The 134,533-nt window shown below is 47.3% G+C and overlaps 2 protein-coding genes and 1 long non-coding RNA gene across 3 annotated transcripts in view; 2 read left to right on the top strand and 1 right to left on the bottom strand.

Moving 5' to 3' along the window:
* LOC115092902 (cytochrome c oxidase subunit 5B, mitochondrial) overlaps nucleotides 1–378 on the top strand; it is a 6,230-nt gene extending 5,852 nt beyond the window's left edge. Inside the window, exon 4 of the mRNA XM_029604315.1 lies at nucleotides 27–378. Within this exon, the coding sequence (XP_029460175.1) occupies nucleotides 27–139 (113 nt within the window). The 3' untranslated portion in view covers nucleotides 140–378. The remainder of the gene's footprint in view (nucleotides 1–26) is intronic.
* A 32,309-nt stretch (nucleotides 379–32,687) lies between these two features.
* LOC115092901 lies at nucleotides 32,688–51,930 on the top strand. Its single transcript, XR_003857109.1, has 3 exons — nucleotides 32,688–34,173; nucleotides 48,718–49,878; nucleotides 50,768–51,930. It is a non-coding gene; the product is annotated as an uncharacterized LOC115092901 (long non-coding RNA).
* Nucleotides 43,261–101,482, bottom strand: ACTR1B (actin related protein 1B). The gene is made up of 11 exons (XM_029604314.1): nucleotides 101,277–101,482; nucleotides 91,590–91,654; nucleotides 84,553–84,628; nucleotides 67,046–67,171; nucleotides 59,680–59,804; nucleotides 49,046–49,262; nucleotides 48,092–48,184; nucleotides 47,419–47,593; nucleotides 47,001–47,062; nucleotides 46,210–46,250; nucleotides 43,261–45,910 (listed from the first exon to the last, which is right to left on the bottom strand). The coding sequence occupies exons 1-11, from the start codon at nucleotides 101,322–101,324 to the stop codon at nucleotides 45,808–45,810; spliced, it is 1,131 nt and encodes a 376-aa protein (XP_029460174.1). The 5' UTR covers nucleotides 101,325–101,482; the 3' UTR covers nucleotides 43,261–45,807.
* Between the last annotated feature and the right edge of the window lie 33,051 nt (nucleotides 101,483–134,533).

The raw sequence follows: 134,533 nt of genomic DNA, 5'->3' as shown, positions 1-134,533 counted from the left end.
CTGCCTGTGTCTTTTTCCATCTGCAGGTGAGGAGGAGAACACGTGCGTCATATGGTTCTGGCTGCACATGGGAGAACCTCAGCGCTGCCCATCCTGTGGGGCCCATTACAAGCTGGTCTCCCACAAACTCCCCCACTAGCACTCCTGATAAAGCTCCTCGTTTTGGGACCAGGGCCTCCCTCTAGTATAGTTTACATTTTGATGTACTGTGTTTTATTGTCCAGAGCAGGGACCATAACAAATCAAGCAGCTGAGCCTAAAAGGCTTTTAGTTTACTTGTCATGTCTAATTGTTTGTTTGTCTTCCCTGCTGCCCCCATCCTGCCATATTATTTAACCCATTAATGTTCATGTTAAATAAAAAAAAAAAAGATTATTTTGAAAGGGTGAACTTTTTTTTGCTGGATTTTGTCTTAGCTCCCTGTTTTCATAGTGTGCCTACCGACCTGCTTTCTATCTCCTAATCTCACCCTCCTCTGCGTCAGTCCTCCTTTTTCTTTCCTCCTCCGTCCTGCCATTCTCACTCTTCCTCCATTCTCCTGGTTCTCTTTCACCTACTCCCTGGTCCCCCATTTCCACAGTCTGTACTCTCCTCCCCTCTCCTCCACCCTTAGCTACTTCCTTTTGCCTCTCATCCTCTCACCTCTTCCCTGTTGCTCACCCATCCCCTGGCTTCAGTAAATTCTTCTGCCATCCCAGGTCCTCTCCCCTCTTCATCCATCTCTACTCCCCTTGTCCTTTCTCTGCCTCACCCCCAGTCCCCTGTAGCTGTCTTCCTTATTTATTTAAAAGATGTATTACCCGTACTCTTCAAAGTTGACAGCATGGAACAACATTCCACCCACAATGTGGGGTTCTCTGGCCCACCAGCCCAATTCCTCTTATTTCCATGCCTTTCTTCATGCACCTATTTCAAGTCCTCTCTTTCTGACTCTTCCCTCTCTCACTTCTAACCTGTATCACTTCATGTTTTGAGAAAGCAACAAGGAAGGCTATCTAAAAAAGCCGTGGAGGCAACAAAATGAGGATTAGAAGCCAAGATGTCAAATTTTAATCCTTTATTGGAGACTTGGAATCTTAAAAACGCATTTTTAAGATTCCAAGTCTCCAATAAAGGATTAAAATTTGACATCTTGGCTTCTAATCCTCACTTCATGTTTTGTCTCCCTCTTTCTACCCTTCCACCCCATGTACGGTCTGTCTTCCTCCCCCCCTGGCCATAGCCATGTAATATAGATCTCATGCTCTCCCTGACCTCCTATGTACAATCTCTCTCTACCTAATCCCCTATGTATGTCTCCTTGTCCCTTTCCCCCTGCTTCCCAGTGCTTTTGACCTCACTTTCTCCTCCATGGTCAGCAGGAGTGGCACTTGATAGCATTTCTCTGCCACTTGGTACCACACTTCCAGCTCACATTGTGAGACTGGTCCTGTGTGGCAGAGGAAGCTGATGTGCTGCTTCTACTGCTAGTGATGGGCAAGACAAGGGTAGGGACACAAAGACAGATCTTCCTATATTGAACTCATATATTGCTACTGCCAGGCACACCTGCTGACAGCCCAGTGGGTACACAGGGCACCCCCCTCATCTCACAGAGAGGTAACTGCCTGGCTCAGCCTACTCAAAGACCAGCTCTGGCAGTACATAACAGAGGAGGTTATAAGAACATAAGATATGCCATACTGGATCAGGCCCAGTATCCTGTCTTCAACTGTGGCCACTCCCAGTCATAAGTACCTGACAAGTACCCAAACATTAAATAGATCTAACTCTTCTACCACTGGAAACAAGCAGTGGCTATTCTCTATTGATTAATAGCTGTTTATGGACTTCTCCAAGAACTTATCCAAATCTTTTTTTAAACCCATCTATACTAGTTGCCTTAACCACATCCTCTGGCAATGAATTCTAGAGCTTAATTGTGCACGGAGTGAAAAATAATTTTCTCTGACTTGTTATAACTTTTATGCACCAGAATGCACAGTACCAGAAAGCCTCACTTCATGCATTGCCCATGCAAGTCTGTTCATGATTTTGTAGACCTTTATCATTTCTCCCCCCCCCCCCCCCCCTTAGCCATTTCTTCTCCAAGCTGAACAGCCCTAACCTCTTTAGCCTTTCTCATATAGGAGCCATTCCATACCCTTTATCATTTTGGTCGCCCTTCTCTGTACTTTCTCTAATGCAACTATATCTCTTTTGAGATGCAGCAACCAAAATTACACAGTATTCAAGGTGTGGTCTAACTAATGAGCAATAGAGACATTATAGTTCAACAATAAACATTTAATGTCTACACAAATACACGTTTTCAAGAAAGTAAAAGAATTCAGAAAGGATCCCCAGCCATAATACATTTATTCAGGAGTTAAACTCCTCTATTTCAGAGTCTCCAACCTTTTTATTGTGCACCGCTTTGATTAGTCAGACCAGAAGGCAGTAATATATGAATTTATTTTTGTTTTTATTTTTTATTTATGCATTTACAAAATAATCTCAAGCATACACTTGAAAAGTAATACATGCAAAACCCACAAAAAAAGAAGAAATACACAAATATCACATGTCTACCAAGCCCACAATTTAGGATCCAAGATTTACAATATCCAGAGGAAAATCTCATAGACAGCATCAAGATAAGTGAGGAAAGGATGGCATATCAATTGTAAGAGGTCAAGATGCAACATTTATGGAGCTCCTTGAGCAAAAACCGCAGAAGAGCTAAGCTGACCTCCACCTTTATTACATAGAAAAGATGTTAATTAGGAAGGTTGAAAGAACAGGTAAGAAACCCCCAGATGTTTAATCAAACATTTACATGGAAATTTTAGTATAAATAGTGACCCTAGTTCTAAGACCTTGGGCTGAAATAGCAAAAACTGCCATCTTCTCCTTTGTTTGCTTTGAAAGATCTGGAAATATTTGAACTTTATGATTCCAAAAAGCTCTGTATGATGAGTAAAATATTTTTTAAAGATCCATTCCCTATCAGTCTCAAGCAAAAAAGTAACAATCAAAGTGGAATATGTTGCCACATTTTCATCTGATGATTCCAAAACTGCAGAAATATCCAAATGTGGTGGTGTTTCAGGAGCTATTAGAACATGCATATTATTACTTTGAAGAGGACTTTTCTTCAATGGAGAAATATAATAAATCTTGGAAATTATAGGAAGAGTAGACTCTGGAATTTTAAGTATTTCCAGCAAGTACCTCCTCCACGTATCTTTAGGTGGAATATGTGGAACTTTGGGAAAATTAATACAGTGTAGGTTTTTCGCTCTGATTTGATTCTCCAAATCCTCTAATTTAAGCTGGAGTGATTGATATTTCCATTATTAATGCTTGCTGAGTGTTGAAGGAACTGTCCAAGTTGGTTTTAAAAGATTCCAACACAACTTTCTGTTCTCCTATGTCTCAGTTAAAGACTTCAAGAGTCTTTAACTGAGTATCCAGGACTTTAACAGTATTAGTAATGGAGTTAAACTGAACAGTAATATTTGTGTTCAAAGTATGAATAGCTTCTCAAATTGTCTTAAAATTGAAAGACTGAGGTCTTACCAGATCAATAGTCTGAAAGGGTGGATGTTTAGCTGAGCTCTCAACAGACTACTGCATAGCGGCTCCTGCAGCAACCTCCCTCGAATCCCTAGAGGTCTCAAATGGGCCTGAGAGGCCTTCCCCCGCCCCCAGTGCTGCGGGCTCCGGAGGAGATTCGATGAGGGCACCGCCTCCACATCTCCTCGTGGCTGCAGGGTCTGTCTCTTAGTGGGTGGAGACCTCTCCAGCGGGGCCAGTGATGTTAACAACTCAGGGACGGGTTTGGGCTCCTGGTTTAATTACCGCCCAATGAACATAAGTATCCATAGGGCCCACCGATGGGATAGAATAGAGTGTCTGAAACCAACCACACTCTCACCCTTCTCTTGCGAGCAGAATGAGGAATTCATAAAGCAAAAAGAAAATTAAAGAGAGAGACACTACCGCTCACCTCACTACGGCACCATCTTGGATCCAGTAATATATTAAATAGTATAAATAAACTTTCATGCACAGTGCCAGAAAGCTTCACATTTCTTAGCGTCCAGACGGATGAATCCAGAACCAGTGGGTTATGCATCTCTACCAGCAGATGGAGACGGAACAAAGCTGACAGCACAGTGTGTGTGTGTATGTGTGTATATATATATATGTATATACCGTATATACATGCCTGTGGGGACATCAACCTACCAGTACTCTCCATCTCCAGCAGATGGTGGATGTGCATCTCCCTACTGCGGATTGCTTCAAGTTTTTAGAAGGAGAAATAAAAGGAAATTTAATTTGCCCCGCTCTCCTACGCTGATACCAAATGGTCCCTCCCCCAGTTGAGAATTCCTGAGGTGATTTCCATGTCCCCTCAGAAGAGTGCCTTAGTCCGGTAGCTGGTTTATTAGCCGGCGTGGACTTAGCTGTGCAGGAAGCCGAATGCGGCAGTGAGGTATATGCTCTCTTCCCCACAGCTGGAGGCTGACTCTGTACTCAGCTGGGATGAACTGAGCTCAGGTAAAGCTTAAAAAAACAAAAAACCTGAGGAGGGGTTTTTTTTTTTTGCAGGACTTCCTTTCTCCGATCTCAGCACACCGATCCGGCGTCATTCCCACTTCTGAGGGAGTTTAAGGGATGTCAGCAGTCTGGCAGGTTGAGCAGCCCTTTTGTGCAAGGCCCCGCTCTTAGGCTTTTCTCTGCGTCATGTGGTAGACCACAGTGGCATTTTCGCATGTTTTTCCTGCGCACTAGGCTGCCCTCTTCAGGACTGTCGGTTCATGCGAGTTCGTCCGGCTGTGAGTTCACATTGTGCATCCAGTTTTTGAATGCTTAGTTGGATGCTTACTTGGGCGTCCAGTTGGTAGTGGCATCTGATTTAGGTGTTGCTTGCCTGAACGCATAATCTGGGCTGCATTGAAAGCGCTCAGTTTTTGGGCGCTTATAAAGCACAGGGTTGTGCTCCTAAGTTTTGGAAGCATATTTTTTTACAGTGCGAATTCAACTGGATGAATACCTTTCAGTTGCCTGTTAAGCATAATGTCAGACTGATGACGCTTATAGCTAAGAAACCTAAATGCCTTTCCCTCTGAACTGCCTATCATATTCCAGTATGTCAGCCTGGCGTTCCCACTAACATGTGCCAGCGCTAAACCCGGTTCTTCCCAGCCTGGGTAAAAATGTATCAGAAGGGGTGCCTGACCTTGGAGCTCCCTTAACTGGTTTGTCAGTGGGGGGGGAAGGTAACTGAGGGGGCACAGGACAGGTGCTTCCTGGTTTTGGCATGGATCCTTCTGCCTTTTCTTTGGTGGAAGTTTTTCAAGGATTGTAATCCTTTCTTCAGGTGCACTCGTCAGCCTTGACCAGTCTTTCCAGGTCAGAGTTGCAGGTGGTGACCTGCACGCCTGCTGCTGCGATTAAGTGCCGAAGTACACCTAGAACGGCAGCCGGTCTTCTGATGGGGATCCAGAAGGCCCGGTTGATGAAGCTGATCCTCGCTCTCTGGAGGATGGGGAAATTCCTCCAAGACTGGAACCGTATAGGACTATGTTGTAGTTCTTTCATAGAGATGAGTTATTGGCTCTGATTTCCCACAGATTAACGATGCTTGGAGTACCTGGGGCTGATTCCATGTATGAGCCAAACAAAAAATCCCATTTTGGTTTTTTTGCGTAAAGCCTCTTGTTTTTCCCCTGTTATGGAGGCCATTCAAGAATTGATTGACCTTGAGTGGAGCGCCCTGGTGGCTAATTTCAAAGGGGTCGAGTCTTGGACAAAAACTGAACAGTTAACCACGACAGGCCAGACTACTATGCAGTGCAACAATGGAAAAACAGAAATATTACACTTCCTCAGAAAACATCAAACAATAAAATTAAGAAATATAAATTATCAGTAGAAGTAAAACCATATCAAAACAGCTGACAAATAGAATATCCTCTAATAATTTAAAACTCATAAATTTTCCAAAAACCAATAAAATATTTCAAACACCATCCAATACTTAAAACTTTGGAAAGGATAAAAAAAAAAAAAATCCCCAGCTGTTCATACCTGTGATCTTTTGATTTCCAGATGCCCTGAGCTTGTTGTGGATTAGGAAGGGGGAGAGGTGAGAGGTTGATCCTCACAATCTCTCTCTCATATATATATATATATATATATTTATTTATTTAAATTCTTTTAATATACCGATGCTCAAGACCAGGTCTTATCGTACCGGTTTACAATGAACTAGGGGGAAAAAACCAGTTATATATATATATATATATAACTATATAACTATATATATATATATAGTTATATATATATATACACACACATGCTCTCACTCATTCACTTCCTCCCACCTCTCCAGTAGAAGTACAAGTCCAGTGCCAGCCTCCTCTTCTTTTTTTGAGGTTGTGGGCGCTGATGTTGCTGTTTCCTGCGGGGGGGGGGGGGAGGGGCCACTGTTTCTGTTCCCCCCCTGTGCTCGAACGCCGTGTGAACCTAGGCCGCTGGTGCCTCTTCCTGCAACGGCCTGGGGAATGCGCCTGCAAGGAGCCAGGGCCCACTGTTGCTTCTTCTGTGCTTGAACCCCGTGCGAACCTTGGGGCCAGTGCTGCCTCTTCCTGCAATGGCTCGGGGGGCTGCGCTGTTCTTTTTCCTGCATGGTCTCTCCTCCCGCTCATACGGACCCACCACATCCTCTTCCAGGCTGCATGGGCGGGAAGAAGGAGAAGTCATGCCATCGCTGCCCCCAAACCAGTGGCCCCCCTAGGCACCTGCCTAGTGCTTTCACTGGCCCTGGTTGTAGGCAATAATTCATGACTTCCTTAAGACAGCAGTTGTGTATTGTAATCAGTATTTTCTCAGTTTTTTGGTGTCAATAAGGGTTGGTTGTAGTCAGTTTTACAGTGGTATTCGGTATTTTCGCAAATGTCCTTTGCTATAAGGCAGAGTGGAGAAGTAGCGTAGTGAAGGGATGGGCGAACTTTTTATTTTTAACTGGGGCCACATTACTGGCTCCTATTTGTATTGCGGGGCACAAGACAAGGCAGAGGGGGCCACTAGAAGGCCCAAAGGCCACAAGGCTAGGTGAAGGAAAAGGTCACAGGGACCACACAGTAGCAAGACAAGATGGGCCAGTACTGGCAGGATGCCAAGGGGTAGATAGATTCCATGCTGCTAATCCCAGGGATAAAACGTGGATTTCTACAATGCCACGTTAATAGTGGTTTATGGACTTTTCCTCCAGGAACTTGTCCAAACCTTTTTTAAATGCAGCTACTCTAACAGCTTTCACCACATATTCTGGCAATGAATTCCAGAGCTTAATTAGGTGTTGATTAAAAAAAAATATTTTCTCTTATTAATTTTAAATGTGTGCGCTTCCCCTCCTCTTTGGTTCAGACTATGAATTACCCAGGGTGGGGAACGCCATATGAGAAATTATATTTACTAATATGATTTATCTTCGGGTTCGAGGCCTGAGTGGGGGATGAGACAGGGTCCCGGTCACCCTGATACCACAATTCTGTGCCCTTCTCAAGCAACCTCTCACTTGTGGCACCACAGACCAGATAAAATCATCACACCAGAATAAAACAGTAATTAACCCATTTACTAGTATGGTGTAAGTAGGTAGTAAATCCAACCAGAACATTAAATGAGAAAAGTACAGTAGTGAAGTATAATATAAACTTGCAGTTTTCTTATTTTAAATCAAGCAATGCAAAAATAACACTGGGTATGGCCTGGTAGCCAGGACAACCAACATCTCATATGGATAGTAAAACAAAAAAAATGAACGCTAATAGAGAGAGGCTGAGGGGAAAAGCAGTGAGGTACACAGCTTTCAAAAATGGTCTTTACCCCTGAGAACTCAAAAGTGTGTGTGTGGGGGGGGAACCAGATCCACCCCAGTGGCACCAGTTTGTAAAGGGTGCACCCTGTCCCAAACACAAAATTGTGTGGGGAAAAAAAACCAATGAAGAAATCCCTCTTCATGGTGAAGCTATCTGGATGACAAACCAAATAGATGAGCACTGCAGTGCGTGGAAGATCTCTCTCTCTCTCTCCCCCTCATGGGGAGCATCTCCAAAGAAACTGGGCCTGGTTTCAGACTCTTACAGAAAGACAACAGTCCATCAACTTCTCTTTCCCTGCTCTAACTCATGTGGCTGTGGCAAGGGTTTATGCTTGACTTTGGCTGAAAGGCTGAAGCAGTTAAGATGAGATAGTGGATTTGTGATAAAAGGTATTTAAATAAACCTTCTCTCTCTGTGCAAAGTTTAGATTACTTAACAGATATCCAGGCCCATGTGCTCCTGGGCCTGGATATCTGTGGAAAGGAAGTCTCTCAGGCTCTTAGCTCCTCTATCCCTTGTTGGTATTTTACATATGGCTCGGCTATGAAGCAAGAACAGCTATCTCTGTTTCCTCAGACTGCAGGCTTCTGTCCCTCTCCATAACTAGCTATTCAGGAGAAGACCTGGTTGCAGGGCTGCCAGATGCACTCCTCTCTTCCTGGCTCCTCGTTCCAACTTCTCGACGTCCTTGCTCTGCACACACACAGACACAGCCAGCCAAATTGTGCCTTTTCTACTTTAAATGGTTTCCCAGCATTCCTTTGGCTTCCTCCTCTGCTGGCTATGTACTGCTGTTCTCTGGGCAGGGTAAACAGTACAGCTCTTTTCCCAACTTGTTAACATTGTGAGTGCTGGATGCTGGTTCTTGCAGAACATTTGTCGTTCACAGGAGCGCACACAGGTGTTTTGATGTATTTTTATATTCCTTCACCTTGGCTGTGGCAGCATGCAGTCTCTGCAGGGTTGAACCCCCCTTTTTGACAGGTCCAAAACACATCACTCAGATCCAGACATAGCTCTGTCCACATAGCAAGGTTCCAACATAAGCTTGTGGTAGCAGGAACCTGGTTTATAGTAGCTTGCTACAAATGTATCACCTAGTAACTTCATTGGTGTTCCCTAGTCTTTGTACTCTTTGAAAGAGTAAACAACCACTCCAGTCGTCATTTTATAAACATCTATCATATCTCCCTTCAGCCGTCTCTTCTCCAAGCTGAAGAGTCCTAACCTTTTTAACCTTTCCTCATAGGGGACTCGTTCCATCCCCTTTATCATTTTGGTCTCTCTCCTTCTCTGTACCCTTTCTAATTCTGCTATATCTTTTTTTGAGATGAGATGACAGAACTGCACACAATAATCAAGATGAGGTCGCACCATGGAGCGATACAGAGGCATGATGATATTCTCTGTGTTATTCTCCACTCCTTTCCTAATAATCCCTAGCGTTCTATTTGCTTCCTTGGCTGCTGCTGGGCACTGAGCAGGAGATTTAAAAAGGGCTGACCTTGCTGCGTCATGGAGCCATCAAGTAGAGGACTAAATTGGGAGAGAGTGTGGCTCAGGGAGGACCTCTGCTGGGGGGGGGGGGGGGGCTGTCTAGCAGCTGGAATCATTACAGTGTACTAGGCAGCCTCCTAGAGTGCCAGAGTTCTGGGAGGGTATAGCGATGGTGTCTCCTTCTTCCCCACCCTTATGAGCCCAGAAGAGGAAGTGGGGTTGTGGAAGCCCTCCAGGCAGGAAAGAGGAGATGCTATGGCCACCACCAGTGGGACGCATGGCCCTGGAGGTAGAGGGCGAAGACCTGCACAGGAGCAGCAGGCATGCACAGCCACAGGGAGCAGAAGCAGTCTGGAGCAGCAGAGACCAGGCCACATTGGGAGCTGGAACAGTTGGGCCTGTACTGTATCGGGAGCAGTGGGACCGCTCATCCAAAAAAAAAGGACAAGTCCCATCCATGGGAGCTGAAAGAGGAGGCTGCGGCCACCCTCTTCTGCTTCTGAGGAGGGACAAAGTGAGTGATTGACCTAGGGCGCATGTCTGTGTGTGACTGAGCAAACAGGAGCATGAGAGAGAGCGTATGTCTTTCTGTGTACATATATATATATATATATATATATATATAAAAGAGAAGAAAGACTATGCGCAACAACCCCCCACTTTCCATACTAATCCAGAACAATCAGGACATCTGGAAATCAAAAATTCCTAGGTGCCTCAGCTCTCTCCTGGTTCAGGCCACAGCCCTATGGTTCCCTAATCAGCTGCCTAAACCGTGAAGCCCTATATCTTCAGCGTGTGGCGCAATTCAAACTGCTGAAGAGTGACCCACGCGGCTGCAGCAGGAACCGGAAGAACAAAGAAGAGAGCCGAGGCAGGAGCCGGGCAGAATAGAGGGGGGCAAGATAGAGAGAGCTATGAAGAGATGTTATCCCTGCTTACAGTAGCTCTTAGGCCTTTGCTAATGATGTTGAGTGGAGAGATGGACTTCCTCGAAACAACAATATCCACGGGCTGGACAGATTGTAACTTTTTAAAAGACAAACAGACCGGATTACAGGGCCCTGTGGGCTGGAAACAGCTCGCAGGTTGTGGTTTGCCCTCCTCTGGCCTGGTGGTTAGAGCAGGGGACTGAGAAGCCAAGGTTTAAATCCCACTACTGCTTTTTGTGACCTTGGCCAAGTCACATTACCTGAGGTACAAACTGAAGGGCTTAATTTACTAATGGTTTTCTCCTATTGTGTGTATATTTGAAAAATACTTAGTAAATGAGGCTCTTAGATTATAAGGGCCGGATTTTAAAAGCTCTATGCGCGTAAATCGCCTTAACGCATGCTGGGCCTATTTTATAAAGGCCTGGCGATGGGCGTAAAGCCCCAGGACGCGTCTAAGTCCCGGGGCTTGCAAAAAGGGGCGGACTGGGGGTGGGGCCAGAGGCCTCCAACGCAGCGGCCATTTGCTGCTGTGGTGGAGGATTGCATGCCGGCAGGCTGTGGGCACGCAACCTGCGCCTGCCTCAAGGCAGGTGCAAAAGGTTTGATAATTTGGGGGGGGGGGGGGTTAGGGGAAGGGGTGGGAAGTTTAGGTTAGTGTGCACCCCCTTGCGCGCGCTGATCCCCGATTTTATAACTTGCGCGTGCAAATTATAAAATCGGGCATACATGTGTGCGTGCCGGGTAACGCGCTCAGGTCTACCCCACAGTCTTCTAAGTCAGGGAACTACCTGCAGTACCTGAATGTAACTCGCTTTGAGCTGCCAATGAAAAGGTGTGAACTAAATCAACACGAATGAATACTGTTACAGTCCTAAAACATTCTCAAATGTCTTTTGCCATCAGTCAGCTGTAGTTAGTGAGTTTTAGAGTTGTCAGACTTGGTATTTTCTCAGTTGGTTTATGCTATCAAGTAGTGTTGGTTGTCATTAGTAATTGTTAAGACGGTTGCAAGCTCCCAGCTTCCTGGATGAATCAGCAAAGAATCTCAAATAAAATTGCTGTGCAACTCGAGCAGCAATGAGGAAGTTTCTGACTTTGGGAAAATCCCAGGGCAGGACATTTGGGTTTCACATGCAAACAAGCAGATTTTCAAAACGAGAAAACAACCCCGCACTTTACATCAGTTGGGTGCCCCGACCACTCACATCTACCAAAGATAACTGAAGCTAAGTGTGTGTGTATATGCGCACACACACCTGTGTATTGTGAAGTACCCGAAGGCCGGTGTCTGCTCTCACACAAAGCTGGAGGTAAGTAACTCTCTTGTGTTTCAGGCAGCTGCGTGCTCTCTCTCTCTCTTCATTTACTCTCTAGATCTTTCTTGCATCCCGTTACTCCCTCCTCCCATTTTCAGAGTTAGGGCATCTCCTGCCCTTCTCTCCTGGGATTTCCTCTTGTGTCTCATTCTCTCTCTGAGCAGAAACAGGATAAAAATGAAACACTTGCACTTCTTGGGTTTATGGGAATAGAGTTACTTTGGAATCACTACCCAGGCTCAGCATGCACGGATGGGAAGGGCCTGTGACTTTCTTCCAAAGAGTGCTCAGAAGCTGCTGAGACTCCAGGGCAGTCTTGATGTGAGGGAGGAAAGAGAGAGAGAGAGAGAGGCTGGGCAAGATGCAAATGAAGATTGAGGGGTGAGTACAGTGCAATAGCATGGTTGAAAGTGTGTAAAGGATCTTGCAAAGAGAGAGGGAAAAGAGATTAATCAATAGTGAATTAGCTGGAAATGGAGGAGCAGAGGCGAGAGACATCACTAGGACTGACAGGGTAAAGAAGAGACACACCCCAAAGGAAGTACTACTAAGCAAGAACGAGGCTAATAATTATGAGGGCAGTTTTTAGGTTTGAAGAAGTTGAGAAGTTTGCTCATTTTACAGCTCTTTGAAAGAGTTAGGTGTATGCTATTCCTGGAGATGTCACATGGTAACCAAAGGAATGACAGAATTGTCACACCAGGTTTGTATGCATGTGGGTGGGTTTGCATCCTAGCCTGGGGCAGTCATGAGCAAGATGAAGAAGCTACAAACATTCCAGCTTTAGCAGTGAGAAATCTTGGAGCAGGGTGGGAGATTCCTTGTCGCAGCCCTGTGTTGCTCCCAACATTTAGAGGCTGCCTCGTCCCCCAAAGCTGGTAGGAGGCTGAAGTTACCAACAGTGACGTGAGGAGCTGCAGAGTGGTAAGGAAGGGCTGGTCTGCTGCATATTCTTCTCAGGTGCATGGTGTGGGGTGAGACACATCCTTCAGGGAGCCATAGGCATAGGCCTATTCTTACCATCTTAGCTCCAGCTCACTTTGACTCTTCCTCCTTTTCTGCTCTTTGCTGTGAACAATTCCTCAGTAATAATTGATTAAATGAGAATTCCTCAGTAGGCTGTGGAAGATTCCAGCATTCAGAATCTTAGGCCAGCTTTGGAAACTAAAGAGTGCCCAGTTTATGCTTCTCGTACAAACAGTGGCCCACCCCAGAACAGGTAGAGCCTGAGCAGCAGCTGTGCAAGGATCCCCGCTCCAGGCTTCCTCCCGTGCCTCCCAGATCGCCCGGCTGGATCTCCTGCCCAAAGTGACTCGTTTCTCTGCTCCCTCCAGGAGGGGGCTAGGGCCAGAACTTCAACGCCCGCAAGCCAGAGGCCGGCACTGCAGGGGAGACAGCTGCATTGCTTGCATACAGGCCCTCACAGGTTTAGCAGCTGCTGCTGCTTCCTTTCCGCCGTGCACGTCCCATTTGGAAGAGGTGCACATTCTGTCATTTTCTTTCCCCTTCCAATTTCCCTCAGCTCAATACTTCAGACTTGGGACTGCCTGCAGGTGGAAGCAGTGGAAGCAGTGCAAGCTTGCCTTACACACCCTGCCCCTCCACAGAACAGGTACAACAGCAGTTCAAGCTTCACATACACAACCATTGCATCACCACAGAGCAGCTCGGGGCTCTGCATGGACAGCAGGAGGGCAAGCTCCCCTCCCGGGTACACAGCCCGCCCCAGCACAGAACACAGCAGTAGTGAAAGAGGATTACAGCCTTTGTGCACGTCAGTCCTAGGTGACTGTACCTCTACTGCAATATGTGCATTCACTACACCCCCCTTCTGCTTCCCTCTCTGCACACGCACACATTCTCGTGCTCTCTCTATACATACATACATATATTCATTTTAATAAAGAAAATACATTGTTGGTTAATTTTATCAAATTTGTTGGTTTGCAGTAATCATGAGTATTTTAAGCACAAGAAAATAGTGAATGGAGTCAGAGAGAAAGTGCTCTCTGGAACTGCGCTGCCTTTTTTTTTTTTTTTTTGCCTGATGAAGCAGATAAAAGCCTTGAATCTGGCTGTTCAGCTTTGTTCAATCTGCTTATACTGCCACAGATCCTAGAAATAGCTGCTTCCTGGGGCCAGGCAGCTGCTTTGCCAGCCTCACGCACTGTGTTATATTTTGGACAGTAGAGGGCGCTGCTTCCATTCTGGAGCCAGAAGCTAATTCTCTTATTTGCAGAAGCAGCCATGATTTGACAAACTATCAGGATGAAGTGGCTTGTTAAGGCTTGAAGGCTGGTGGCTTCTGGCAAGGTGACGAGTAGTAGTAGGGTTTACAAATACTACTGCTACTGAGGATTATTGAGCTCTGTACAGGCATGCACAAAAAAAAAAAGTCCCTGCTCTAGGGAGCTGGGTGAGTATTAGCGAGCATTAAACCAGATGTGTGTGGAGAAAGAAGATAATTAAGGAGCCTATTTACCACATTGAGATTAATGGGCCTGTATTAACATGTGTAAGCACACATTGATAAATATGTCCTAGTAAATAAGATGTACACTCATGCCTGAGATGAATCCATCTTGGATTATTCACAGTAGGGTTTGTGGTCAAATGTCCGTGAAGCCAGCTCGTTAATTAGTGATACCTGTTAACTGACCATACTAGTGTACTAAGGGAAAAAGCCTCCTTGTCTCACCCGCATCTTTGAAAATTGAAAAAGATACCTAATTTTAGGTTTTCAAGACAGGCTAATTCATATCTTATTTTACCTCATTTCATGTATGAACCTGTAGTTTTGACTTCCCTAAGAAAGGCAAGATTACATGTGATGGGGTGCCCCAATTCTGCCCCTTGCAAAACATGGCTGCGGTTTAATAAAATGTAAATATAAAAAAAAACAAACAAACATGGCAGCACTGGTTGCAGCTGGTCTGAGTGTTGTCAAGGGCGGGAGGCATGTTGGTGAAGTATGCCCAATACTGATGATGCCAGCAGAGAGTTGGCATTGTAAAGGTTGCCAGCTCTCCCCATCGTGCACAGGGAAGGCTTGGGGAGAAGGGGAAGTGGCCCTGTTCAGGGAAGGTGGCAGGGACCTGAGGAGGAAGCTGACCAGGCCTTACTGGGAGACAGGAGAGAAGCATTCAGGAGCGTCAAGGCCTGGGATTCTAGTGTATTCTGAGAGAAACAGGTTAGTGGGAAACTCGAGTCTGAAAAGCCCACAGAAGAGGAGAAGTCTTCAGACTGTAATGAATGAGCATCCTGGGGAGGTATAAGGAAGAAATAACCTGCCCTAGGAAAGTCCATGAACTTGCTGACAGATCCAACAACTCAGCCAAAGGCTTAACTAAGAGAAAGACGTGAGAGGGGAAGGAACACAGATTATTTATTTATTTAAAAACTCTTCTATTCCGCCGCTTCCTAATATCTGTCCAGTCTGGATTAAAATTGTACAATCACAAAATAACCACAATCCAACATAAAACAAGATAATACAACAGAATTAAACTGTAACATTTCTATCCATTCAAATGCTTCTTCAAAGAACATAGGCATAAGACCCTTTCTAAATACATTTTATATCCCATAGCGCCCAAAATCCTACTGGCAGATTATTCCACTCAATGATGCAGAAGAAAATACCCTTGCTCTTACTTACCCAAACGATAGTGGGAGGGACCAGGGAGGAAGGGTCCCTTCCCCTATGAGCTTACCCTGTTTGGGAAAGGTATGGAGAAAGAGAAAAGGGACTGACTGTTTTCTGTGCTATTTTGGACTTTGAGTTACGGTACTGGAACCTGTCATTGGTGTTGCCAGAGTTTGGGATTTTCTTTTGCTGCTTCCCAGGTCAGTAAAGACTTTTATTTTGAACAGCAACACTGAATGTCAGCCTGATGATTTTTGCTGGAGTAGCAGGATGTGTGTAGAAGAACCTTTATGTGAAGAAGAAAGGCTATGGGCCTTGAAAAGACATTCTTTTTCCCTCTGTACAGGAACCCTGGGAGGTCATGGGGCATTGTGTGGTCTGTGACCCTCCCTGTGTGCACCAGGCCCAAGAGTTGACCAGGAAAGAGGCTATGTACACAAGAAATTGCCATACTGGGTCAGACCAAGGGTCCGTCAAGCCCAGCATCCTGTTTCCAACAGTGGTCAATCCAGGCTACAAGTACCTGGCAAGTATCCGAACACCAAGAAGATCCCATGCTACTGCTGCCAGTAATAGCAGTGGCTATTCTCCAAGACAAGTTGATTAATAGCAGTTAATGGACTTCTCCTCCAAGAACTTATCCAAACCTTTTTTAAATCCAGCTACACTAACTGCACTAACCACATCTTCTGGCAACAAATTCCAGAGCTTAATTGAACGTTGAGTGAAAAATAATTTTCTCAGATTAGTTTTGAATGTGCTACTTGCTTACTTCATGGAGTGTCTCCTAGTCTTCTATTATCCAAAAGAGTAAATAACTGATTCACATTTACCCTTTCTAGACCTCTCATGATTTTAAACACCTCTATCATATCCCCCCTCAGCTGTCTCTTCTCCAAGCTGAACAGCCCTAACCTCTTTAGCCTTTCCCCATAGGGGAGCTGTTCCATCCCCTTTATCATTTTGGTCACCCTTCTCTGTACATTCTCTAGTGCAACTATATCTTTTTTGAGATGCGGCGACCAGAATTGTACACAGTGCTCAAGGTGCGGTCTCACCATGGAGCGATACAGAGACATCATGACATTTTCATTTTATTCACCATTCCCTTCCTAATAATTCCCAACATTTTGTTTGCTTTTTTGACTGCCGCAGCACACTGAGCTGACGATTTCAATGTATTAACCATGTTGATGCCTAGATCTCTTTCCTGGGTGGTCCTAATAAGGAACCTAACATCGTGTAACTACAGCATGGGTTATTTTTCCCTATATGCATCATTTTGCACTTGTCCACATTAAATTTCATCTGCCATTTGGATGCCCAATTTTCCAGTCTTGCAAGGTCCTCCTGCAATGTATCACAATCCGCTTGTGATTTAACTACTCTGAATAATTTTGTATCATCTGCAAATTTGATTACTTCCCTCATTGTGTTCCTTTCCAAATCATTTATAAATATATTGAAAAGCACTGGTCCAAGTACAGATCGCTGAGGATCTCCCCTGTTTACTTGAGAAAATTGATCTTTTAACCAGTTTGTAATCCATAAAAGGACATCATCTCCTATCTCATGACTTTTTTATTAGAAGCCTCTCATGAGGGATTTTGTCAAACGCCTTCTGAAAATCCAAGTACACTACATCTAGCGGTTCACCTTTATCCACATGTTTATTAACTCCTTCAAACAAATGAAGGAGATTTGTGAGGCAAGACTTTCCTTGGGTAAATCTCCATGTTGATTGTGTTCCATTAAACCATGTCTTGCTATATGCGCTGGGTTTTGATCGGTGGCTCTGAGATCAGAATAGCACCAGGATTTCCAGCCACTCTCCGGCTCTGGGAGATCAGGCTGTCTCTAGAATTAGGGCCCTAACACAGATTCTACCATCTCATGTTGTCCCCAGGAGTACCACGCACAGGCTTTACAAGGTCACACTCTCCCCAGACTTATGTGCTACACACAAGCTCTGAGAGCACACACTCCATTATTCCAAGCAATATATTCACATGCTTAAAATTCTTATTACTGTAAGCCAAAATATTTTATAAAATGAAAGTCTTTTATTAGAATTTTTAAAGCTGTTTCATGCTTTAGTTTCAGATTCCATTATTGAAACTTTTCGCAAGTGGCATCTCTGTCCACAGCTTTTGGTTTTCCATTACCATGGATCGGGTGGCGAGGAGCCCGACCCCCACTCTGCCTGGACAACTCATTAGTTGGAAGGAAAGGCACGTAGCTCTTGCCCACCCTGACATTCATGATGCCCTGTCTGTGCTCCCTTCCATCTGAAAAGATCTGGAGCCAGGGTTGGTGCTTCCATTAGACAAGCTAGGCATTCACCTAGAGCACCAAAGTTTTGGGGGCAGCAAAATCCTGCCAGCATGAGAGCCAGAGGGGTGCTGTGCCAGAACTAATACTGCCAAAACGGGAGCACTGTTCTGGAGTCACTACCCTAGGTAGGAAGACGTGCTGTGCTAGAGGGAAGTTGGGGGTGGTGGTGAATGAATGAAGTTCCGCCTAGGGCGCCAAATACTCTCACACCGGCTCTGGCTGGCGCCCCCCACTGTAATGAGTCCCTGTAGGCTTGGGTACTTTTCTGTCTAATCACAGCTCTGGTGATTTGCTAATGACTTTTCTTGCACAACACAGGAAACATGACCTCTTTCAGTAAAGGAATCACTTTGCTGCCTATGGCATGTATTTTAACTAAAATTGGACAACCTCAAACACCTTAACAGAATTAGCCACATATTTTGACATTTGTAGGAACTGAATATGAATTGTGGCAGTGTTTGATTTTCCCTCTACGTTTTAACCTCTCTCCAAGTTTCTTCCTTGCTTCTGCACACATGTACTTTTACCCTCCTAAACACTCATTCACCCCACTCCTTAATGCCCCTCTCTTTCACAGAACAAAAACTGAAATTTCCCAATGTAGAACATACTTACCCTTCCCAAGCCCTGCCTTCCCTTTCTGATCTCCCGCGCTGAGCCCTTTGGTAAGAGTCAGATGTAGCATAAGGTGAGAGAATATATAAACGTTTGGGTAAGGGGAGCAAATGTTACAGTACCTAGAGGTCAAGCCTTGACCATTGGTGCAGCAGCTCCATGTTTCAAACGTGTGCTGCTTCAGCCATTTTTCGGCAAGAGCTTCAAAGCAGGGTGGAGTCCTGCTGAAAGCGTGGCATCACTCAATTCAGCTATAAGAAGCCTGCTCATACCAAAAATGCTGCTGCTCACGCTGATGAGCGGAGCTTAAATTGCAGGGGCGCAGCCTGGAACGGAGTTCTGTCACTCCTTATCAGACTCGAGCAACAGCGCTGCCCCTCCACTCCCCTGCCAGCAGTCTGCAAAGAAGAGGAGAGCAGAACTCAGCCACTATGCTCCCTAATTCAGCCCCTTACCTGTTCTGCAGGGAACAGGAGGGAAGAGGGCCAGGCACAGTAACAGGCAACAGCCTAGGGAGCCACATTTTGAAGGCACCAACTGGGAGCCTTCTCCCATTTTCTTTAGGGCTGTACGGCACTGCCACTTCAAAAAGGCACCACTGTGGCCTTCTGTCCGAACCACCCCTCACCACTTTGCAATCTCTGGCAGTGAACCTCCCACTGCCTGAGCTCCTAGGAGGGAAGCCGTCTTTCATCTTACAGTCATGCCTATGAATGCTGAAATCTGGCCTTGGGAGGATGTGATCCTGAAGCAGACACTGCAGAGGACATAAGAGACACAAAAAAGGGGTTGAAGTTTCAAACTTGTGCTCATTCATTCCTTTTTTGGCAAAATGACCCAGAACGGGGTCCTGCTACTTTTTTTTCTGGGACTTGAGGAAGACTAGAGCCAGTGGTGTAGATCAGATCTGGTTCCCCCATGGAAAAGAAGCAAAGCTAGTGATGGCACGGATCATGTCTGGCCTCCCAGAGGCAGCAGTGCTGAGTGTTGGAGCTGCTTACCCCGAGACAGGAGCAGCCACAGGCCGTGGCCTTGATTTATGCATAATTTCCTGGCACAATTGAGGAGGCTATGAGAGAGAGTGGCCAAGGGCAAAGACATGGGTGAAGGCTTTTGTTGCTACTGGGGGTGTTGATTTCCAGGCCTCACTGCTACTTCTTGGGCAAACTTCCCGAGCCCCACCACCTCTGCTAATGCTGATCACAGTGGGAGAGGGGGAAGAAATGTGAGATTGGGGGAAAGGCAGGAGGTTGAGTGAGGGGACTGGAGAATGGGTAGGGAAAGGGAATTAGCCACCATTGCCAGGGAGGGGGCTCGAGGACCACCTTGCCTTGAGGGTGAGGCTTGGGTCTCTAGGACCACTGAGGGAATCATGAGGTGGGGGTAGGCTGAGGATAGAGGACCAGGATCACCAGGGTACCTATCCTCCGCCTTCTCCAATGAGCACCGGCGAATGAAGGATGGCTGGGGGCAGAACACTGGTGGGGACTAGGGATGGAAGGTCACTGGGGTAAGAAGGAGAATGAGGAGTAGGAATAGTAGAAGAGAGTGTGAAGGATGTGGTTGGGGAAGAGAGGTCATGCCCTAGCCCTGCCTCCTCACACAGGACACACTTGGCCCTGGCCCCCACTTCTTCGGCCTCCTTCCTCCCACCTCCCAACAGCTCCAATTCCTTTTTGTCTACAAATCAAGCCCTGTTGATTATATATCACATACTCTAAGATTAAAGGAAAGAAATTTCAGCACATCCAGCTCTATAAGTAGCTCATCAGAGAGGTTTAGGATTCAGGCAGCCTGATGGCTCAGTGGTACCGCTTTGTACTGCCATGGCAAGGGACTTGGGGTTAGGTCTGGCTGGGGACGCTGTAGCAGGGCAGTGCTCACAAACCCTCGGGGAGGGGCCTTGCATAATGATGTCATCACATACAGGCCAATGCTATATAGTGCGCTCGCCTTAGCGCACGGCATCACAGGTGCTTGGGCGAGTGTTCAAAACCCCTCATGCAATAAGGGCATTAGTTGGTCAAAACGTGTATCCAAACCAGTGGGAAGCTAATAGCACTCATCCCATGTCAATTCATGTTGATGAGGCTAGTAGCTATTACCCCCCCGATGCAAAAAAAATGTATGCCTAACCCGGCCATTTTTACTCTAAAAAAGTGATGCCTCTCCCGGCGCAGGTATTAATTCTCGAGGAGCCCAAAATGTTTACAGAAAAGCAAAAAATTCAGCTTTTCTGTAGTTCTTCTGACTTAATAACTTGGCAATATTAAGTCGGAGGAACCGAAAAAAGAAGCGAAAAAAAAAATAAAAAGAATCAGCAGTCAGGTTAGGTAAAGGGATGCACAATTAACAAGCGTCCATTTTCCTAACCTAACAGCCACCTCTCCTGGGCACCCGATGCCACGGCAGCACTAGGGATGCAAATTTTTCCCTAGCGCCTCCTTTTTACCGCAGCAGCCAATTTAAATATTAAATTGGATGCCCAGCAGAGGTGGATTGGTATGTGGTAAGAGAGCAGGCGCTCTGCCACAGCTTAGGAAAAGGGGCACTCGTTAATTGAGCGTCCCTTTTCCTAACTTGACCGCCAGCAACACTTTTTTTTTTTTGGTTCCTGCAACTTAATATCACCATTATATTAAGTCAGAGGAACTACAGAAAAGCAGTATTTTCTACTTTTCTGTAAATGTTTGGGGCTCCTCAAGAATTAACACTTACTCTGGGGCATGAGTTAATTTTTGAGAATAAAAATGTGTGCATTGGGTAAACCGGTTTGATTTGTATCCCATGCAAGAAGATCGGTATATAAAAGTAAAAAATAAATAAATAAATAGTAGCCTCATCAACATGAATTTACATGTGGTGAGTGCTATTAGCTTCCCACTGGTATGGACGTGCCTGTAAAGCTGTCAGCCTGCACGAGTGATGAAGTCAGTCAGATGTATAATGAGCTAATTTATAAACTACTACAAAGTGTAAAGATTAAATGATTTCTTTGCTTCGGTGTTTACTGAAGAGGATGTTGGGGAGGTACCCGTAATGGAGAAGGTTTTCATCGGTAATGATTCAGAAGGACTGAATCAAATCACGATGAACCTAGAAGATGTGGTAGGCCTGATTAACAAACTGAAGAGTAGTAAATCACCCGGACTGGTGGATGGTATACACCCCAGAGTTCTGAAGGAACTAAAAAATGAAATTTCAGACCTATTAGTAAAAATTTGTAACTTAGCATTAAAATCATCCATTGTACCTGAAGACTGGAGGATAGCAAATGTAACCCCAATATTTAAGAAGGGCTCCAGGGGCGATCCGGGAAACTACAGACCGGTTAGCCTGATTTCAATGCCAGGAAAAATAGGCCATCGCGGAAAGATTAAATGATTTCTTTGCTTCGGTGTTTACTGAAGAGGATGTTGGGGAGGTACCCCTAATGGAGAAGGTTTTCATGGGTAATGATTCAGATGGACTGAACCAAATCAATGTGAACCTGGAAGATGTGGTAGGCCTGATCGACAAACTGAACAGTAGTAAATCATCTGGACCGGATGGATTACACCCCAGGGTTCTGAAGGAACTAAAAAATGAAATTTCAGACCTATTAGTAAAAATTTGTAACCTATCATTAAAATCATTCATTGTATCTGAAGACTGGAGGGAGGCTAATGTAACCCCAATATTTAAAAAGGGCTCCAGGGGTGATCTGGGAAACTTCAGACCAGTGAGCCTGACTTCAGTGCCAGGAAAAATCATGAAAACTGTTATAAAGAATAAAATCACAAAACATTTAGATATACATGGTTTGATGGGACACAGCCAACATGGATTTACCTAAGGGAAGTCTTGCCTCACAAATCTACATTTTTTTTGAAGGGGTGAAAAAACATGGACAAAGGTGAACCAGTAGATGTGTTGGATTTGGACTTTCAGAAGGCGTTTGACAAAGGCCCTCATGAGAGACTTCTATGAAAACTAAAAAGTCATGGGATAGGAGGCGATGTCCTTTCGTGGATTACAAACTGATTAGAGTAGGATTAAATGGTCTGTTTTCACAGTGGAAAAAAGTAAACAGTGGAGTGCCTCAGGGATCTGTACTTGCACCGATGCTTTTTAATATATTTATAAATGATCTGGAAAGGAATATGACGAGTGAGGTTATCAAATTTGCGGATGATACAAAATTATGCAGAGTAGTTAAATCTCAAGCAGATTGTGATAAATTGCAGGAGGATCTTGTGAGACTGGAAGATTGGGCATCCAAATGGCAGATTAAATTTAATGGCACAAGTGTGAGGTGATGCATGTAGGGAAAAATAACCCTTGCTGTAGTTACAGAATGTTAGGTTCTATCTTAGTAAAGAGATCTAGGCATCATAGTGGATAATACATTGAAATAGTCAGCCCAATGTACTGTGGCGATCAAAACAGCAAACAAAATGTTAGGAATTATTAAGAAGAGAATGGAAAATCAAACGGAGGATGTCATAATGCCTCTGTATTGCTCCATGGTGAGACCGCACCTTGAATACTGTGTGTAGTTCTGGTCACTGCATCTCAAAAAGGATATAGCTGCACTGGAGAAAGTGCAGAGAAGGGCGACCAAAATAATAAGGGGCATGGAATGGCTGCCCTATGAGGAAAGGGTAGGGAAGAGACGACTGAGGGGGGTATGATAGAGGTATTTAAAATCATGAAAGGACTTGAACAAGTGAATGTAAATCAGTTATTTACACTCTCAGATGATAGAAGAGCTAGGGGGCACTCCATGAAGTTAGCAAGTAGCTCATTTAAAACAAATCGAAGAAACTTCTCTCTCACTCAATGCATGTTTAAGCTCTGGAATTCGTTGCCAGAGGATGTGGTTACAGTAGTTAGTGTAAAGGAAAATTAGTTTCTTACCTGATAATTTTCGTTCCTGTAGTACCAAGGATCAGTCCAGGACACCTGGGTTGTGACTCCGCACCAGTAGATGGAGACAGACTAAAACTTGTGGGCGGAGCATATATGCCCCTGTGCCAGTCACAGCCCCTCAGTCATACGTAATGTCAAAGTAGAAAAGCCATAAGGCAACCATAGCTAACCATACAAACTTGCTATTTAAACGGAAAAAAATTCCAACACCCCTACAGGAACCAGACTCTCCAACCGGGAGAACGAATAAACAAGGGGTCAGCGCACTGAAAACAATAATGAGCGGACTCTCCGTTACTATAGCGCAGCACTGTGGGCGGGATCCTGGACTGATCCTTGGTACTACAGGAACGAAAATTATCAGGTAAGAAACTAATTTTCCTTTCCCTGTACGTACCAGGATCAGTCCAGGACACCTGGGATGTACCAGAGCTAACTTACCAAGGGTGGGAAGCAGAGAGTCCCGCTCGGAGTACCCTCTCTCCAAAACCCCCAGCTTCAGGAGCTTGAACATCCAACCGGTAATGTTTAATGAAGGTATGCAACGACTTCCAGGTAGCCGCCCTGCAAATCTCTTGAGGCGACACCTGAGTAGATTCCGCCCAAGACGCAGCGTGAGACCGCGTCGAATGAGCCCGAAGACCCACCGGCGGCGATTTTCCGCACAGAATGTACGCGGAACCAATGGCTTCCTTGAGCCAACGGGCAATGGTTGTGCGGGACGCCGCAGAACCTTTCTTTGGGCCCGAAGTCAACACAAACAGATGATCCGTCACCCGAAAACGGGTTGGTAACCTCAAGATAGCGAAGAAGGGACCTCCGCACATCTAGCTTTCTCAAGTCTCTCGTTTTCGGGTCCGAAGACTCCCCAACCGCGAAAGCGGGGAGTTCAATCGATTGATTCAAATGGAAAGCCGACCCGACCTTAGGAAGAAAGGAAGGAACCGTCCGCAAGGAAACCCCGGAATCGGAGATGCGCAAGAAGGGCTCCCTACAGGACAATGCCTGTAATTCCGAAACACGACAGGCCGACGCAATCGCCACCAGGAATACAGTTTTTAACGTGAGATCCTTGAGCGTAGAACGTTTCAGGGGCTCAAACGGCGCGGAACATAAGGCAGAGAGCACCCAGTTGAGGTTCCAAGACGGGCAAGGGAGGCGCAAAGGAGGACGGAGGTGTTTAGCCCCCCGAAGAAAACGGGAGATATCCGGGTGAAGAGCCAGAGAGACTCCCCGGACCTTACCTCGCAAACACCCAAGCGCCGCCACTTGAACCCGAAGGGAATTGCACACTAAGCCTTTGGCGAGCCCCGCCTGGAGAAACGCCAAAATATCGGAAATAGAAGCGGAAGTGGGATCCAGACCCCGCTCCACGCACCATTCCTCAAAGACGACCCAGACCCGAACATAAGCTAGGGATGTAGACTGCTTTCTGGATCTCAGCAACGTAGCAACGACCGCATCAGAGTAGCCTTTTCTTTTCAAGCGATACCTCTCAAAAGCCATGCCGCGAGACAGAAGTGATCCGCATCCTCCAAACAGACGGGGCCCTGCCGAAGAAGCCCCGCGAACCCCTGAAGTCGAAGGGGTGCAGCCACCGACAACTGGACTAAGTCCGCAAACCAGGGACGGCGCGGCCACTCCGGCGCCACCATGATCACGTTGGACGGGTGCAATTCTATGCGCCGCAGAATCTTGCCGATCATGGGCCACGGTGGGAACACATACAGAAGCACTCCCGCCGGCCAGGGAAGCACCAACGCATCGACTCCCTCTGCGCCCCTTTCGCGACGTCGACTGTAAAATCTCGGAGCCTTTGCGTTGTGCCACGTGGCCATCAGATCCATGTGGGGCGTTCCCCAAGTCTTGCAGATGAAGAGAAACGCCTCGTCCGCCAGCTCCCACTCTCCGGGATCCAGGCGGTGACGGCTGAGAAAATCCGCCTGTACGTTGTCGACTCCTGCGATGTGGGACACAGCGAGATGGCTGAGATGCCGCTCTGCCCAGAGCATCAAGAGCCGCGCCTCCTCCGCCACTAGAGGACTTCTTGTCCCGCCCTGGCGATTGATGTAAGCCACGGTGGTAGCGTTGTCCGACAATACCCGGACCGCCCGTCCGCGTACTAGGGGTAGAAAGGCATGCAGCGCCAGAAGGACCGCTCTGGTCTCCAGCCGGTTGATAGACCACCGGGTCTGCGACTCTGACCACAGACCCTGAACCGACTTCCCTTGGCCCACTGCCCCCCAGCCGGAAAGACTGGCATCCGTGGACACCACCGTCCAGTCGGGCACCATAAGGGACACGCCACAGGAGAGATGTGTGGAATCCAGCCACCAGCTCAGGCTGAATCGCGCCTTCCCCTCGAGAGGTAGAGGTAGATAGAACTCCTCTGAAACTGGTTTCCAGCAGGAAAGCAATGAGGACTGCAGCGGCCGTAGATGAGCGAACGCCCAAGGGACTAACGCCAGCGTGGATGCCATAGATCCCAGAACCGTCAGGTAATCGCAGACTCGTGGCCGGTGTAGCGACAGAAGACGTAGTACCTGAGACTGCAGTTTGCATATTCGTTCCTGAGAGAGAATCACCTTGCCTCGTTTCGTGTCGAAAAGGGCTCCAAGATACTCCAAGGACTGAGAAGGTTCGAGATGACTCTTGTTGTAGGTGACCACCCAGCCCAGGGACTGCAAGAGCTGTAACACCCTGGCCACCGCCTGCCGACACAGACTGAGACTTCGCCCGGATCAGCCAATCGTCGAGGTAAGGGTGAACCAGCAGGCCTTCCTGTCGCAACTGCGCCGCTACGACCACCATCACTTTCGTGAATGTCCGAGGCGCTGTCGCCAGGCCGAACGGGAGCGCCCGGAACTGGAAGTGCCTGCCCAGAATGCAAAACCGCAGGAACTGCTGATACGCTGGATGGATGCCCACATGAAGGTTTGCTTCTGTGAGATCTAGGGACGCCAGGAATTCGCCGGGGTCGCACTGACGCGATCACGGAACGAATGGTTTCCATCTTGAAATGAGGGACCCGAAGGCATCTGTTGACTCCCTTCAGATCCAGAATGGGGTGGAAAGAGCCGTCTTTCTTGGGGACTATGAAGTAAATGGAGTAACGGCCCTTGCCGTACTGATTGGCCGGAACCGGAGAGATGGCTCCCAAGCTTTCTAGTCTTTGGATGGTGTCTAGCACCGCCGCCTTCTTCTTGGGATCCTTGCAGGGTGAGACCAGAAATTTGTCCGCTGGGATGCGAGCAAAATCTAACTCGTAGCCGTGTCTTATCACGTCGAGGACCCACTGATCCGACGTCATGCTGGCCCATTCCTCGAGGAAGAAGGAGAGACGCGCCCCCACGTTTGGAACAACGTGCCGAGGACGCGAGGAGGGATGGGCCGGCCGAACTTCATTGTAAAGGCTTGGACCCCGCACCAGACGGAGCCCCTCCTTGCCGGCCAAAACGTTTGCCCCGAAAGGACTGCTGCCACTGAACGTTCCGCGAGGACGACGGTCTATACGTGGGTCCAGAGGATCTTTGCGGTCTGGACTTCCTGGGCCCCCGGAACCGGGCTCTTCCTGAGAAGGAAGATCGCGGCCGGGCCCTATCCTCCGGCAGCTTAAACGCTCGATTCTCACCCAGGGAAACCATCAAATCGTCTAACTCCTTGCCGAATAGCAATTTCCCCTTAAATGGCAATGCCCCGAGGTGAGCCTTGGAAGAGCCATCCGCTGCCCAGTTGCGCAGCCAAAGAAGACGCCGCGCCGACACCGCTGCCACCATGGAGCGAGCTGAGGTGCGCAAAAGATCATGGAGAGCATCAGCCCCATAGGCAATGGCCGCCTCCAACCTGTCTGCTTGAGAAGCCTCCTCTGCAGAGAGATCCGCATTCGCCTGAAGGACTTGAGCCCAGCGCAGACTAGCCCGCATAGCAAAATTCATGCAAATGGCGGCCCGCACTCCTAGGGCAGAAACCTCGAAAATCTTTTTGAGTTGAACCTCCAACTTCCGGTCTTGAATATCCCGGAGGGTTGCTCCCGTGACCGGGATGGTAGACCTCTTCGTGACAGCGGACACCGCCGAATCCACCTTTGGAAGCCGGAGGAGCTCCAGCGCGTCCTCCGGCAAAGGGTAAAGCTTGTCCATGGCTTTGCTGACCTTCAGACCCAACTCCTGAGTATCCCATTCCTTGAAGAGGATATCCGTGGCCGAAAAATGAAAAGGAAAAGCGACCGCCGGCCCTGTGAGCCCGAGCAGAACGGGATCCATATTTGCCTCCTGGCGGACCACCACCGGAGGGGCTTCAATCCCCAACTCCTGGAGAATGGCCGGGATAAGCGGCGACAGTTCCTCCCTACGGAACAAACGCACCACCTTGGGGTCATCCCCGTCGACGGCCTGTGCTCCTTTCCCTGTACTGGGCTGCGCGGAGCCATCTGACGCTGCCGTCCCGGCCCGGGCTCCTCAGAGGCCTCCGTGTCCGCCCCGGCGGATTCTTCAGACTCCGAGTCCTGCGGCACCCCTCGCGGAAGCCGCTTGCTCCGGTCCGCGCCCTGGGCGACCTTCGCCGCCCTCCTGGCCGGCTTCTTCTTCGGCGGGGACCGGTGGACCCGCGCGCGAGGCGTCCCCCCGGCTGTGCTTACTTCGTCTATATCGGAGCACCTTGCGCAGCAAAAGCACCAAAACCTCTGAGAACTCGCCTGAATCCGAGGAATCGTTTTCCGAAGTCCCCCGGGACCGGGACCCCTCCGAGGGGCCCTCCCCCGCCGCACCCCGCTGCGGGGATAGCTCAGGGGGCAAGACCGAGGCCCCCCACCGTCTCGCGCGAGACTACCCGGCCGGTGGACAAGATGGCCGCCACTCCCGCAGAAATCGGGAAAGGATCAGAAGGCCTGTCAGGGGCTCCCCCCACCTGCGACGGCGATCGTGCCACCCGGGAACGGGCCCCCCGAGGTGCCCCCGATGATCCCTCGTCTCCCGGGACGCAGTCCGAGTAAAGGCCGTCCCGGGAGAGACGCGCGTGCGCCGAGCCGCAGGCCCTGCACTGCGAGCCGCGCGGCATGGCTGAAACCGCGGGAAAGAAAAGTACACGCCGAAAAACAATGAGGGACGCTGAAAAAAATTAGAAAATCACCGCGGCAGAAAACGGCAACCTCCCCCCTGCCGACGATGCCCCCCCCTTGAGCGGAACGGAGCGCAACGCCAGGAAACGGAGAGCCGACAGAAAATAAAAATAAAACACTTTTTTTTTTTTTTTTTTTTTTTTTTACAGAAAAAAACGCTGTCCCTGGTACTGAAAAGCCCTATGTCCTGCAGGGGTGAGTGAACCGGGCTCCCCGGTGTCACCCCTGACGCTGCTACTAGACCAGCCGGGTCCTCGACCCTAGCAGCGGCCTCAACCTGGGGAGGGTAGTCCCTTCAGGACCTCTCAACTCCCCAGGGAGGCAGGGCAACCGGGACTAAACTAAACAATTAAACAAACCTCAATTTGCAGAAAAAAACCCAAATAGGCCTAATAGAAAATAAAAGCCAAAAGTGAACCTGACAACAAAACCAGAATCAGGCCCGACAGGGCTGTGACCAGACCTGCACCACCTACTGGAGACAGAGTAAGACTGAGGGGCTGTGACTGGCACAGGGGCATATATGCTCCGCCCACAAGTTTTAGTCTGTCTCCATCTACTGGTGCGGAGTCACAACCCAGGTGTCCTGGACTGATCCTGGTACGTACAGGGAAATGGGTTTAAAAAAGGTTTGGATAAGTTCCTAGAGGAAAAACACATAAACTTCTATTTAATAAGCAATAGTAGCTTGAGGTTTATTTAATGTTTGGGTATTTGCCAGGTACTTGTGACTTGGATTGGCCACGGTTGGAAACAGAATACTGGGCTTGATGGACCCTTTGTTTGACCCAGTGTGGCATCTTATGTTCTAGGTCTTTAAGATTTTAACTAAATATTATCTTAAGTGTAATGAGTTCTCTGTGAGAGGCTATAATTCCAGTTTCATAAGTTTATTCTTGTAAATTTTTTTTTTTGGAGTGTTGTGTTGCTAGATAGCATTTTGAGTCAAACAGCTAAAAACTGATATCCCTCAGACTGAAATAGCCTTTGGTAGTATATACAGTAATATGTTGACTGCAAAGAACGATGTACCTGTATTTTAAAACAAATCTTATAGTCAATGTTTTACACAGGTTACTCTTATCGGACTTTCTGCTCTGTCATGCTATCTGTATGTGTGTTTTATTGTATAATAAGAACATGCCATACTGGGTCAGACCAAGGGTTCATCAAGCCCAGCATCCTGTTTCCAACAGTGGCCAATCCAGGCCATAAGAACCTGGCAAGTAATTTCCAAGCAGACGTTAAAACCCCTATTCCAATAAACAAAACAAAAGGACACCTTCATTGCTGGGTCCTGGACGGAGCCCTGGTATACGGCACAGAGTCGGCTGCAAGGATTGCCCAGGAAGTTGTCAATGAAGGCTGCTGGCATCAGATTAAGCCTGGAAGCTCAGGGGAGCTTTAATCCTTAACTTGGGAGGGTGTTCTCTTCACCAAGAATGACATTAAGGAGGAACTGGAGCAGTCTGGGGCCCGAAGAGCCAATTAGAAGCTGAAAGAAAATCTTAAAAGTACAGCACAAAAGGATCACCCACTGAGGTCAACTCGTTCATAGAAGAGTTTTTCATACGACTGTTGAGTGTTTTAGTCTTTTCAGTAAATAATGCTACAAATAGCTTGGCCAGGTTACTGGGCTTTCAGGTTTCATAAGATTATCAATGATAGGAGCAGATTCTGATCACCTTCTCGGGGTCAGGAAGGACCTTTTTGTACCCGATGTTTTAAGTCCAATGTGGAGTTTTGCCTTCCTCTGGATTACAAGTAACTAACTGTCCAAGCTTGGTTAGCTTGAAATAGACAGAAGTCAATGGACTGCTATTTTCTTTCAACATCATAGGAGGCAGGCACAGTTCCACAAGAACATGACATGATGCAGGAAAAAAAAAAAAAAAGACAGGGCTTCATTTGTTGGGGAACATGGTTCCAGCATTTCTTTTCAGAGTTAAGAGGCAGAGCAGCAGGGTTGTTTGTCTCCAGCCCCTCCCTATCAGGCAAGCTGTGGGGTGGAGGAGGAGGAGGGAATGAGCTGGAATGGACAGAGAGCAACCACTCAGCAGGGATGGGGTGGTACTGAAGCAGAAAAGTACAGACACAAAAAGGGTTTGAATTAGCACGTTTGAAACTTGTAAGCAACAGTGCCAGTTGTCAAGGCTTCAACCCAGGTCTTGATGATTGGGACTACAAATCACAAGTTTCTGATTTGTGCTAATTCAATTCCTTTTTGTTGCTGCTATCCAGGGATTAATATTTGGTAGAACAACCAAGAATGGCGTTCTGTCACCCTTTTTGGGGGAACCCAGGGAAGCAGAGTAGAGCCAGCAGTGTAATTCAATTCTGGCCGCCCAGCAGAAACGGAGCAGAGATGGCAGCGTAAATCAGTTCCAACTCCCCTTCAGAAACAGAGCAGAGCTGGTGGTGACATCATTTCTGGCCCCCAAAGCCCTACTTAGAGGAAGCCATACAGAAGGGTTTGGAGCTGCTTACCCTGAGATGGAGCAGCCACATGGCCTTGATGTCTGGTACAATTGAGGAGGCCCTGAGGGATCATGGCCAAGATCAAAGACACACAAGGGAAATGTCAGTCATCCCCTTTGTTTCTGCAGCAACTGGGTGTGTCATCTTCCTGACCAGATTACTGTTTATCATGCTGGTGACCACACTAGAGGAAGTGGATGGTGGGTGGAGGATGTGGGCGCACGAATTAACGGATCAGAGGAAAGCAGAATGAGGGTGGGGGAAGAGCAATAAAGTGAATGAGATATGGTAGGGGGCATGAGTGAGTGAGGAGATTGGAGGGAGGGGACGAGATTGGTAGACTGGGTTTGTGGGGGGCAGAGTGAGTGAGGGGATCAACATTGCAGGGTGGGAGGGGATTGGAGGGACAGTGAGGTGAGAGTGTGGGACAGTCTCTGAATGAGGCAATTAGAGGAGGCAGGGAAAAAGTGAATGGAGGGAAAAGGATAGGATGTGTGGTGGAGGAGGGAGAGCGCAAGTGTGGATAGCATATAATGCTACTCTATTACTTTCACCTCTTCATCTTGAGGCGGCAAACAGAATGCATTTTTTACATTTTAGACTCTCCTCCACCTTGTCTGAGGAAAGCGAGTGATGCATGCTAATCTGCTCCCACCCTCCAAGGCCGAGATTAGTGGATTCTGGCTCAGAGAAGAGGCCTGTACCTTACTGGTCAAGGAGGGAGAGACGGTGGAGAGGATAATTTTCCATGACAGGGGAATTAGTGACCATCAAGGGGCAGTGGGGTTTGAGAACCATCAGGAATTGGGGGTAAAACTTGGAGGCTCTAGGACCACTGGAGGGAGATGAGGACCACTGAAGGAATCACGGGGGGTGTTATGGGATACTTGGGACGGAGAACCAAGAACACTAGGGCAAAAGAGGAGGAGGTTAGGCAAAAAGGATTTTATTCTCGCTACACTCCTGCTCACTTCACTGACTCTCCATCCACAGCCCCCAACAGTGTTCAACCCCCAGTGCTTCCTGAGCATTGATGAGTGAAGAATGGCTGAGCAGTGGTGGGGTCTGGGGATGAAGAAACACTGGGATAATGAGAAGCAAGTGTGGGTTCACATGTGTGTGTGTGTGAGAGTGTGTGTGTTTAGGAGAGAGAGAGAGAGTTCACACCCAGACCTGGCAGGGCCCCTTGCCCTCTCCCCAGGTCACACCCTACCTTGGCTCCGCTCCACAGTTCCACTTCCTTTTCATCTACAAATTAAGCCCTGTAAAAAGGTATTTGTTACAGCAGTCACAAGATTCAGTGAAAATGAAAGAAATAAAAGGAAGAGGGGCCTGATCCAGGAAGAGTTCGCCAAGATTTTTAGGCTCAGGTTGAAATTTTGCACTATAAAAATCTATCCCAGTAAAAAAAGAAGCGAATACTAAGTGCAGAATCAGAGGCTTAACTTTTTACCTGCATCATTGTCCAGTCTGTAAAATTCCCATAGTGGACTGCAGTGTAAAAACAGAATCATGCCATAAAAACAAACACATAGTCAAGATGAGAAAGTCAGCATCTCTACAGGAAGAACATGTTTAGGTAAGGTGTATGGCTGGGCAGCTTCAGTGGCTCAATGGGTCTGATCACACTGATACTCTTTCAGACTACAAAACTGGCCAAAAGGTAGTGTAAAAGTGGGCCTCAGAAGGGATACATACGTTGCTCCTGAGGAAAAGTGCATGGAATGTCTACGTCTACTGGTCACAGCATTCCTGATTTCTGTGATCAGTGCTTCTAGTTTTGTTTCCTGTGTCCTCACAGCAAAATCCAAACCCTACATGTTTTGTCTCCAAATAGGTGGAAATCCATAGCAGCTACATTCCATTTTCCAATGGGCACTGAGCTGCGAGAACTAACTCCATGAACTGTTCAGTGACAGCTCAGTTCATGGCTTTAGCTCCCAAGGTCAGGACCAGTTGACATCTAACTGAAAGGACTGAGAAGCAAGAACCCCACCATCACTTCTGAGAGAAAAGCAATGGCACTGAAGACTGATGAATCCTCTCATTTCTGCCTAGTTGAGAAGACAGACAGCACTGTGCATAGAGAGCAAAGGAAACTGAGCACTACAGAGAGCACTGTGCATAGAGAGCAAAGGAAACTGAGCACTACAGAGAGCACTGTGCATAGAGAGCAAAGGAAACTGAGCACTACAGAGAGCACTGTTCATAGATAGCAAAGGAAATGAGCACTACAGGGAGCACTGTGCATAGATAGCAAAGGAAATGAGCACTACAGAGAGCACTGTGCATAGATAGCAAAGGAAATGAGCACTACAGAGAGCACTGGTCATAGATAGCAAAGGAAATGAGCACTACAGGGAGCACTGTGCATAGAGAGCAAAGAAAAGAGCACTACAGAGAGCACTGTTCATAGAGAGCAAAGGAAACTGAGCACTACAGAGAGCACTGTTCATAGATAGCAAAGGAAATGAGCACTACAGGGAGCACTGTGCATAGAGAGCAAAGGAAATGAGCACTACAGGGAGCACTGTGCATAGAGAGCAAAGGAAACTGAGCACTACAGAGAGCACTGTTCATAGACAGCAAAGGAAATGAGCACTACAGGGAGCACTGTGCATAGAGAGCAAAGGAAACTGAGCACTACAGAGAGCACTGTTCATAGATAGCAAAGGAAATGAGCACTACAGGGAGCACTGTGCATAGATAGCAAAGGAAATGAGCACTACAGGGAGCACTGTGCATAGATAGCAAAGGAAATGAGCACTACAGGGAGCACTGGTCATAGATAGCAAAGGAAATGAGCACTACAGGGAGCACTGTGCATAGAGAGCAAAGGAAATGAGCACTACAGAGAGCACTGTGCATAGATAGCAAAGGAAATGAGCACTACAGGGAGCACTGTGCATAGATAGCAAAGGAAATGAGCACTACAGGGAGCACTGTGCATAGAGAGCAAAGGAAATGAGCACTACAGGGAGCACTGTGCATAGAGAGCAAAGAAAAGAGCACTACAGGGAGCACTGTGCATAGAGAGCAAAGGAAATGAGCACTACAGGGAGCACTGTGCATGGATAGCAAAGGAAATGAGCACTACAGGGAGCACTGTGCATGGATAGCAAAGGAAATGAGCACTACAGGGAGCACTGTGCATGGATAGCAAAGGAAATGAGCACTACAGGGAGCACTGTGCATGGATAGCAAAGGAAATGAGCACTACAGAGAGCACTGTGCATGGATAGCAAAGGAATTGAGGACAGAGAACTTAGATTGTACTTAGCCTGATGCTAACATTGAAAAACCTGTCAGTTTCCTCTTTCCCCAGAAGTTCTAAGCATCAGATCATGAGCGAGAAGCACCTGAAGATTACAGGGGCCCAAGAATGCCAGAAGTTGGGGGGCAGGGGGAAGGTCCTCCTACTTAAGCAGTAAAGTTGGAATCGGTATGTTTTCTTAGGCATGGTCTGTTTATAAAATGGCAGAGTGAAAGGCCTTCTGCTAAATCGGAAGAACATTCCCATTGTCTGCAGAACCTTGGCGTGGTCTTTGAAATCACAAATAGATGGGGGCAGGGGCAGGGGAGAATTTACTGGAAGAGATGAAGGCATTTGAGCTGCAGAACACTGACTTCTTTCATTATGAGCCCTAGGAACAAAGGAGGCTCTACTCAGATGCTTGAAAGTAACAAAATGATTCTGTTTTCGCAATAGACTAGTTAATATGCTCAAGGTCCAGAAAGTGACTGAAAACTTCTCTGGCCTTGTGTGAGGATGTATCCATGAGACGGCACCATAGACTAAATAATTCTGAGATAGACACTCTTTTCCCCATTCTCCTTCATCCCCCCTCTCCTCCTCCTGTATATATCTGTATGTTTCGGGGGGTGGGGTTTCTGTGTGGAGCTGGTGGGTGTGGTCAGCGAGTGAGGGTGCACAGTAGGTCCCCCATGTACTTTCTACTTGTCCCCCTCCCCCCACACCTCGTCTTCCTGTTGCTGCTAGGTCTGGGAAAGCCCACCAGCTTTCTGATTCTGCTGGATCTGGCCCCATGCTGGGTGAGGTTTTCTGCAGCAGTTTCAGAGGCGAGCCAGCCTGTCAGGTCCAGATGAGATGTGCCACAATGCTTACCTTGGTTGTAAGTGGCGTGTGGTGGCATGGAGTGCTGATGGGTGGGGTTTGTGTGTGTGGTGTATGTATGTTTTTGGAAGTGTCACTATGGTGTATGTGCAGATAGACATGGTGAAGGCAGGGTGGGGATGTACGTGTGTGAATATCTGTTATCAGTGGGTGCGTCCACAGTTTTTTTTTGCCTGTACACTACATTTTGTCTCCCTTCTCCAGCTCTACTTATGACTATCCATTTTCTCAACTTTCTCACAGCTTCCTCTCTACACCTTGTCATTTTTCTCCCATGTTCTTCTTCTCTTCCACTTCTCCCACCCTCAGTCTCCTCCCTTTATCTCCTCTGCAGGTGTGTTAGGAGTTTCTTGGGGGGGGGGGAGTAGGTAGGTTGCGGGTCCTGACTGGATACATGGTCTTGCGGGTGACTGGAGTTGCCCTGTGAGTTTGTGTGGGAATGGGGTTGGTGGTTGTATGTTTGAGGGATTGTGTGCCTGGGGGTGTGAGGAAATGGTTCAATGCTATGCATGTATGGGTGAGAGGCCAGTGTGGGTGGAATCACTGGAAATGACTGCGTGTGTGGTGGTGCAAATGATATGATGGACTGAATTAGTGGGCAGGAGGGGAGAGATAAATGTTGCGACTGGCATTGTGGTGGTGTGAGTGGCTGTGGGATGTTGTCAATGGAAATGTGTATGAAAATATGGTTGTGTGGTGGTGGAAGTCGAGATGGGGTGTGTGGTTGTGTGAAGAGATATGCTGAGGGCAAGTGCTGAGTTTGTGGCTGATAGGTAGGTGTTGATGCATGGGTGGGTGATATGTGGGAGGGTGTCATGTGAGTGGATTTGCAGAGCACGACTGTCGTAACATGGTTTTTAATGGTGTGACATGCTGTGGGGGTTGGTGGGCAGGAGTGTGTGTATGAATATACATTTTTATGGTGTAGACCAGTGGTTCCAACCTTTTTTTGTCTGGGACACACCTGACAGATGGTTCTCACACGCGTGACACACTGAGCATGTGACCATCACGAGGCTAAATGTAAACATGCACTCTGCATCCACAGGAATCCCCTCAACCCCCAGCAATGAGTGCAGAGCAGATCTAGGACATTACCCTGGGCCTGTACAACTCTCCATACAAAAATGATATTCTGGTTCTGATGACATCCTAGTAAAAGCAAAAGAAACTCCCTTTACTGGCAGGCACAATACCCCTCCTTATGAAAAGACACTAATTTACCACTAATGCATATCCCCATTGAGAAAACACAACAAATAGATTGATACAAATGCCTACATGCTCGTAAAATACCTCACCTCGGTCACACACCCAGAACTGACCTTCACCAAGTACAGAAAAACCACAAATTATAAATATTGAGACAGAAACTGGAATGGAAAACCAAAAAAGCCACTCTGCATGCAGTGCGAACCTGGAGAAATGGAAAGAGAAATATAGCACATAACAGACTCTCAGGATTTGCAATAATGCACACAAACTAACCTGCAAAAATTTACACCTGTATTATGGAACACACTCAAACAGTAACAACCCTATCTAAGAAATACAACTATTAAACCAGGCCCTAAACATATTAGGAAAACAGAATAAGCCAAGCTGATACAGAGCTCCATATAGAAATGATTGTAAAGCTATACTAAAAGTGTTACAAAACAGATGCTGAACAGACTAATACCCAACAATTAAAAACTCACAAATATTATTAAAAATTGTCCAAATATCAATAAAATATTTCAAAACAGCAGACACATCACATAATGCCCAATAATTAAAATGGCAGTCAATCAAGAAAAATGAACTTAAAAAGCTGCCTTTACTTACCCTCTCCGGCAACTCTCCTACTCCTTTCACTGGTAGGCCAAAAGCAAACACCAGAAGCAGCAAGGGCTGCTGAAGCTCTGTCCTCACAGTCCTCTTCCTTAGGGCCCACAACCAGTCACTCACACAGACACACCCCCAATTGGACCCCACGACCAGTCTCTCTCACACAGAAACACATCACCTCCCTAACCAGTTTCTCTCTCACACATACACACACACAACCAGTCACCTCCCTGACCAGTCTCTCACACACATACTAGTCATCTTCCTGACCAGTCTCTCTCTCAATCACAAAAATACTCTCGCTCCCATTCTATCACAAACAAGCTCTCACCCAGGCACCAATTCATACCCACACACAAGCTCTCACCTACCCAGGCACCCATTCACACTCACACAAACACCCAGGCTCCCATTCACACCCACACAAAACACCAACACCCAGGCTCCCATTCTCACATGCATGCACCGGGCCTGATCACCAAACCCTTCGCTGCATGGATTGGCTCCAGTCCTGCTGCAGCTTTATTCCAGCAGGCCTTCTTTTTCGCCGCCACGAGGATGAGCTCCTGTGGCGGCGTTGGGTTTCCTCTTTGCCGCCGTGGAGATGAGCTCCCATGGCAGCCTTGCTTCGGCGGGGGCTTCTTCGCTGCCACTGGACTGGGATACTGCCATTCCTCTCAGCTCCCCTCAAACCACCCCACCCCCGGGCTATGGGGTGCCCCTGGCCCACCCACCACCTCCTTTCTTCCTACTCCCACTGGCAGAAAGAAGGGAGGAGGCTTCAGATTGGCCTGCAGGAGCAGGAAAAAGGGAGAAGGGAAGCACAACCAGGCCAGTGGGACACTGGGAGCCACAACACACCTGCTGGTACTTGACACACCAGTTGAGAATTGCTGGTGTAGACAATGTGTGGTGCAGTTAGGAGGTGAGCGGCTAGGGCAGAATATGTTGGTAAATATATGGGGAGTTTGTGAGTTGTGTAGGCTTACAGAGGAGGGGCCGAATTTTGCAACACGGTTTCCAGTGGTGTGCATGGAGGGGATGTGTGAGTGGGGTTGTTTGGAGGGGTCACGTGCATTGTGGGTGGGGTCAGTGGTGTGATTGTCACAGTGGTGTGTTTGGTTGTGCAGGATGGAGATGCAAAGTGCATTGTGGATGGTGAATGGCAGTATCTGTGGTATGAAGAAGGGGTGTGTGAATGTGTGATGGGGCAAGTTTGCAAGTGGCTTTCTGGTGGTGTGAGTAGGCCATGGATAGGCAACTCTGGTCCTGCCACAAACAGATCTGGTTTTTAAGACCTCCACAATGAATATGCATGAGATGTTTGCATACAGTGGAGGCAGGACATGCAGATAAACCTCATGCATATTCATTGTGGATATCCTGAAAACCAGACCTGTTTGTGGCACTCTAGCACCAAAACTGTTTGTGAGGGCACTGCATGTGGCTGTGAGCAGGAATGTCCAAGGATATGTTTTGGTAGTGTGTGGAAGAGGTGTATGTAGGGTGTTGGAGGTGTGAGGAGGTGAATGGGTTCAGGGTGCAGGCATCAGGGCACTCTTTTTTTCCATTGCACGCGCCACTTTGTCATTATCTCTACTTGTCTATTTCTTCATGCTGCATATTCTGCACTTGTCCCCTCACCCACTCCTTTTCCCACACTTTCTGGGGGCCCCGCAGCCAGTCGGGTTTTCCAGATCTCCCTAATGAATATACATGACAAAACGTTTGCATACACATCTAGTGTAAGCAAATAAATCTCATCCATGTTCATTAGAGAGATCTGGAAAACCTGACTGGCGGGGGAGGGGTCACAACCCAAGGATCAGCTTGAGCACCCTTATTCTACTGCCTTGACTAGGAGACCTACAGCTTGCACGAGGCTCTATTTTCACAGGTCTGTTTGCCACCTTCTTTGGTACTGGTGCCTGTTCTCCCTGCCAGCCAGGTCAATGACTTGCGAGGTGGTTGTTGCAAAGTCATTGGAGTAGCTATTTATCTCTAGGGCCTGCCCTTCCATAGTCTCTGCCAAGTTCATGTGGGCATTGGTGCATGTGCAGTCACACTGAAATGCTTAGGCAACTTGGTAGGGCACCAAATATCAGCCTCCTTCTGCTTGCTTCAGGGTCATGTGCCAGCAAACTTTCAACAGCGCACCACCATAGCTTTCTGCCCATGGGCACCAAAATCTTAAATCCAGCCCTGCTACAGCCTCTAATGAGGCTGGTGTTGGTTACTCACCCTGTTGAATCTGACTGTGGCCACAAGGTGGAAGGTGCAACGTGCAAAGACAATATGCTTTGTCTGCAAAGTACTTTACAAACATACACATGCTCCCGCCAAACACTCAGGCAGAGGTGCGTGCACACCCACACAGTTACTGACCAGATAACTTTAGCAACACCAGGAACTGTTTGTTAATATGCTCTGTCTACAAAGCCCTATCTCTCACGCTCCCACACACAAGGACAGGCAGGCATAGGCACACATACATAGGCGCACGCAAGTACTCATGCAAGCATGCAGGAGCGCAATCGAGCTCACGCAAGCAAGCACACACACACAGGAAGGCAGCAGGCTAAAATTCCCCCACCTACCACACACACAGACTGTTACAGAACAGACTACCTGGGCAACACGGGGCACTTTTCACTAGTAAACTGGCAAATTCCTACAATACAGAACGGACTAGTTATTCTACAAGACCATCTCTTTATGATATCCGAATAAGGACCCTTGAACACAGAACCACAAATTCAGAAATGTACCATTTACAGTGGGAACACAATGTCTTCTAGTCCTTAAGCTGCCATTTTGTTTTCAAACTGCGAGCTGGCTAGATGAAAAAGGGGAAGCGGGTACGCAGGACTTTAGGCCCTTTTGGCTGTAAATGGGATACATTGCAAATGTCATCCCAAAAGCATGCATGCCAAGACAAGAGTTGTTTCAACCACCCCTCCGTATCAAACGTCAGTGTGCACCTATCAGGCTTTCAAACTGCTTCTGTGAGGCTGGTCTGCCTTCCTAGGAAAATCTATTCATTGTATTGCTTGAAAATTCGTTTCCTGCCGCTTCTGCTCTAGGACAATGGATTGGGAAGCTCACTGTGCTTCTCTCTTCTGCCATTTCTGTCTTTTTTTTAAATTATAAATTTGAAATTATAGCCTTGTGTGTCAAAAATAAGATATCTGTTCACAAAAATGACATAAAATTACCATAAGTAATACTTATTAATAAAGAATACATTATATTAAACAAAGAAAGGGAAAAGCAAGGCCATAAATAAATTAGGAAGCATATCAATCTAATATTTATCTGACAGAACAAAATAGCAAGTAAGGTGCCACATAATAAGAAGAATATAGGAGACAACTTATCAAGTCCAATATCAATGAGTCTTCAGAAGACTAAATATAGAACTTAACTGACATGGCTTTTTTCAAGAAGGAAGTCGCTTGATCTAGGCCATAAAAAATTGTTCCCGAGTGCAGCCTAGCACAAAAGTAACCCCCAACTCAAGAACACCTTATCTGACTTGTGAAAAAACAAACCCAGCTCTCCTCCTGGCCTAGTGGGCTGATCAAGGAATCTGCCAAGTTTAAAGGCACAAACAGAAGCATCCCTTCGTGGGAACAACCACCAAATGACAGCATTGTGATCGGATTCCATCACAAAGGAGTCTCAGAAAGTGGCAGAATCTGAGAGAATGCCACGTGCTATCACATCAAAGCTAAATGCTTTCAAAAAGGAATCCACTTTGAAAAATGTGCATCTGTATCAGGAGTCCATTGTTTTTCTTTTCAGGTAACTTGATTGGTGGGAGAGATTCCTTAAGTGTTTGTAACAAAGCCACCACTTATTTTTTTTTTAAAGTTTCATTGATGCAATTTTTACACTTTCAGGAAAGTTAATTCTGAGACTTATTTTTCCTTTTGCCACCATTTTCTAGACATTCAATTTTCCTTCTCGAACACTGTAACAACAAAGGAATCTGCTTGTAAATTAAAGTACTTGGGTCTGCAAAGTGTCCAACCCTTCTCTCCTTCTTTACCACCACCCGTAAACTCCTCGATGGTAGTCTCTGCCATTTCAAACTTGCTAGGAATAGCAGTATCCAGTTGTACCATAATCTACCACAAAGATTTGGAAGGCAAGGACTGTGGTTGGATCTGGTAATCACCTCTCCTGTGGGGAACCGGTGATACCGTCTCACTCTCATGGCCTCCTCTGCTTTCTGTGCCCCATTCTGACACAAACTCAGAATGGGGCTGGGCAATGCTTCACTGAAGCAGCAGACAAATCCAGCTCCCAGGAAATGTGCTTTCAAACTTCATGGATTGCTATGGGCTGGGCGTCCGCCTGCCAGCGGTGATGTTTTCAAACTGCGATTACTACAATGCAGCAGCACAGCGTCCCAGTAATCAAGAAACTGTCCATGGGTCTGATGACAGAGCTCTCAGAGGTACGTTTTAGATTGAAACAAGTAGAGAAAGCATGCAGAGGCTTGGCTTTTCCAATGCTTTCCAACAGATTTGTAGAAGAGGTTTGTTTGGGTGGGTGATGGTGTCTTATGAATTTATGTACATTTTTTAATGTAAACTGCTCAGATCTTTATATGGGTAGTATATTAAATCTGAATAAACAAACAGGGGAGAGTGTATTTTTGGGGGTATTGCTGTGTGTGTAGAAAGCTGATGTGGTTAGGAGGGGAGTGTGGAAAAGGCATTGTGTGTTGGATTGTAAGTATGGGGGTATGCATTTGGGTGGATAGGGGTGTAGAAGAGATGCAGGATGCCTGCTCTTTTGGTGAGTATAACTGTATGTATCCATGCATGTGGGGGTTGCATGAACTGAGAATTATGGGAAGTGGCTTGGGATGTGCCTTTTGGTACCACTGTGTCAGTTATTTTCCTTCTCTGTAGGGGAGAAGGTGTGTAAGTTTGGATGTGGTGTCTGAGGGAAAAGGTGCCATCCTTTGCTAGCTGCTTCATTTATTTTTCCCTGTCTGCCTGTATTGCTCTGGGCCAAAGTACTGTAAAGGCGAGTTGGGCTTTTGGAACGATCAACATTTTGCAGCTTTCAACAGTTTTCCATATAAAAAGCTATGAGGCTTGGTTCTCTGAAAATACTGACCTAGTGTTTCTGGTATGCTAACTCATCCAAGATATTACATTTTCTTCCTGCGTGCCAAATTTGATGAATTTCTCTCTTTTTTGGGTAGTTATGGAGCCTACAGCAGATATTAATTCCATTTATAAATAAATAAATAAAATAAAATAAATTTAGATAATTCTTTCCAACATTTTGTACTTTAGAAGGCTTAACAAAAAGAGCAGTCTAAGAATCTAGCCTAGGGATATGCAACCTTTTGGGCCCAAAGGTTTCATTGGGAGACCCACTCTTGGGGCGAGGGGGGGGGGGTCAGCTTTTGAGGAGTCCCCTGAGTTACAGACAGAGGAGGGAGAAGGGAGTTTTCCAAACACCTGAGGGGCTCACAGGCCATGGATCTCACTTCTAAGTAGAGTGCCATAGGCCAGACTGTTTGCCCACCACTGAGCCAGTCTGTAGGCATTCTCTCAGCCATGTTCCATCTGGTCTCGGACATCCATTTCTGAAAGGATTATCCTCAGCTTTGCTTTCTATTATTGCTTCTCAGGCATTAACGGGGACGTATGAGTTTGTGACAGACTGCACCTGGAGATAGAAGACAACTTGCCTCTGTTGCTCAGACATTTGTACCTCTATACCAAATCCTTTCCAAAATCCCCCTCTCATTTCCATTTAAACTTGTAACTAAGAACATGAAAAAGCTTACGTCTGACAGATGTTGAGCCTAAGTCTATAACCCTGAAAGGGAGTCTAAAAAAAATTTTAAATTGAAAAAGTACAGCAAAGTTAATGTTCAAAGGGGTTTGTCTGTCCAAGTTCCGGACTTAGCCAGACAAACCCCGATTTTTTAATTTATTGCCCTGCTGAAGTTTTAGCTGAAACCTACCTGGATAAGAGGCAGAGTTGGGGCGTTCCAAGGCCAGGCTGCTAAATTTAGCCTGATAAGTCTGGTCCTGGGGGAGAACAGAACTGAAGTTAGCCAGGTAGGTTACTTTAAAGCTACCTGGCTACAATCCTTGGGACTGAATATCTTTACTAAAGTGACCAGAGTAATTTTTCCTGGCTAACTTGCCACACCCATGAATATGGACCTCAGCATTCCCAGGGAGAGAGGCTGCAATGGTCTTTGAAAACTCAGTGCTCCCATCCCCATCCACCGGGAGACACCTCAGAGTGACACGTATGAACTCCATTCCCCTTTAAAGCTAAACACTACCTCTGCGGCACCCCCATTCTCATCCACCAGGAAACGCCAGAGTGCAACATCCTTACATACTCACTTGAGAGCTGAGCACTATCTGCTCGGCTCCCATTCCCATCCACCAGGACACACGAACTCTCCTCCCTGGGAGCTGAGCATTAGCTCCACGGCTCTCAGCCCTGGTCGGCCTAAGAATTAAGAAACCCAAGATCACATGACACACTTTCCTGGAGGAGCATAACAGACAAACAAGGCATTGGTCATTAATTTATAATTATTACTATAATGAATTTACAAAAAAATACAGGCAACCGCATTAAGGTACTGTACATTCAGTCAAAAGCAAATTTTTTTCCTTTGTTCAGATATAACTCACTGTTTTACAGACAGTGTTTCAAATAACATGGAGAAGCCAAAATATACACGTGTATCACCGCCCCTTCCTCCAAAGCAGCTCCAATTCTCTCCTGCATGCCAGCATTTAAAGAGCTCTCAGGCTTTCCACTCCAATTCTGGCCACAAAGGATCCTCAGATCTGTTAGAATCCTATTTTAAGGCCATCACCAGGCTACAATGTCCCAACATGGAACCAAGTACCCCATACTGATGACCTCGCTGTTTGCTCCGAGCAGGAAGAGCGATGCAGTCATCAGCTGTCTAACACACTGTAGCATGAGAAGTCAGCTGGAAACGAGTCTCTCTCACCTGGCCATACTTTTTAAAAGCTCTTTAAAAATGGGAAAGGAAAAGAAATGTTTTAACCCTTGTCAATCCAGGGCCAAAGCATAACTTCCAGGTATAAGCTAGAGACACTGAAGCCTGGGAAGTACTTCTGTTTGGGGATGAGGGAAAATGATCTGTGTGAGGGGGGGGGTCACTGCTCCAGGTCACTTTAAAACAGATGATCCTGTCCCCTCCTCATCTATTTTTCTGAATAAGGTTTTTACCATTTGATTCTCTTCAACAAGCTATCATGCTCAGCCTCGTAACTGTCTTTCTTGCTTTCTCCCAAGTCCTTTCCATTAACCTAGGGATTTTCAAACCAGTCCTAAAGTGCCCCTTAGCCAGTCTGGGATTCAGGGCTGTCCACAGTGAATATGCAAGAGATAGATTTTCATACCATGGAGGCAGTGCATGCAAATCTATCTTGTGCATATTCATCGTTGACAGCCCCGAATACCAGCCTGGCTAAAGGGCACATAAAGACTGGTTTGAAAATCCCTGTATTAGGATAAGCTCTGCAGTACCCATCTGAAAATGAAAAGAGTAGGGAGCAGCTCTCTTGGAGATATTTTGGCTGGACAGAAAGTATCAGTGTAAGAGCTGAGATCCAGCTCCACCTACAAGGAGCTGCTGGCATTATTTCAGCTGCTATACCAGCCCTGGAGCATGCAAAGCAAGAAAAGAAGCCAGGATTCCTGCTGCAGACCAGATATCTAATACACAATCCAGGATTATAAATGTTAGATTAAAAAAAAAAACACGAGCCTCACTGCTTAGCCTCAGGCTCTAACCATAATACCCTGGATCTGGAGTTGGAATTTAAAATACCTCAATCAGTCTATTGCCTGTGCCCTGGCTTTATGTGCTGTGCCAATAAGGCCCAGAAATGAGCCCTCATGTCCTACCCTAACATTCACTGCAACATCTGGTGCATGGACAGGGATTGCCTGTGACCGACACCTCCTTCAAGCCAGAAAACTCCATGCTGAAGTAGTAATCAAGACCTGTGACAACTTTTAGTGAACTTTTAATGGGCTCTGGTTAACTGGGGGCAAGTCCAACCACAGTCATGCTTTGCTATTTCCCAAACTACATCCTTCCAAGGTTAAAGCAGACAATCAAGCCACACTGCAGGGGGACAGTTGGTGAGAGAGAGAGAGAGAGAGAGAGAATGAGCCAGGGACAGTATGCAGACAGGAAGAAAGGGTAAGTGATGGCAGTGTTTCAATCAACAAACCACAGACAACCTAGTCAATTACCCCAGATTAATGTTTTGTGAGACCTTCTGAGCTCTCTCTCTGGATATAACAATGAGAAACTTGAAAGGGGCGGGGGAGAATAAGAATACACAGCCTAAAGGGTTTTGGCCAATCTAAATTCCCATAGGACTAGAAGGTAAAAACCCTTCATGCTGCTACTGGCCAGCAGTGGATCACATGATCAGTGAGATAACAGCTGCCAAGCAGAATAAATAAAATACAGGGACACAAGTGGTAAACCAAATAAGTCCCACCATCCTTTTCCAGAGTATTACTTGGGGATGTAGCCAATATTATGCAGTAGGTCAGTTACTTTTCATTTCATTGGTGTAACTTCAGACTCATACCCTCTGCTTCTACTCCTCTTCATGGTCAGGTGGCGTGGGACACTGATGGCTCCCCATCACCCTACCTCTTGGAAAGGATACACTATGTGCAGTGCCTTGCCCTTGGCAACTTAACCTCAGCTCTCCCTCTCTCAGAAATCCCCTAGAGAATCCATGGACTTTGCTCTTGTTTCGAGACCCTGAAGTCTGGCACTGCTGGTGAATTCCACCTGCTCCTCCCTTACATTGAGAGCATCAGATGGCTCCAATACCCACTTGGGGATGTTAAGCATGCAGGAGAAAAGATGGGGATTTTAAACGCAAAAGGCAGCACCCCAGTAGAGGAAAGGATAGGTGCATGGGGCCCCAGGCCCTGCCACAGGAGGCTCTAGCTGCAGAAGCAGTTCTGGATTGCAGAAGGTTACATAAGAGAAGGACCATGCCCTGCAGGAGGATCCCAGACAAGAGGCTTTAAATAGTTTGCTTTCTTTTCCTAAAATGTCTTCCTGTGGATGGCACGAGCTCCATCCTCTTCGTATTCTTTCTTCGACACCCACATCTTCTTAAAAGTGTCTAGTGAGGCCAAAATGGAGCCACTGAAGGGAAGAGAGGACAAGGGATTAAGAGAGAAGCACCAAGGGTAGAACAGTGACAGGAGATAAAGGGGTTTCTCAGCAGGACTTTGGGTTGGAGGAGGGGATTGACAGAGGACAAGAAATTAGCACAGCAGAAACAGAGGGGTTACATAACAGGACTCTGTGAGAGGGGAAAGGCGGCAGAGACAGAAGATAAAGAGTTAATACATCAGGTTGACAGGGGCTAGCTCCATGGCAGCCTGTTCTTCCCGGAGCGTGGGAGCTCTGCACTGTACAGCATGCTACGGTCTCAGTCTTACCCTATCCACGTAGAGTACAGTCTCTCTTGTGGGGCAGAAATCTGTAAAGAATGACAAATCAACATCAAGAAAGTGAGCACTGGATAAAAAGGGTTCTCTTTCATACACTCGACGAAAGGGGCCACAGAACTGTTCATTAGTAAAAGAAAGCGAGCAAGAGCCTGTGTGTCCATATCCCGAGTACATAGACTGGATCATGCTGCCTATATGGAAGTTTCAGCTTTTTACATTAGGACTCTGGTAACCTCCACAAGAGACCTTTCTACACAAATGAAAAGAGTCCATTGCAAGGTAATACAGAAGCCCAACTGGCCACTGCCTTCATCAGGACTGACAAGCAAGAATTTCCTAAAATACTTTCTTCCAGTAATTAAAGCCTAGGATTCTCTGAACCTGGTATTCTGTGCCAAGCAGCACCTACTGCAGGGCCTGAGTGCACCCCAAGCTCTCTCCAGGGTGGGCCCCCTGAATGCTCAAACAAAGATGGGTGTCCACATCTAGAGGGCAGTTGCACCTTTTCAGTAACTACAGCTGCTGATTATACAGCACTGCCAGTGGACAGAGTATGCGAACGGCTAAATCATACAGCTACAAAGTACTTCCCCACTTACAGGCTCAGCTCAAGGACCACGATATTCAGAATCCGATTTCAGTGCTAAAATCACCTGGGGACAGGTCTAGCTCAAAAATTAAGGGCCCATCAGCTTCCAAGGACCCTCCAGCTTCTCCTGCAGTAAATGCTGTTTCTTCTCATTAACAGACAGAATTCAGGGGGGGGTTGACATTCATACCTTAATCTTGACATCTTTTGGAGCCAATTTCTTCACTTCATTAAGTAAGCGGTCACCAAAACCTTAAACACAGAGGAAACATTTATCATAAACTCTAGGGCAAGATGTCAGATAGCTCTCAAAGGGCCCCATCTGATCTTTAGTGGCCACCTCCCAGATGGGGGTTTCAGAACATATACCTGCTGACAAAATCTGCATCCAACAGGCCATTCAGAAAATGGAGTCCTCAACATTTTTAGGGACAGGTAAGCATCTTCTTGCTCTCTATCAGAATGACATCCATAAGACTATGGAAGGATATTTATAGATAAATGATATCCTCATAACTCCACGGCATAAACATGCATCTGCATGCTAAAACTTCATAAAACCTGTCACATGGCAGCTGAACTCTCTGCAACCCATCCTTGCAAGGTACCTTTGAACAGTGTGGATCCACCTGAGAGCACAATGTTAGAGAACAGGGTCCGCCGTAGGTCCATGTCAGACTTCTGGATAGCGAACACCAGCACCTCATGGATCCCTTCACTCTCGTCTCCTATGAGGTCTGGTCGGAAGAGCAGTTCAGGGGCTCGGAAACGGGCTGGACCAACCTGTCACACAGACCAGATGCTGTGAGCTGCTGGAGGGTTTCCCTCTGCCCTTGGCCCCATTCCCTCCCACCCAATTTCAGGAAGAGGAATACTCCCTTACTCCTTGCTCTAGAGAGAAGAAAAGCAATCTGAGCATACACCTTCTATAAATTGCTCAAAGCTCCCTCGCACACACACACACACCACTGCTTCCTCATGACCACACACTCTGCTGAACAATATAAGTCTCAATTAAACTGTGCTCCAAAAGGCCAGGACTAAAAGCGACACATCAGCATGAATTAACACACACTTAGTAAATGGAGAGAGAGAGAGAGGGGGGACATACACATACAAAGACAAAAGTGAGCAGAAAAGAGAGCAAGAAAGAAAGTGCTGCAGAGAATGAGGAAAGTGAAAGCAAGAGAGGCAGCTATAAAAGCCCCCCAAACTCCAAAACTGAAGAGCAAAAAGAAGCAGAATAGAGAGACAAGAGTACTCTGCCTCCTTAGCACTCACATCTAACGTGCTTCCGTCCGGTAGTGTATACTGGACTTTCTCTGTTTCCAGGGTCTCATCCTTCTGAGGGTTTATGGACAGGTAGCAAGCTCTCTGTAGCAGGAAAAAAGGAAAGCTATGGGTACTGAGCAGCATTACCACAAAAACATATAGACAAAGACCAAATGGGACATCCAGTCTGCCCAGCAAGTTTCTTATGGAGGTAACTGCCATTCCATGCAAGTTACCCACAAGTCTTATGTTAAGGGGAGTAATATTTACAATCAAAACCAAGCAACTGTCCGAATTACTGCTAGCAATAATTACCTTCAGAGAATGATACTTGAACGCGCTTTGCGTTTGACTTGGCCGTAGAAGCAGTCCTGGGCTTTTTCCTTAATGTCTGCATATCAGTACCCCAGACCGTTAAAATTGGGGCCCAGCACTGGCTGTTATCTGAATTCTATTCCCCTTTTTGTCTTTTGCACCATGATGGGTGGCATCATTCTCATCTGTGTATTCCTTATTAAATAACTGTACAGCCCTTCACAGGGAGGACCACTTTCAATATGACTAGTACCAATAACCATCACTCTGTCCTTTGCAGCCAATGACCTCTCCCCCCTTTGTCACCTTGTGTTTTCCAGCCCTGGAGGTTGGTAAGACATCCTCACCACTGTTACTCTGCAATCTCCAGCACTGACACCTGTGAGACAGCGTCATCATCATCACCACCACGTCACCTTGCCCACTTCACCCTGGTGCCCAGTGTGGAATTGCACAAGCAGCATCATGCTGGCAAAACATAACTTCTAGATGTGTAAGTGCCTTTAGTGGGTCAGGAATCAATACAGGGCAGGTCTGTCCAGAAGGATGCACAATAAAGCCAATGGGCCCAAGCAAAATCAACAGGAGCCCATGCCCATTTCTGATTCCCCAAGATCTGAAGCACCATTCCCACCATTTCAGACTTACCTCCTTTACCGTCTTCACCACTTCAAACTCCGCTGATGTGTGGAAATCATAGCCTTCCTTCCGCAGCAGCAGGCGCAGATAGCGGGACACATCTCGTCCGGCGACATCTACTCGCATGATGGAATGTGGCATGGCAAAGCCCTCGTAGATGGGGACTGCGTGCGTAACACCATCCCCTGCATCCAATACCACTCCTGTCGTGCGCCCCGTGGCATATCTGTACCAGAGAAAAACACATCTCAGTGACTCCAACTAGCTGCAAGATAAAGGAAAAGATGGAAATACCCACAGAAAGTAGATGAAACCTCAGAACTACGTTGCAAAAGGCATTCTGAATAAACCCTGAGAAGGAGCTAAAATTGTCCAATATTGCCTGCAAAATACAGATGTGTCTTCAACCAGAATCACCTCTGATATACAGCATGTGCCTGGACATTCCATTCCACCATATTCTATGTCATTATGTTTGAGAGCAATATCTGTTGAAACTGCAATTCAAAAACAGTGCAAATGAGGCCTAGCCTAGTGGCTCAGTGGCTGGAGCTGGAGATGCAGTGTTCACAGTTTCTGAGGGAAGAGAGGATGGAATTTCAGTCATCAATCAATGGAGGCATCCATGGCCAGACTCGACATCCATGTTAAATACACTCCAGAAAGGGCCATGCTTTGTGGCCCCTGGCTAAGGACTGTTGCTGCAATGACTGGGTAGAGTTGAGAGAGGAAAAATACTAAGATAGAAAATTCCAGGTGGTTGCAAATGAAGGCTCCTGGCTCATGGCCAATAGAGCTAGAAACCCAAAGGAGCAAGAGAAAACTCCTGGGCCAAACAAAAGGTAAGCCCCAGCTCAGAAATGTAATAAAGAAAGTCTGGCAGAGCACAATAAATTCTGGTGTCTCCAAGACTATGAGTAATTGTATATGTAAGTGTAAATTGTTATTCTATTTGTATTGTTACATACCTTGAGCTGGCTATAAATCTGTTAAATAAATAAAATAAATATGTCTAGGGGTAACACGATGATAGGGGCACAGAGAAGCATTTGCAATCTGAGCCATTCTCAGCAATAATTACAACAGCAGGTTACCCCTCCTGGAACATAGAAGCAATCTGGGCGGACTAGAGGCAGAATTTTAATTTAAAATACACAAATCTTGTAATTACGATAACAAATACCTACAGTACCTGAATGTAATCCACTTTGAAGCACTGAAAAAAGTGTGTAAAGTGGAATATAAATCTAAATAAATAAAAATAAAACAAACATCTAAACCTAGATGTGATGTGACAAATCCAAGCTCCTACAGACCCATATCTGCTAAATCAAGAGAGCAATCATTTTTGCAAAATTTTTTATAATAGATTAAAATATGTTCTCCCATCATTCGTTTCTCCATTACAAGTAGGATTTGTCCATAATAGGAGATCAGAAACTAACCACAATGTTGGAGGAAAGTGCAAGAGACTAGGTAGTAGATCCCTTAATTGCTTTGGATGCAGAGAAAGATTTTGATATTTTATGCATTTACTTAGGGTGCCAACCTCTTTTACTGGATTCAATGTCTGGGTTTCCAAGGGTTTATTATGGATTCGGAGTAAATCCTTTATTCTAATCGCTGTTGCTCAAGTGAATGTATATGGTTGACCATCTTCTGTCTTTCAGTCGAGTAGGGGAACCAGGCAAGGATGCCCTTTATTACCTCTTCTATTTCTCTTATCTTTAGAACCTCTTACTCGTAAGCTGCAAGAGAATAAAGATGTTCGATCTTCCCATGGGACACAAATCCCACGCCTTTAGAAATTGGGCAGATAAAGGCATTATACAATTAGGTCATGTGTATGAAGGAGGGATAATGTTGCCCTACGAGTCCCTCCAGGAGAAATTTCAACTCACTAGCCAGGATGTTCTGCCTTACATCCAATTACGACATTTCATATAAGCTGAGAAGGTAGATCTCGAGATAAATCAAGGCAAAACGCAATTAGAACATTGGTGCAAGCAGGCAGACTCAATGAAGAAAGCCATCTCCCAGGTGTATAATTATCTTAATAAAGATTCCAATAATTATCCAAACTATATGAAAGCATAGCAGAGGGATCTAGGGTCTGAACTATCGGCTGAACAATGGGACTCTATATTCTTTCATACAAAGAGGGGATCCTCTTACGCCTCCTTATCAGAAAATTGTTATAAAGTATTGCTTCGTTGGTACTATATGCCAGAACGACTGCAAAAGATTTATCCCAAACACGGGGACTGCTGTTGGAAGAAATGTGGGGAAAAAGGAACTTTTTTTCATCTATGGTAGGCATGCCCTCGGGTTACCCAATTTTGGGAAATTACCACTAAATATGCTTCAGAGACTCTTAAGACAGCTATTTCTGTTAATCCTGAATGCGCCCTTCTTAACTTACCACTAGATCTACCGCAAGATCAGGGGAGACTATGGAGTACTATATTGATTGCAGCCCGATGCGAACTGGCAACATTTTGGAAAACAGAGAACTTACCTACTCGAGTCTCATTACATGCAAGACTAGCAAACACATGGTCGCTACAGAGACTTACTGCCTTGAAAAACAACGAATACACCCAGTTTGAGAAGCTTTGGAAGCCATGGAAAGGCTGGGAGGAACAACACAGTCCTTGAAGAGACCACCACGACAGTCCCTTTTCAATTCAACAGTAAACACCTGCACTTATTCTATACCGCGTCACATCAGAAATTTCCTGAACGAGCACTTATTGGTTCGATATTTCAATGTTTATATGATTACTATGTATTCATTCATCATGCTTTAATGATGTTTTTGATACAGGAAATACACCATGCTGTTAAAATACGGGGAAGGGGAGGGGAGTTAATGGGGGAATCTTGATAACTGATAATTGTTAGAATTGTTAGATTTATTCAATACAAAGGATATGGATATTAACATGTTTGCTTATTAACATTGTTATATGTATTCTTACTCTAATAAAACTTTATAAACAAAACAAAAAAAAAGGTGTTCGAGCTATCCCTATAGAGAATATGGGTATAAAAGAAAATATATAGCTCAGTTTATGATGCATGCTGGAGAGGTTGTGGTGGCCCCTTTCAGAAGAAGGCCCAATCTATTATCCTCAATATTACTGCCTTCAAGGTATATCCTTCATGCACAGACTGACAACCTCCCAATTAAAACTGCCAAGTTGGTTTCACATATTTTCTTGGCTGCTAGGTGCAAAATTGCAGCTCTCTGGAAGAAGGTGGCAGTGCCCAATAATCTGTGTCTGCTGAAAGGTAAATGGAGTGTTTATCAAAGGAAGAAGCTAACTGAATATGGGAGCCCTCTGATAAGTGTGTTAAGAGGGGTTTGGGGGGGGTAGGGGAGGGATAGAAAACAATGATTCCCCACAATGTGCGATTGTGAGATGGTATAGTCTACTGTTTGCTGAGTATGTTTTTCTGTCGTTGTACTCTTGAAAAAAGTTCTTCAATAAAACATTAAAATACAAAAAGGAATGGTGGGAATAAACATTAAAATACAAAAAGGAATGGTGGGAATATTGTGTGTATAGAGATTGGAAGAGGAAGTAGATATCCCTACCCCTAAATATTTAATGGAATTTCCTGGAAATTCCTCCAATCCCTTTTCAGATCACCCTTCATATATCTAAAGCTTCTGATTTCTCTAAACTTGAGTTTAAACACTGAAAAAATGTCCAAACAGGGACAACATTTCTAAAGCCAGGAGCAAATAACTTTTAGCATCTGATAAAAGCAAATAATGTTTTAATCTATATAAGGCGTAATATACCATCTGTAGTAGATCTTATAAGCATTTTCAAAGTGGCTGATATAGAAGATTTAGCCACTCTCTTGCAAATGTTCTCCCACACCACTTTAAAAAAAAATATTGAAGATGGTGCTCTCTTAAAATCTCTTTTTGAAAAAACAGAAACCTATACATTTTTGAGATAATGCTCCTATAAAACACCCCCCTTTCCACAGAAAGATCTCTAAAGTAAAGGAAAACTGGTTCTTACCTGCTAATTTTCATCCCTGGAATACCACAGATCAGTCCAGATAAGTGAGTTTTGCATTCCTACCAGCAGATGGAGGCAGACGACAAAAACTTTTCAGGCACTACTACATAATCAAGAGTATCACCTGCAATTCCTCAGTATTGAATTGTACCCAAGCCAAGATAGAACAGTTCTCAAACTAACTCCAACCCCCCTCCAGGGCGAGCACAGAAACAATGGGTTGATCCCCCAGAACTGAGAGCCCTCAAATCCAGGATAAAACTGAAAGAACCAACCTATACACAATCAGTACATTCTGCAATATACACATACTGAATCAACAATGGTCTTTCAAAAACAAGGGGATGAGCTTCTGGACTGATCTGTGGTATTCCAGGTAAGAACCAATTTTCCTTTCCCGTTCATACCCCAGATCAGCCAGACAAATAGGATGTTCCCAAATTCCCCTACACTGAGCAGGAACCCGAAAGACCTGCTTGCAAAACTCTCCCCAAACATAGCCTCCTCTAGAGCCTGTACATCCAATCTGTAATGTTTGGTAAAAATGTGAAGCAAAGACCATGTCTCTGCCCTACAGATCTCCTGCGGCGATACCAACTGACACTCCACCCAGGAGGTAGCCTACACTCTCGTAGAGTGCACACACAAACCCTCTGGGGCCATCTGACCTTTACAAAAATAGGCTGAAAAAATAGTTTCCTTTAACCATCATGCAATGGCCTTAGATGCTTTGCTTTCTTTTTTTGCTCCACTAAACAAGACAAACAAATGATCTGAATACCGAAAACCTTTAGTGACTTTAAGGTACCATAACAGAGTCCAACGAACATCCATTAAGTGAAGCTCCCTTCCAAGCGGCGTTTTAAGACGACAAATTTGAAAATGCAGGAAGTTCGACCAACTGGTTAATATGAAACGAGAAAATGACCTTCAGCAAGAACGAAGGCACCGTATGTAGACACACTGTCGTCAGTATTTTGCAAGAAAGGATGGATCTCTACACGACAAAGCCTGAAGCTCTGAAATTTGCTTGGCTGAACAAATCGCCACCAGAAAGACAAGACTTCAAGGTGAGATCCTTTTTAAGGCACCCTTCGCAAAGGCTCAAAAGGAGAACCACAAAGCACCTTCAGAATTAAATTAAGGCTCCAGGACAGACACATCCTACAAACCGGAGGACGCAAATGCTTTACCCCTTCAGAAAACATACATCTGGATGGGAGGCCAACAGCTTTCCAATTAACTTCCCTCGAAAACATGCTAATGATGCTACCTGCACTCAGAGCAAGTTGTAGGCCAGGCCCTTCGCCAAACCCAGTTGCAAAAATGCCAGGCTCTGAGGAATATTCACCTGCAACGGCTCTAAACCTTCCTCCAAGCACCAGGACTCAAACACTCCCCTCATTCGAACATAAGCAAGAGAAGTGGAGGCCTCCTAGCCTGACGTCAAGCAGCAATAACTGGCTCCAAGTATCCTTTCAACTGTTGCTGCCTCCTTCCAAAAGCCAAGCCAAGAGACAGAAGCAATCCGCCTGATCCGAGAATATGGGCCCTTGTTGCAGTAACCCCGGCAAGTGAGCCTATCTGATGGGACCGTCTATCGCGAGACGAACGAGATCCACACACCACGGACCACACGGCCACTCTGATGCCAACAGAACCATCCTTCCTGGGTGTCTCTCTATGCATTGCAATACTCAACTGACAAGAGGCCATGGAAGAAATACATACAACAGATGGTCAGGGCTGAACCAATGTGTCGATCCCTTCCAAGCCGATCTCCCGCCTGCAACTGAAGAAGCGCACAGCCTTGGCAGTGCTTTGCAATACCATCAGATCCAGCTGTGGACTGCCCCACCTGAACTGTATGAGGGTTAAGGCCTCTGCAGACAACTCCCACTCTGTAGGAAACAACTGTTGCCTGCTGAGGTAACCCACCTGCACATTGTCTACCCCAGCTACATGAGATGCCGTTATCCCCACCAGAAACTGCTCTGCCCAGGCAAACAGCTCCTGTATCTCTTTAGCCACTGCACAGCTTTTCATCCCACTCTGGTGATTGATATAGGCCACTGACTTACTGCAGGAAATGTTGATCTGCACATCGTCCTTGTTTTCAATCAACTGACAGACCAGAACGCTTCCATTGGCGACCAAAGATCTTGGGCCATCCACCCTTTTCAGACTGCCCCCTAACCCCTGAGACTGGCATCAGTGGTCACCACTACCTAGTCCAGAGTCTCCAGTTCCACCCCTTTCTCCAAATTGTGGCAAGATAGCCACCACGAAAGACTGGACCTGGAATCTCCCTGGAATGGCAAAGGGCAATGGAACTCCTCCATCTGGACAAAAGCGTTGTCTGGAAAGGACACATGCGCAAACACCCATGGCATGAGTTCCAGCATAGACACCATTGAACCCAGCACCTGCAAAGAATCCCAGGCTCTGGGCACTATCAGTTGCAGTCGCCGAACCACCTGAGCCTGCAGCTTCATAATCCTTTGAGGTAAGATATACTTTGCCAAGATAGGTATTGAACTTCACTTCCAGGTATTCCAACGACTGGGATGGAACTAGGTGACTCTTTGCTAGATTTATAGCCCAGCGATCACAACATCTCCATGACCCGCTGAATCGACTGACTGCACTCCATCTCTGACATCGCTCGGATAAGTCACCTGTCTAGATAAGGGTGGACCAGAATCCCCTCTCTCAGAGCAGCCACCACCACAATCATCACCTTCTTGAATGTTCACGGAGCTGTCGCTAACCCAAAAGGGAGAGCTCGAAACTGGAAATGCTGCCCTAGCACCATGAACCGTAGAAACCGCTGATGCTCTGAGTGTATGGGAATGTGCAGATAAGCCTCCATAAATCCAACAATGCAAGAAATTGTCCTTTGCGGACCGCTGCTATTACAGTTCTCAATATCTCCATGTGGAAACACAGAACCCGCAGAGCCGCATTTATCTTCTGGAAATCCAGGATGGGACGAAAAGGGCTCTCCTTTTGGGCACCACAAAGTAAACAAAGTACCTCCCTTGGCTGAGGTCTTCCGGCAGTACCGACACAATTGCTTCTAGCCTCTAAAGCCTCTGCAACGTATCCCAAATTGCCTCCCATTTGACAAAGGATGCGCAATAGGACACTACAAAGGCTTCTTTAAGCGGTCGCGAACACATCACTGTCTCTTATATCCTCCAGGAGCCATTGGTCCGATGTTATCTTGGTCCACTTCTCGTAAAAGAGGTCTAGTCTCCCTCCGATAGCCTCCATGGAAGAGTGGACCAGCCTGATTTACTTACTCCGGTCCCCTAACCAGAGTTATCATGGGTTGTTTTCTGGCTGCCCAAAAGAACTGCTGCCTTCACAAACTCTGCTTCCCTGAAAAAAAAAAAAAAAGTAGCCTTGTTGGGTCAAAATCTCCTCATAGCCCTGAAGAGGGAGCGTGAAGGGAAAGTTTTCTTGCCGCTTTTCTTATCCTCTGGCAAACTATTCCCCTTTGACTCCCCAAAATGCTTCATCAGCTACTCCAGATCTTCCCCGAACAACGATTTTCCTTTAAAAGGAAGATTACACAGCTGCAACTTGGACCAACTGTCCACCGACCAATTATGTAACCACAGGAGCTTGCGTGCTGCTACCGCCGAGACCATGCTCCTGGCAGATGTCTGAACCAAATCATACAGCGCATTCGCCATATAGGCCATTCTGGCTTCCAACTGGACCGCCCCTCTGGAACCAGCTGCCGGGGTAGAGCCCTTCTCTTGCACCTTCTGCACCCAAAGCAGACAGGCTCTCTGCATAAGGATATCACAGAATGCCATTCTAAGACTTAAAGACGAGACTTCAAACATCCTCTTGAAATGAATTTCCAGCTTTCGGTCCTGGGCATCCTTCAGCACGGCCAACCCCACCACCAGAAAGGTTGTCTTCTTGGTCACTGCCGACACCGAATCATCCACCTTGGGTAACACCAACAGCTCCACAGTATCCTCTGTCAAAGGATATAACTTTGCCATCACCCTGGCTACTATGAGGCCTGCCTCTGGAGTTTCCCACTCCAGGTTCACCAACTTATTCACCTGTTTTGACAATGGAAAAGCCTTCGGCGATCTCTGAAACCCATCCAGGACTGGATCCACTATTATCAGATTCTTCCTGGATGAATTTAATCCCCAGCTCTTCCAGAAATTGGGGAATAAGTGGTCTCAATTCCTCCTTGTGGAACAGATGGACCACCCTACGATAATCCCCTTCTGTGACCAGAACCTCTGAATCACCCATATCATCCTGTAGGTCCCTAGAACCCAAAGCCAAGCCGAAAAGATGCCTAGGTCCCTCAGCTGCTCTTAGGAGAATTAAACTTTATTCACATTTTAGCCCCCCCCCCCCCTCCTGGGGTTAAGGCTGAGAATCACCTTGCCCCCTCCAACCTTTCCTGTGCAACAGGAGAACAAACTCAGAGGAAAAAAACCTGAGAGTCATCAGAATCATGATTCTGAGGGGATCCAACATACGCAGGCCACACATCCAGAAGGAAATCATCCCCTTCGAGGTCATCCTGAACTATCCCAGGACCCGAAGCAGCTGGGAAGAGACTCAGAAGAGAAGGCCTGGGGCTGCCCCGAAACTGCGAGAGACCACATGGCCGGCTGTGTGGTAGAATCCAAAATGGCCGCTAACCCCATCCCACACTGGAGAGAGAGGCCACAGGGAGAAGCTCTGGCATGGCGCGCTGAAGATGCAGCAAAAAAATGAGAGGGCCCTGCCGATGCGGCTTCCCCACCTACAGCACACAGGCTGAAATGATTGAGCCGCGAGCGCAACTCCCAGCAGGCCTGGCATGACCAAATACGCATGCTTAGGGTCTGAAACCAGCCCCTGACAGCACCACCGAGAAAAAAAAAAGCCGGGAAAACTTGCCTGCTGCACTGCTCCCACTTGGTCACCTATCCTCCCCGAACTAAGCAGCAAAACAGCGGCAGAGAAATTACGCTTACTTTTTTTTTTTTTGGTAAGAAAACTTTACCAGGAAAAGAAGGGAAGCCAAAAGAAATAAGATACTCCCCTGCGTCCTTGATGGAGCGGACAGGATCACCAGCGGGTCACAGCGCTGCCTCGTGAAAGCTGAGGGATCTGAACCACCAGATGTCAGTCACGCAGTAACAGGAGAGAGCTAAAGAAGGGTCACCAACCCCCTGCTCGTCTGCCTTGACAGGGAGTTTAGCCCAACTGTCAGTCATATCTGTTTGCTTATCCTCTACAAGAGAATCAGCTTTTTCTGTGGCAGCACCTTCCTTGGGGAACTCCTTGCTGGCCAACTTAAAATTAAATCTCTGTAGTAAAACTTTTAGATTTTCTTGTACAGCAGACTTTTCAAGTCTAGTAATAATTATATTTCCATCTAAGTGGTGGTGATATTTTTTGAAGTTATAGTATGTTTCTTGTTTAGAGGATGTACTTATGTATATAGTTTGTTTTAGCTTTGTGTGTGTTTTACTATTTTATGTATGTTTTATTGTACATCGCTTCAGCCTTTTGTTTGAAGCGATTAATACATTTTATTAAATGAAAAATGAAATGAAATGACCTCAACTCCCCAGAAGGCTCCTTCTGAAATTTCTCCAAATCTTCTTCTATTTTTTTGTTTTTTTAATTCAAACTGCAGGTTTTGCACTATCTGCCGTATGTTGGAGACAGAAAAAACCGGAGGGACCGAAGGTGGCACTCTACGTTATAAAGCAGTTTCAATAAAACTATCTGTCTCCATCTGCTGGCAAGGGTACAAAACCCAGGAGTTTGGACTGATCTGGGTACGTACAGGGAATATGCAATTGTCAGAGTCTGTCTCCCCGGATCAACCTTTTTTTTTTAGGTAATTCTGAGTTTCCTCCTGCAAATCTTCAGTTTAAAATAGACTAGCCAGAAAAGGAGTACTGATAGTTCAAGACTTGTTGATGGGGAATACAGTCCACTCTATAATCTTTTGAATTTTGCCCTAGAGAAAGTGGGTTCCAATAACATGATTCCTTTACATACTTATAAAAATCGCACATTAAGTAAATACCCTTTTTACACAACATTCTTCCCAATATATTTCAGGACGATTTGAGTCTCTTAGATTTGATGCTTCAAAGTCTTGTGTTTATTTAAATATCTTTTCACTTTCAAATCGAGTAATGTTATAAAAATATCAACAGATGTGTGGAAATGTGATATAAAAACTGATTTAACAGAACATGCTCTTTGTAGCAGTAATATATCAGTTTCTCCATTTAATACTTATAACTGGACAATTGAAAATTTGTTGTACAGCAATGTTCTCTCTTTACTGACCCTTTTTTCTGTTTACATTTTTGATTCGGTGGGGTTAAAAAGGGAGTAATTCATTGGTATTTTTTCTTTATATTATTATTTATATTTGTGTCTCTGGATATTCATGCATTACCAGTGTTATCAATAAAAATGTTTAACCTTAAAATACACAAACCCTATGAAGAGCAGGATGTAGGGATGTTTGGGGGGATAGAGTTGAGAAAGAGCATGTGTGGGAAGGTTTAGTAAGAGACCTTTAATACTAACATCCTCGGTGCTACTTACAAGCTAAGGACGGCTTGCATGGAGATGAAGAGAGCTGGAACATTGAAAGTCTCAAAGAAAACCTCAGCTGCCCTCTCACGGTTCTTGCTTGGATTTAATGGTGCTTCGGTCAGCAGGACTGGATGCTAGAGGACCATAAACAAAAACAGAATGACCAGCAAATAGTCACAAAATATCTCCTTTCAGATGAGTCATGAAACCAAGACCTGTCTATCTGTACACAAGAGTAAGGATGTGTAAAGAATTTGGCTGGGCTCAATTCCAGCGCCCAGTCCTGGTTAAAGTCAGAAACAATTCTCCTCTTTGTGTGCCAGGATTTGTTAGACATGGTTTTATTTTAGGGTGGTGATAGAGTTGCTTACCTGTAGCAAGTGTTCTCTGAAGACAGCAGGATGTTATTCCTCACATGGATGACATCACCATATGGAGTCCCAACACAGAAAACTTATGTCAAAGTTTCTAGAACTTTGACTTGCCACGCTGGGCATGCCCAGCCTGCCGTATACCACGCGTCCATGCGGGGTCCTTCTTCAGTATTGTAACAGAGAATTATATGGGAATCAACAAATAAGAGAAACCCATCTCTTTGGGACGGTGGGCGGGTTACATGAGGACTAAAATCCTGCTGTCCTCAGAGAACACCTGTTACAGGTAAGCGACTCTGCTTTCTCCAAGGATAAGCAGGATGGTAGTCCTCACACGAGTGAATCCCTAGCTACAGGCTGCTCCCCAGCATAAAAGAGGGACCAACGGATACCCAAACAAGGTGCCAATGAGCACAACACTGGTGCTCTTGGTAACAGAGGGGGAAACAGCCCTAACCCAAACAACAGGCCCTAGGCAGGAGAGAGTTGGATTCTACACCTCAGAATCCAAAGGACAGAATGGCCAAACCTACTGTTGCATCGGCTATTCCTAGCCAAGCAATAGCGAGATGTGAATATATGGATAGAATTCCACATCGCAGCCTTGCAGATCTTCTCCATAGGAACTGCCAGGGCTCAGACAGAATGAGCCTTGACATGACCCCCAAGATGCAGTCCTGAATGGGCATCAGAAGGAGATGAAATTTGCTAGCCAATTCAATAGTATCTGTTTGGCACCGGCAATGCCCAATGTATTCCGATCAAAAGAAATAAAAAGTTGGGTGGAGTCTATGGGCTTCTGTATACTCCAGATAGAAAGCTAAGGTTCGCTTGCAGTCCAAATTGTGTAGGGCTCGTTTGCTTTGGTGCAAATGGGACCTGGGAAAGAATGTTTGCAGGACAATGAACTGGTTAAAATGGAAATCCGCACCACCTTAGGCGCAAAAGCACCCTGCCATGATAAAACTTAGTGTAAGATAGATAAGTCACTAAGGCTCGGAGTTCACTGACCCTGCATGCTGAGGTGACTGCCACCAAAGACCTAGGTCAGGTACTTCAGGTCACAGGTGTGCAGCGGTTCAAAAGGAGATTTGATCAGCTGAGCTAATACCAAGTTGAGGTCCCAAGACACAGCAAAAAACCTTAGGGGAGGCATAAACTGAAACAGGCCCCACATGAATCGTGCAACTATAGGCTGTACAAAGATGGGCATACCATCTACACCATGCTGGTATGTGTCAACCGCATTGAGATGAATTCTAACATAATTGGTTTTTAAGCCAGCTTCCGATAGGTGTAGAAGGTAATCAAGCAGTTTTTGTGTAGGGTAGGAGAACGGATCTAAGGTCTTCTGTTCACACCACGCAGAAAACCTCCTCCATGTCAGTCCATAGGACTTTCTAGTGGAAGGCTTTCTAGAAGCCACCAGGACCCGAGACACATCCTCTGAGAGATCAAGTGGTTAACCTCTCAACATCCAGGCTGTGAGCGACAGGGCCTGGAGATTGGGATGTCATAACCTACCTCAATCTTGCATGATGATGTCTAGAGAAGTCCCCAGACTGATCAATCTCCGGATGGACAGCTCCCGTAGGAGGGGAAACCACACCTGGCTATGAGGATAATAGTCCCATTGTCCTCACAAAGCTTCAAGAGAGTCTTCGCCACTAAGGGAATCAGAGGTTACGTGTACAGAAGACCTTTGCCCCATCAGGCAAGGGTGTCAGAGGCTGGTTTACCGCCTGTCCTGTACAGGGAGCAGAACAAAGGCATCTTTCTGTTGCAAAGGGATGCAAAAAGATCCACATCTGGGCTCTCCCAGAGGCGGAATATCTGATTCGCAACCAGGTGGTCCAGGGATCACTTGTGGGGTCTGAAGGCACAACTCAGTCTGTCCGCTAATACGTTCTCTCCCCCAGCCAGGTACATGGCCCTGAGCACCATCCCGCGTAGGATAGGGTCCATGACCAGATCTGAACTGCTTCCTGACACAGGAGGAACAAGACCATACCTCCCTGCTGTTGACATACCATATCACTACCTGGTTGTCAGTTTGGATCAGAACAACTTTGTTGGACAGCCAATCTCTGAAAGTGAATAGCACATACCTGATTGCCTTGAGCTCCAGGAAATTCATTTGGCAACAGCTTTCTTGGACAGAGCAGAAACTCTTGGTGCTCAGTCCATCTACGTGAGCTCCCCAGCCCATCTGTGGTTAGGACAATTTGTGTAGGATGACTTTGGAAAGAGATCCCCTGTTCCAGATTTGAACGTACCCGCCGCCACGACAAAGAGTCTTGGAGGGTTGAGGTGACTTAGATGTGATCTTGGAGGTTCGGTGTGACCTGGCCCCAATGTGACTCAAGGTCCATTGGGCCCTGTGCATGTCTAATCTGCCAAGGAAGTGACATGGACGGTTGCGGCCATAAGGCCCAACAACCTCTACATGGGCCATGCTGTCACCTGCTGACTCTGCTAAATCTCGGCCTCGACAGTCAAAGTGATAGCCCTTTGATGAGGCAGGAAGGCCTTGGCCTGAGCTCTGTCCACCAGGCCTCCTATGAAGTTCAATTGAAATGATGGGCTGAAATGGGACTTCAGGTAGTTGATGATGAACCCTAGTGACACCAACACCCGGATGGTCGAGCGCATGGATCTGACGGCTCTGCCTGAGATGTGGTCTTGACCAGCCAATCATCCAGATAAGGGAAAACATGCACCCCAGCCCCCGGAGGTGCGCCGGCACCACCATGGCTAGGCATTTTGTGAAGACCGATGGGGCTGGCGCTAGCCCGAATGGCAACACCTGATACTGGAAGTGTTGTTTTCCCACCATGAATCAGACACACTTCCGGTGGCTTGGAAAGATCTCAATGTGTGTGTGCATGTCCTTCAGACTGAGGGAGCAAAGCCAGTCCCCTTTTTGTAAAAGGAGAATCAAGGTGACCAGGGAAACCATCTTGAACTTTTCTTTTTTGATAAATCTGTTCAAGGCCCTTAGGTCTAAGATGGGACGGAGTCCTCCTGTTTTCTTTGGAATCAGGAAGTATCTGGATTAAAATCTTCACCCTCTTTGCCCTAGTGGTACTCCTGATGGACGATGGAAAGAACCCACTGGTCTGAGATTATACTGGACCACTAGTTCGCAAAGAACCGCAGCCTGCCCCCAACTTACAGATCTTTCGTCCTGGGTATAGGTAACTGGACTACGCTCCCTACAACCCAGTCAAAACTTCGTCCCTGGAGTTGACTGAGGTGCTGGCTGGGCCTTGGGGGCTCTTTGCTGCCTGGGATGACCACAGGAGCCCCGATGCGAGTGAGGGGGTGGAGTATAGTACTTTCTCTGGTGAAAGACTTCCTTTGCCCCGATCCTGCTGACCTCCTAGCCAAGAAGACTGACCTGGAGTACTGGCGGAGAGTTATTGGAGGGTTTCATGGTGGTCCTGGAGCTGGGCCATCGCATTCCTCACCCTATCTCAGAAGAGATTCTCCCTAGTACACAGCACGTCAGTGCGTCTTTCCTGTACCTCTGGTCAGAGATCCGAGGCCTGCAACCATGCCATTCTGCAGCGCCAATTCCCACTGCACAGACTCTCAATGCTATCTCAAAAACATAAGTCACTCGGACCTCATGTTTCTCGCATTCCAGGCCCTTGTGCATCAGTGACACGAGGGTATCCTGCTGCTGCTGCTGAGGCAGCTGCTTGGCCATCTCCTGCACCTGCTTCCAAATGTCCCTCGAGTACAGACTCATGTAGAGCTGGTAGGAAGCTATGCAGGCAATGAGCATGGTATCCTGGAAAACCTTCTTCTCAAGAGCGTCCATCGCTCTGTGATCCTTCCCTGGGGGCACAGAGGAATGGGTCTGAGACCACTTGGTTCTCTTGGGAGCAGATTTGACTACCACCGATTGGTGGGGAACTGTCGCTTATCAAATCCGGGAGCTACCTGGATGAGGTAAACTCCGCCAGCCTTCTTATTCATGGGAGGCACTGTGTGGGGGTGTTCCCATTTTCTCAGCAGTAACTCCTTAAGGATATCATGCACCGGGACCACCACAATCCCCTGAGGAGGCTCCATGAACAAAAGGATTTCAAGTATTTCTGGCAGCCTCCTCTATTAGTAACTGAAATGGGATGGCTTCCGCCCTCACAAATCCTGCAAAGGTTAAATCCTCAGATGGAGAATTTCTTCACTCTTCCGGAGGAGAAGATTCTGAGGGGAGACCCTCAGAGCCACTGGAGGAGGACTCCATGGTATCATCCCCCCAGGTGTCATAGGGGCCCTCATCCTCATTGAAACAGACAGGGGATGGGGCCCTAGGTGCTTGGCTTTCATCCAGAAGTGTAGGTACCAGTGAAGCTGGATGGGGCTGCAGGCCTTGGTGTCTCAGCCAGCCTAGATGGAGCTTCCTCCTCAGAGGAACCAGCAACGACCACCGTATCAACACGGGGAGGTTCCAGTGTCCCGACAGGCAGTGCCGCCGGCCCGGAAACCAATGCCAGCTGGGTCAGTAATACGCCAATGAGTGCATGGAGCTTCTACAACAGTGGCTCTAAGACGGATGGTGCCAATTCTGGTACCGTAGATGCCACTGGACCGATGCTCCGCATCGCCCGCTTGACTGCCAGTTGAACTTGCCATTCAAGCTCCTGCATGCCAGAGGAGCTCGAGCATCAAGTGAAGGATCAGTGACTGGCATCAGGACTGGTGGAGACTGTCGTGGACCCCTGACACTGATGGAGAACTCGCTTTCCTCACCACAGAGTTGCTTTGGGGGCATCATGGCACGAGATGGCACATCACTGTGCCCGGCACCATGTATCGATGGGAACCGTGCCAAGCTGTCTTTCCCCAGTGCAGAGGCCAATGACGAGGAACCAGATGTCCTCAGCCTGGAGGAGTCAGACTGTGGCCAGTCTTAGACACCCTTAGCAGCCAATGGCATTGATGATCCCACCAACGTCAATGGCTCAGTGTCCATCAGTGCGGCTCTGTAGTCCTTTGATGACGATGGTCCGGTCTTCTCTGGCCCTAAGAGTTGTTCCATCTTATAGAGCCAAAGATGACATCCCTTCGGGGTCATCTGGGCACATTTGCAGCAAGTCCAGATGTCATGTAACGTCCCCAGGCAGAGGACACATTCATCATGGGGATCCTTGATGAACTTGGTCCTAGGGCACAGAGGGCATTGCTTGAAACCAGATGCGGCTATGACAGGACAAAATAAATAGGAAGCAAGATCAAAATTGATGGCAGTGGGCGTCGAAGGCTGGTGGGCACAGAGACAGCACTACCACAGGGAATCAACCACAAAAGGAAACTTACTGAAAAACGACAAAAACCTTGAATAGGAACACTACAGGGAGGACTGAGAGGGACCCAGCACTGGAAAAAAATCTCAAAGAAGCAAAAATTGGAAAAAAAAATTTCCAAAACAAGCCAAAAAGGCCAAATGTGAGCTCACCAACTGCGATGCTACAGCTCTGCGGAAAAGAGAGACTGAACAGGGACCCCATGTGGACACGTGGCAAGTCAAATTCTAGAAACTCTGACAAATTTCCAGTGACGGAGCTCCATCTGATGATGTCACCCATGTGTGAGGACTACAATCCTGCTTATCCTCGGAGAAAAGTCATTTTTATATTATGTAAGCCACTCCGATATTTGCAAAAGGTGGGGACGATAAATAGATCACTCGATCCCTGGTTAAGCTTTGGGCAAGGTTATGGATGAATACATTACACAAGGTTTCTTCTATTAATAATATCAGGGTAATTTACACTGCCACAGGAGATGGAAAATCTCAGTAGTTGGTGCATTCAGTCACACAGAAAATGCAAGTGAAAAACAAAAAAAGCATCTATGAAACGAGTTATTGCCAGACATTGAACTCGAGGTTCAAAGATCCATGTTTATCCTACTTTCTGGCAAGAAGGGAGGCTTAGGGGATATCCCTATCTGTATCCGCCATAAATAACTTTCCTACTTACTGTCCTGTCGATACCAAATTTTCAGGGCATGTCAGGTAGGCCAAGAGGAGTCCAACACGCTTCTTTTGTTTTCCAGATCAACATACTCCTCGAATAAGCATGCACAATTTTCATCCCCTAATAACGTTTGCTTCTGATCCACACCAAATTTTTTATCATCATGTCACAAGGATCATGACAGAGGTGTTTTGGGGGGGGGGAATCCATGTATTCCTATGAATACAAGCATACATGTACACCACCTAATAAAATTTTGGTTTTTTATCCAATCCACAATACGTTTTCCAGAGAAGTCAGGAGGGCCAGGAGTCGTCTGACACAGGTATTGTTTTTCTGGATCCATGTTGGCCCACACACTAAAGTATGTGCACATTCTGGAAATCAGGCTTCATTAGTTGTGTATGGAATTTCTAGTTTCAAGCTTGCACTTGGTTAATTCAATACTTTGTATTTTAACCCCAGTTTTATGGTTAGGTATCACACTGCCTGCTGTCTATGTAGACCTCAATGACTTGTATGGTATCCAATAAAGATCTACAGGTTCTGCATCTGGTTATCTGACTTTTTTAAAAAGATAGAATTTAGGTAATTCATTTAAATCTTCTGTCATCAGTCCCTTTATAATTTGGACTGAAGACACCAATCCTGTAGTTTGAGCAGTGCAAGCTGTGACCTTTAGCTCTTGTACTACTGACTCTTGATTTGTCTTATGAATTTACATCAGTCATCACTAAATTTCATACATAGCTCTGTCAGTGCAACACCATCAAGACCTGCAGCACTACTGGGTATTCCACTACTGAGAGTTGTACACCCAGCTCTGCCAATGCGCCTGGATGAAGACAAGTACAAAGTGAACCCCTAATCGGAAACTTTTTTTTTTTTTTTTTTTTAAAGAGTATAGTGAACATATCCTGTATAAGCTGCTGTCTAAAACATTCCTCTCAGATTTACATCCCTGTTGTCAATGTCTTATCTTCCCCTTCCATACACAGATGGGATTTTCACCTCTTCAGAGAATGTCTGAAGCTGGTCCTTGGAGTATACATATTGCCAGATCCTCTCCATGTCGTTCCAGTCACGGACAATACCGTGCTCCATGGGGTAGCGGATGGACAGCAGGCCTCGATGCTCCTGAAAGGGCAAAACCAGGAATGAATCAGTAACTCAGGGGAGGATCAGCACATTTCCCTTGGGATGGCGCACAAAGCCAGGGAGCAATTAGGGAATGATGTTGAAGCATGCCCTGGTTTCTAAATCTTACTGCACGGACACAAACTGTCCATTAACAGCAGGAGCTGCTGTTCATCAGCATTCAAATCAGCATTTTCCACTATTTAGCTGAGAATTTGTGCACTGTAACTAACTGACTGGGGTACACTTTACTTTAAGCTGACACAGAAAATTAGCTTTAGCAACTAAAAGCACTCAAAAACAAAGGGAGGCAGGTCCAAAGAGAATCTACTGAAGAAGATAAAACCTTCTTTAGACATATATACAGATGCAATAATAGTGCGCTCAGCCTAGCACACAGCTTGATGAGCGGTTGGACATGCGTTTTTGGACGCGCTAGAAAAACTCCCAATGCAATAATGGGATTAGCGTATCCAAAACACGCGTTCAAACCAGCACGCAGCTAATAGCAATCACCACATGTAAATACCATGTAGATACAGCTGTAGAGAGATATCCCATGTTTTACCACTGAAAGCACCTAGTAAGAATTATAATAGCCAAAGAGGCAGACAATCGTGCTGACAGGTCCCAAAAACACTGTCACAGCCCAAGAAAAGAAACTTTGCCCAGATGAGAACTTTACACTGAAGGATGTTTATCAAGATCTGCCTATTTGTAAGAGTCTGTGTAAATAAAACCAAGGCAGAGGGACAATGCAGCCACTTAAGCTCATAAGCCGAAGTCAGGGGCCAACCAAGGTAAGTACAGAGGTCAGAGGGTCCCCCATCCTTGGAAGAAGGGAGGGGGGCAGTCTGAGCTGGAGAAAATGCTGATGCTTAATATAGCTTGATTGGGGGGGGGGGGGGGAAGAGACCCTAAGTTTAAGTGATTCATTGGCTTTGGTCCAAGACATGGCAGGACCCTCCCCCTTGCCCCCCCCCCAAAGAAATGGGGATGGGGGGGAAGACCTGCAATACAGCAAAGACCCTCCACCCACCACATGATTATGCATGAACTTATGCATATCTATCAGCTGGAAAGTATAAGATGGAAGGTAAATAAAAAGGAGCAAACCAGGAGAGAAGTGAATCCGAAGCAGCCCAGCACCTCCCTGCTATCGTGTAGGGAGAAGATTAGGTGTGGCCAGGAGACCAGAGAAAGAGAAAATGCCCTGCTGGGGTTGGACGGATGTGCAGTCTGAGGCGGTGAGGAGCGGAGCGCAGCCCAGTCAGTACCAGACCCGAAAGCCAGCCTCTAGGCAGCCCGTCACTCTGCTAGTACCAGACCCAGCCTTCTCCCCTGCCCCCATTCTCCAGACAGAGCTGCTTCAGAGGAGAACAGGGGGATACTGCCTAAAGTTGGACCGATGAGATGTTCCCAACGTTCATCGGTATATAAAAACCTCTAAATAAATAAAAATAAAAATACTTTGTACTGGAAGTGCTTGTTGTCCATCTGGAAGCAGAGGTAACACCAGGAATTGGGATGCATTATGTGGGCATATGCATCCTTCAAGACCAGTGAACACATCCAATTGTTGGGTTGAAGGAAGGGAAGAATGGACTTGAGAGAAGTCATTTTGAATTTTTCCTTGTGAATGCATTTGTTTAGCGTCCATAGGTCCAGGATTGGACGTAGGCCTCCCAACTTCTTGGGAATAAGGAAATATTGTGAATAGAAACCGAGATGAGGTTTCAAAGAAGGTAGTTCCTGAATGCACTTTTGTTGGAGGAGCATCCCGATTTCCCGAAGGAGAGGGTCTCGGTGTGCTGTTTGGTGTTTCTGGGGAACTAAATGTGGTAGGGTCGAGAAGGATGTATAGTGGAGAGAGTAACCTTCCTTTATTGTTGTTAGGACCCATTGATCAAATGTGATATTGGACCATGCTGGGAGGAATCTCAATAACCTGCCTCCTACTACTAATGTCTGAGCCGGTGGCGGATTTCTAAAAACCTTGCTGGGTTTTGAGGGCTGGGAATCTGCCGGTGGATGGGTCTGTCGAGAGGCTCTTGTTTTCTGTCGCGGACCTTATGACTGGTAAGGTTGAATCTTGCCAGACTCTGGCCGAGTTTCGCTCAACGAGCTGCCTCAGGGGCTATTATAAATAAGTATAAAACACACATATACATAAATATATGAGACAACAAATACAATGAAACATGAACATAATAAATAAATAATAAAGGAATTTTTTTCTTTTACCAAGTTGTTTACATATAGACACCGTCTCTTCTCCTCACATTTTTAACTGTTTTTCCAATTCTGTTTTTATCTGCCATTCTGATATTTACACACATATGTACGATTATAATAATTTTTATTCTTATGTCTGTACATACATACGCAAACATATTTGTGGCAATATTTGAGTTTTTAGCTTTTGTACGTTTGTATGGTTTGCATATTTTTATTTATTACGTTTATATTTCATTTTATTTGTTGTCTCATATTTATGTATATGTGTGTTTTATACTTATTTATAATAGCCCCTGAGGCAGCTCATTGAGCGAAACTCGGCCAGAGTCGGGCAAGATTCAATAAAGTCCTTTTTCACCGATCCATACCTCATGTTTATTGCTACCAGCCATCTTGGATCGGCTTCTGATTTGTTTCTAAAAGATCTTCTATAGGCGTTGAAGGTCTCTGTGGCTGGACGCTCTGACGGTCCAGGGATAGAGAGGTCTTCCAGAATCTGTGGAGTCTCCAATGGAACAGGCAATTGGAGCAGATGCCTCTGTCCACAGACTACAGAAATTGTGATAATATATTTGTTATCTGGGAAATAGCTTGTGAAGCTAACCCTGAAGTAGAGGGTGTAGAGGCAAGGGCTCTTCCTGCGGCGGAGCAGCTGGAGCTGAAGTTGTCAATGGGCTCCTTTGCTGTGGTGGAGATGGTTCTGAAAGGCGCTCCGAAGAAGATGATCGGCTGCCTGATAATCGTGGCAGAGAGACATCCTGATCAGAGTCGACCACTAGGAGTGGTGATGGCTCCCTGGGTCTTTTATGGCCTGATATGTGCTTTTTTGGCTTTGGCTGCGTCGGCAGCATTGGGCCTTGAGAGACTGTGTCGATGTGAGTGGAATGCGTCGGTGGTGTGTCGACTCAACGCAGTTGCAACGCAATCTTTTCAGTGCATCGGTGTGCCGATGCGTCAATGTTTCGAATGCGATTCAGACTAAAGTCGGTCAGTGCGTTGGTGAGCCAATGGCGTTGATACAGCATGCGGCCGCGATGTTTCCGATGCATCCCCCACGCCCTGCACCGATTTTTGAAGGGGCGTCAGCGGTGGGTGTTTTACCCTGGGGGGGTCCATAGAAGAAACCCTTCGATGAGAGGAGGTCTTCTTTTTGTGTTTTGGCCCCATAGAAGATCATGTTGAGGCCTCTGATGGGGCATAAGAGCCCGATGGTGCTGCCTTTAGTTGTTGCATTTTAGCAGCATGCTAGCGCTGCGCTCTTGGGGACATACGGCCACAGTCCCCGCAGCTTGCCTGATTATGATCAGGACCTAGGCAGAGGTAATAAGACTGATGGCCATCAGTCACTGACATAATTTTTCCACAGGCGCAGAATTTGAATCCTGATCGAGACATGATGGTACTAAACCTTTTCCTGTGATTTTGAAGTTTTGGGGGGGGGGGGGGGGTGGTTTTACCTCACAAACTTGAGAAAGTCTGAGAAGACAGCTCCGTGTGTGGTCAGTCGCACGGAAAAAAAACGGACTGAGGAGCCTCAGGCAAATGCAGGAAGATACAAGAGGGAGCACCTAGCTGAAAGACTTTACTAATCTTAGAGAGTTCCGCCACCTACTGGCATGGAAGATGTACCCAGACAGCATGGCTAATTCAGCTGCTTATCTATGTGAAAAAGTGATGATCAATGGAGTCCATGCTGATACTGATATCCTGATTCACTAAGGGGTACATTTTCAAAAACAGCGTGCGCGCGTACTTTTGTTCGCACACCACGCACGAACAAAAGTACGCTGGATTTTATAAGATACGCGCGCTCCGAAATCGGTGCAGCCTCTGAGGGAACTTTCCTTCCGCCTCCCCTCACCTTCCCCTCCCTTACCCCCCCCCCGGCCCTATCTAAACCCCCCCCCCCACACACACACCTTTGGTCGGCAGATTTACGCCTACTCGAGGCAGGTGTAAATCTGTGCGCGCCAGCAGGCTGCTGGCGCGCCATCACCTGACCCGGGGACTGGTCCAGAGGCCTCGGCCACGCCCCCGGGCCGGCACCACGCCCCCAGACCTGCCCCGCCCCCCGCCCTTTTACGAAGCCCCAGGACTTACGCGCATCCCAGGGCTATGCGCACACCGGCGACCTATGCAAAATAGGCGTGCAAGTGCCCTGCGCGCGTAAATCCAGCCGGATTTACGCGCGCAGGGCTTTTAAAATCCGGCCCATCGGTTTTTCTCCCATTTTGTTATGGGAAAAGGCCTTGATGAATCAGGCCCCCATATTGGGCCAGTTCTTTTTTATATTTATTAATTAGTGACATTGTTGAGGACCATGAGGGGAAAATATGTATGCCTGCAGATGACAAAAACCTATAACAACAGATATAGTGACTTACAAAAGTATTCAACCCTCTTAAAAAAAAAAATCAGCAGATTTTTGTGAATTACAAATGACACTTACACAGATTGTTCCAGACAGTATGTTTACTGCAAACCAGTAAGTTCTTAAAGTAAATTTTCAAAGTCGCATTCACTTTTATTAGATTTCACAAATCTGGCATGTACCTCTACCAACATTATTTATGAGTCTCTGTGGAGTCACATGTCTCTCTCGGAAGGAACCTCTGGACCCCTTTTCATTATCTGATACTTGCTCCTCCAGGTCTTTTTACTCAACCCACCTGTCCTGCCACTGCCCTCTGTATCTGTTTCAAGCATGTTTACATTCTGTTACAGTGCTGTTCCTGCCATTACCTCTGCTGGTAGGCTCTCTCTCGCCATGTCTTCTTCCTCTTTGGTTCCCACAAGTCCCATACTTAATCCAACAACCAGACCTCCCTGGTGTCTTTTACCACCAAGCTTTGTAATAATCTAAACAACTATCAAACCTAGTAAATGTGACTGAAACATTGTTTTCCTAGTGTGGATTGATGTTAGGCCATGGCCACTCTCTGCAGGTTGCCTCAGCTTTCTTGGAAACCAGATGCAGTTGTACCACCACTCCACACTCAAGCCCCTCCATCTCTTTTATCTGTTATCATCTACCTGTCCTTACCACTCGGCTATGTGTCTGTTCAAAGCACATTTAAAGTCTGTTATGGTTTCTCATTCTACTACCTCTGGCACTAGGCTATTCCAAGCATCTACCATGCTTACAGTAAAAGAGTACTCTCTCATGGCTCTTCTGAACCTTCCTCCCTCAGCCATATCACACCCACTCCTTGAAATTCCTTTATTTTAAATGGAAGATTTCACTGAAGTCTGTCAAATACTTAAATGTTCTATCATCTCCCTCCTACCCCTTCTTTGCTTCAGCATCTTAAGTCTCTCTTTGTAGGGTTTGCGTTGCAGGCTTTGTATCATTTTAGTAGCCTTTTTCTGAACCATTTCCATTCTCCCAATGTTCCTACAAAGGTATGACCTCTAAAACTGAATACAGTGCTCAAGGTTGGATCTCAGTAACCTATGCACAGAAACATAGAAATGATGGCAAAAAAGGACCAAATAGTCCATCCAGTCTGCCCAGCAAACCGTAAAAGTCAGGGGCCTTGTTTGTTGCTGTCTAAGTCCAATTCCCTATTATCTCTTGCCGCTGAAGCAGACAGCAATGTTGGAATTGCATCAAAAGCGTCAGGCTTATTGGTTAAGGGTAGTAGCAGCCGCATTAGCAATTTACCCCCTTACTTATTTGTTTCCCCAGACCATAAAAGTCAGGGTCCTTGTTGGTTGCTGTCTGAATCCAATTCCCCTTTTCCTCTCTTCCCCCTGCTGTTGAAGCAGAGAGCAATGATGTAGTTACATCAACAGTATAAAGGCTATTGGTTAAGAGTAGTAACCGCCGCACCAGCAAGTTAACCCTATGCACTCTTTTCTTCATTCCCATCCTCTAGCCTTTAGGGATCCACAGTGTTTATCCCATGCCACTTTGAATTCTTTCACTGTTTTTGTCTTCACCACCTCCTCCAGAAGGGCATTCCAGGCATCCACCACCCTCTCCTTGAGGAAATATTCCCTGACGTTGGTTCTGAGTCGTCCTCCCTGGAGTTTCATTTCGTGAACTCTAGTTCCACTGATTTCTTTTCATCGGAAAAGGTTTGTCGATTGTGCATCATTAAAACCTTTCATGTATCTGAAGGTTTGTATCATATCTCCCCTGTTCGTCCTCTCCTCCAGGGTATACATATTTAGGTCCTTCAACCTCTCTTCAAGTTATTTGATGAGATCCCCCATCATTTTGGTCGCCCTTCTCTGGACTGCCTCCATCCTGTCTCCTTCCCTTTTGAGATATAGTTTCCAGAACTGAACATAGCACTCCAGGTGAGGCCTCACTAAGGACTTGTACAAGGGGATTATCACCTCCTTTTTCTTACTGGTTATTCCTCTCTCTATGCGGCCCAGCACTCTTCTGGCTTTAGCTATTGCCTTGCCACATTACTTTGCCATCTTTAGATCACTAGACACTATCACCCCAATGTCCCTCTCTTGGTCCGTGCACAACAGCCTTTACCCCCCACCACATAAAGCTCTTTTGGATTACTGAACCCCGATGCATGACTGCACTTCTTGGCATTGAACCCCAGCTGCCATATCTTCGACCACTGTTCAAGCTTCCTTAAATCACGTCTCATTTTCTCTACTCCTTCCAGCGTATACACAGTTGCAGATATTAGTAACATCCACAAATAGACAAACTTTCCCTTCTTTCCCTTCCGAAATGTCACTCACAAAAATATTGAACAGAACTGGTCCCAACACTGATCCTTGTGGCACGCCGCTTAACACTGTTCTCACTTCTATTTACCATTACACGATATCTTCTATCCATCAACCAGTTTGTAATCCATGCCACCACCTTGGCACTTGCTCCCAATCTTCTCATTTTATTCACAAGCTTCCTATGCGGGGCTGTATCAAAAGCTTTGCTGAAATCCAAGTAGATAACATCAAACACTCTTCCTCAATCCAATTCTTTACTCACCCAATAAAAAAAAAAAGCAATCAGATTTATCTGACAGGACCTTCTCCTGGTGAATCCATGCTGCCTCAGGTCCAGCAAACCTGACTGTGGATAATTCACTATTCTTTCCTTCAGCAGAGTCTCCGTTAATTTTCCCACTACCGAGGTGAGGCTAACTGGCCTGTAGTTTCCAGCCTTCTCTCTGCTACCACTCTTATGAAGCAGGATCACTACCGCTCTTCTCCAATCACGTCCACTCCCCCTCGTAGTCCCCGTCCAGGTGACCACCCTCTCCTTATATTAAGGAGACTTTCATTGTAAATTGTTTTGGTTATTACCTTCTTGTTCTCCTATCCTTCCTACTGCCTCTCTGTTCTACCCCCCGCCCAGTTACATTCCCCTGTTGCAATGTATTTTCCAATCTTTCAGTTACTATGTGAACCGGTATGATGTCCCCACAAATACCGGTATATAAAAGTTTCTAAATAAATAAATAAATAAATCAGCGATCTATTGAACAGGTCAAGCAGTGGACCCGCCAGTACATCTCTGAGCTCCCTCAGTATCCTGGGATGAACCTCATCCCATGGCCTTGTCCACTTTCAGTTTTCCTAGTTCTTCCCATACATTCTCTTCTGTAAATGAAGTTTCATCTACCCCATCTCCATCTACCATCTTTGAACCAGCAATGGTCCTTCTCCAGGATCTTCTTTAGTGAACACCGAACTGAAGTATTTGTTTAATATTTTGGCCATTTCTTCGTCTATCTCCACACAGTGCTCCTCCTCACCTTTCAATTTTACTATACTTCTTCGGGCCTACCTTCTTTCTCTGATATATCTGAAAAATGTTTTGTCTTTTCTCTATACCTCTTTGGCAATTCTTTCTTCCGTTTGACTTTTTTTATTCCTGATTTCTTTGTTCGTCTCCCTCAGTTTTAATAAATATTCTTCCTTGTGTTCCTTTTTTGGGATCCTTTATACTTCGTGAATCTGTTCTTTTTGCCTTAATTTTTTCAGCCACCTCCTTAGAGAACCAGATCAGTTTCTTTTTCCTCTTACTCTTCTTTACTTTCCTAACATATAGATTTGTTGCCTGTGTAGTAGCCCCTTTTAAATTTGGCCCACTGTTCCACATCACCCGTTTTCTCCCAGTCTTCCAGTTCTTCCTCCAAGTACATCCCCATTTTGACAAAGTCCATATTTGTGAAATTCAAAACTTGGGTCTTTGTGTGACTTCTCTATATCCTATTTGCTATATCGAACCATACAGTCTGATGATCACTAGTGCTCAGGTGAGCCCCTACCCAAACATCAGAGACATCCCCATTAGTGAGCACTAGATCAAAGATCACACCCTCCCTCGTGGGTTCCATTACCATTTGTTTAAGCAGAGCACCTTGAAGAGCATCCACTATCTCTCTACGTTTTGTAGATTCCACAGAAAGGTTGCTCCAATCCACATCCAGCAGATTAAAATCTCCAACGAGCAACACTTCTCCCTTCTTTTCCACCTTTCGGATGTCCTTGATTAGGTCTCTATCCAGTTCATCCGTTTGGGTTGGAAGCCTGTAGATCACACCAGTAAAAATGGAAGTACCATCTTCTCTTTTTAGGATGGTCCATAATGCTTCATCTTTATTCCACGTCCTTCGCAATTCAGTTGCATGGATATTGCTTTTGACATAAAGAGCTACTCTTCCCCCTTTTCTGTCCTCTCTGTCCTTTCTTAAGTTATAGCCCGGGATGGCCAAATCCCAATTATGAGCCTCAGTGAACCAAGTTTCCGTAATAGCAACAATGTCCAATTCTGCCTCTACGATTAAGGCTTGCAAGTCTGGGATTTTATTGCTCTTTGAGCATTTGTGGTCGTAACTTTCCAGCTGCTCTTCCTAGTCACCTTTTCTGTTTTTTGGGTTTTTTTTTTAACTGATTAATTTTGTTACTCTCTTCCCACTTCCTGTATTCCTACTTACTGGCCACCTCCTGCCACCCCCACTTCCTAGTTTAAATGTCTGATAAATGTATGATCTGAATTTTTCCACTTAGCATCCTCTGTCCTGCCACAGACAAATGTAGGCCATCTTTACCATATAATCTTTTATTGCTCCATACACGGCGCCAGCCTCCAATGTATCCAAAACTAATTTACTATGCACCAGGTTTTGAGCCAGACATTGAAATTATCTATATGGCATAATCTTTCCTTTCCCTTTCCATGAACTGGCAGTACTTCTGAAAAGGCAATAGTCTTTGGCACGTGTCTAATCTTCTCCCCTAAATTTTGGAAATCTTCCTGTTCTTTGTGGACACCATTTATAGTGAGGTCATTGGTTTCCAGATGAATGACAACATTGCTATCAGCGTTCTTACTTTCTTCTATAATTGCATTTCTTTTAGTTGAGCATCCTGGAATGCATTTAACCTTTGTGTCCCCATCAAATTGAGTTCCCAAACTGGTTCCTCTGATGACCGAGTTTCCCAGATGAAGCAGCTTTCTTTTATGACATTTGACCATGTTGGGGGGTTTCTGGATGCATTGAGTGAGTAATTCAGTTTCAGATATCACTTCATGTTCTGTTGCTGGGGATTCTTCATTTTCCAAAGCAGAAAATGCATTATGTAAGGGTAACAGCTGAAAGAGTGGGTGTCTTCATCACAGGCCTTATTCTGCCAGAGCCAACTGTAATCCAGTTATTCCTGGGATTCTGAATCTTGGATATCTGAATTCTCTGTGGGAGTGAGGGTGGGTATTCAGGATGCTGTCCAGTTGGGGAGATAGGGTATCTTAGTCACATGTCTTGTTCTACCAGATCCCATAGTAAACCATTTATTCTTGGGATTCTGAATCTTCTATGGAAATTGAGGAAGATATTCTGATTGCATCAAGACAGGGCAGGTTTTTTGAAATCTGAATAATTCCTCTTTCAAATGCATCACCTGCTTTTTCATTGCAGACAGCTGAAAACAAATTAGACAACCCTTATGCCTCCAAATGGTAGACCTTGGGACATAAGCACCATAAATGTTACACTGAATAAACAGCTCGTGCAGCTAGCAGCCCTTTGTTCTATAAATTACAAACACAGTTATTTCAATCCACACTAGCCAGGAGACTAAAAACAAGAGCTAGATTAAACAAATAACATATTTCAAAACATGCAACAACAGAGGAAATACAGTAGAAAATAGATTTTGTTGTTGACATTGTTCTATCTATATTATGGCTAGCAAATTAAAAATGAAACTTCTCTGGTCACATATACAGGTATGTGTGCCTTTGGAGAGGCACCTGAACAATTATTTCTCTTCTATTTAACTTACTTCTTAATCAACTCCTGCAGAGCCTTGAGAGTCACAAGACCTAGAGGCTATTCTTTTTTTTCTTAAACTTTAACACCAGTTATTTCAATACAACCCAGAAAGAAATCTAAAAACACTAGCTAGAGATTTCAAAACATGCAACAGAGGAACTATAGTAGAAAACAAGCCGTTAAGCCCGTCACAACGGGCTACATTACATTTTTGTTTTCGGTCCATTTTCGAAAACAGCACCCTCCTACACTTTTTCTCCCTCATTCCCCCTTCCCCTCAGTCACTCACCCCCTTCCCACCCCTCAGTCTTACTCACTCTCTGTCTCCCACTGCCTCCTTCCCCTCACTCTCACTCTCACCTCCCTCCCCTTCCCTCAGTCACTCCCACCTCTCTCCCCTTCCCTCAGTCACTCCCCACCCTGTCTCAATCCCATCCCCTCTCCCTCAGCCCTCCTCCACTCCCTTTTTCTCTGCCCCACAACTTCTTACCCTTCCACTTACTCACATCCCTGTCTCTCACCTCTCCCTCATTCTCCCTCTCCCCTCACTCTTCCCCAGTCCCTCCCCCTCACTCAGTCCCTCCCTCCCTCTCACTCAGTCCCTCCCCCGCCCTCAGTCCCTCTCCCTTCCCCTCCCTCAGTCCCTCCCCCTCCCTCAGTCCCCCCCTCAGTCCCTCCCTCTCACTCAGTCCCTCCTCCCTCCCTCTCTCCTCCCTCACTCGCTACTGGCCGCCGCTGCCGCCCGACGCCGCCATCCGACGACGCCATCGCCGCTGCCGCCCGACGACGCCATGTTTTTTTTTTTTACGCTGGCTAAGACCGACGTCCTTGCCTGCACATGCGCAGTAGAGCGCAGCTCTACTGCGCATTTGCGGGCCGGTCATGGCCCATTTATAAGGTAGATAGAACAAAGTCAGCATTAAATCAGTCTATATTATGGCTAGCAAATTAAAATTTAAACTCTGGTCACAAGAGCAATATATTTCCCTTTTCCTGCTGATACCTCTACTTAAGCAACTGAACATCTGGTCATCTTTCCCAGATACTTTATTAAAATAGACTGGATACCTTAAGGTCATGAGAGATGATTATGCCTAGATCTCTTTCTTGTTTGCAAGCATGCAGTTCTTGTCCTTCTAACATGTGGCTAATGAATTTTTGCATCCCAGATGTATGATTTTCAAACTTTCTAGCACTGAAGCTCATTTTCCAAACCTTTGACATTCTTCCAGTTTAATGTCTTCTTCATTTTTTTCATCCCTTTCTGCATTTCTTTGGTACAGATTTTTATATCATCTGCAAACAAGTACATTTCTACTCAAGATCCTCAGTAATGGTGCTAATAAAGATATTGAAAAGAACCCATCCTAGCACATATGACTGAAAATCCTATCGATCATTTTAGCTTCACTTTTTGCAGCCTACCATTCAACCATATCCTTGCCTAATTCACAACTGTCTCTCCTCCTTCCATTCTGTCAGCTTCTCTACCAGTTTTCTAGGTGGAACAGTGTCAAAGTCTCATTGAAATCTAGGTAAGCCACATCCTCTACAACTCCCTGATCCACCACTTTCATCAGCTCTAAAAACTCAAATCTGTTTTACAAGATCTCCCATTTTGTGAACCCAGGCTCTCTAAAGTTCCCTAATCCAGGGGTGAGCAACGTTTTTGAGCCTCAGCCCCTCCTTCCACCCAATTTGTTGGGCCCCCTACGAACCAAAGTCAGGTGTCTGTGTGTGTGTACACACACATATGTCCTTATGTCACAGTCTCTCACCAACAAATTAGCTGTTGAGCCATTTGCTAAATAGCAGGCAATCACACTGCCAGCCAGAAGCTCAAACTTCCAGTTTTGATTCTCTTCAGGTTGCTGAAAGGAGCAAACAGATACACACAAACAGAGGCAGATAGCACACCACATCCAGACAGGCACTTCACAGTAATAACAGCACAAATTCCTTCCTCTGCCAGACACATTGTGAACTAACACAAAACCACACAAAAAAAAGAGACACTCAAAATCTATACAGCAAATTTATCATAATATAACAGGAGTTACACCCAAGAACTCAAACAACAAGAACCCTACCTGTGAAAAAGCAGCACTGTAAATATTACACCGGGTCCCGGAATACCAATACACCACCTACTGGGGAAACTAAACAAACCTGATTGCTGTAGATCCCTACACAGACACTACACGCTAGCAGAATCTCTCACCTTGATCACTCGCACAGAGCAAAGACAGAATATAGGATCACAAATTAGGATCAGCAATACGCAGACAAAAACTGAAATAGAAACCCCAAGAAAAATAGAACCACCATTTCTCATAAAACAATAAAATCAAGAAACATAAAGCATCAATTATAATAGAATCATACTATTAAAAAATATAAATATTTCAAAACTACTGACAAATAGAATAACATCTATTAAAGTCATACATATTTTTTAAATTTCCCAAGCACCCATAAAATATGTCAAAACAGCACCCAAAACACCCAATAATTAAAACTAATAAGGATAAAAAAAGGTGCTGCTGTCCATACCTGAGACTGTCGAGGATTAGGGGGCTAGAGGGCCACCCAAACTTTATCCTCTCTTGCTCACAAACACACTTGCATGTTCATTCTCTCTCACACATATATACATGCTTTCATACATACCCATACACAGGCCACATGCACATAAAAGCTCTTACTCCCCCAAGTTCCCTCATCCAAACAGACCCCCAGGCAGGCACCCATTCTCTCACGCGCACATCCAGATCAACCCCCCCAGGCAGGCACCCATTCTCTCACGCGCACATCCAGATCAACCCCCCCAGGCAGGCACCCATTCTCTCACGCGCACATCCAGATCAACCCCCCAAGGCAGGCACCCATTCTCTCACGCGCACATTCAGATCAACCCCCCCAGGCAGGCACCCATTCTCTCACGCGCACATTCAGATCAACCCCCCCAGGCAGGCACCCATTCTCTCACGCGCACATCCAGATCAACCCCCCAGGCAGGCACCCATTCTCTCACGCGCACATCCAGATCAACCCCCCAGGCAGGCACCCATTCTCTCACGCGCACATCCAGATCAACCCCCCAGGCAGGCACCCATTCTCTCACGCGCACATCCAGATCAACCCCCCCAGGCAGGCACCCATTCTCTCACGCGCACATCCAGATCAACCCCCCCAGGCAGCCACCCATTCTCTCACGCGCACATCCAGATCAACCCCCCCAGGCAGGCACCCATTCTCTCACGCGCACATCCAGATCAACCCCCCCAGGCAGGCACCCATTCTCTCACGCGCACATCCAGATCAACCCCCCCAGGCAGGCACCCATTCTCTCACGCGCACATCCAGATCAACCCCCCAGGCAGGCACTCATTCTCTCACGCGCACATCCAGATCAACCCCCCAGGCAGGCACCCATTCTCTCACGCGCACATCCAGATCAACCCCCCCAGGCAGCCACCCATTCTCTCACGCGCACATCCAGATCAACCCCCCCAGGCAGGCACCCATTCTCTCACGCGCACATCCAGATCAACCCCCCCAGGCAGGCACCCATTCTCTCACGCGCACATCCAGATCAACCCCCCCAGGCAGGCACCCATTCTCTCACGCGCACATCCAGATCAACCCCCCCAGGCAGGCACCCATTCTCTCACGCGCACATCCAGATGAAACCCCCAAGGCAGGCACCCATTCTCTCACGCGCACATCCAGATCAACCCCCAAGGCAGGCACCCATTCTCTCACGCGCACATCCAGATCAACCCCCCAAGGCAGGCATCCATTCTCTCACGCGCACATCCAGATCAACCCCCCCAAGGCAGGCACCCATTCTCTCACGCACACATCCAGATCAACCCCCCAAGGCAGGCACCCATTCTCTCACGCGCACATCCAGATCAACCCCCCAAGGCAGCCACCCATTCTCTCACGCGCACATCCAGATCAACCCCCAAGGCAGGCACCCATTTTCTCACGCGCACATCCAGATCAACCCCCCAGGCAGGCACCCATTCTCTCACGCGCACATCCAGATCAACCCCCCCAGGCAGGCACCCATTCTCTCACGCGCACATCCAGATCAACCCCCCCAGGCAGGCACCCATTCTCTCACGCGCACATCCAGATCAACCCCCCCAGGCAGGCACCCATTCTCTCACGCGCACATCCAGATCAACCCCCAAGGCAGGCACCCATTCTCTCACGCGCACATCCAGATGAAACCCCCAAGGCAGGCACCCATTCTCTCACGCGCACATCCAGATCAACCCCCAAGGCAGGCACCCATTCTCTCACGCGCACATCCAGATCAACCCCCCAAGGCAGGCATCCATTCTCTCACGCGCACATCCAGATCAACCCCCCCAAGGCAGGCACCCATTCTCTCACGCACACATCCAGATCAACCCCCCAAGGCAGGCACCCATTCTCTCACGCGCACATCCAGATCAACCCCCCAAGGCAGCCACCCATTCTCTCACGCGCACATCCAGATCAACCCCCAAGGCAGGCACCCATTTTCTCACGCGCACATCCAGATGAAACCCCCAAGGCAGGCACCCATTCTCTCACGCGCACATCCAGATCAACCCCCAAGGCAGGCACCCATTCTCTCACACGCACATCCAGATCAACCCCCCAAGGCAGGCACCCATTCTCTCACGCGCACATCCAGATCAACCCCCCCAAGGCAGGCACCCATTCTCTCACGCACACATCCAGATCAACCCCCCAAGGCAGGCACCCATTCTCTCACGCGCACATCCAGATCAACCCCCCAAGGCAGGCACCCATTCTCTCACGCGCACATCCAGATCAACCCCCCAAGGCAGGCACTCATTCTCTCAAGCAAACACAGAAAGACGCCTAAGCAGGCACTCATTCTCTCACACACACACACAGTGAAGGCAGGCCCTCCTTTCTTTGTTTTTCCGGCAGCCAAGGAGCCTCTCTCATTCCTGCTGTTGCTCTCACCGCCGTCACGTGGCTGTTAGGGAGGAGCCAATCCTTCGTCGCTGCCCGTTCTGTTGCCTCCTCCTCTGTGCAGGCCCCGTGAGATTAAAAATTGGCAGGACTAGCACTTCCTCCATGCTGATCTCATGTATTGCGAGATTAGCATAGAGAACGTGCTACTCATGTTTATAAATGATTTGGAAAGGGGAACATCAAGTGAGGTGATCAAATTTGCAGATGACACAAAATTATGCAGAGTAGTTAAGCAGATTGTGATAAATTGCAGGAGGATCTTGTGAGACTGGAAAATTGGGCTTCCAAATGGTAGATGAAATTTAATGGCACAAGTGCAAAGTGATACATACAGGGAAAAATAACCCTTGTTGTAGTTACACAATGTTAGGTTCCATATTAGGAGCTACCACCCAGGAAAGAGATCTAGGCGTCATAGTGGATAATATATTGAAATCGTCGGCCCAGTGTGCTGTGGCGATCAAAAAGGCAAACAGAATGTTAGGAATTATTAAGAAGAGAATGGAAAATAAATCGATGGATTTCATAATGCCTCTGTATTGCTCCATGGTGAGACTGCACCTTGAATACTGTGTGATATTCTGGTCACTGCATCTCAAAAAGGATATAGCTGCACTGGAGAAAGTGCAGAGAAGGGCAACCAAAATGATAAGGGGCATGGAACAGCTCCCCTTTGAGGAAAGGCTAAAGAAGTTAGGGCTGTTCAGTTTGGAGAAGAGTCGGCTGAGGGGGCATATGATAGAGGTGTTTAAAATTATGAGAGGTCTAGAATGGGTAGATTTGAATCGGTTATTTACGCTTTCAGATAATAGAAGGACTAGAGGGCATTCCATGAAGTTAGCAAGTAGCACATTTAAGACTAATCAGAGAAAATTCTTTTTCACAACGCACAATAAAGCTCTGGAATTTGTTGCCAGAGGATGTGGTTAGTGCAGTTAGTGTAGCTGGGTTCAAAAAAGATTTGGATAAGTTCTTGGAGGAGAAGTCCATTAATGGCTATTAACCAAGTTTACTTAGGGAATAGCTACTGCTATTAATTGCATCAGTAGCATGGGATCTTCTTGGTGTTTGGGTAATTGCCAGGTTCTTGTGGCCTGATTTGGCCTCTGTTGGACACAGGATGCTGGGCTTGATGGACCCTTGGTCTGACCCCGTATGGCATCTCTTACGTTCTTATTCTCATGAATTCTAATACCACAGGCCTGTACAGAGGAGGAGGCAACAGAACGGGCAGTGCCAGAAGCAGCTACCTGTGGGATGAGGTCCACTGGCAGCTGCACGGCCTGTTTTTCAGCTGTCAGTGGGTTTGGGTCCACTGGTGGCCACATGCCCCTTCCCCCGCGGTACGCCATTCGCGGCCCCCCCCCCCCCCCGTTTGCGCACCCCTGCCATAACCTATTCCTTTGAATTTACTGTTCTACTTTTTCCTTGGCAGTGTTTCTATAGCTTTGCTCACTAATTAATTTAGACTGACAGGTTTGTAATTGCAGCTTCGTTTTTCCCCACTTATGTGGAATGCATCACCTAAACACATTTCTACACTTACAACATAAACTACACATTAACAGGCACTGCCAACAATGTCTCTGATGTATACTTAGAACGCAATAGGTACTGCAAATGATTTCTTATGGCATCTAATTGTGCTTATTAGTTTTATTACATGTTGTAAGAGACATTATGTGGAGTTCTTACTAATTAATAGTGAAGAAAAGATTCTTGATAAAGCAACACATTGCAAAGCAGAATGCAAGAGGCAGTGAAGCAGGTTCTCAGTAAGATCACTAATATATAAGACTGAAGAGCAAAGGTACATAATTTCTTTTAATGTAAACAGCACAGACTGAGCACTCTAGCAGGAGCACATCAGAGAGTGCTTACCTCAGCTTTGGGTCCTATGAAGAGGTCCCCCTCCAGGGCTCCAGCCATGACACGCACATGCTTTGGACGCCCTACGCTACAACAGCAAAGAGAAAACACAAGTGTTAAACTGGGAAAGGGAACAGAGGAACCAGATGACTTAAAAAGAGTGCAAAATTTCCACTTTCAGCAAGAGCTGTGCTATGGCCTCCAGAAGATGAGAATTAAGCCTGGCTCTCAGGCCTAAAGACAACACTTGGCTATCTTGGCTTTTTAGTCTGCATGCAGCTCTGACATTTTGCCTTCCTGCTGAAGCCTGACTTGCTCCATCTTGGCTGGACGGACTGCAGCAAGGATTTCTCAAACACCAGGAACAAATGGGGCTAGGCTGATACAACCAAGAACTCCCTTGCCCATCCCTGACAGGGGGTTTTTCATTTAGAGACAGTGATTTTAAAGAAGAATGGTGAGGGGGTAGTTACCATTAGCTGCAGGCTCCTGATACATTACACAACACGTATATAAATCCACCTCCTCCACCACATGTATTTGAAGTAGACGCTTGTCCTCGAAAGTTCATGCCTCAAAAATCAGTTAAGACTACAAAAAGCACCACCAATATTTTTGCATTATATTTAGTAATTGCCCAGTACATAGTGTACCTGTACGTCAAAACCAAAAAATGAAGAGGACATATAGAGCCAGAAACAAGTTCCACAACTAGCTGCATTGTAAAAGCAAAGAATGAGCCAGCATCAAAGTCCTGGCTTTACAGCACCACTCCTAAGGCATTACAGTCCCATGGTACTCCATACAAAAATAATCACATTATAATGCACTGGAATCAAATCATCCCCCTGTGCTTTGCTCCCATGGTCAAAGGCAGCCATCCAGGACTTCTTTCAGATGATAATCATCTCACTTCTTCCCAGAAGGAAAGAGAGGGTTTATAGGCAAGATGCCCTCCCCTCCCACAAAGTTACCAAGTTACCACATTTTTATTTCACAGCTACAGCTGCGAGGACAGTTCTTTTTTGGCTCTTCCTCACAGAGAGAGGGTACTGCCAGGATCTGCACTCAAGCCTCATCCCACCTTACAGACATTCCAAGCTCTGATGCCAAGAGATCTTATAAGCAGCAAGGGCAAGCATGGCTACTATTAGGATGGGAGATCTCCAGGGAGCACTGGTGCTACAGAAGTAGTATTACTGGCTCAGCAGAAAGCACTCACTCCTCTCCCTACCACAAGTCAACATTGAAACAATGCTCCAACATGATGTCATATTTCAGAGCCAATGTTACACTGAGGTTCTGTACATTGCACATACATTAACCTTCCCATGGCACTTTTTGCCAGAGTAGGGCTTCCACTGTCACCAGGGAAGGTTCTTTTCTAGATCATATTCCTACACTGCTTTTGTGCTGATGGGCCAGCAATTGAAGGAATAGATAACCTTGAAGGCGTAGCGATGATTGACAGTCAACTCAGTTCTGAGCAACATTCAGCAGACACATGCCAATCTTTTCAAAATCAGTTTATAGCTGTTCACTACAACAAACTAATCTGTTAAAGAAGTACTTATAGGAAAATTAGTTTCTTACCTGATAATTTTCGTTCCTGAAGTACCAAGGATCAGTCCAGACCGCTGGGTTATGCCTCCCTTCCAGCAGATGGAGTCAGAGAGAAACTGAAAAGGCACCTCCCATTTACCCTGGTGTGCCACCTGCGATCCCTCAGTATAATCGATATCAAAGCAGAATGAAACATAAATCTCATCCTGTGTGGTTTTTTTTGTTTTGTTTTTTTTATTTTTAAACAACCAATGACTAGATCAAGTAAGAACACTCTAAAAATACCATGAAAGGTATTCCTGCTGCTTTTTTTTTTTTTTTTTTTTTTAAGCAAAAGAACTTGTTGAACAACAACTGTAAAGAGAAACAAACAGAGGTATGACAAGAAAACGAGCAGACTCTCCTGCAAGAAACAGACTTGGGCGGGCGTCTGGACTGATCCTTGGTACTACAGGAACGAAAATTATCAGGTAAGAAACTAATTTTCCTTTCCCTGTACGTACCAGGATCAGTCTAGACTGCTGGGATGTACCCGAGCCGCCTTAAATGGGGTGGGCCCCAGAGAGTCCCACTCGGAGCATCCTGCTGCCAAAAGGAATCTACAGTTGGACCCCGAACATCCAACCTGTAATGTCTAGCAAACGTGCGCAAGGACTTCCAAGTAGCCGCTCTACAAATTTCCTGGGGCTAGGATGCCGCCCTAAGGCCAACCGGTACAGGATGTCCGTGACATATGTAAGTGGAAGCTATAGCGTCCTTTAGCCAGCGAGCGATGGTAGTTTTGGAAGCTTTAGAACCCCTCTTCGGACCATACCACAAGACGAAAAGATGATCCGATGTACGAAAATTATTTGAGACTTCTAGATATCGCAACAGGAGTCTTCGAACATCCAAGTGCCGTAAATCGCAACTGTGAGAAGAACGGATCTCCTCTTCAGAAAAGGAGAGTAAATCAACCAAACAAATAGCCACTAGAAAAACCGTCTTGAGAGTCAAATCCTTCAAGGTAGCACGCTTAATAGGCTCAAACGGAGAGGCACAGACGCCTCTGAGAACCAAGGTCAAACTCCAAGATGGACAAAGCGCTCATACCGGAGGACGTAAATGCTTGACACTGCGCAAGAAATGAATGACGTCTGAGTGCTGCACCATGGTAGAACCTTCAATCTTACCATGCAAACAGCCGAAGGCTGCTACCTAGACCCGGAGAGAGTTATAGGCAAGACCCTTTTTCAACCCCTTCCTGTAAAAACACCAGAATATGCGCTATCGTGGACCTATGTTGGGGCACTTTCAACCCATCGCACCACGACTCAAAAACCTTCCATACCCTGACATAAGCTAGAGAGGTGGAGGTCGTGCGAGCTCTGAGAAGAGTAAAAATCACTGCTGCCGGATAACCTTTCTTTCCGAGTCGCCTCCTCTCATAAGCCAAGCCGCTAGACAAAAACGATCCGCCTGATTGAAAAATACGGGGCCTTGAAGCAGAAGGGTTGATATGTGACTCAGGCACAATGGACGGTCGACTGCCAGGGTGACCGGATCCGCAAACCACGGTCTCCTTGGCCACTCCGGGGCTACTAGAATAACCAGCCCCGGATGAGATTCTATGCGCCTCACAGAAACACAGAAATGACGGCAGAAGAACAAACGGCCCATCCAGTCTGCCCAACAAGCTACGTACTTTATCTTTTTTTTACCTCCCTTTTTCTCTCTCCCACCTGTTACTATTGGCTTCCAGTACCCTCCGGCCCTAATTCCCCTCCACCCCACCACCAATGTAGAGAGCAGCGCCGGATCTGCATCCAAGTGAACATCCAGCTCAATTAGGGGTAGCAACCGCTGCAACAAGCAGGCCACACTTCTGCCCATACTCTTACCCACCCCTGGTTTTTGTTTTTTTTGTTTTTGGAGATGGCAGCCCTCCATCCTTCCGCTCCGTGAAGGTGGAACACCAACCACTGGCATCCCGCTCCGTGAATGCCTGTGGCTACTGCCGCTCCGTGCAGTGTTTTGCTGCCTCCTCTTTATTCACGTCCTCTAGACTTGATGGATCCAGAACTTTTCCTACCAGTGGCCAAGGGGGAAACACATAAAGAAGATTGTTTAGGGGCTATCTACTCCTTCCGACCCGTGCTCCCTTCTTTGACTGACAAAGCCGAACTGCTTTGGCATTGCTCCGAGCTGCCAATAAGTCTAGGCGCGGGGTTCCCCAACGACGAATAATGAGCCTCATCTCCTCGGGTGACAGCTCCAACTCTCCGGGATCTAGGTGCTGTCGGCTGAGAAAATCCGCTTGAACATTGCCTACGCTTTGAATGCCACCGGACGACTCCTTGTACCCCCTTGTCGGTTTATGTAGATCACTGTTGTCGCATTGTCCGAAAGAATCCGTACTGCCAGGTGGTGAACCAAGGGGAGAAAGTGCTGTATGGCCAGGCGTACCGCTCTGGTCTCCAAAAGATTGATCGACCATTTGCTTGTCGAGGGGACCACTGCCCCTGAGCAGACTTGGATTGACAGACCGCTCCCCAACTGGTCAGAATGGCATCGGTCGTAATGATGATCCAAGGTGGGGGTTCCAGGTCCACCCCCTGAAGAAGATGTCCCGGAACCAACCACCAACTTAGACTGGACCGAGCTGGCTCCAGCAAGGGTAAGGACAGGGCTTACACAGCGAGAAAGCAGCGCCCTCTGTAACTGTCGCATATGAGTAAAAACCCACGGGACCAATTCCTGGGTAGATGCCATATGTCCAAGCCCTTGCAAATAATCCCATGCCGTGGGCAAAGGAAGAGCCAAAAGACGCTGGATCTGAGACATTAAGTTGAGCATGTGCTGACAGGGGAGGAACACCTTGCCAGCCGCTGTGTCAAACCAGGCCCCCAGAAATTCCAAGACCTGAGAAGGTGCCAGATGGCTCTTGGCAAAAATTCACTATCCATCCCCAGGACTGTAGGCTGTCCAACACTGACTGCACCGCTATCTCGCCGAGCGTTTGTGACTTCGCCCGGATGAGCCAATCGTCCAGATAAGGATGGACCAAGATTCCCCAACGTCGTGAGGAAGCTGCCACTACGAACAGCACCTTGATAAACACTCTCAGGGCCATGGATCTTGAACCAAAGAAAACGTTGATGGCGTGCCTGAATTCCGTGTAGATCAGCGTCCGTGAGATCCAAAGAGGCCAAATACGCGTCCCTGTGGACAGCCGCAATAACCGACCTCAGTGTCTCCATCCGAAACGCGTAATGCTCGGTTGACCTGCTTGAGGTCCGGATCGATCAAAATGTGCCCTCTTGCTTGGGGACTATGAAATAAATGGAGTAACGACCGGTCCTAGTCTCGGTGGGCAGGACCGGAACCACGGGAAGTGTCTGAGCAATGACCTGTGGCTTGTCCGGGGGACCGCATGTGGAAAACTATAAACAGATCGCGAAGCAGTCGAGCAAAATCCAAAGCGTAATCGTGACTTATAGTACCTAGCACCCATTGGTCCGCCCTGACCCATTCCTCCCAAAAGCGGGAGAACCGCCCCCCTATCAGAGGTACAGAGGAATGGGCCGGTGCCCCCCGACCGTTGAGGCCTCCTGCCTTGAAGGAATGCGACCAGGTCTGTGAATGGAAAGGCGATTGCCGCTGTGCGAAGGACGAACCCCTTCCCCGCACGAAAACGGCATTGACCGAGAAAACAGCCTCTGGACGTACTGTTTGGGCTTGTCCGCAGGAAGCTTGTACACCTTGCTGTCTCCCAAATCCTTAATGAGTTGTTCCAATTCAGCTCCAAACAATAATTTGCCCTTAAAAAGAAAAGAACCCAATCGAGCCGTGGAGAAGGCATCCGCCGACCAGTGGCGTAGCCACAGGAGACGTCTTGCTGAAACCGCGGATGCCATGGTGTGCGCAGAAGACCGTAGGAGATCATACAAGGCATCCGCCGTGTAGGCGACCACAGACTCCATGCGGTTAGCCCGCTCTGTCTCCTCAGAAGGCTCCTGGGCCGTAAGCAAATGTTGAACCCAGAGGAGAGTGGCCCTCTGCATAAGGCTGCTACAGACAGCTGCCCGGACGCCGAGCGCAGATAGTTCAAAAATGCGCTTAAGATCCCCAATTTTCTATCCTGAAGATCCTTCAGCACCGTTCCACCAGTCACTGGAATAGTGGTATGCTTGATAAGAGCCGTGATGGCAGAGTCCACTTTGGGAACCTTAAGGAGATCTAGAGAGTCGTTTGGGAGGGGGTACAGACTTTTTTTTTTTATATTTCATAGCCCTGTTGACTCTTAATGATGCCTCGGGGAATCCCATTCCCGGGATGCAATGTGAAAAGGTTTATGGTGAAATGGAAAACCTTGCGGAGGACCTGTAAGCCCTGCTAAAAACAGCATCCCTGGGAGTGGAATCCACCTCGGGATGCAGAGCCGAGATCTCCAATGCCTGCAAAAACCTGCAGAATTAAGGGATCCAACTCATCCTTGCTGAACAGCCTAAGGATTTGAGGATCAGCCCCTTCCACAGGCACATGGCCGTCTACATCCCCTCCCGTATCATGATTGTCAATGTCCGCAGCCTGGGGAATAACCGGATCTGGAGTCATATCAGGGCAAGGAAGGCGGGCGACGCCTCTCCCTGGTCCGGTGTAGGATTAAAAAGCTTAGGGGGGGGGGGGGGGGGGGGGGGGGGGGGGGACTCCGAGTCTGCCTCAGCCTCCAATTAGGCCTTGTGTAATAAAACAAAAAATAAAGACTCTCTTTTTTTTAAACAAATAGTGATGAAAAGGGCTGTGGCCTCATTAAGGCCCTCCGAAAGTGCTGAGGCATCCCGAGCACGCTGGCGCTGGGGCTCAATGCTGGCGGAGAAATGGGGGGAAATCCTCCTCCCCCAACGCTGCATCAGCGTCCATGCTCGGCGCGTTCGGCACGTCCAAAATGGCCGCCGCCTCCTCTTCAAGTGGAGGTGGGGCGAGCCTCTGCTCCTGAGCCGCCGAACTTCCCCGCGGTTCACGCGACTCGCAAAAGTGAGAAACTGCGGGCAACCCCCGGCCATCTGGAGGGGTTTTTTTGGGGTTTTTTTTAAAACAGAGACTCCTAGAGCACTGTTAGCCTAAGGAATAACAACTTGATCTAGTCATAGGAATTGGGAGCAAACCTGTGCACCAATTGACAAATTTGAGAAGGATCAGGACCGCAGGTTATGCCTCTCAATCTGCTGGAGTCAGAGATATACTGGGGGATTGCAGGTGGCACACCAGGGTATATGGGACGTGCCTTTTCAGTTTCTCTCTGACTCCATCTGCTGGAAGGGAGGCATAACCCAGCAGTCTGGACTGATCCTGGTACGTACAGGGAACACATATTCATTCAAAATGGCCTCACTGCATTTTTAGTTTGGTGCACAAAAATGTTTTCTTGAAGCAGACTGACTACCAGACTGTACTAAGTATCACACACAAATCAACAACCACAGAACAGACTGCTAGATACTTACTAGTTAGGGAAGCAGTACTTTGGGATCTGATCTCCAGCAAATCCAGCCTTAACAACCCCTGAACCCTAAAAAGAGGAAGAGAGAACCAACCATTAGCTTGAGCAGCAGCAGTACACCCCCATTCCATTCCAGTAAAAGAAACCAGCAGACCACAAAATAGAGAGTGAGACCCAGCCCTTTGCAGCCCATGCCAGGAAAACTGCAGAGTTAATAAGAGGGCATTGATACTGTCCTAGAATGCAGCGCGTTTTCCCAACAAGTGTGCCGTGGCTAGAGTGCAGGTATGCCGCGGTTGTAGTCTCATTTCCTGTTTCCCTCCTGACCTACAGGATGTCCTCCCGCCAGCAGAGGGCAGACAACAGCACTTACCGGCAGCTGCTCCTGCTTTCCTCTGCAACAGAAACTGCCTAGGGGGCCTGTAGTCTCATGAAACCTGCCCCCAAGCAGTTCAGATTGTAGAGGGAAGCTGGCAAAGGAGGAAGAAGCAGCACTCTGTAAGCTGCTCACATATTTCTTCTGTACAAGGAATGGGGTTGGGGTGAGGAAAGGGAAGGGAAGCTCAATATCCCCCACCAGGTGTGGGGGAGAGTGAAGAGAAGGTGATGATGCTTCATGGGGATGGGGAGGAAACATGGAGCGAAAGGGAAGGTGATGGCGATGTCAGGTGATGGAGGGAAAGGGAAAAGAAGTGATGACAGGGGTTGAGGGAGATGGAATATTATGATTATGTTGGAGGGGAGAGGAGTGGAGAGAGAGGGAAGGTGATGATACCAGGGGATGAAGGAGAGGGAAGATGATGTTGATGATGCCAGGAAGTGAGGGAGAGGGCAGGTAATGCCAGGGGGTTGAAGGAAAGAGAAGCTGATTGGTGTGGATGGAGAAGGAAAGAAAGTGATGATGCCAGGAGGTGAGGGAGAAGGGTAGAAAGAAAGGGAAGGTGATGATGTTACCAGGAGTAAGGAGGGGTAGAAAGAAGGTAATGATGATGCAAGCAGGGAGGAAGTAGTAGAGTGAAAAGGTGATAATAGGGGATGGGCGAGTGGAGGGAAAGGGAGAGGGAAGGTGATGTTGCCAAGAAGTAGGGAAGAAGGATGGAGGGAGAGGGAAGGTGATGATGAGGGATGGGAGAGAGGGGTAGAAAGAAAGGCATGATGATTATGGCAGCAGAGTGTAGAAGATAGAGAGGGAGAGAGAAGTTGGTGATGCCAGGGGGTTGGAGAGAGGGGTAGAGGGAAAGGGAAGGAGGGAAAGGGAAGGAGGTGATAATGCTGCAGGCGAGGAGAACAGTTGGAGAGAGAAAGAAGGTGATGATGCCAGGGGGTAGGGAAGCAAGGGAAGGTGATGATGGGGGTGGGGCTAGAAGGATAGGGAAGGTGATGATGATTGTGGAGAAGAGATGGTGGGAGAGGGAAGAGGTGGAGTGCTAGAGAAAGTGATGATGCAAGGGAGGGGGAGAGGGAAGGGAAAAGGTGATGATGCCAGGGGGCTGGAGGAAGAGAGAAGAGAAATGTGATGGTACCAAGGGTTGGGGGGAGAGGGAAGGTGATATTTATTTATTTAGTACTATTTATATCCCGCCTATTGCAAAACAATTGTACTAGGCCGATGATGCCAATGGGATGGGGGGAGAGGGCCGAGAAGCGAGTGATGATGGGGAAATGATTAGTGTGCCACAATGACGTGAACCCTGTGACAGGGGTGCCATGAAACAAAAAAGGTTCGGCACCACCGTCCTAGGACACACATAGGCCGATGCAATAAGACACAGGCACATCCACATCCCCTGTGCACCCGATGCAATATTCTAATGAGAGAAATCGAAGCGGCATACAAAAAGGACACGCTAGTGAGAAATGTGCATTTCTGGCGCTCAAACCTATATTGCATTGGGTGCATGGACAACTAAATTGTGTGTTCCTAGCAAAGGTGCATCATTTATATGACGTAACAGAAATCTGCAATGCCTGTTTACCAAAAGTAAAGGAATCGTCCACGGTTTGTTTGTTTTTTACAGTGTCCTTTAGCTAATCAACATGCCCTATGAGGCTAATCCCTATACACATTTTTTAATTTTTTGTTCTAACCCCAAATAATTCAATCTTATACTAATCTCTCTAAACAACCCTACCCTACAAGGGACACATTTATCACAACACAGAGGATCACACTTTTCAATGTTTCTCATGAGCCCTTACCAAATAAACTTTATCCACCTCCAGAGCTGCGGTTAATTTACCAGCATTAAAAAAAAAAAAAATGTGCCTTGGGCACCCAGCCTTTGGGTGCACTTTCCTGCATCGGGTGGTAATAGCTAATGTCTGTTTGCATGCATGCAATTTAAATGCAATGAGCACTATTCAATATGCTTTGGTTAGGGTGCTCGTTTTAGATGCATTGATCTCCTTGCTGCATCAGATGCTATTACTGTGCGTCTGAAATGCAAGCCCAACCACAAGTAAACTTGTGTGCTAGGCTGGGCGCACCTTACTGCATCAGCCTGTCAGTGTGCACAAGTGAGCATTCATACACAGCCACCAGGCCTGGGAAAGTACGAAAGGGAGCATTCATACTCACACTCTCTCAGCTCACTCTACAGACAGCTGTTTCATATTCTCTACAGTTCATATCATCATCTCCCATTCACAAATGTGTCTTTCCACTCTCTCTAGTTAGTCTATCCTGATCATCTGATTCCTCGCCCCTCCAACTCCAGCCAACACAGGCTTCCAGGAGCAGCACTAACCAAACTCTTCAAAATATCAATTTTGTTGTTTTCTTGATTCTACTCTTTCAGCTCTAGACATTCATAATATATATAAATGCTTATATTTTGTACATGTGACTGAAAAAAATAAGGAGTTAGGCACATAAATGCATGCACTTAGAAAGGGCATCAGGCATAGGGAGCCCAAACTGACAAAGCATAAGTCCACTTTGAAAATTCACAGGTGTCCCCAGTATATGTGTGCCAACATACATGCATGAAGTTACACCTGCTCCTGAGCACTTCATGTGTCGATTTATAAGCATATTCTTTCAAAAGTATGCGCAGAAATCTCCGCCCCTCCCACACACACCACTAGCACATGCACACATAATGGAGTTATACGCATAACTTTACTTACACTGGTCCCAGATTCATTTTCAAAAGGCGATTTATGGGAATAAACTGGGTTTTATGCACTTAAATCCTACTGAAAATCAACCTCCTTATTGGACCAGATGCCTGAATGGGGAGCCTGGTTAAACATCTAAGTACCTTCGGCAGTAATGGAGGGGCAATTTAGACATTCAAGACTGAAAATGAGCTCAGTGCAGCCAACTGCAAGACTGTGTCTAGATTGTCCACTCTTCTGGATGTCTGCATTTATTTATTTCCAGTATTTATAACCTGCCTATCAATAATTCCTAGGCAAGAAACAGATATTCATACATAATCAATTAACACAAAACATATACATATATAAATATCATAAAACCAAGCATTACAATCACACACTATATAAAATTTCTACCAAATCATATGTGGGCTAACTACTAGCAACAGCTGAAATTCCATAAAACCTGTTTAAATAGGAAACTAAAAAGTCTTCCTAAAATATTTTATACATTCATCGGATCAAATGTCTTCAGGTTAAGTTCAGCCATCTGATTCCACTTATAACACCTAACTTGCTGCTTGGAAAACATGCTAGACCTCTTTCTGGTCTCTATGCTACTTTTGTCATCTAATTGCTGTGCAAGCTTTTAAAATATCAGTACAAGTTACTCAAGTTTTACTCTCTGCTTTTAAGGCTCTCCCTTCCTTGAAATGCAATCTATAGGTATCTGTGCTATATTTCTGCTAAAACAAGTATCGGTGTGAGGGCTGAACAGGGAGGATGAGCACAGCAATGTCTTTGTCTTACATATATTCATAATGGTGGGAGAGGTTAAGCAGAAGGAACATTTAAAAAGCTCTAAACACTATGGGGATCTTAATGTTTTTAATTTCAACTAAACTACCTTTAGAGCTTTGTCTAATACTGCTGTTTTAAACAAACCACACCCATCTAATGCTTGAGGAAGAAAATTGTTGAACAGGTGCTGTCACCTGTATAAATCTAGATACACACCTTCTGCATTGGTGTGTGCAGTTCTATGTACCATACATAAAGTAAATATACAAAGTGTACTTACACAGAAATACTGCAAACACTTTTCTTAGCAGAAGAAATACCACTTTCATTAGAAACAATAGGCAGTGCAAGTAAGCAACACACAACTAGGGGGGGGCATGTTAAGCCAGCTACAAAATCATGGAATAGGAGGCGATGTCCTTTCGTGGATTACAAATTGGTTAAGACAGGAAACAGATTAGGATTAAATGGTCAATTTTCTCAGTGGAAAAGGATAAACAGTGGAGTGCCTCAGGGATCTGTACTTGGACCGGTGCTTTTCAAAATATATATATATATATATATATAAATGATCTGGAAAGGGATACGAGTGAGGTTATCAAATTTGTGGATGATACAAAATTATTCAGAGTAGTTAAATCACAAGCTGATTGTGATACATTACAGGAGGATCTTGCAAGACTGCAAGATTGGGCATCCAAATGGCAGATGAAATTTAATGTGGACAAGTGCAAGGTGTTGCATATAGGGAAAAATAACCCCTGCTGTAGTTACATGATGTTAGGTTCCATATTAGGAGCTACCACCCAGGAAAAAGATCTAGGCATCATAGTGGATAATACTTTAAAATTGTCAGCTCAGTGTGCTGCAGCAGTCAAAAAAGCAAACAGAATGTTAGGAATTATTAGGAAGGGAATGGTTAATAAAACGGAAAATGTTATAATGCCTCTGTATCGCTCCATGGTGAGACCGCACCTTGAATACTGTGTTCAATTCTGGTCACCGCATCTCAAAAAAGATATAGTTGCGATGGAGAAGGTACAGAGAAGGGCAATCAAAATGATAAAGGGGATGGAACAGCTCCCCTATGAGGAAAGGCTGAAGAGGTTAGGGCTGTTCAGCTTGGAGAAGAGACGGCTGAGGGAGGGATATGATAGAGGTCTTTAAGATCATGAGAGGTATTGAACGAGTAGATGTGAATCGGTTATTTACACTATCGAATAATAGAAGGACTAGGGGGCATTCCATGAAGTTAGCAAGTAGCACATTTAAGACTAATCAGAGAAAATTATTTTTCACTCAACGCACAATAAAGCTCTGGAATTTGTTGCCAGATGATGTGGTTAGTGCAGTTAGTGTAGCTGGGTTCAAAAAAAGTTTGCATAAGTTCTTGGAGGAGAAGTCCATTACCTGCTATTAATCAAGTTTAGTTAGGGAATAGCCACTGCTATTAATTGCATCAGTAGCATGGGATCTTCTTAGTGTTTGGGTAATTGCCAGGTTCTTGTGGCCTGGTTTGGCCTCTGTTGGAAACAGGTTGCTGGGCTTGATGGACCCTTGGTCTGACCCAGCATGGCAATTTCTTATGTTCTTATCACATAAGCAATTCCACCTTAATTATGTGCAACTGTAAAAAGCTATGCCAGCTTCTATAATCATACCAGACTTGTGTGTACATGCATACAAACAAAAAAAGGTTAAACTTTTAGTCTAATGATCATGTTATCCAGACCAGAGCTCACTCAGATGTATAAACTGACACTCATTCACATGCCAGTAAGCTGCCTTGTCTTCTCCACACTCACTATTTTATGTTGCTTGTCTCTTACTTTCTCATTTATTCAGATACTGTAACCTTTGTCAACTTCCTCACACTCACCTCAGTACTCTGTGAGCTTGCAAGTCCTCTATATAGTTCATTCAGTTACTTGTAGGCCAACGGTCTTCTACTTCACTCTGTCTCCCTCTGCCCACTGTAACCCATATGCAGACTATGGATGATTGATATTCTATCAATATCTCTCTATGGGCCTAATTTACTAAGACTTTTTCCCTATTCTATGACTAGGTGAAAAACCTTTAGAGGTCTATGTTCAGACATTGGTCAGTTAGCAAAGTTAGCTGGATAAACTTATCCAGCTAACTTTGGAGTCATATTCAACAGTGCAGCCATAAGAACATAAGAAAATGCCATACTGGGTCAGACCAAGGGTCCATCAAGCCCAGCATCCTGTTTCCAACAGTGGCCAATCCAGGCCATAAGAACCTGGCAAGTACCCCAAAACTAAGTCTATTCCATGTTACCATTGCTTATGGCAGTGGCTATTCTCTAAGTGAACTTAATAGCAGGTAATGGACTTCTCCTCCAAGAACTTATCCAATCCTTTTTTTAAACACAGCTATACTAACTGCACTAACCACATCCTCTGGCAACAAATTCCAGAGTTTAATTGTGCGCTGAGTAAAAAAGAACTTTCTCCGATTAGTTTTAAATGTGCCCCATGCTAACTTCATGGAGTGCCCCCTAGTCTTTCTACTATCCGAAAGAGTAAATAACCGATTCACATCTACCCGTTCTAGACCTCTCATGATTTTAAACACCTCTATCATATCCCCCCTCAGTCTTCTCTTCGCCAAGCTGAAAAGTCCTAACCTCTATAGTCTTTCCTCATAGGGGAGTTGTTCCATTCCCCTTATCATTTTGGTAACCCTTCTCTGTACCTTCTCCATTGCAATTATATCTTTTTTGAGATGCGGCGACCAGAATTGTACACAGTATTCAAGGTGCGGTCTCACCATGGAGCGATACAGAGGCATTATGACATTTTCCGTTTTATTCACCATTCCCTTTCTAATAATTCCCAACATTCTGTTTGCTTTTTTGACTGCCGCAGCACACTGAACCGACGATTTCAATGTGTTATCCACTATGACACCTAGATCTCTTTCTTGGGTTGTAGCACCTAATATGGAACCCAACATTGTGTAATTATAGCATGGGTTATTTTTCCCTATATGCATCACCTTGCACTTAACCACATTAAATTTCATCTGCCATTTGGATGCCCAATTTTCCAGTCTCACAAGGTCTTCCTGCAATTTATCACAATCTGCTTGTGATTTAACTACTCTGAACAATTTTGTGTCATCTGCAAATTTGATTATCTCACTCATCGTATTTCTTTCCAGATCATTTATAAATATATTGAAAAGTAAGAGTCCCAATACAGATCCCTGAGGCACTCCACTGTCTACTCCCTTCCACTGAGAAAATTGCCCATTTAATCCTACTCTCTGTTTCCTGTCTTTTAGCCAGTTTGCAATCCATGAAAGGACATCGCCACCTATCCCATGACTTTTTACTTTTCCTAGAAGCCTCTCATGAGGAACTTTGTCAAACGCCTTCTGAAAATCCAAGTATACTATATCTACCGGTTCACCTTTATCCACATGTTTATTAACTCCTTCAAAAAATGAATTTACATTGTTGATCGCTATTAGCTACGCGTGTTTTGGACACGCTAACCCCAGTTTTACATTGGGGGTTATGGATGAGCATCAAGCTGTGCACTGCTGCCAGCGCACAGTATTGCATCGACCTATTAGCCAGCTAAGTCATCCAGCTAACTCTGAATATTGGAGTTAGCCGGGTTAACTCAACTCCTCCCAGTTATGCCCTTGGACCACTTCTAACTTATCCGCTAAATTCTAGCTCCCTAACTTATTAGCCGGCTAATATAGCCAGGTAGACCATTTAGTCAGATAACTATTATGCTATCAGTCTAAATGGGTTTTGAAAATGGACCTCTTAGTAAATCAGACTCCATGCATCTCTGCAGAAAGCTGGGTGTATTTCAGGCTCAGAACCTTGAGGTTCTCTGGCATATTCTGAACTGGCCCTGTGGCAAAATTACATGCTCAGAAAATTAGTTCTTTGTTACTATTGGTATTAATCATAACCAATATAAATGCAATCTAGTTATACACATCACACAAAGTTAATGTGTAAGCATTATCTAGAATAAAAAGTGGGTGGAGTCCTAGGAGTGTAGGAGTAGTCTTGTGGTTAGAGCAGCGGACTAATAACCAGGAGACCAGGGTTCAAGTACCACTGTTGCTCCTTGTGACCCTGAGCAAGTCACTTTACCCTCCACTGCCTTTGGTACAAACTTACAGGCCGATACTGTTTACCTGCCATTGGTCGCGCGTTTTCCCTTACCCCCTTATTCAGTAAGGGGCAGAAAACGCACGTCCAACCCGCCGAACCTAATAGCGCCCTCAACATGCAAATGCACGTTGATGGCCCTATTAGGTATTCGCGTGCGATTCAGAAAGTAAAATGTGCAGCCAAGCCGCACATTTTACTTTCAGAAATTAGCGCCCACCTATGGTAGGCGATCATTTCTTCCAGCACCGGGAAAGTGCTGGAAAACTTAATATCATGGCGATATTAAGTCGGAGGTCCCGAAGAGTAAAAAAAAGTTTAAAAAAATTTTTTTTTTTAAATTGGAAGTCGGCCGGCGGCTGTCGGGTCGAAAACCGGACGCTCAATTTTGCCGGCATCCGGTTTCCAAGCCCATGGCTGTCAGCGGGCTCGAGAACTGAAGCCGGCAAAATTGAGCATTGGCAGTCAAACCCGCTGACAGCTGCTGCTCCTGTCAAAAAGGAGGTCCCAGGCCTCATTTAAATACTGTATCGTGCGCATAGGCGAGTGGCCTGTGCGCACGATACAGTATTTAAATGAGTGAGTGGCCTGTGCCACTCACTCATTTAAATACTGGACTTTACTGAATCGGCCTGATAGATTGAAAGCCTTCTGGGGATAGAGAAATACCTACAGTACCTGAATGTAATCTAATTTGAAATGCTGAAAAAAGTGTGAAAAGCAGAATTAAAAAAAATAAATAAGGGTGTGTGGCCATAGGCATAGTTTTTCTGCTTAGTTTGGGGAGGGGGGGGGGCCACAAGAGCTAAGGAGGTCTCCATATTTGAGGGCTGACTCAGGCACTAACCTGAAACGTATAGAGAAAGCACTGTCCCTCCCATTCTTTCCCAAAACTACACCTATATCTGTGACCCTTTTATATCTATCTAGATCGGACTTTCCTGATCAATCTCTCTGCTAGTTTCTGTCCCCTAGTAAGCTGCTAATGCAGCGTCCACACGCAGTGACAGCATATTTAATATCCTGGACCTAATAAATGCTACAAGGCATGTGATGATTGGATATTTCTTATAACATAGGATTGCTAGTAGAATGTCTGTGACCTAAAACTGTCACTACAATGTTTGTGACCCAGGAGGATTCTGATTATTCGGGCTCAGGAAAGAGTGATATGGGTACACATGTCTGGAAGCTGCTGGCAGCGGGCACAGGTCACTATGCCCCCGGTTTAGAAACGGGCCTCCAGTGCAAAGGCGGAGACCACCTGGTAGCTGAATTATGTGGCAGCCGCAGTGGAAGCAGCGCGCGAAGTAGGCGAAATCACGATTCTTGCTGGTCCCTTACTGGTAATATCCGTCTGCCCCATGCCATGCCTGCGCTACGATTACATAGCAGATCCAGGCGATGGGGGATGGATGGCCAAATGCCCATTACGTGGGCAGTAGAAAGGTTAAGACCGCAGCCCTGTGCCTAGTAAATGTGTGTGTGTGGGGGGGGGGGGGGGGTGAGCACACGCCCGGGGCTCGGTGGCGGGCCTGCGAGGTTGCATACCCGGGTGCGCGCCTCACCCCGCCCCGCCGCCACTCCCTTCGCCCTAGGCCCCGCCGCCGCTCCCAGCCTCACATTGTCTATCACCACGGGCTGGTTGGCGATGATGTCGTAGGACTCCATGGCCTCCTCCCTGCCGGTTCCGCGCTGCCGGTGACTCCACTTCTCCTGAGCCGCTGCGCCTCCAAACCCCGCCCGCGACAAAAAAAAAAAAACCAAACTAAAGAAAAGTCCCTCTCTTCAGAAACCGCGACCCGTCCAGTCAGCTGCCACCGGCGCCGGACACACCTAAACTGACAGTGCGAAGGCGGGGCCAGGCGCAGCCATTCAGCGCCCAGGATAGCTAGAGCGACAGGCGCTTGCGCCAGCAGTCAACGGGGGAAAGGGGCGGATACCTTGGGTGACTGTTTTTTTGACTGCGGACCAATCGAATGAGATTCAAGAGGTCAGCTCCTATGTTTCGTTCACGATCGGTTGACTGTCAGGGAGCATGATGTCATGGTCTGTTCTTAAAGAGACGGCGCACTAGCTGCTAGCCTGGAGGAATGAGTGTTTCATCTGCTCCAGAGAGACAGAATCAATGTCAGAGGCTCACAGATACTGGATTGGCCTGTCCTCGGTCTCCAAAGATTTTAAGGACGCCACAGGACATTTTTTTATGGTCAGCCACAGGACATTTTTTTATGGTCACTCATATGGATTTTCAAGTGCCGAAAATGCTTGGGGACCTCAGCAAAAAAAAATAAAAAATCAGTTTGCAAGAGATTTAATTCTCCGCTTTTTTGGCAGTGGTCATTATATCATGCTTCCATTGTACCTGGCAGGGCGTGATCCCCTCTATCATATAGTGTCTCAATCTCTACTAAAGCACAAGAAGGGACGTCCTCAGCGTCTAGCTCAGAGTCAATCAACAGAAACCGAGAGCAATATGCCATCTTAGTCCATTGAAGAGAAACCAAAACAACATGCAAAACACATAGAACAAATACGCTACAAGATGCCAGGCAGTGAGGGAGGGAATTGGTCATGGGCACTTACAATGATCAGCTAAGGTGTAGGGCATTGTGCCAGGAAAAGATTTAGGTAGAGTAAATGGGCCTTAAGATCCTTATCTGTCATCAGATTCTGTACCTGAGCCACCCTGATAGCCATATTGGAGGGAAGAAGAAAAGAGATCAGATTCTTAATTTTAGAAAATTGAGTACCTCAGTAATTTTTTCCTGTTCTAGGCATGTGGGAAAGCCCCTGATTTATTTATTTCTATTCCATTTACATTCAGGTATTGTATGTATTTCCCTATCCCCCAGATGGCTTACAATTAGGTTTGCCAACTTTCAGCCATCAAATTTCCAAACATTTGGAGATACTATTTAATATCTTTGCTGCTGGAGTTTATGCAGATGCGACTTATTGACATTCTTCACTATTAGAAAAACACAAACATAGAATAGAATAGCAAATAATGACCCACATGTTGTGCACAGTTTACTTCCTGCTGCAGTCCCATAGTCCCCAGTTGATCTCTGACTTTCCACTCACTTCTTGATCTGTTCTTCTTTTTGCCTTTATCACCTCCATTGGGAGGTCCTTCCAAGCATCCACCACCCTTTCTGTGAAGAAATATTTTCTTTGTATTTATTGAATTTAGAATAAATTACAAAGCAAATGCGTCTTGCTAACAGAAACATAAGTATAATCAGGAAATAAAAGATCAATAGAAACAATGTTTGAAGAAAAATAGAATCCAAGTTTCTCATTCATTAGTTCATTGCTAAAGGGAGGGACAGAAAATTACACATAGAAGAATCAAAGAAAGTAATACAGAGAAAATAGCAATAATGTGAATATTCCTGATACTCTCTATATAGGCCTTCAACCCTCTATCCCTTTGGGAGCTGCTGTAGAGGTAACAAGCTTTTTAGAATCAATAAGGAATCTTAATTACTCTGCTACAAAAAAAACCCCGTACCTATCTGCATTATATTTATAATGCATTTAAAAAGATATCATAACACAAAAGATGCTTCCAAAATCTCGTTATCTTTCAATGTATGGCCAAAAAAACTTTCCTCCTTTCCTGAGTAACCTTAGCCAAGTCAAGAAAAATCCTCACAGCTTCACCTAAAAAATACAAATGCATAACAGCACTAAAAATGTACTCAAAAGAAAGGTAGACAGATAGAGACTACCTTGCACAAACCAGCTCTTTTACCGTTCATCACTCCAAATGACGGAAAATCTTCACTGATGTCATCTTTGCTGTTCATACCGCTGACTGTATGTAAAACTGCCCCCCAAAACCTCACCCCAAGGTAATACCCTCTTTCAGTGGTATCTCTCTCATATAGCGGGTGCTGTTTCCACTAATTTTATAGCATTTTGATGAATCCAGGAGTTAATACCTTGAACCTCTTTCTCTAACACTTGTATCTTCCTAAATAGTCTTGGAGGTGACATTCATGGCCCACAGTCAAAGAATCCAGTTAGGCTGACAACAAATGAATTTTAGTAGAACATTCCATGAAAGCAGTCCCAAGTCCAACTATCAGATTCCAAAAAGAATTGTGTTACCTCAGCAGACTTTACCAGTGAGCCAAACACCTCACCAGGTGTTATGACCATCGGTCGCAGATGGCTGCGACCGCATCTACTCACATCTTGTTTTGCCCTGCTTCCCTCTCCGGGCCTGCTCGCGGCAGGGGTTAGCCTCTACTGCCACGTATCTCATGGTTCCTCGTGGCGGCTGGGACACCACCACCACTCACGCCAACTCTGGGCCTTCCTAGGGCTTCCAGGGGTGAAGCTCCAGTTAGCCCTTGCACCAAATTATGGACTCCTTGACCTCTCAAAGGTCCACCTAAGTCCCAGCGGTCCGGGTCCCTACAGGATCCTCCTGGGGGGACCGCAGACTTCCAGTGGCGAAGACTCCGTTCTTCTCCTTGACGTCACAACTCTTCATCTGCTTCCACCGTCGCCTCAGTCTCCATTGCCGAGGGTCAGCTGGTCACATCTTCTGTTCTGCCTTGCCACCCAATGGGAGAACCTATGGATCTTCCTCCTAAGGGTCATCATCCTCCCGTCAGTCCAAGGGTTCACAAGCCTGAGCATAACAGATTGCCAAGTTCATGGACCCAGAAGAGGTATCTGCCTGCCAGGCCATTCTGGGAATGGCCCAGCGCCTGATGGACCAGCAAAAGACCCTGGATGCCCTTGTCTCTGCAGTGGAGGGCCTGAACCAACACATTGAAGCATTAAGGCCCATGAATCCCACTCTGTCGTCCCTGCCTGTGGCTCTGGGGGACCACTCTACTCCTCAGGGCCCCGCGCAGGACACCGTGGGCGATCTTGGACAAGCAACTCCCACACAACTCCCGGCGCCCTCTCGATATACCGGAGACGCGAAGTTGTGTCGGGAATTCCTTAGCCAGTGTCAGGTCCGTTTTTCCTTGTTACCTGTTCAATTTCCTAGTGACCTGGTCAAAATCAGCTACATTATGTCCCTGCTCGATGGGAAGCCTTTGATCTGGGCCTCTCACCTATGGGAGAGAAGAGACCCGGTGTTTGGAAACTTGAACCAGTTTCTGTCCGCTTTCAGACAGATATTTGATGAGCCTGTCCGTAAACCCACTGCTGCCTCGGAATTGCTTCGGTTGCGACAGGGCACTCGGACAGTGGCCGAATACGCAACAGAATTCTGCACCTTAGTCGCAGAGCTAAATTGGAGAGAGGATTGCCTCCACGGGATTTCTTGGAATGGCTAGACTCGCGCCTCCACAATGAACTAGCAGCGAAGGAACTTCCGGACGACCTCAATGGCATGATAGAATTAGCCAATCGAGTGGATCGTCATATGCGGTTTCGCCTTCCAGAAGTAAAGGCAGCGAGAAGGCTTTCGCCTTCCCCCAAAGGCGCATCAGGAGCCCTTCGAACACCCCCCGGGAAACTCCAGGGCCTAGGACCTGAAGGAGGTCTCTTCCTGGGCCGTACTTCACCTGCACCTCCACTAACGCTGCCAGTGGCTTTAACCTCTGCGGATGGGGAGTTCCACACGTTAGCCCTGGTGGACTCCAGCGCTGGCGGCAATTTCATTATGAAAAGCCTGGTGGAACACTTAAAGATCCCACAAGTTCGTCTTCCAGTTCCTTTGGTCTTCTCCTCGATCCAAGGGAAACCTCTTCCGGAACGTGTGACACACACCACGGTTCCCGTCCAGCTGAGGGCTAGGGTCCTTCATCAAGAGCAGATGCCATTCTATGTTTTGGAGTATTCCATACATCCGGTCGTCCTGGGCCTTCCCTGGCTCCAGGAGCAGACTCCCCAGTTCAACTGGAAGACCCTGCAACTATCTCGCTGGGGGCCGAATTGTCATGGCAATTGCCTCCAAACAGTGATCCCAGTCTCATGTTCCATTGCCTCCACCAGTCTTCCAGGCCTGCCGGCCCCCTATGCCTCGTACGCGGATGTGTTCTCTAAACAAAGAGCCGAGATACTTCCACCCCATCGATCGTTCGATTGCGCCATCAACCTCCTCCCTGGCACTGAGCCTCCTTGGGGGCGCACCTATGCCCTCTCGCCTGCAGAGACGCAGGCCATGACAGAGTACATCAAAGCGAACCTGGAGAGGGGCTTCATTCAGAAGTCAAGGTCCCCAGCAGGGGCTGGGTTCTTCTTCTTCGGAAAGAAGGACGGAAGCCTTTGCCCTTGCATTGACTACCGGGGCCTGAATGCCATAACGGTCAAGGACCATTACCCCTTGCCCCTCATCTCTGAGCTCTTCAATCGGCCGCAAGGTGCGAGGATCTTCTCCAAGTTGGATCTCTGAGGGGCCTACAACCTGATCCGCATCAAGGGGGGTGATGAATGGAAGACGGCCTTCAACACCCGAGATGGCCACTATGAGTATTTGGTGATGCCGTTCAGGCTCTGTAATGCTCCAGCAGTGTTCCAGAACACCATGAATGAGATACTCCGCGATCTTTTTTATAAGTGCGTGGTCGTGAACCTGGACGACATTTTGATATTCTCGGACTCCCTGACCGCTCACCGTCAGCAAGTCGTTCAGGTATTGCAGCGCCTCTGAGAGCATAGACTATATGCAAAACTATATGCAAAACCTTTTGAACAGGAGTCTCTTCCCTTCCTGGGGTACATTGTCTCGAGTGAGGGATTCCGTATGGACCCACAAAAGCTGAAAGCCATTCGGGAATGGCTGCAGCCGTCTGGATTAAAGGTGTTCCAATGCTTCTTGGGTTTCGCCAATTATTACCGATCATTCATACTGCATTATGCATCCATCGTTGCCCCGATGACAGCCCTGACCCGGAAAGGCGCAGACCCCAAGAATTGGCCTCTGGGAGCGGAGGTCGCCTCAAGGAGGTGTTCCTGCGACAACCGTGCCTTCGGCATCCGGATCCACAGCGGCCATTTGTCATCGAAGTGGACGCGTCCTCAGAAGACGTGGGGGCCGTTCTGAGTCAGACTTCAGCTACGCCCGTGTGCCCTCCTCTCCCACCAGTTCTCTCCGGCTGAGCGGAACTACGCCATAGACAACAAGGAGCTCTTAGCAATAAAGGTAGCCCTAGAAGAGTGGCACCCTTGGCTAGAGGGGGCACAACACCAGTTTACGGTCTACACAGACCATAAAAACCTAGAGTACCTGCATCGGGCACAACGACTCAACCCACAGCAGGCACGTTGGGCCCTATTGTTCACCAGATTTAATTTTATTCTCCGGTACAGACCTGCCGGGAAGAATATCAAGGCCGACGTTCTATCACGTGTATTTGAGTTTACGGAGAATTCTGATGAACCACAGTTCATCATCGAACCATCACAAATTCTACTGTCTGCCACCACGACCATCCCTCCTGGGAAGACCCTGGTTCCGCTGCACTTGCGGAAGCAAGTCCTTCCATGGGCTCACGATTCCCGCTGCTCCGGCCATCCAGGACAAGCCCGAACTTTACAAATTCTGCGCCGGTACTATTGGTGGCCTAAGGTCAATAAAGATGTCCGGGCTTACATTGAGTCCTGCCAGTCGTGTGCTCGTCACAAGAGGATCCCAGGGGTGACCCCAGGCTTTCTTCAGCCCTTACCAGCTTCCTCTGTACCATGGACCCATCTGGCAACAGATTTCGTGGTCGACCTGCTGTCATCCAATGGCCACACATCATATGGGTGGTCGTCTACCGGTTTAGTAAAATGGCACACTTCGTGCCACTCCCAGGATTGCCGTCTGCACCATAGCTGGCCCAGCTGTTCGTCCAGCACATCTTCAGACTACATGGCCTACCAAGAAGTATCCTTTCGGATTGAGGGTCTCAATTTACTGCCAGGTTTTGGAGGGCCTCTGCCAAAAATTCGACGTCACCCTGGACTATACGTCTGCTTACCACCCGCAGACCGATGGTCTTGCAGAGAGAACGAAATAAACCTTAAAACAGTTCCTCCGTATTTACGTCAACAAGAAACAGGATGACTGGGTTAGCCTCCTACCCTGGGCAGAATTTGCGCTCAATTCTCATCTCTCCACGGCTACCGGATCCTCGCCATTTCAGATAGTGTATGGGAAGCAGCCACGCCCGCCGCTGCCAGTTCCCATTCCAGTTATGTCCACGGTAGCCCAACTCTCTGCAGACGAGTTACACCGCCTGTGGATCTCCACACGGCGTGTGCTGATCAAAGCCAGCCAGGCGGCAATAAGGTATGCCGATCAGCGAAGAAGACCTTATCCGCCCCTCAGGCTGGGCCAAAAGGTATGGCTGAGTACACAGTTCATCCGCCTGAAGCTGCCATCAGCGCGACTGGCCCCGTGATTTATTGGGCCGTTTTTCATCATCCGACAGGTTGGTGCCATTTCATATCAGCTTCGTCTGCTGCCTTCCCTCAAGATACACAACACGTTCCATTTTTCCCTCTTGAAGCCTCTGGTGTTATCATGGCCTTCCAGCACGCCTCCGACTCCCCAACCTATTGCCTCCGAAGATGACCTCACCTATCAAATTCGAGAGGTCTTGGACATAAGAAAGCATATGAAGAAATGGGAATACCTGTTAGAGTGGGAGGGGTTCGGCCCCGAAGAAAACACCTGGGAGCCATTGGCTAACATCCTAGACCGGGGCTTGCTTGAGCAATTCCACAGAGACCATCTGTCTAAACCCAGGCCTCCGGGGAGGCGCCCTAAAGAGGGGGTCTGTTGTGTTCCGCGGCCGTGGAAGGCCACGACCGGGGTCCCCTACCATGCCCGCGACGGTGACCCACCGCAGGAGCTCCGGGTGAGGCCTCTGATCCTTGCCCGTCGCTTCGGCACGGGCCCCAGTGATGCTCGCCGGAGGGGGAGCCATCCCTGCTCCTCCCTCACGGCAACCAGCAGCGTTTCTCTCTGCGGAGAGAATCCAAGATGGCCGCTGCCATCTTTAGGCGCGAGGCCGTACCTCTTCCTCAGATTTAAAGGGACCTGATCCCTTTAACTACACTCACCTGTTCCCTATGAGCCAGAGCAGAGGAAGTATAAAAGGAGGCTTCCTCTGCTCATTCCTCGACTTGGCAACGTCCTACGTAGTCAGGTCTGCTTGCTTCGGTGAGTTTTTGTACTTTGGATCCTTGTTCCTGTCTTGTCTTGGTGTTCCTGGTTCCTGACTTCGGATCGGCTAGCGGTAATTCCTGGTGTGTGACTTCGGATCGGGTAGCGGTGATTCCTGGTGTGTGACTTCGGACTGGCAAGTGGCAATCCCTTGGTATACGACCTCGGACTGGTAAGCGACGACCCTCTGGCACGTGACCTCGGACTTCTTCTGGACCATCGTCTTCAAGGGCCCACCTAAGTCCCAGCGGCCCGGGTCCCTACGGGCTCCTCCCGGGGGGACCGCGGGCTTCCAGGGGTGAAGCTCCAGTTAGCCCTTGCACCGAACTCTGGACTCCTTGACCTCTCAAAGGTCCACAAGTCCCAGCGGTCCGGGTCCCTACGGGCTCCTCCTGAGGGGACCGCGGACTTCCAGTGGTGAAGACTCCATTCTTCTCCTTGACGTCATGACTCTTCATCTGCTTCCACAGTCGCCTCAGTCTCCAGTGCCGAGGGTCAGCTGGTCACATCTTCTGTTCTGCCTCGCCACCCGACGGGAGAACCTACGGATCTTCCTCCTAAGGTACACCATCCTCCCATCGGCCCAAGGGTTCACAAGCCTGAGCATAACAACACCGTGTTCAGAATGCCCCATCTTACAGTGGTATAAGAAGTTGACTAATATGTGTGCTTCTCCAGAGGCTCGCTCTCTCTCTGCCCAAAATGGGATTTGGGCTGTAATAATGAATAGTTGGCATCACATTATTGCATCCCTCATTTTCATTTACTCCTCCCAGTTGACTAAATTTTTCAAATTTGCATACACATCTCATGATGCATTATTTATCACAAGTTATGACATTATCACAGGCATTAGGGCCCTAACACAATTTGATAAATGACCCCCTAAGTTTATACCTGAGGTAATGGAGGGTGAAGTGACTTGCCCACACTGACAAGAAGTAGCGGTGAGAGTTAAAGCCTGGTTTATAACCCACTGTGCTAACCACCAGGCTACTCCTCCATTCCAGAAGCTTGTGCTGTATAAATCCAGCTGCAGTTGGCAAAGTTTTGGGCGCTGTTTCAGAAGAATTTAAGTAATCCCTTTCAGGCTTTGTAGAGTCTTTTATATGGTAAATAAGGCTGTCCTGAGACTGGCTTGTACACTGACATTTTATAACTGTATTTGAATAGATTGGCGAGCAGTGAAAGTTGAAACTGTTTACTCGGTTACCAGATGTTCTTGGTTCTGTATTTCAGGGTGAGACCAACTCTCTTGTCAGTGTTGCATCAGAAATAGACTGCCACATCATTTACCTCAGAGGTGGCTACATATATGTTTCTGCCAAATTAAACTCGGTATTTTTATTTCTTTATTTATCTTCTGCTTTTCGGCGCTTCAAAGTGGATTACTTTCAGGTACTGTACGTATTTTCCTGTTCCCAGAGGGCTCACAATCTAACTGGGAGATGCATCAAGTTGCAGTAGTGCTCTAACACACGTTAAACAGCATATATCAAGCGATAGAGCACTACTGCAGTAATATTACATGATATATGCAATATTATGCATAGCCCTGCCCTTGTAACCTCCCCTATTACAATGACCTTTTTTGCATACGATTTGTATGCATGAATAATGCAAATGCATGCAAAAAAGGTCATGAATAGGCAAATTGATGCTAACATTTTATCGCGGTCGACCTAGAAAGTGGTCAGCCATGATAAAATAACAATACCTTTATGAAATGCGTTAAATGTAACCCTAGAGCCCCGGATCCTAATGCGGGTCTCGGGGCTCCTGCATTACATATAAAGGACTGCCAGAAAAAAAAACAACCGGCAGCCAAAAAAAAGGTTTGACTGGGGGTCATGGCTGACCTCCGGCTCAACCCGGGGCTCTTATTCAAGGCTGCCCCAGCTCCCCAAAAGTAAAATATTTGAGTAAAGAGCTTGCATGGCAACAGCCCCGGCTTCCTCCACCTGGCCTGGGCCAATCCCCTGATCTTGTCCCAGTCACATGACTGGGGCAACAGCAGGTCGGTGCAAGGGGGTACCCCAGCCCTAACGAGGGACCTGCTCTTTATTTTAAAGGTTTGGGGGGTACCTGGGTGTCCAGGGAGGGCACTGAACCCCTAATGAGACTACTCTTCTATGTGTGGGGGGCATGTATATCTGTAGAGCTAGATGTAGCTCTACAGATATAAAAACTAAAGCCTGGTTCAGATCATACCTAAGTAACAGATATTATCAAGTTCAAATAAAAAACACATTGTCAGAGAAAATAAATCTAGTAACTGGCGTACCACAAGGATCAGCGCTCTCAGCTACACTCTTTAATATCTACCTACTTCCACTGTGCCATCCCCTAGCTGGACCGGGTATCATACACTACATATACGCCGATGATATTCAGATTTTACTACCAATCGAAGACTCACTGGAAAAAAACACTAACCCTAGCAATCATGTACCTTGACATTATTAAACAGCTACTAAACCAAATGGAGCTAGTCATCAACATAGAGAAAACTGAATTCCTCCAGCTTGAACGAAAAAACACGACAGTCATCCAGTCCCCGAGCCTACTAAAAAACAATCAGAAAATTGGAATAGCCGAGAAAGTATGGAACCTCGGTGTAATAATAGACACAGAACTTAGCCTCAAACAACACATATCATTGAAGGTCAAAGAAGGATATGCCAAATTAATGGTCCTCAGGAAACTTAAACCGTTACTAAATCAAACTAACTTCCGAACTGTCCTACAAGCTTTAATATTTGCCAGCACTGACTACTGTAATGCCTTACTACTAGGATTACCATACACGACATTAAGACCACTCCAAATACTCCAAAACTCAGCCGCAAGAGTTTTGACAGGAAAAAGGAAAAGAGATCATATAACTGAAACACTAGCTGAACTACACTGGCTGCCAATTGAATACAGGGTAAAATATAAAACCCTTTGCACTATACATAAACTAATCCATGACGAGAAAGCTGAATGGCTAAACACAGCACTCCGCGTCCACGTCCCTAACAGAAACCTGAGATCCGCCAACAAAGCCCTCCTAACCATCCCCTCAGTAAAAACTGCAAAACTAACTCAAGTCAGAGAAAGAGCACTATCATTGGCCGGACCGTTACTATGGAACACCATGCCCATAGAGGTAAGACTACAGAGAGATTTCAAGACTTTCAGAAAGAACTTAAAGTCATGGCTCTTTACAGAAGCCTTTCCACAAAGAGAGCGAGAGAGAGAAAAACGCTGAAAGCTGTACACATAAAATCTTCATACAGCACCAGCACACTTTATGTGTGTATGTCATGGTTTTGTCTATTGCAACTTTTAAATTAAATGTATAATTTAACAGCCTTTATCTTAAGTCACAGGTCAGATTAATCATCACTAAACTCTTAGCCATTACTATGAAACGATGTTACTGAGATCATCAGGCACCTCCATTACTAATAATAGGAACAGTTTGCATGTACAATTTACTATATGTGCCTATATGTAAACCGTTGTGACGGTATTCTACTAAACAACGGTATAGAAAAGATTTTAAATAAATAAATGTGAGAAACCTTCAGGCACTGAACTCCAATGCTTAGTCTTACATCTTTCGGGGGGGGGGGGGGGGGGCATTGCCAAGCAGAAACTTTACTCAAATGTTTTACTTTTGGGGAGTCAGGGCCGCCTTGATCGGTGGGCCTCGGTTGAGCTGGGGGGTCAGCCCGATCAACTGCCCCATTTTGCTGTGGCAATTGTTTTTGTTTTGCCAGTGGCCCTTTAAGGCGATGGAGGTGCCTTGAGGTTGGGGCAGCCATCAAGTTAAAAAGCCACTCACCACATTCTTTTGTCCCAAAGTATTTGGCCCTGAGACAAAAGAGTGTGCCATAAAATTGTGATGGGTTTTGGGGGAGGGGCATCACTATCGCAGCGACCCCCTACTATGATAGTGGGATCCTTCCCATGAAAAAAACATTGTGGCTTAATGCATCTAGGCCTAAGTGTTGCAACCGTCCCTTCCCAACAGCTTCACTCCGCCTACCTTTCTTTCTTTGCTCCTCCTCTTGCTACGGATGGATGCCTGGCTGCCGCGGCGTCTGCCTGCCGTCCTCTCCGGCGTCCCCAGACCGGCTTGGGCGCTGCTTCCCGCCATGCTCCACTGGTACATTAGGGCGTGCGCGCTGCGTGACCCTCACTCATTTCCTACTTGGCGCGAACCTCAGGGGCGTCCCCCTGTGATGACGTCACACTGCCCGGATATTTAAAGCCTATGATGTTTGCTAGACTTTGAGTTAGCAAGGGTAATCTTACGGATGGGATTCGCTCTCCGTACCCAGCTACTCTGCCTCTCCAATCTTCCATTGAACTCTTAACACTAACGGGGTACCTGCTCCTCAGGGGCCTCACTTGCTTTTCAGGTCGCTATCAGGAAACCAGTACTCGCTCCTCGAGGACCCATTTTCCCTGACTCGCTGCCTGCTCCTACCTTCTCTTCTGCCTGTAAGGATTCGCTATCTTCAACACCAGTGAGTACTACCATCTTCTCCTCAGAGCTGTTCCCTGGAACCAGGTACTCGCTCCTCGAGGGCCTGTCTCTGTTCCAGCCCTGGTGCCATCTCCTACGTGGAACCGCTGTGTGAGTACATTACCTTCAAGCCTCTCAGCTCTCAGGGATCAGGTACTCACTCCTCAAGGACCTGCTCTCCCTATCCTGGGGTTCTCCATACTGGGGCTTTGTGCATATTCCACTGTACTCATTATTCTCAGTTCTTTCCACTACAGCACTGCTACCGGAGGAGTCGCTGTTCCAGCGCCTGAGGGATACTAGCCCAGCCGGGCTACTTCTGCTGCTCACCACTGCCACCTCTGGTGGCTTCATCACATTGTCTAATAAAAGATCAATCTCTGTGTTTGTGTGTCCTAAGCTGAGCCTGACCTGTGGCCCCTGCCGGGACTTCCCCCCCATGGGCGTGGTCAGCTGCCATAGTGTCCAAGGGTCCACCCAAACCTCACTAATTATAACACTAACAGGCCGATTCAGTAAAGTCCGCGGGAGAGCGGACGAACGCCCACTCTCCCGGCGCACGCACCGGCCACTCACCGGTGCGCTCAATACAGTATGCAAATTAGGTGGTGCAGTAGAAATGGGCAAAAGGAGGCACTAGGGACACTAGCGCGTCCCTAGCGCCTCCTTTTAGCCCGGAGCGGCGGCTGTCAGCAGGTTTGACAGCCGACGCTCAATTTTGCCAGCGTCGGTTCTCGAGCCCGCTGACAGCCATGGGCTCGGAAACCAGACGCCGGCAAAATTGAGCATCCGGTTTTCGGCCCGACAGCCGCCGGCCCATTTAAAATTTTTTTTCTTTTTACTTTTTTTTACCCTTCGGGACCTCCGACTTAATATCGCCATGATATTAGGTCGGAGGGTGCACAGAAAAGCAGTTTTTACTGCTTTTCTGTGCACTTTCCCGGTGCCGGCAGAAACTAGCGCCTACCTTTGGGTAGGCACTAATTTCTTAAAGTAAAATATGCAGCTTGGCTGCACATTTTACTTACTGTATCCCGCGGGCATACCAAATAGGGCCATCAACATGCATTTGCATGTTGAGGGCGCTATTAGGTGCTATTAGGGTTGGACGCGCATTTTCCTCCCCTTACTGAATAAGGGGTAAGGGAAAACGCGCGTCCAAGGTCAGGTTAACAGGTTAACAGTGCGCTCCATCGGAGCGCACTACTCCTCTCCTTGTGACCCAAGGTCACAAGGAGAGGAGTAGGATTTGAACCCTGGTTTGTAGCCCATTGCACTTAGATAAATGAAGTGGCCTAGCTAGTGGTTAGACCAATGGGCAAGAAAGCAGGGCTTAATGTTATGAATCGCGCTGCCCGCGGGTTTCCCCACGAGCAGGCTCACTTACCGTGCTGTTTTCTTCACCGACGCGGCAGGACGCTGCCGTCGGCCCTCCCATGCGGCCGGAGCCACAGACTGAAGTTTCTTCTGCGGCCCGGAGGCCGCCCTGCATCACTCTCTTCACAGCAGCCGGAGCTGTGGACTTTCTGCTTCCGCCTCGGGGCCTGGGACCGCCCCAACGCTTCTTCCATCTTCGCGGCGCTAGGCCACAAGCCCCGGTGCCATCTGGCGGCTGGAGCCGCCCCCGGGGCCTCCCGCAGCAGCTGGAGCCACTGCCAACTTCAGGGCCTGCTCCTCAGGCCCTGCTCTGCGTCTGACGCACAGACGCTGTGCAGGCCGCTGGCTATGGTTCTGCACAGCCTCTGTTTCCTGCTCCTAGGCGCACGGCCGCGTCTTCTTGCTCCATTTAAAGGGCCAGACACAGGAAGTGTCTTGGCCCCACCTTGCTGACTGTTTCCTGTACCAGCCCTATAAAGGGCTGCTCCGTCTGTTGTTCCTGGCCTTGCATCGTCGTGGAGTCTTCGCTCTGGAGGCTCCTGCCTGCCAGAGCTTGTGTAAGGTCTTCTTGTCTCGTGGAGCTCCTCATCGTGATGTCTTCTCGTCTTGCCATGTCCTGTCTTGGTGTCTGAGGTCCTCGTCCAGGTGTCTTGATCCTCTACGTCCTGGTGTTCCTGCCTTCCGTGATGTTCCTTCTTACGTCTCGCCTTCAACGCTCTCGAGCCTTCTGGTCCGGTAGGCCGGGGGTCACTCAGATGCAGTACTCCTGAGTGGACTAGCCTGCTGGTGGACGGTTGTCCTGTGCTCCTGAGCCGTCAAGTCCCGATTGTGTGTTCCTGTGCTGTCCTGCTCCCGTCGTGGTCCGTGAACAGCCTCTTGGGGCTGTGTAGGGCGCGTACTGGGACAGGGTGGTCCGCGACTCAGTCCCACGGGTGGCCTGAGTAGGGCGCCCTGAGAGACAGTGCCAATGTCCATGCCTTGTGTTGCCCTTGTGGATGTCAAGAGTCTTCGTGCCATGTGATGCCGTCGCATCAACCCAAGTCTTCATGCTATGTGATGCTGTTGCATCAATCCAAGTCTTCGTGTCAAGCGTCTGCCCTCAACCTCAGGCCAGGACTGCTCCATGCTGCTCGCAGCAGGTCCGAAAGGGCCCGGAATGGTCAGAGGACCAGTCACCTTCCATCATCCTTGGATGTTGGCCATGGGAGCTTGCCGGCCTGGCCAAGGGCACGATTGTTCAGCCAAGCGGAACCACCGTCAACCCTTGGCTCACTCCGGAAGGTCTGGGTCGGGCTGAGGCCTAAGGGCACACTAAACCAGCAGAACATAACAGAATGCAAGGCCTTCGAGGCCGAACACAACACTTAAATCCTACTTCTTCCACTGAAACATGGTATGATCTCAGGCAAGTCACCTTATCTCCTGTTGCCTCTCAGGTATCTGCTTAGGTTGTAAGCTCTTCGGGGAAAAGAAGAGACTTCATAAACAGCACCCTGGTTTAGGTTTAGAATGCTACATAAAGGCTAAAATAAATCCAAATGATCATTATTCACTTTTAAAAGATTTGCAGCTTTTTGGCTTTCAGCGCTTTCAAATTATTAATCTGTGAGTTAGTTTTGAGTCACTTAGATATTTGTTTCTTCCAAAATCCAGCAATTTAATTTTTATTATATCCTTCTAGCTAAGAACAACCTAACTGCTGTAAGATCCACAACAATTACTAATAATATTTGGTAGGAGAAGGGGATGGTGGGATTTGTGATCCTATTTATTCCTTTTGACATCAGTCGAGTACTACAATGCGGCGGAATGTGTTTCCTCCCCCCCGCCCCCCCCCACAAAAAAAACCCCAAACTAGCCTAAAATCTGTATTCAGAAATGGAGTCATTTTGATTAAGTTAGATTAAAAATCTGTTCCCCGTACCCATTCTAGTTACAGTGTTTGACCAATCAGTATATTCCACTCTTCCTTCTTCCAGACCCTCAGCTATCTTGTGTCCCTTCTCACATGTAGCTCCACTTGCGTCAACTTGCACAAGACATACTGTATCTTTCACTTGTGCCTTATTTTCCTAAAATAGAGTCCCTGTAATTGATGGTGCCCCCTTCTCCCAACTGATAAGAACACAAGATATGCCATACTGGGTCAGACCAAGGGCCATCAAATCCAGTATCCTGTTTCCAACAGTGGCCAATCCAAGTCACAAGTACCTGGCAAGTACCCAAACATTAGATAGATCCCGAGCTACTATTGTTGCACTTTGATGGAAGGGAGCACTAGGGGGTGCTCCCCAGTGCGGGGGCAAGATGTGTGTGCCCTTGCGGTGAGACGAACCTCGTCTGGGAAAGGAGTCCAGAGGAGACGGAGGCTTGGAACTGAAGTTCAGAAGAGATGACTTGGCACTTGAAGCTGAAGACGAGGACTTGACACTTGGAACTGAAGATGAGGACTTGACACTTGGAGCTGAAGACGAGGGCAGGAGCAAGGAGCTGAAGACGAGGATGACACTTGGAGCTGAAGACGAAGACTTGACACTTGGAGCCGAAGACGATGACAAGAGCAAAGAGCTCCGAGGACCTGGACAAAGTTCAAATGAATGTTACAGAAAGGGCGGCCTTGAGCATGGGAAAGCTCAGAGGCCTTCGCAATCTGTTGCGCTCCGCTGGCTGGGAGCGCTGGGGGTGAGATGTTTGCCCCTTGTGGTAAGACGGACCTCGTCTAGGGTTGGAGGAGACCAGGCCCCTGCTGACCTGCATGCCTGGATGAGGCCAACCACGCAAGGTTGGTCTCTGAGTGGTCCTCCGACTACTCCCAGCCCTTTCAGATCTGCTGCAGGGAGCTGCACAGGCGGCAGGCCAGACAAGAGACGAGGGCGGACAAGGGCTGAAGCTTGAAGGCTGAGACAAAGGCTTCAGGACTCAGGAGAAGAACACAAGGCATCGACATCCAGAAAGGTGAGCAGATGGAAGCTCCGGTCATAGAAGGCATCTGAGACTAGAGTAGGTGGAGTCTCAAGGCAACAGAAATGTCAGAGGCAAGGATGACTCTTACGGACCTCTGGAAATCCAGACGAGACGAAAAGGACTTGGAAGACTTAGACGAAGACAAGTGGGCACTGTTCCTCAGGGCGCCCTACACAGCCCACTACTCAGGGCAGACCCAATGGGCTGATCACGGACCACCCTGTCCTCTACACGCCCTACACAGCCTAAGAAGGCTGGTCATGGACCGCACAGGAGTGGGGCAGGCTCAGGAAAGGAATCCAACTGGCAGGGGCTCCAGTGACCAGAAACAGGAACCGAATGGAATGGATTTACCCTCGGGGTGGCCACTTGCAGGAACAGACGTCAGGAAGATAAGGTACATAAGGACCTCTAGCCATCGAGGATGTTAGGCCTTCTGGAACATCAGGAGGGCAGAGACGGAGGACATCAGGAACATCAGGACCGGGATCAGAAACAGCAGAAACGAAATGAAGAGGGATCCCTTGGAATACCAAGCAAGAGTGTCCTAGCACCAAGCAAGAGCAGGAACATGGAGTCCAAGAGGAAGGAGGTTCCTCAGATGACTGGCTCGTTGTGAAGGCAAAGCTGACTGGAAGTTGAAGTCCTTTTATAGGGCTGAAGACAGGCAACTCCCTGGGAGGAGTTTGGATGGGCCACACCTAGCTGGCCCTATAACTGAGGAGAAGTGCTGCAGGCCGGCCCCTAGGGAGAAGGGCGTGGCCCCAACCAGGAAGTCTATGCAGACCCAAGCAAGCCTCGGGTAGGCCCCAAGGACATCGAAGGCCTCCCAGGCCCTGGTGCAAATCCTGGATAGTTCGTAGGTGAGACCCTGGCTTCGGAGCGGTCTCCAGGAAAGATGTGAGAAGCCTCCCGTAGCAGCTACAGGAGGATTCATAACAAGGAATGCTCGGAGACAGGGCTCAGAGCCAGATACCCAGAGATGGAACCCTGAGCCAGGACACTGAAGCGGAACTCAGCCAAGGAGAGTTAAAAGCCAGGAACCTCAGGAGACTTGCCCAGCCATGGAGACATCCGGAGACGAAGGACAAGAAGACATCATTGTTATGGAACCTGCTAGGGAGTTAGAAATCTGTTATGAGCGAGCTCCTCTAGAGGGAGGAGCTGGCAAGTTGGTTATGAATGACACCTCAAGAGGGAGGAGTTATCAATCTGTTATGGACCTGATGCCGGATGGGCGGAGACATCAGATGTTCACAATCTGTAAAGGATCTGCTAGGAGTTAGCAATCTGTATGAGCGACTCCGGAGAGGGGAAGAGTTAGCAATCTTGTTAGGAAAGCTCTGTTAGAGCTAGGAGTAGCAATCTGTTGTGTACTAGCTCCAGAAGGAGGTGGAGTTAGCTGTTATGAATCTGTTGCTGAAGACCCCTGGTAGGAAAGGAGTAGCCATCTGTTACCAGAGGAGTGCTTGGAGAGGACACTCAGCTGTAGAGGAATGTAGATAGGTGAATCCTTGGGCCAATGGCAGATGACTGCGCCCCCAGGAGGATATCCTGAGAGGGACCACCGGCTAGGCTTGAGTATGGAGACAGACACAGAATTCTTTTATTAGATAGGTAGTAGAACCACCAGAGGTGGCAGTAGTGAACTGCTACGTCTGGCAGGGCTGAAGTCCCTCAGGTACTGGAACCACTATCCCAGGGTAGCTGAGCTGTAGAGAAACTATAAATAGTGAGTAGACGGGTATACTGTGTTCATAGCCAGAACTAGATGATATATCTCAATTAAGGTGTTTAGAAGGCTCAGTAGCTGGAAAGGGTTAGGCCCTCGAGGAGCAAGTACCTGGTTCCAGGGAAAGCTCTGAGAGAGCGATGGTAACTCACAATTGTCTGTATCTGTGTTAGCTTCCAGGCAGTAGAGAATCTTCAGAGGGTTCAGGAACATGGGCCCTCGAGGAGCGAGTACCGGTTCCTATCAGCAATCTGAAATAGAGAAAAGAGAGTGAGGTCCCCGAGGAGCGGATACCCCTGGTAAGTTCGAGGAGGCAGAGTAGCATAGGTAGCGAAACCTTGAGCGTAACCCTTGCTAACTCAATCCATTAGCAATTTCTGAGACCTTTTATATTGGAAGTGGATGACGTCAGTTCAGGGGGACGCCCCTGAGGTTCGCGCCCTTGTTGGCACATCATTCGGAGCGCACGCATGTACTACGTCATCAGGAACATGGCAGATCCACAGCGTCGAGCCGCTCCGGGGACGCAGGAGGAAGATGGCACGAAGACACCGCAGCAGCAAACCATCCATCAGGCCCGGAGGGAGTCGCCACACTGGTAAGGAGGGCGGAGTGAGGGCGTTGAACAGCGACGGATGCAACAATACCCCCCTTCAAAGGGTGATCTCCTCTTCGGGTACCAGGTTTCAAAGGATGCGCGAGATGGAATCGACGAAGCATCACTTATCCATGATAATGGTCTGAGGCTCCCAAGAGTATTCTTCGGGGCCTAGGCCTTCCCAATTAGAAGGTATTCAAAAATTCTTGCCTCTGTACAACATCCAGAATCCCTTTGATCTTGATTTCTATTTCATCTTCTGCAGGGATGACAAATGGATCTTGAGATTTGGAAGAATCTTTCAGAGTGTAATTGATGTTATCAGCAGCAATGGGTAGAGCTGCTGTGGACGTCACTAAGGAATTCAGTGGAAGTGGTGATGTTGAAGAATGTCCAAAATCCACTTAAGATGTATCAGCAGCAATGGGTAGCTACTATAGACGCCACTGAGACTTCAACGGAAGTGGCGAAGTTAGGGTACTTCCAACCCCACTCCTAAGGTTACTCTCCAGTAATTGATGCTGGATGAGAGATGGTAAATCTTAGCAGCAAAAGTTAACTGCTATGGACGCCACTGAGACTTCAACAGAAGTAGCAATGTAAGGGTACTTCCAACCCCGCTTCCAAAGGTAACTCTCCATAGATGAAGCTGGATGCGATGATAATTTAGGCAGCAATAGCTTAGCTGCTATAGCGTCACTGAACCTTCGGTGAAGTGGCGAAGTTGGGGTACGTCCAAACCCACTTCTTAGGGTAACTTCTTCTGTAAAATAACTGGATGAGGTGTTGAATTCAGCAGCAATAACTCGGCTGCTATGACGTCTCTGAACCTTCAGTGAAAGTGGCAAAGTTGGGGTACTTCCAACCCACTTCTTAGGGTAACTTCTTCAGTAATATAACTGAAAGTAGTGTTGAATTCAGCAGCAACAATTCGGCTGCTATGACATCACTGAACCTTCAGCGAGAGTATCGAAGTTGGGGTACGTCCAAACCCACTTCTTGATAACTCTTCTGTAGTTGAAGTTGGAAGAGAGATGGTGGCAACCCCAGCCATCACACAGGCTGGTAGTTAAAGATATCTTCTTCGGAACTAATAGTGCTGTAGAGCTTCAGACACGTCTTCCAAAAAGCTTCCTCGGTATGTTGAAGAGGAATACACTCATCCTTCTGGTGGCACCGAAAACTTAGACCCAGGACACCAAAGTGAGAACTCCAGGGGTGTCCAGTCAAAGAGAGGTTGGTGCACAGCAGCCAGGGAAACCCCAGGATGATACGGTACATAGCCTTTTACAGTACAAAGAAAGAGATGGTTCCTGTAAGGAGCATGACAGATATCTCTAAGTTATAGTCCGTGAAATGGTAAGATGTTGTATCTTCTTAGGATCTACAATGTGCTGTAGTGCATCAGGCACATCTTCCGTGATCCGTGAAGACAATAAAGATGTAGAGTGCCATCTGACCATGGCGAACATAGCAGCCGCTATGTATTTCAGCAGCCAGGAGTAGAACGGCTGTGGTCGTCATTAAGATCCTCAAGAGAAGTGGCAATGTAAGGAACGTCAAAAGCCCACTTCAAGTTGTGATGCAATAATGGATCTTCAAATTTGATGAAGGGACTCCTCAGGTCTTCCACAAGACGATTGAGAATTAGGTTGCCTCCTGCCCCTGAGTCCAACAGGGCAGGGGTTCAAACCACAGCTGGTTCAGAGGTCACAGAGACTGAATGAGAGAGCGGAAGAGAAAATGCAGTATGGCCCAAGAACAGTCCTCCCGTGGGACTTAGGCCCGTCCATTTCCCAGACAAACAGGGCATGTAGAAACCTCATGGCCAGGCTGACCACAGTACATGCATAGGCCATGCTTCTTCCGGAATCTTCTCTCCTTTGAGGTCAAGTGACCATGAACAAGTTGCATCAGTTCATCTACATTAACGCAGGAACTGCTGTACTATTCCGAGGTGCAGGGGTACTAGCCTGTTTCAACCCAGTTAACACCCTAGGCCGGAGTTCCTTCACCTTGTCTCGGAGCCGACAATCAATCCGAGTAGCTAAGGCTATCAATTCTTCCAGCGAATCAGGTATCTGGCGAGCAGCCAGCTCGTCTTTCAAACGGGTATCCAGGCCTCTGCAGAAGAGGGTCTTGAGATATCTGGGGTCCCATCGAAGTTCCGCTGCAAGAGTCTTGAATTCTATGGCGAATTCAGCCAATGATCTGTTGCCTTGCTTCAAGTCCACTAAAGCAAACCCGGCAACAGACATATGAGCAGGGTCATCAAAAACGGATTTAAACAAGTCCATAAATCCTTCTATGTTCTGCAGTATAGGGTCCTTGCGTTCCAACAGGGTAGGTGCCCACGACAAGGCTTTCCCATCCAAGTACGACAGGATGAAGGTAGTCTTAGAGAGGTCCATGGGAAATAATAAAGGCTGTAAAGTGAAATGCATGCTGCACTGGTTCAAAAAGCCCTGCGTCTTCTGGAGTTCTCCCGAGAAGTGAATAGGAGCAGCCAATGGAACAGCAGTCTTTATAGTTACCTCCTGTAACTGACCTTCTTGTGTAGAAGCTGTGCCTTGTATCTTCTGTGTGTGAAGCTGATGGAATGCTGCAGTAAGTTTCTCCAAGGTTTCTTGCTGTTCTGAGATGCGTTGAGCCAGGCCCGGTATAGCCTGTAAAGCGGAGAGGTGTGCCGGGTCCATAAGGTTACTGACATCTCATACCTTGAGCTGGATTCCCAGGAGTACTGCTTCTCCAAATAAGCTGGATCCACTGGAGTTAGCAATCTGTTATGGAACCTGCTAGGGAGTTAGCAATCTGTTATGAGCGAGCTCCTCTGGAGGGAGGAGCTGGCAAGTTGGTTATGAATGACACCTCAAGAGGGAGGAGTTATCAATCTGTTATGGATCTGATGCCAGATGGGCGGAGACATCAGATAGATGTTCGCAATCTGTAAAGGATCTGCTAGGAGTTAGCAATCTGTATGAGCAACTCCGGAGAGGGGAAGAGTTAGCAATCTTGTTAGGAAAGCTCTGTGTTAGAGCTAGGAGTAGCAATCTGTTGTGTACTAGCTCCAGAAGGAGGTGGAGTTAGTAAGCTGTTATGAATCTGTTGCTGAAGACCCCTGGTAGGAAAGGAGTAGACATCTGTTACCAACGGAGTGCTTGGAGAGGACACTCAGCTGTAGAGGAATGTAGATAGGTGAATCCTTGGACCAATGGTGGATGACTGCGTCCCCAGGAGGATATCCTGAGAGGGACCACCGGCTAGGCTTGAGTATGGAGACAGACACAGAATTCTTTTATTAGACAGGTAGTAGAACCACCAGAGGTGGCAGTAGTGAGTTGCTACGCCCGGCAGGGCTGAAGTCCCTCAGGTACTGGAACCACTATCTCAGGGTAGCTGAGCTGTAGAGAAACTATAGATAGTGAGTAGACAGGTATACTGTGTTCATAGCCAGAACTAGATGACATATCTCACATAAGGTCTTTAGAAGGCTCAGTAGCTGGAAAGGGTTAGGCCCTCGAGGAGCGAGTACCTGGTTCCAGGGAAAGCTCTGAGAGAGCGATGGTAACTCACAATTGTCTGTATCTGTGATAGCTTCCAGGCAGTAAAGAATCTTCAGAGTGTTCAGGAACATGGGCCCTCGAGGAGCGAGTACCAGTTCCTATTGGCAATCTGAAATAGAGAAAAGAGAGCGAGGCCCCCGAGGAGCGGGTACCCCTGGTAAGTCCGAGGAGGCAGAGTAGGATAGGTAGAGAAACCCTGAGTGTAACCCTTGCTAACTCAATCCGTTAGCAATTTCTGAGACCTTTTATATTGGAAGCGAATGACAGTTCAGGGGACACCCCTGAGGTTGGCGCCCTTGCTGGTACATCATTTGGAGCGCGCGCGCCCTACATCATCAGGAACATGGCGGATCCACAGCGTCGTGCCACTCCAGGGACGCCAGAGGAAGACAGCAAGAAGACACTGCGGCAGCAAGCCGTCCATTAGGCCTGGAGGGAGTCGCACAGTGGTAAGGAGGGCGGAGTGAGGGCGTCGAGCAGCGACAGACGCAACAATCATGGAACAAGAACAAGGGATCTAAGATGGAAGATGCCAGGCAGGAACAGAAGACGGAAGTCCAAATGGAGCAGAACACAGAGTCCAGGAAGGACTGCTCCCAGGAAGCAAGCTCCTTGCCAAGGCGAGGTTGAAGAGTCCACTGAGTCAACAACAGTTTCCATGATTTTCCCCGCACTGAAGTCAGGCCCAATGGTCTATAGTTTCTGGATCACCCCGGAGCCCTTTTTAAATATTGGGGTTACATTGGCCACATTCCAGTCTTCATGTACAACATATGATTTTAATGATAGGTTACAATTGATTCAAAATAGGTCTGAAATGTCATTTTTCAGTTCTTTAAGAACCCTGGGGTGTATAATATCCAGTCTGTTGCGCTCGGGGGTGGACCCTTGTCCTTGGACAGTGAAGGAACCTCTCCTGAAAAGGAACAGGAGGTAACTGCCCCCAGGGGGTGGAGCACTGGAGGAAACAGAGGCTGTGAAGAGCTTCACTAAGCCCGAGGTCCCCCCCAGGAGGAGCCTGTAGGGACCTGGGCCACTTGGACTTAGGTGTGCCTCGCAGGGTCTCCTAAGAGAATGAAAGTCCAGCATGCCCACGGACACAGGGGGAGCGCGATCGGGTTCAGAGTTGGAGGCTGGTTGGAACATGGAGAACCAGAACAGAGTTGGTGATGACAAGGCGAGGAACAGAGCCAGAATCTGGAGACAAGGTCAGGCAGGCAAAGGTCAAGATCCAGAGGTCAGTTCGAGGAATGGTCAGCAAAGCAGGAGTCAGGTACCGAAGGTCAGATGATGTCAAAGGCAGGCTGAGGTCTTGAAGCAGGCGGCAGGCAGGCAGGCAGGTCAGGAGCAAGCTGAGATCTTTGAGGCAGGCAGGCAGGTCAGGAGCAAGCTGAGGTCAGTACCAGTAAGACAGTCCGAGGGTACTACCTGGGTAGACAGACGAACACGGGAACAAGCAGGACGCAGGAACTAGGATGCAGGAACAAGTCAGGAACAGAACTGGAACAGAAGGATCCTGGAGCGAGACTAGGAACAAGCAGGAACAGGAACAAATGCAGAGGCAATCTTAGAACAAACCGACCCGATTGCCAAGGCAAGGAAGCGTAGACAGGAACTTCCTTATATCGAGGGATCAATCAGGGCGCACCGCGGAGCTAAGACCCGCCCTAGGCCCTACATGAGTACGAGCCACGTGCGCGTAGGGGAGTAGCTAACATGGCAGAGGATGCCGAGCCTCGGCGTGAGGCCTGGCATGCAGTGGAAGGCCCAGCGACCGCCACCACGGGACACCAGGGCTTGGCAGGGCTGGTAACTACCGCAAGGGAGGTCTTCCCGGGACCCGCTGTGGAACCATGAAGGTGAGCAGGCCTGTGTGTGGGACGGCCATGGGCAGGGCGCATAACAGTACCCCCCTTCTAGGCGTCCCACTATGCGCTGTGGTTTCTCAGGGTACCTTCTATGGAAGGTCCTCAGGAGATCCTTATCAAGGATGTTTTGGGAAGGTTCCCACGAGTTCTCCTCGGCCCCATAGCCCTCCCAGGCTAAGAGGTATTCCCACTTGCCTCGGTGTCACCGGACGTCAAGGACCTCTCTTACCTGGAGAGAAGTGTCAGGTTGTGCAGAGACACGCGGAGCTGGAGGGTCTTTACGAGAGGACCAGGAGAGGACCAACGGCTTCAACAGGAATACCTGAAACGTGTTGTGGATACCCAATGAGCGAGGTAGCTGGAGTTGATATGAGACAGCTCCCACTCCGGATCACAGGAAATGGTCCTATGTATTTCGGAACCAGACGGTGAGAAGGAAGTCTCAGTCGAATGTGTCGAGCACTCAGCCACATTTTCTGGCCAGGTCGAAAGAGTGGAGCGGGTTGTCTATGAAGATCAGAAGTGCGCTTGGCTCTTTCAGCAGCTTGCAAAAGTCGCTCCTTTACCTGGGTCCACACTTGGTGAATGGTTTGAGCCATGGATTGACCCGCTGGAGGTGGAACCGTCAGAGGAACAGAAAGAGGCAGATGGGGCTGCCGTCCGAAACCTACTGCAAACGGGGATATGTCGGTGGCTGCTGCAACATGAGTATTGTGCGACAGCTCAGCCCAGGGAAGAAGATCCGGCCAATTATCTTGCTGATCATTTACATAGGAGCGTAGGAATGTCTTCAGGGTCTTATTGGTCCTTTCGGCCTGCCCATTGGCCTGGGGATGGTAGGCCGACGTATAACTTAAGGAGATATTGAACTTTCGAGACAAGGAATGCCAATACTTGGCAGCAAACTGTGGTCCCCGATCGGACACAATCTCCTTGGGGAGTCCGTGGAGGCGAAAGATGTTCTTCAGGAAGAGCTTTGCTAGTTCCTGGGCTGACGGAAGACCCGGCAAGGGGATAAAGTGACCCATTTTTGAGAAATGGTCGATGACGACCCAAATCACAGTGTTATTCTGGGAAGGAGGTAGATCAGTAATAAAGTCCGTTGAAATGCTGGACCATGGCTCGGTAGGTGCTGGGAGAGACTGAAGCAAGCCCCAAGGCTTCCCTGCTGGGCGCAAGTGGGAATGAGTCCACGTAGTTTCATGAATCTTGCACCATAGTAGGCCACCAATAGTGCCTTCGCAGCATTTCCTGGCACGACCTGGGTGGCCTGCCAGTTTGGAGTCATGGCCCACTTTAAGACTCGCTCACGTAGCCGGCGAGGAACGATGGTCTTCCCAACAGGGACTGTGGTAATCACAGCAAGAGAGCTACAAGAGGGTTGATAATGAAGCTAGGAACTTCCGGGACGTCTTCAGGCTCGAATGATCTGGACAGCGCATCAGCACGCAAGTTCTTGGAGCCAGGACGAAAGCAAATGTTAAAGTCAAACCTCTCGAAGAATAAGGCCCACAGGGCCTGACGGGGGTTCAAACGTTGAGCTTCTTTGAGATGTTCGAGGTTCTTGTGGTCAGTGAAGATGGTAAACATGTTGCGCCCCTTCCAACCAGGGGCGCCACTCCTGAAGCGCTAGTTTGACTGCAAGGAGTTCGTGGTCACCCATGGTGTAACGTTGTTCCATGGGGGAAAACTTATGAGAGTAAAACGAGCAGGGCTTAGCTTGCCCGTGGGAGAATGTTGACTCAGAACGGCTCCGGCGCCAATCACTGAGGCATCAACCTCCACAATAAACGGACGTCTGGAATCCGAATGAAAGAGACAGGGACTGGAGCTGAAGGCTTCTATAATCTTCTGGAAGGCAGCAATTGCCTTAGGCGTCCAAACTCGGGTGTTGGCCCCTTTCCTAATCAAAGCAGTGAGTGGGGCAACTATGGAGGAGTAATTTGCAATGAAGCTTCGGTAATAATTGGTGAAGCCTAGAAAGCGTTGCAACGCCCTAAGGCCTACTGGCTGAGACAAGTCGCAGATTCCCTGAAGTTTTTCCAGGTCCATTGAGAATCCACGATCAGAGATGATGTAACCCAGAAAAGGTAAGCGATTTTGCTCAAACAGATATTTTTCCAGTTTTGTATACAAATGATTCTCAGACGTTGGAGGACGATGCGGATGTGTTCACGGTGGGATTCTATGTCCTTAGAGAAGATCTGAATGTCGTCGAGGTATACGACTACGAAATTGTACAGGAGATCATGATTTCATTCATGAGGCGTTGAAAGACGGCTGGAGCGTTACATAGCCCAAAAGGCATTACCATGTATTCATAGTGGCTGTCTCTGATATTAAACGCCATCTTCCAGATGTCATCATGTTGGATGCGTACCAAATTGTACGCACCTCTCAGGCCCAGCTTGGAAAAGATTCGTGCCCCCTCGAGGCGATCAAACAGTTCGTTAATGAGGGATAATGGGTATCGATCCTTACAAGTTATCACATTGAGACCTCTGTAATCAATACAGGGGCGTAGTCCACTGTCCTTTTTCTTTACGAAGAAGAACCCCGCTCCTGCGGGGCAATCAGATGGACAGATAAAGCCTTTCTCTAGATTCTCTTTAATATACTCCGACATAGCCTGAGTCTCAGGCTGGGACAATGGATAGGTTCTGCCTTTGGGAGGCATGGTGCCTGGCAGAAGTTCAATAGGACAGTTGAACTTGCGAAATGGAGGCAAGGTATCCGCTTTCTGCTTAGAGAACACATCGCTGAAGTCAGAATACTGCGGAGGTAAACCTGGAAGGGTAACTGATTTCAAGATGGGTATCACGAGGGATACAGGGTGAAAACAAGTCTTTTGGCATTTTGGGTCCTACTGTACCAACTGCAGGGACTGCCAATCGAACTGGAGTTCATGGACCTGGAGCCAGGGTAGCCCCAGGATTACCGGATGGGTTGAGCGTTTTAGGATGTAGAAAGATGTCTCTTCCTCATGGAGGGTACCTACAGTGAGACGGATAACTACTGTCTGGTGAGTGATGAGACCAGGAAGATGTTCCCCCTGGATGAAGGCAATATGAAGACTCACCTCTAGGGGTTGAAAAGGTATTTTCAAGAGTTTGACGATGTCGTCCATAATGAAGTTACCGCTCGCTCCGGTATCGATGAGAGCAGTGGTCACAAAGGTGTGGGCCTTGATGCCCAAGGATGCAGGAAGCAAGAGTTGAGGGTCAGAAACAGTTGCGCCCAAGCTTGGGACCTCTGCCGGGCTCAGGCATTGCAGTTTCCTGGACGGACGAGGCAAAACTGCAGATGATGTCCAGAAGTGCCACAGTTAAGGAAGAGTCTCTCCTTTCGCCGACGGAGATTTTCAGTCGGAGATAATCGCCCACGATTTACTTCCATAGGTTCTACCATGGAGGAAAGTGGTGGTGCAGGAGTCTTTGCTGGAGTGCAGGGTGCACTTGTGGGGCGTACTGGAGGAGGGCGTGGAGCCTTTACTTGTAGACGTCTTTGCTGGAGACGATGATCAATCCTCCCGGCAAGAGAGATCAAGTCTTCTAGAGACATGGGAGTCTCACAGACAGAGAGCTCATCTTTCAGAGCTCAGGAGAGTCCATCTAGGAAGATGGCTTTCAGACAATCTTCTTGCCACCCAAGTTCTGTGGCCAAGGTCCGAAACTCCACTGTGTATTCGGAGAGGGTCCTAGACCCTTGACAGAGGTGGAGTAAGCTATGACTAGCGATAGCCATGCGACCTGGGTCTCCGAAGGTCTGCTTGAAGAGAGAAATGAAGTCAGATAGCTTGGAGAGGATGGGATCAGAATGTTCCCATAAGAGAGAGGCCCATGCCAGAGCCTTCCCTTCCAAACGGGACAGAATAAAGGTGACTTTAATGATCTCCTTCAAAAACAACGAGGGTTGTAGCGCAAACTGTATAAAGCACTGAATAAGGAAGCCACGACAGGAGCGTGGATCCCCATTATACCTGGGGGGTTCAGGAAGTGCCAGAGTTGCTTTGGGAAGCATAGTGGCCGAGAGGCCCACCGGGTTGGCCATTGCTGTTTCTTGTAATTGAGAGTGCAGTTTCTTCAACTGAAGAGGCCATCGTCTCTAAAGCTTGATGATGTTGTTTCACTGTGGTGGCCAGTCCTGGTAGGGCCCTGGAGGCAGGAGACTCCGCCGAGTCCATGGCCTTGGCAACCTGTTGCGCTTGGGGGTGGACCCTTGTCCTGGGACAGTGAAAGAACCTCTCCTGAAAGGGAACAGGAGGTAACTGCCCCCAGGGGGGTGGAGCACTGGAGGAGACAGAGGCTGTGAAGAGCTTTGCCACTGGAAGCCCGAGGTCCCCCCAGGAGGAGCCCGTAGGGACCCGGCCCGCTTGGACATAGGTGGGCCTCGCAGGGTCTCCTAAGAGAATGAAAGTCCGGCGTGCCCATGGACACAGGGGGAGCGTGATCGGGTTCAGAGTTGGAGGCTGGGTGGAAAAAAGGAGAATCAGAACATAGTTGGTGATGACAAGGCGAGGAACAGAGCCAGAATCTGGAGACAAGGTCAGGCAGGCAAAGGTCAAGATCCAGAGGTCAGTCCGAGGAATGGTCAGCAAAGCAGGAGTCAGGTATCGGAGATCAGACGAAGTCAAAGGCAGGCTGAGCTCTTGAGGCAGGTGGCAGGCAGGTCAGGAGCAAGCTGAGATCTTTGAGGTAGGTGGCAGTCAGGCAGACAGGTCAGGAGCAAGCTGAGGTCATTACCAGTAAGACAGTCGAGGGTACTACCTGGGTAGACAGACAGACAGACGAACACAGGAACAAGCAGGACGCAGGAACTAGGATGCAGGAACAAGTCAGGAACAGAACTGGAACAGAAGGATCCTGGAATGACACTAGGAACAAGCAGGAACACGAACAAACGCACAGGCAATCTTAGAACAAACCGACCCGATTGCCAAGGCAAGGAAGTGTAGACAGGAACTTCCTTATATCGAGGGATCAATCAGGGTGCGCCGCGGAGCTAAGGCCCGCCCTAGGCCCTACATGAGTTTGGGTGGTCTGCGCGTGCTCATAGGGGCATGGCTAACATGGCAGAGGACGCCGAGCCTCGGCGTGAGGCCTTGCGCGCAGTGGAAGACCCGGCGACCGCCGCGGCGGGACGCCGGGGCCTGGCAGGGCTGGCAAGTACCGCGAGGGAGGTCGTCCCAGGACTCGCTGTGGAACCATGAAGGTGAGCAGGCCCGTGCGCGGGACAGCTGTGGGCGGGGCACGTAACACAGTCCAGGTGATTTTCTACTCTTCAATTTATCAATCTGGCCTACCGCATCTTCCAGGTTCACCGTGATTTGGTTCAGTTCATCTGAACCATTACCCTTGAAAACCATCCCTGGAACAGGTATTTCCCCAACATCCTCTTCAGTAAACACCGAAGCAAAGAATTTGTTTAGTCTTTCGTGATGGCCTTATCTTCCCTAAGTGCCCCTTTAACTCCTAGATCATCTAACGGTCCAACCGACTCCCTCACAGGCTTTCTGTTTCAGATATATTTAAATATGTTTTTATTATGAGTTTTAGCCTCTACAGCCAACTTAATTTCAAATTCTCTCTTAGCCTGTCTTATCATCAATGTCTTACATTTAATTAGCTAGTGCTTATGATTTATCCTATTTTCTTCTGATGGATCCTCCTTCCAATTTTTTAATGAATATGTTTTGGATAAAACAGACTCTTTCACCTCACTTTTTAGCCATGCTGGTAATCGTTTTGCCTTCCTTCCACCTTTCTTATTGTGTGGAATACATCTGGACTGTGTTTCTAGGATGGTATTTTTTAACAATGTCCACGCCTGTTGTTATGGCCGTTGGCTGCAGCGGTCCACGAACAGGGCCGACTGTCATGGCCGCCGGCCGCGGCGGTCCGCGGTCAGGACCAAGTGCTTACCTGCGGCGTCGGGCTGTCTCAGAGGCTCCTGCTGGAGCAGGCAGCCTTCCTTGGCGCTCTCCCCGCAGCCTTGGCCGCTGTTGAGGCCGGCCGCATGGCCCCTGCTTGGCCGGGATGACTCCTCCCCCTCCGAGTATGTTAGAGCCCCGCGCGCGGCTGAATATTTTATTTAAAGGGGCCACGACAGGAAGTTGTCGTGGCTCCTTCCTGTGACTCCTCCCTCGACTCTGGTATTTAAGGCAAGGTCTGAGGAGCAGACCTTGCCTTGGTATTGAGGCTCCGTGTTGGTTGATTCCTGAGCTCCGTGTTCCTGGTTCCACTTCCTGGTCTTGTTCCTGCTCTTCATCCTGCTTTGTCTCTCCTCCCTCGTTGGAATGATTCTTGGCGTTTGACCTTTGGACCAGCTTCCGTTCTTCTCTTGACTCGACTTTGGCCCGGCTTCTGACCCTTCTCCTGGTTTGCTCCTGGACTTGCTTTTGACCCCTCTCCTGGATTAGACCTTTGGACTGGGTCTTGACCATTCTTCAGCTTCCACTCCTGGACTGACTATGACCTGCTGGAGGCGCCAGCTGTCTGGAATCCAAGACCTGCAGGAGGCACCTGCATCCAGACCTACTTCAGTCTTCAGTGAGTCTCCTAAGTCCCAGCGGCCCGGATCCCTACGGGCTCCTCCTGGGGGGATCATGAACTTCCAGGCCGAAGACTTCGTTCAACTGCTGATTCACCAGGCCTTGCCCTCCGACGGTAGGGACCTAAGAGTGTTAATTCTCTCTTAGGTAGCACTAACTCTACCTCGGAACAAGGGTCCACCTTCTGATCCGTAACACCTGTTGCACACTCTTTACCTTTGTAGCTGCACTTTTCAGTTTGTTTTTTTTTAACTATTTTTCTCATTTTATCAAAGTTTCCCTTTTGAAAGTTTAATGCTAGAGCCATGGATTTACTTACTGTCTCCCTTCCAGTCATTAATTCAAATTTGATCATATTATGATCACTATTGCCAAGTGGCCCCACCATTGTTACCTCTCTCACCAAATCCTGCGCTTCACTGAGAATTAGATCTAAAATTGCTCCCTCTCTTTTTGATTCCTGAACCAGTTGCTCCATAAAACTATCATTTTTTCCATCAGGAACTTTATCTCTCTAGCATGTCCTGATGTTTCTCTTAGCCAGTCAATCTTGGGGTAATTGAAATCTCCCATTATTATTGCACTACCAATTTGTTTAGCTTCCCTAATTTCTTGTAGCATTTCACTGTCTGTCTCACCATCTTGGCCAGGTGGACGGTAGTATACTCCTATCACTATACTCTTCCCCATCTGACAAGGGGTTTCTACCCATAAAGATTTGATTGTACATTTAATCTCTTGTAGGATCTTTATACTGTTGGACTCTATGCCAACCTGGACATAAAGCATCACCCCACCACGAAGTTGCTCCTCTCTATCATTGCAATATAATTTGTACCCCTTTATAGCACTATCGCATTGGTTAGCCTCTTCCCACCATGTCTCTGAGATGCCAATTAAGTCTATGTCATCATTCACTGCTATACCCTCTAACTCTCCCATCTTACTTCTTAGACTTCTGGCATCCTTGGCATAGATTAATGGGGAGGGGTACATCTACCTCCTGCCTCTTACCCCTCCATTCAGCATACTTTCCCCTACCTTTTATCCTCCCATCCCCATCCTCCCCCCTGCTTTTTTCCCCTCCTTATCCCTAGCATTCCCTAAACTGCCACTTACCCCCTCAGCCTAAACATTAAAGAGTAGATTTTAAGACCTGGCGTGCACATATGTGTGCCCGATTTTATAACATGCATGTGCAGGCGCGCACATGTTATAAAATCAGGGGTTGGGCGTGCAAGGGGGTGCAGAATTGTGCACCTTGTGTGCGCCAAGCCGTGCTGCCTTCCCCCCCTTCCCTCCCAGACTGCTCCGAAATCGGAGCAGTCTGGGAGGGAACTTCCATTCCCCCTAACCTAAGCTTCCCACCCCTTCCCCTAAGCTCCCCCCCCAGCCATACTCTAACCCCCCCCCCCCAATTCTTATCATACCTGCCGGCACGTGATCCTCCCTCTGGCCCCGCCCCCACCCCCAGATTGCCCCTTTAGTAAAGCCCCGGGACTTATACGCGTCCCGGGGCTTTACGCGCATCACCAGGCCTTTATAAAATAGGTCCGGTGCGTGTAAGGCGAATTACGCACGTAGAGCTTTTAAAATCTGGCCCTAATTCCCTTGCCTCTTAACTGCCCCATCCCCAGTATCCACTCTCTTGTCTCTTCCCGCCCATCCCCACCATCTACTCTGCTTCTTACCGCCATCCCCAGCATCCCTGCTTCTTAGCTGCCCCCCATTCCCAACATCTTCCCCCCAGCACTTCCCTCATGCCGCTCTTTCCCACTACTGCCACCACCTCTGCCCATTCCTTCTCCTCCCCAAGAAAAAAAATACATGTTTAATGGCAGAGCACAAGATCAACATACAGGAACAGCCTGCAAGTTTTAAACATGCTTGCAGGGTCACCACTGAAGGGGAAGAGTGGCAATAGTGGTGGCATGAACTCCCATGGTGCCTCCTCCCATAGCTCCTCCTGATCTCCTGTTGGGTCTAGGTCTGTAATGAGGTATGGTGCGCATGGCCACTTAGGGAACCCTTCCTGCATGTACCACAGGGAACAGTGTTGGTGATGATCCTGGCTGGTAGTGCCCCTTGTCACATGGCACCCCAGGCAACTGTCCTGCTCTCCCTACTGTAACGTCGGCACTGGTTCTGAACCATCCTTGGGACATACCTAGCCAGTCAGGTTTTCAGGATATCCACAATGAATATACATGAGATAAATTTGCATGCAATGGAGACAGTACCTGCAAATCTGTCTCATATATTTTATAGCGCTGTGACTGATCTCTCATGTTTGGCTAGGTATGTCCCAAGGGCGGGGTTGAGACCCACTGGTCTATATAACAGTTAATGACTGCATTTGAGCCTCTGTGCAATATTCAGGACATTAATTTTGCATTCCTCCCATCCTGAATTCCTTGACTCGTTCTTTATTTACGTCTACATTAAATTTAAGTTTCTCCTCCTTTTTTTCAAGGCTATGCCCTCCCTTTTCGCTGCTCAGCCCTCATTCCTCTTATGTGCCTTCCCATCTCTCAACACAGGCTCTATCTGTCTCCTTGACGCAATCTTACCTTCAGATG

The sequence above is a fragment of the Rhinatrema bivittatum genome, chromosome 5 (genome assembly GCF_901001135.1).
Source record: "Rhinatrema bivittatum chromosome 5, aRhiBiv1.1, whole genome shotgun sequence".
Lineage (NCBI taxonomy): Eukaryota > Metazoa > Chordata > Amphibia > Gymnophiona > Rhinatrematidae > Rhinatrema > Rhinatrema bivittatum.
This window is presented reverse-complemented; position numbering and strand designations above follow the sequence as displayed.

Coding starts and splice junctions, on each gene's coding strand:
- ACTR1B (XM_029604314.1), bottom strand. CDS start 101,324: ATGGAGTCCTACGACATCATCGCCAACCAGCCCGTGGTGATAGACAAT. Junction 84,629..91,589: donor AAGTACTGCTTCCCTAACTA/GTAAGTATCTAG, acceptor TTGCTGTTGTAG/CGTAGGGCGTCCAAAGCATG. Junction 45,911..46,209: donor CTGTACTCTACGTGGATAGG/GTAAGACTGAGA, acceptor TCTTCCCTTCAG/TGGCTCCATTTTGGCCTCAC.